The sequence below is a fragment of the Siniperca chuatsi genome, linkage group LG6, assembly GCF_020085105.1.
Source record: "Siniperca chuatsi isolate FFG_IHB_CAS linkage group LG6, ASM2008510v1, whole genome shotgun sequence".
Taxonomy (NCBI): domain Eukaryota; kingdom Metazoa; phylum Chordata; class Actinopteri; order Centrarchiformes; family Sinipercidae; genus Siniperca; species Siniperca chuatsi.
In genome coordinates this window covers 22,488,410-22,627,302 of record NC_058047.1, presented here as the reverse complement: position 1 = coordinate 22,627,302, position 138,893 = coordinate 22,488,410, and the positions used below count along the sequence as shown (strand labels likewise).

At 42.2% G+C, this 138,893-nt stretch overlaps 11 protein-coding genes and 1 non-coding gene across 32 annotated transcripts in view; 5 read left to right on the top strand and 7 right to left on the bottom strand.

The window, feature by feature from the left end:
* suco (SUN domain containing ossification factor) overlaps nt 1-12,087 on the bottom strand; it is a 42,684-nt gene extending 30,597 nt beyond the window's left edge. Inside the window, 1 exon segment of the mRNA XM_044198260.1 lies at nt 11,795-12,087. Within this exon segment, the coding sequence (XP_044054195.1) occupies nt 11,795-11,847 (53 nt within the window). The 5' untranslated portion in view covers nt 11,848-12,087.
* On the bottom strand, nt 7,440-7,550 carry LOC122878413. The gene has a single exon (XR_006378483.1). It is a non-coding gene; the product is annotated as a U6 spliceosomal RNA (small nuclear RNA).
* A 1,024-nt stretch (nt 12,088-13,111) lies between the features above and the next one.
* On the top strand, nt 13,112-18,096 carry tmed5 (transmembrane p24 trafficking protein 5). The gene is made up of 4 exons (XM_044198259.1): nt 13,112-13,467; nt 14,146-14,243; nt 14,327-14,507; nt 15,869-18,096. Exons 1-4 carry the CDS (start codon nt 13,279-13,281, stop codon nt 16,085-16,087), a joined length of 687 nt encoding a protein of 228 aa, XP_044054194.1. The 5' UTR covers nt 13,112-13,278; the 3' UTR covers nt 16,088-18,096.
* A 941-nt stretch (nt 18,097-19,037) lies between these two features.
* On the top strand, nt 19,038-22,093 carry pigc (phosphatidylinositol glycan anchor biosynthesis, class C). The gene is made up of 3 exons (XM_044198258.1): nt 19,038-19,184; nt 19,963-20,194; nt 20,303-22,093. The coding sequence occupies exons 2-3, from the start codon at nt 19,967-19,969 to the stop codon at nt 20,957-20,959; spliced, it is 885 nt and encodes a 294-aa protein (XP_044054193.1). The 5' UTR covers nt 19,038-19,184; nt 19,963-19,966; the 3' UTR covers nt 20,960-22,093.
* Nucleotides 22,094-23,037: 944 nt separating this feature from the next.
* Nucleotides 23,038-43,260, bottom strand: dnm3a (dynamin 3a). Of its 11 annotated transcripts, none has more exons than XM_044198249.1 (22): nt 42,819-43,245; nt 42,501-42,724; nt 40,490-40,563; nt 39,936-40,085; nt 39,617-39,820; nt 39,289-39,387; nt 38,222-38,382; nt 37,975-38,117; nt 37,728-37,863; nt 37,487-37,554; nt 37,209-37,347; nt 37,022-37,108; nt 36,836-36,906; nt 36,691-36,751; nt 35,787-35,813; nt 34,908-35,021; nt 30,327-30,436; nt 26,490-26,601; nt 25,685-25,846; nt 25,177-25,400; nt 24,905-25,069; nt 23,038-23,409 (listed from the first exon to the last, which is right to left on the bottom strand). In XM_044198249.1, the coding sequence occupies exons 2-22, from the start codon at nt 42,659-42,661 to the stop codon at nt 23,376-23,378; spliced, it is 2,502 nt and encodes an 833-aa protein (XP_044054184.1). In that variant the 5' UTR covers nt 42,662-42,724; nt 42,819-43,245; the 3' UTR covers nt 23,038-23,375. The 11 variants fall into 11 exon arrangements, 9 of the variants coding, with proteins under 9 accessions (XP_044054184.1, XP_044054185.1, XP_044054183.1 ...); XM_044198250.1 differs by having other exon boundaries at nt 42,841-43,245; XM_044198248.1 differs by having other exon boundaries at nt 42,933-43,245.
* A 397-nt stretch (nt 43,261-43,657) lies between these two features.
* On the bottom strand, nt 43,658-47,073 carry mettl13 (methyltransferase 13, eEF1A lysine and N-terminal methyltransferase). The gene is made up of 9 exons (XM_044198245.1): nt 46,795-47,073; nt 46,350-46,622; nt 45,770-46,238; nt 45,464-45,663; nt 45,144-45,333; nt 44,684-44,848; nt 44,377-44,589; nt 44,146-44,277; nt 43,658-43,982 (listed from the first exon to the last, which is right to left on the bottom strand). The coding sequence occupies exons 1-9, from the start codon at nt 46,945-46,947 to the stop codon at nt 43,690-43,692; spliced, it is 2,088 nt and encodes a 695-aa protein (XP_044054180.1). The 5' UTR covers nt 46,948-47,073; the 3' UTR covers nt 43,658-43,689.
* A 59-nt stretch (nt 47,074-47,132) lies between these two features.
* Nucleotides 47,133-48,988, top strand: itpa (inosine triphosphatase (nucleoside triphosphate pyrophosphatase)). 2 transcript variants are annotated; one of them, XM_044198246.1, is made up of 8 exons: nt 47,133-47,282; nt 47,514-47,571; nt 47,655-47,719; nt 47,807-47,880; nt 47,972-48,003; nt 48,110-48,222; nt 48,314-48,390; nt 48,623-48,988. In XM_044198246.1, exons 1-8 carry the CDS (start codon nt 47,220-47,222, stop codon nt 48,753-48,755), a joined length of 615 nt encoding a protein of 204 aa, XP_044054181.1. In that variant the 5' UTR covers nt 47,133-47,219; the 3' UTR covers nt 48,756-48,988. The 2 variants fall into 2 exon arrangements, with proteins under 2 accessions (XP_044054181.1, XP_044054182.1); XM_044198247.1 differs by lacking the exon at nt 47,514-47,571 and having other exon boundaries at nt 47,205-47,282; nt 47,636-47,719.
* Nucleotides 48,989-53,973: 4,985 nt separating this feature from the next.
* Nucleotides 53,974-55,360, bottom strand: rangrf (RAN guanine nucleotide release factor). Its single transcript, XM_044198238.1, has 2 exons — nt 55,240-55,360; nt 53,974-55,092 (listed from the first exon to the last, which is right to left on the bottom strand). The coding sequence occupies exon 2, from the start codon at nt 55,065-55,067 to the stop codon at nt 54,486-54,488; it is 582 nt and encodes a 193-aa protein (XP_044054173.1). The 5' UTR covers nt 55,068-55,092; nt 55,240-55,360; the 3' UTR covers nt 53,974-54,485.
* A 457-nt stretch (nt 55,361-55,817) lies between these two features.
* On the top strand, nt 55,818-66,797 carry vamp4 (vesicle-associated membrane protein 4). 5 transcript variants are annotated; one of them, XM_044198241.1, is made up of 10 exons: nt 55,818-56,063; nt 56,853-57,000; nt 57,631-57,681; nt 57,772-57,873; nt 61,376-61,422; nt 61,658-61,708; nt 62,820-62,920; nt 64,930-65,009; nt 65,173-65,224; nt 65,310-66,797. In XM_044198241.1, the coding sequence occupies exons 2-10, from the start codon at nt 56,998-57,000 to the stop codon at nt 65,333-65,335; spliced, it is 513 nt and encodes a 170-aa protein (XP_044054176.1). In that variant the 5' UTR covers nt 55,818-56,063; nt 56,853-56,997; the 3' UTR covers nt 65,336-66,797. The 5 variants fall into 5 exon arrangements, with proteins under 5 accessions (XP_044054176.1, XP_044054174.1, XP_044054179.1 ...); XM_044198239.1 differs by having other exon boundaries at nt 57,628-57,681; XM_044198244.1 differs by lacking the exon at nt 56,853-57,000 and having other exon boundaries at nt 57,628-57,681.
* Nucleotides 66,798-69,570: 2,773 nt separating this feature from the next.
* On the top strand, nt 69,571-77,075 carry myoc (myocilin). 2 transcript variants are annotated; one of them, XM_044198236.1, is made up of 5 exons: nt 69,572-70,309; nt 73,484-73,549; nt 73,638-73,730; nt 75,591-75,802; nt 75,886-77,075. In XM_044198236.1, the coding sequence occupies exons 1-5, from the start codon at nt 69,823-69,825 to the stop codon at nt 76,465-76,467; spliced, it is 1,440 nt and encodes a 479-aa protein (XP_044054171.1). In that variant the 5' UTR covers nt 69,572-69,822; the 3' UTR covers nt 76,468-77,075. The 2 variants fall into 2 exon arrangements, with proteins under 2 accessions (XP_044054172.1, XP_044054171.1); XM_044198237.1 differs by lacking the exon at nt 73,484-73,549 and having other exon boundaries at nt 69,571-70,309.
* Nucleotides 77,076-79,155: 2,080 nt separating this feature from the next.
* prrc2c (proline-rich coiled-coil 2C) lies at nt 79,156-104,201 on the bottom strand. Its single transcript, XM_044198235.1, has 34 exons — nt 103,797-104,201; nt 98,911-99,080; nt 98,576-98,750; nt 98,249-98,358; nt 97,763-97,888; nt 97,325-97,623; nt 97,128-97,207; nt 96,577-96,713; nt 96,380-96,467; nt 94,316-94,499; nt 93,562-94,207; nt 92,087-92,259; nt 91,582-91,831; nt 91,257-91,467; nt 88,739-91,177; nt 87,912-88,075; nt 87,633-87,787; nt 87,140-87,521; nt 86,931-87,016; nt 86,639-86,833; nt 86,274-86,531; nt 85,905-85,997; nt 85,661-85,762; nt 85,375-85,546; nt 84,951-85,172; nt 84,575-84,696; nt 84,269-84,459; nt 83,901-84,132; nt 83,677-83,787; nt 83,265-83,459; nt 83,063-83,163; nt 81,615-81,741; nt 81,270-81,521; nt 79,156-81,156 (listed from the first exon to the last, which is right to left on the bottom strand). The coding sequence occupies exons 2-34, from the start codon at nt 99,023-99,025 to the stop codon at nt 80,896-80,898; spliced, it is 8,454 nt and encodes a 2,817-aa protein (XP_044054170.1). The 5' UTR covers nt 99,026-99,080; nt 103,797-104,201; the 3' UTR covers nt 79,156-80,895.
* A 2,618-nt stretch (nt 104,202-106,819) lies between these two features.
* On the bottom strand, nt 106,820-113,115 carry LOC122877135 (flavin-containing monooxygenase 5-like). Of its 5 annotated transcripts, none has more exons than XM_044198233.1 (10): nt 112,986-113,115; nt 111,983-112,176; nt 111,690-111,878; nt 111,360-111,525; nt 110,951-111,093; nt 110,005-110,201; nt 109,124-109,271; nt 108,763-108,970; nt 108,565-108,637; nt 106,820-108,458 (listed from the first exon to the last, which is right to left on the bottom strand). In XM_044198233.1, the coding sequence occupies exons 2-10, from the start codon at nt 112,112-112,114 to the stop codon at nt 108,044-108,046; spliced, it is 1,671 nt and encodes a 556-aa protein (XP_044054168.1). In that variant the 5' UTR covers nt 112,115-112,176; nt 112,986-113,115; the 3' UTR covers nt 106,820-108,043. The 5 variants fall into 5 exon arrangements, 4 of the variants coding, with proteins under 4 accessions (XP_044054168.1, XP_044054166.1, XP_044054167.1 ...); XM_044198231.1 differs by lacking the exon at nt 112,986-113,115 and adding an exon at nt 112,635-112,792; XM_044198232.1 differs by lacking the exon at nt 112,986-113,115 and adding an exon at nt 112,625-112,744.
* Between the last annotated feature and the right edge of the window lie 25,778 nt (nt 113,116-138,893).

Sequence of the window (138,893 nt, the reverse complement as noted above, 5' to 3'; positions counted from 1 at the left end):
AGTAACTGGTTACGGTAGGTTATTTTTATTGTCAGGCAATTAAGTAGATGAAGTTTCTCAAAAATATTTTCTCAAATTGTCCTCCCTTTCCTCCCCTGGTATATCCTATCTTAAAATCACAACATGCACACATGGACATATTGTGGCTCTGTGCTTTCTTTCCTATGTGAACTCGCAAAGCCAGATAAGATTTTCTTGGAACAGCGAAGGCTCTGACTTCTGTCTGAAATGAAAATGGTTCTAATCTTCACTCAAGGACTGTCAAATTCAAAAAACCGATTCATTTGGCTCATACTTTTTGTACATCTAACCACTTTCCCCAGTTTTTGGACTGGGCAGAAGAGATTGATACCGACTATGGGCTAATCTGCAATAAACCATTTATACTTTTTTAACCAGCCAATTATTTATCAGAAATCAGAGAGAGAGACTCCGCTAACAGAAATTTCACCAGCAAACAGTGGGGTCAAGGGAAAGATTTGAGGGAATGGATGTTCACGTTTTCTACCTTGCTGCTGAAGACACATTAGCCTCAAAGCTTAGCATTGCTGCTCTATTTGCTAATCTTTGTGACCAAAGGCACTCTAAAGTGGTGAACGGGGTTGGAGTGGCGGGCTGATTTCCCTAAATGCTTTAATGCAATGTGCTGACTTGCTGTAAAGGAGGAATAGAGGCATACCCCATATAGTTTATCCCCTCTAAAGAATTATGACCCTGGCCTGTTCCTGGCACCAGGATCTGGGTCTGTACTTATCAAGCATCTCAGAGCAGGAAATCAGTCCTAACTGCTAAGCGTAGGCGTAAAAGCATGTCAACTTTCTTGATGTTTCTCTTCTCGAGAATGTAGGCGAGCTGCAGAGCTGTCCTGAACCCAGCAGGTGGAAAGTGATAGGACAAACATGAATGCACAGAACCCAGAAGGTGAGGAAATATAATAAATCTTTGAAATAAAGCAACAACAACAGACTTCTTCCAGATTCAAACTTCTATAGACTCACTCTGTCCAAGTCCAGGATACAATTGCTTTACCTACAAAACTGTGCCCACATTGCAGAAAACAAAAACGTTTGTTTGCTAGATATTACAATGATTCTTACGTTTACTCAACACATTTCCAGATATGGGTAAAAGGTGTTGAATGTGTAAATTATTAAACTAGATCTGTATTTTTAGTTATATATATATATATATATATATATATATATATATATGCTAACAAATGAACATCGACACTCACAGATATTGAAAGAAAACAGAGGAGGCTGTGTGAAATAACTGCAGGTTACAGGATACAAGCTTAAAATAACAATCCACCACCTGTATTTTAAGAAATAAATAAATAAAACTGGATATTATATAAGCTTGGATTAATAAAGCTCTGTTCAAGCAATGGAACAGCAAAGTGCCTACAAACTGATGTCATACTTGTGTTCAAAGAGAACTTTCTTGGTGGTTTTCTTAATGTTCTTGTTAAAATGCCATGCTAATAAACACACTGGTACAGGCCCAGTAGTTCCCGGCAGAGTGACACTATTTCATCATGTTTCTTCTTAAAAGCCAGATAATCACAATTTGATAAAAACACTTGAGTTCATCTAATCTAACTATAAAGGAAAGAATCTCTGAATGTCTGTCCTTCGATTTTCTTGACAACCGTTCATCCGATCAACTTCACACTTTGAGGGTGTATTGCTGAGGACCTGCGACACATTTAATGTTAATAAACTTTGAATAAACAAGTGATCAGAGACGCTCATCTATGTGCAGCAGGGGGGTGGGGCGGGGCTTCCAGGCTCTGCTACATGTATCCGGAGATCAGAGCTGTAGCCTACAGCAAGTCAGAGAAAAGTAAGTAGACAGCAAAAACATGTTTGGACATGCAACACGTTTAGTATTAATAAACTTCTTAATAAACTTTGATTGCAGAGGCGAACAGCGAGCTGCTCAGCTCTGTGTCTGAGCGCGGACTATGCTGTCCAGGAGTAAGGAATGACCGGGGTTGAGTCGGTGACTGTCCTCTGCTGCTGGAGCAGAGAATTTCTCAGAATCTGGAAATTAATTTGGATTGCTGTGAGTGGATATTCTTACTTTGGATAAAATTTGAAATTGCATAGGACCTAACTGGAAATGGCTAAATGACGTGCTAAACAGGCAAATAATGAAAAAAAATACTGAGTCCCACAGGCAGTTCAAAACCAGTATGTCTCATATAATCACAAATCTACCCACTCAAATGATCCGAACTGGAGGTACAGAAAATAAATTATCTGAGAGCCCAATATGATTGATCTACTTTATTTTTGGATCCACATTTTTCCAAAAGCTCTCTGTTATGTATTTAATTTTAAACGAGAAAAGATTCACTATTATAGTACATAACATCAGTGAATAATAGAATGTTAGTGTATTGCATGTTGTTGGTGTATACTGTATACTCATTCACACCTCAAATCAACAGTATTAATTTTTCTATGCATTGGAGCAGAAATACCAGAGGCCAAAAAATCGTCCCGTTCCGAACAGGCACAGCACCAGTCTAATATAATGAAAGGCCACATACTATTATAATCCACACTAGTTTAAGCTATTTGTAAAGCTTGTTTGTCTCTCTGATCTATAAGGATCCTTCTTTGACTACACTGGCTCTGTGACGCACATAAATCCTTCAAAATTTACACAGGAGCCTTTCTCTAGGATGTAGTGTGAATGAACAAACACACTATTTGGAAGCTAGCCTGGCAGCAAGTGGGCCAAGTCACCTGGTGGAAGAAAGACTGCTCCTCCTGTACGGTTATGTTCACCTAACGTGCCTGCAGCCCACAGACATTAAGGACATTTTCATCCAGAACCAAAACTTAGCTGTTAGAGATCTGTGTGTTGTCCACTAAATCACTGAAGCAACAATTCAGATAAAATCCATTTAAACCTCAATAAACACAACAATAGCACCAAGTCAGGTACATACAACATTATCAAATGAAAACCTTGGGACATGACTGGCAGAGAGGCTCTGAGCACGGACACCATGAATCAACTGTCTTGTAAATGCAAACAAGACCCAGCCAAATAATTGTTGTGTTTGATCCATTCTTGAAGCAAAGAAATGGATTTGTTTCATGATGAGTATACAGCCAAGTTAAGAGCACTGTGTTTGAATTTACTGGATTAAGAACAGAAATTTCAAAATTCAATTGAATTTTAATCGAAAAAATTAATGAATGAATGAAAAATTAATTAAAATAAATCACAGGACAGAATTACATAACAATACATCAGAACAATACATGAAAATTGAAAATGGTCAAACTAAATTTAACAGATATACTGAGTTACAAGAACAAAAGCAATATTCTCAGGGATAATTACCATAAATGTGTCAAGGTTATATTGTATATTTATTTAAGTTACTGGTTATAAAATTAAGTAATTCTATCATCAGGCTTGACTAGGGAAATCATAAAAGATCATCTGTTTATATATCTTTACCAATCTGTTAAATGCCTGCATAACACTATATTTATCAGCAGTGAAATTAAACACATCTCTTCTCTAATACTGAGCCAGACAAAAGACCCATAGTCACAGTATGGTGGCAACAGTGAAGCTGTGACGTTATGATGCATCGCAGTAGTTCCAGTCAGACAGGGATCAAAGAGGCTTGGGAATGCGACATCAGGAACATCGGCACAGAACAATGGGACTGAAGGACGCAGTCATGTGATATAATGTAATTTGATAGGAAAAGCCACTTTGCCAGTGTGGGTTAGCATGGGTGGATGTGGATACAACAATACATGTGCATTCTTAGTCAGTATGTATTCATCGGCAGGCACAGCAGGGGAACAAAAACTCATTAAACATTCACCTCTGTACACAGTGTACCCATGTGCTGCAGCGTGGTGAAACATTTACATTTACCATATGTACTCCAAAGCACTCCAACAGTGGCCTCCAAAAGAGCAAGGAAAAACCATGTTTTAATAAAACACTGGAAACTGACATGAATTGAATACTGTGATATTTTTGTTTTGAACAATACATTATACTCATACAGTGGCACCTACATACTTAGCAAATCTGAAACAATGAGCCTAATTCATATTGCCCATTTGATTCTAATGTCAATTACAAATCAAATTATTTTGGCCTGTGAAATAAGAATGGGATTTTGCATCCAGGAGGCTGCTTAAGGAAAGTAGATTTGATGGCAGTGGTATGTCTTTATATGCAAGCTTAAGCAAAACGTGTCCGCATTAGCTTTAGTACACAATGTTCTTTAGTAGATCTCTGTGTCCGCTATGGACAAGGCAGCTTTCTGTACATTGCCCTCACCCAGACAGTTAAAAAGGCACATATACATACAAACAGTCACACACTTGCTACATAGAAGACTGAACCGTCAACAAAAGGAAAAGAGAGAAATAGACCACCACACGCAGTACAAGCATGAAAGCCAGTCGGTAGCTGCAAAAGGTAAACAGTAAAGAGCAGCAAGCCAGAGAGGGGGATGGGAAGAGAAGAAACCAGAGCATTTCCAAGAGGGGAAAAATAGTGCCTTTCTCTAGGAGGGCAGGAAAAAGCAAAGCAACCCCTGATTTAAGTGTAATGAACTATCAAAACTCAGAGTATACATACAGTATCCAGCTGTCAGAAATGAGCTGCATTAAAACAACTTGAGATGGAACATTTTCATGCCTTAAATCATTTTAGACTTTTAGGTAGAGATCGTTTTAGATAATGTACAGTTAAAACCCTGGGGAACCACTTGCACTGTTAATTACTCAGAAAATATGCTTATTGTATAACCACAAAAAGTTCAAACAAAAAAGCCACAGTTTGAACTTAATGCTCAGTTGTTAAATAGTCAAACCAGTCAGCTCTCTGCCCTTTGCCATTCCCTCTTCTCACACAGGCAAACACACGCAATAACACTACGTTAGTGTCTGACGCAAGTCCCCCACCTTTAAGACCTAACAAGCTCCACCCTCCAAATACTATTCACTCACACAGTAAACAGTTGTATTTTCATTCTAACCACTGACAGAGCCTCAGGCCACTGGCCTGCATTCAAATCACTGCAGGCCTACCTATTCCGAGAAAAATATTATGTGAGCAATAGGATCCTGAAAAGAAGTTCCTGCTGCCAGAAAAATAAAAAAAAAAATAAAACCATAATGGAATTTTTTTGCAAAATGGTGCTGTTAGGGGGCTCGCCGTAAACAACTGCAAGCTTTTCAACAATTCATGTCATGCTCTTTATACTGACCAACCTACAAAGATATGATGCACGTTTATGGCACAAAATTCACAATACAAAAATATGTTGATATGCAATGTGGGGCAGTTTTCAAATACAGTTGCAGAGTGCAAGGTTAACAAGATTTACCTTGGGACACTTTGAATGAGCCTACTAAATTATTTTCTGAGTAAAGGAAGTGAGGGAGACAAGATGGACTAACACAAAACTGACGATACTCAATCCAATCTGCTTTTCATTTTTATTTAAGGCTAAACAAAAAAATAACAAGACACGTAATAGACTGGCCACATGTCTCTGCTTTATAATATTCTCCAGTAATACCTGTCTTCATTCAGACTTTACTCAAATACTGTGTTCAAGTAAACACAGACAAAGTAGACTAATAAAGTAGGGGTTCTACTCATTGTTCTCCATACTCACTACAAGCATCCTGTATTCATTATCGTTATCTAGGGACGTTTTATTGCAATCTGGATTTGAGATTCTTTTGATCACCCAGCCCTACAGCTAAGCGCTTGCCTTAGATACCTTGGTGTACTCATTTCACCTGACAGTGGTTCTACCTCAAGTGTTGGCATACTCTGACTACTTTACATTTCTCATGTTACAAAAAGGTGCCAACGTAAAGCATTAACATACAGAGAGCCACGCAGCTGGGAGACAGGAAGGTCGGCAGGCAAGAGAGCCGAATGTGCTCAGCAGTCTCCATGGCCAGTGCGCAGGAATAATAGTGTGCTCTGGAGTGCCAGTCCAGCTCTGTCTCCTCACATAAAACCAGAGCTGCCAGCCTGCGGTGCTAAACTCTGGCATGCTACAACAACAACAACAACAACAACAACAACAGAAAGATGGACTCTCAGTTACTGAGCCTCTAGTCTCTAAGCCAACAGAAGAGGAAAGGGAATGTTTTATCACAAAATTTTAAGCCTGAGATTTACAAGGTATAATGTACCCACTGGCAACAGATTAGACCCAGTCTCTGAGTCAGACAAATGGACGTAATCTTATCTAGGAGGTTTTTAATACAACCCATTTGTACATTTAACAACTTGCCAACCATTGTCGCAAGCAAAATAAAATCTGATTTAGGTATGTAGTTATTTGTTTTATGATTGTATTATTATTCTTTAGATTAATCAATAGATATTTATTTAGCTTATAAAAAAGCTAAACTTTTTAGTTCTCTCATATCATATAAACTTCAAATTGCTTATTGTCTGCCAATCAAAAAAAAAAAAAAAAAAACAAAAAAAACACAAAACTCAACTTTCACAAAAAGTCAAATTTCACAAATGATACAAAATAAAAACATAACAAACCCGAGACCATCCAATGTTTGGCATTTTTATTTGATACTTGACTCAAATGATCAATTTTCTGTTGATCAAGTAACGGATTCAATAATCGTCTCGGCCCTAATCTGTTTTCCATATTGAATTCTGAAAATGCTGACAGAAACAATAGACTTAAGCTTTGATTAAACTTAGAGAAGAGACAACAAACAACTATGTCTTAGAACAAGAGCCCTGAGCCGGGTTTGCTTGCTTTCTGCAGTTTTTTGACATGTAGGTCAAATGTCATGTTTGCTCTGACAGATAACCTGCCTTTTTTATTTTATTTTAGAAAAATATCCAAGTCCATTCTTTGTAAGTTAATCAATCTGCCCATGTTTAAAAAAAAAAAAAGAGAGAGAGAAAAAAGTACTTTTGATAACATTCAGTTGAGGGTTGAGATATGCTGCATCTTCGCTCAGAAAGTTAAGTCAAGAAAGAATAAGAAAACAAGCCAGCCAGATAACCCCTTAGTTGAAAACTAGAACATGAATACACTCCAAACTCTTCACTGTTTAAATGCAGGTAAATTTTTTCCATGATGAGATCCTTTTATACTGCAGGATAAAACAAGTTTTTAATACACAACACTCGATCAGACTTATACAAAAAAGTGGTTTAGATATCTGCAGCTCATGATAAATTAATATCAACAATGTCCTTCAGACTACATAAAAGATATCATAGGACATACATGACTGGGCAATGTATCTCAATATGTCTACGTTGGGTTAGACCAATTACTGATCATACTCCTCTGACCACCCAACCTTGACTCAACATGAAGTCAGAATGTGGCAAAATGGGGTAAACGCAAGATGTATACACCTTCATATGAGATAACTCCTTCACACTTTGACTAGACTGCAGTCTTGCAAGTCATCCTTTAAAAAGGGGCCATGATGCTAATCTTCTCTGTATCGAATCCAATTTACCATATGTGCTGCCAGAGCAAGCACATGCACTGACAAGGCCCAGGCATCCAGCAGGACAATACCGGAACAACAAGAACAACAAAGGAGTCGTCTAATGAAGGCAGAGCTAAGAGGAGAGAAAAAATAAGCATGTGTTTGGACACACATGCTGCAAATCACAGCAGCCATACAGTATTACAGGAACATAAAAGTTACAACAAGGCAGCTGGATGAAATGAGTAGCTGGGAGGTGATGAGTTTCAGGAAAAGGCTAAAGTAAGCAACATTGTCGTGTCCCAAGGCAGGCTTTGTTACCTCCCATTTTACCTTCAAGTTCCAACCCCCCATCCATGGCTGGAATAGCCAAAAACACACATAGAGCCTTCTCTGTTTCTCTGTCATTTACTCTCACTGAAATACAAGCAGTACTATCAGTGACAACAGGTTCTCTGGCAAACTTTTACAATGTGGTCAGATGACAGGGTGCTCTAGCTATACCCTGGCTTCCTTCTTTGTACCTCACTCACATTGCCTTTGAGTTAGAGGACACCAATTTCACAACACTTTTAAGTGTGTGTAGTGAAGGGTAACTTACCTAATGTTATATCTGATAAGCTCCATTAGCCTGCTAACTCATTGTAAGCTTTCTTTTGTTTTGTTTTTTTATAGTCATAATATTTGTGCTGCAAAACAGAGGTTCACAAACAAAACTGCCCAGGAACTGAAGCTGTGAGTTGGGAAACTCTGCATAGGGCAAGTGAAAGCCCATATAGACCATGTCACCCTATAGATGATCTAGGAAAGGAAACAGGTTGGACAAGCAAAACTGTGTGGTGTTCTCTTACTGGACTGGTGTCAAAACATATAGCACAAACATAAGACACCTCTTTGGGTATAATAAGCAGAAGCAACCTGCATTACAGGCATTTAATTACATAAAAGACTAATCAAGCGCACAAACACTAAATTATACAATATTCAGGGGAGTCAGCAGATTTAAAATTCAACTGCACTGGGTGGACAACTTCATTTTACCTGCTCCGAGAATCATAATACTTTGCTAGTCTTGTTATGCTATGGATGATTAGAAAGTGTCTGCAGTCTAATAGAATACAATATAAAATCCCCAGCTGGTCAACTGGCTGCACAGTTATGAGTGCTAATCATATTACATAATAACAATAATCTTCAAATGGCTGTGAAACTAATAAGCCTATGACACAGGGACAGAATGAGATGATGAAAAGACATGCAGCTATTTCTCTTGAGCATGCTCATGTCTAAATGCTATGATCACAATCCAATTGTTTATTTTAGTTTTACAGAAAATACAATTAGCAGAAAGATGCCAGTTTGAGAGAAAGTTCAACAACAAGTTCTATCAGTTTGTAACCTGCAATGAGAGTTGTGTTACTACAAAGAGGAGTGCTGACACACCACACTCAGCCCACATCTAGGCACTAAAGTTAAAATCTAAACAGGGAGAAAATATATGAGCGTGGTAAGCTATCATTACTGACAGTCAACCTGGCTGGAAATGTGCACCCTCACACAAACACTCAAGTACACATGCAAACTTTCTTCAGTGATTCGGACGTCAACAGCCTGAGCTAGCACACCGTGCACACAGTAAGATCCCTGTTGCTGACTATGTGCATGACACAGAATACATTCTGCTGTACCTTTCTAAGCACTGCAGCATAAAGATCTCTAGTGGAGCAGCTACAGCAGTCTCACAGTAATATACAGAAGACGTCATATAACAAATAAAAACATGGAATCTGAACGGGAAATATCAACATTAGCCGTGACCATTTCAAGCAGCACAGGGTTATTAGAAAGCAGCAGGTGAATCACGGTGACAGAATGATGTCCCCCACAGTTTTTTGCCACCAGCCTCCTAATACAGAGGCCCTTTCTGCCTAAAATTACTGCTGCCTTGGAAACCTTTGGATTACTGCAAGGACTGCATTCCCCATTTCTCTGTTCCCACTGGAACGTGTGAGAGTTGGCACGGAGGAGTGACAAGCCGACAGCAGCACACTAAAAGGGTCTGCATTAGTAATGAAGTCTGTGCGTGCGGTTGCATGGTCATTAGTTAGTTTGTGGGAAAGTGAAAAGATGCACCAAGGTTTTGAGAAAGCAAGCACCTGACATGCAAGGCTGTGATTAAATCTAAGCGTTAACAGGGAAGGCTGTCTCATTCATGAATTAAATTTATAATTCAATATTCCCTTGGACCGTTCTTGAATTGAAATGACTAACTACGAATATGTTGATCCCTCAGTCAGTATCCCTGTTTCACTGGCCTTCAGGAGGCAGAGAGCAGCACCCTATTCTGCCTAGCTGCTGTGTTTTCATGTTTCTTTCTTTTTTGTTTGCCTGCTATAAAGACAAAAAGGTACACCAAATCTTATCTGAGCAACACCTGAACGCTTCTGCAAGAATGTAATCATCCTTCAGGGGGGGAAAAGGTACAAGGGTTACAAAGAGTGACTAAGAAGTGGCTTTATCATAGTCTGAGTGAGTTAGTAGTATTTTTCTTTTCAGTCTGACTAAATATTTAGATTAATTTTATACCAGTTTGCATATCTTTTTGTAAAAACACAAATACTATGAAGTACCAGATTGTGTACTGGAGGAAGTTTTACTTACATCAAGGAAACAGGGAGGAGGCAAAAAAAAAACACTACTGGTTTTAGACCATAATGACGAGGGACCTCAAGTATGAATGAAATGATAGGATCATCGCACCCTGTGGTACCACTGCTGAACCATTGTTGGCTCTGTACTGGCAACACATTATAATACATTTCATGGAAACATTAAAATGAAAGAAGTGACTACAGCTAAGTGGTTGGAGTTGCACAAACTGAAGTTTTAAATGTTGCTTTATATGACTAATAATCCATGAAAGTGTGTCTTGTATTTATTTTTTCATTAACAATTATTGTGAGTAAGATTATTCGGTCTCCCAGAGAACAAAACCATCTAACCGTCTATACTGTCAAGAAAAGTGACAGTGAATAGTTATCACAACAAATGACCAGGACAGTGGAGAAAGAAACAACTGTCTGCAGGCCACACACTGAATGGTTTCCTGAGTCACCAATCTGGATAAAGGTGGCATGTCAGCTGGCCTGATAATCCCATTTCACAAACCCTGCATATTGTTACCTGCTCCGTGCCTCTGAGATTTAACAAATTCATGAGTTCATCTACCAGATGTCACTTCTGTCTGCAGGTACCTTAGAGAGGACCTACACACACACACCATGTTTTCTAGTGTAAGTTTAGCACATCTGTACAAGTATAATGATGTTTAAGTAATAATTTTACACTGCATTTTCACCTTTATACAGACTGTAAACTCTAGCTCCTCAGAGTTTTGCAGTGGATGTTATGTACCCTGTGATGAGCATCTACACTTATCGGTCAACTGACAGAAAGTTAATCAGTTTAATTTTGAACATCACTTATTATTTGTTTTAGTAATTTATTATTTAGGCTAACAATGCCAAAATAGTGTGCATGGGCAAAGGCAGACGAATGCTTGCTTTTATTTATTTCATGAGATTATAATTTCAGTCATTCTGGGTTCAAATCTGTTGCCCAGACCAACTAAACAATTTTAAGTCATCAGTTTTTACTTTACTAGCTGAGTATGTTGATTTGGCACTATTTTTGGCATTTTCGAGATGGATAATTCAATTAATTGAAAAATAACCCATAGTGAAATAATGGTTGGTTGAAGCCCTGCGTTACAAGGAGAGATAATTACAACTGTATCATTACAAATTTTGAAGAGAAAGTATACAAAGCTCGTCACTGGCACTTTCGGTATTTCTGGTCAACATTGACGTTACCAGCAACCAGACAAGTAACGTTTGCAGTCACTGCCCAACTTCACTGGTTTGGGTTAGCTCGCTATGCTGCTATTCCACAGCTGGTTAGCTAACCTACTAACCCAGTATAAACCATTCAAACAGCAAACTTTATCAACCAGTTATGTCAAGTATCGACAAAATCATGCCACGGCTCTTCTTTTTAATTACAGGTCAAGTAAACATCACACCACACACTGTAACTAGCTGATAATGTTAGCTGTGTAGCAGGGAGGATTCATGTCAGTGAACATTGGTGACTGACGGATATTATGCGGCAAAACACATCAAGCAAAGCGAAAGTATAATTATCATTAAACGTGATTCACCTATTATTACGACTGTCATTTGTCTGACATGCCATTAATAATGTGAATGGAGATGGAGATGTCGGGCTAGGCTTACCAGCACAGGAGAGCTACAATGAGGCACACCAACAAAACGCGCAGCCTCTTCATTATCTTCCCGCGGGGACCAACATCCTCGCTCTTTGGGGTTTTTCTAATCTCTCACGGCTACACAATACACCGAAGACAGGCTTTTTGTTGGCTGAGGACCTGTTCTAATTACAAATGAACAAACGACTGTCTTCTGTGGCTTAAACCTACACTTGAGGCGTGTTAATTTTCATTGTGCGGACCAGTTGTCCGCCTCTTTTTCAGCTTCAGTAACCACTGCTGTTGACGGGTAGCTGGCTCTGGGTAAGTTCATCCCCTGCTTCACGTCCGACCAATCACATCCGAGCTGTGGATTTGTTGCCCAATCATAGGACACGTAGCAACACTGTATTTGACGAAATCCCCCGCCCCCTGGACCGGGGATGAGTTGGTGACTGTGGAGCAGGACGCGTCACCTATTTCTTGATAAGCAAATCACTAAGGCACGCAATATTAGTTAGTAAATTATTGCACAATCGTTAGCTGTCAAACGTTTCTGTATAAAAGATCAGTATTGATACCTTTGTTTTTTTGTAAAGGCAATTATGTGGAAGTTCAAATCCCTTGATGAGGTGTGTGGAGAGTGCTCGAAGGAATCTGAACACAGTGTACTTTTTTCTTGCATCGCAAAACTCCTTTCAATAGTATAAAAATGTATATTTTAAAAAATCCTGAAAAGGTATTTCAAAAACAATCATTCGTTATTAGAGCTCAAGGCTCAGTGCAGCTACATTTTATTAGTCTATCTTTATCATAAATTCTATCATTTCCATCTCGTTTCATTTAATGGGGCAGAATCCTTTTGAAGGGATTCAAACAGTCAAAGTGTCATTAAACTACCATAATATGTTATAGATTTAGAGTCTCTATAATAGAAAAATCTTGACACCCAAAAAACACATCTTTATACGTGTACACATTGTCAATCGTATCTTTCTTCTTTACATTTTTAAATTGTATCGTTCAATTACACTTTTGTTATTAAAAGGAAGAATTAGATTTACACTCTATAAGCCGTACAATGTAGTTGAAATGATGCTATGATTCCTTCTGTTTAACCCACACGGAACACAAAACCTACATATCCCAGAGTGCAGTTCGAGAAGAGCTTTAAAAAGATAGGCCTGTACTTTCTTGTTGTATCTAATGTATATCGAATGACAAATACAAATACAAAAATTACCTAAATTTGAATAACTTAAAATATATTAGTGAATTGGTCCGATATTGTTTGAAGTAATAAATATGTGTTGTTGTTTTAAACAGGCGGGGTCCTGAACGTCCCACAGGCTTCAGCACTGAGAGAGATTGAGAACATTTGAACAGAAGTGAAGTTTGGGCGAGCAGAACTAGCTGCCTCGCCGCTCATTTAACGTTAAGTTACCAAAACAGTGGCTAGCTACTGTAACGCCGCTTTGGCTATTCTGGACTTTTAGGCACGCAGGCTTGACTATGGAGGTAGTCCGGGTAATTTTGTGTGTCATGTCCGTGTTTGTTGCTCTAGTCTCGGAAAGGTTTGTGGTGCTGGCTCACTTCTCTCAGTCTTTGGACAGCGACTTCACATTCACTCTACCCGCCGGTCGCAAGGAGTGTTTCTACCAGACCATGAAGAAAGATGCCTCACTGGAGATTGAATACCAGGTCATAAAGAATCACATAATTGGGATAATCTTTTATGAAATTGTAACGTTAGCTGAGCAAATCCAACCTAGCTATGTCTGTCTGTCTGCAGTCTACCAAATCAATGATAACCCCTAAGCGAGAGTCAACATTGACATAACATTACACTTGATGGGATGTTGATTATCCCTTTTTATTTAGGTTACTGTTCATGTTTTCTCTATGTTGTGGTTCTCATTTACAGATAACATTCATGCACATCACATACAAATCACTCTGGTATAGTGCTGTTTTAAATCAAAGTATCTATTGTGCAAGAGAACCAGCAGGTTATGTGGCTCACACCTCGGTTTTCATATCGTTAGGAACCTGTTACGCCGGTAGATGTCAGGGAGTTGCCATTTATTATAGCCTGTGGGAGACATCCCAAGCATTTTATATATCTGTTGAAGTGTCTACCATGGAGGACAAGGTACCCAGGCTTATCGCTTCCAGGGGAGAATGAGGGAGACCTTGAGAGGAAAAACTAGCATTCCTCACATTTTATGTATGAAATAAAGTAATGCAGAAATAAAGTGCTGCTACACTCTCTGGAGAAAATATCAACCCACACAAACTTGCAGTATTGTTTTAATGTCTCTCAATTTTCTAATATTTTCTCTTTGCTTCTCATGTGTGAATGTCCTCAACTGTCCACAGGTATTAGATGGTGCAGGTCTCGATGTAGATTTCTTAATCTCCTCTCCTTCTGGCGAAGTGCTGTTCAGTGACTACCGCAAGTCAGATGGAGTGCACACGTAAGTTACACAGGTGATCTGGGAGACACGCATTACTGATCCAGATACGCGTGCAAGCTCTTACTGCCTGTGCTTTCCCCCAGTGTTGAAACTGAGGATGGAGACTACATGTTCTGCTTTGACAACACGTTCAGTTCCGTCTCCGAGAAGCTCATCTTCTTTGAGTTGATCCTGGACAACATGGATGCAGATGAAGACCCAGACGAGTGGAAGGAGTATGTCCACGGAACAGACATACTGGACATGAAGCTGGAAGACATTATGGTGAGGGTGCAGCCAGTCTGAGATGGACCACATGCTATTTGGAAAAGATGAAATTTGACACGCAACACATTCCAGAGCTGTTGTAGAATATGTGTTGGTGTGGGAACTTTTGAGCCTGAATGGCACTGTTGAGAAGTTAAAACTTATTGAAAGTGTGTTTGTTTTATTCTCACTGGGGTTTTATTGTTTCAGACTTTGTCTCTCCCTTGTCTGCCATTGAGATAACTGTCACTGTGCCACCTTTGCTACCTTTGCTCACAGGATGACATAAAGGGTGCAAAGTGACCCAACATGCTGACAACAAAATTGCACGCAATCCACCACATAAAGGGGTTTTCCATAGCAGGGGAGGTAGTCGTGCCGAGCCGTACAGTTTCCACTGCACTGCACAGCAAGGTTTAGTTGTTTACCTTGGTGACATGTTGGAGGCGTGCTAGTCACAAACCACTGTGGCTGTTTCTGTTTGTACTATTCCTCCGTGCTATGTTTATAGCGCAGAATATGTCCATATCTGGATGATTAGACCTGTTTTTTATTGAAGAATAGTACCGCTAATGAAACACCGCTAACTTGGTGATAAACGCATTTCATGTCCTCATCTTCACAATAAAAGCATCCCGCTGGTCCGCCAGTAGAAAGCTTTTAATGTGAAGCAGCAACAGCAGGAAATGTTCGGGTTTGTATCAGCGGTAACTTCACGCAGCTCCAATACGGCTTTAAGCGAGCAGTAAACCGTAAAATAAGGTTGAAAGTACAAACAGGTACACAGGAGTCACTCTAAACTCCAAACCATTGAGATTCAGGTAGAAGCTGAACACAGAGACTTTTAAAAACAGAGCTTTCTCTGTAGTCTCCAGCACAGACACACATGAGTTTAGCCGCTGGGGAGGACAGCAGCGCGGCTGTCCCTGCTGTGAGGCAGTAGCGGAAACGGCGCGGCGTGGACCGAGCGGGCTCATGGAAAAATCCAAATATAGGCAAAGTCACAAGGACAGTGTCACAAGAACTGTCACCTATTGACTGAGGGCAATTGTTTCAGCTTGCACCACAGTAGCCTGTACCGCCCCTTCACCAGAAACGGCCTTAATTTGTGTCAGAAGTCACACAAGACGGGAAATGTATCTTCCAGCTGTGCAGGCAATTGTTTTCTCATGGAAGAAGGAACACACCTGATTGAGCTGCTTTGTTTATAAACTCTAAACTGCCCCTAGATATTTAACTCTCATTTTGAGCACTCTGCTTTGTAAGTTTGTGCATTTAGTTAGTTTAGTGTCAGGTACATTAGAGGAACAATGTAGGTGAAAGTTCTTGTTGTCTTCTCAAATTCAGTCAATCTGGCCTGTGTGTCTCCTCTCCTTCAGGACGCCATCAACAACGTGAAGGCCCGGCTGGGCAAAAGTGTGCAGATCCAGACGGTGCTGCGGGCGTTCGAGGCTCGCGACAGAAACCTCCAGGAGAGTAACTTTGACAGGGTGAACTTTTGGTCGGTGGTAAACCTCATTGTTATGATGTTGATATCAGCGGTTCAGGTCTACCTAGTCCGCTCACTGTTTGAAGATAAAAGGAAAGTTCGTACATAACATCACCCCAAGTGGAGGGACAGACAGAGAGAGAGCGAGAGAGAGAAACTAACACACTTGCCCACAGATACCTGGATACCATCTATACACATACATATACACACACACATACACAAATAGACAAATTTTGACATTCTTAATAACAAAGTCACAACTTCTGTTACTCTGGTCTTAAGTCCACTGGAGTTTGAGGGACAGCAGGAGTCTCTGGTTTGGAACAGGAACTTATATCTGTCAGCCCGTCTACTTTGCAAACTTCTTTGCTAAAGAAAAAAGGTCTTTGTCTCTCTTTAAAACTTGTATATTGTCCTCCCTGGCTGCTTTAATTCCTCACAGAAAGTGCCATAACAAGCACGTTTATGATGCAACTATTTTTCTAACGGAGCCTAAAGTTACCAGGCCAGTTGCCAATTGCAAAAATGTCCTCTTTTCTTTGGACATGTTTTTATTTGAGCTAAACTTGATGAAGAAGTGGTATGGTGTCTGAAGAATTGGATTTATTTCTGCCAAACAAGAGTGGGAAGTGCAATCCGTCTGTCAGCACATCTTCCCCATACATTAGTTACTCTCGAAAATGCACTGTGTGTTACTAAGACGCCGTAGTGATTTGTATTTAGCTGCCAGCCTTTTGCCAGTCTGTGAGGCCTTAGAATATTTCTCCCATTGCCATGGACATTTATGTTGTTTATGGAAGTTCAGTCACACTTTCCTTTTCATGCCAATGCTGAAAAGTCAGGTGCTCAGGTAGGGCCACGCTGCTAATGCTGCTCTTGGGCACCCAAGGGACCATGAAGTGGGAGAAAAGGAAACAGGCCATCTTCAAATATCTTAATGACTGCTGCCCTACTCTGCTCTGCCATGACTTGTGGGCTTGTGGCCTAAATGGCAGCCAGCTCTGCTACCCTGACTGCTGGCGGGTGTCTGCTTACAGGCACCTACTGTGTGAAGATATTGAGCCTGCCTGTCTCTCTGGTGACAGAAGTCTATTTCTATTTTACCAACACCTGGAAGGTCATTACCACTGCTACATGGGTGCACTGCGCAGTTTTATATGCACGAGCCATTGACTGCCTTGGCTTACATCAGCATTCTTTTTAAATGTATAATCATTACAATCTAACATCTGATCATTGCACTGTCTCTGATGCCACAGAACAACATTTCTTTGTCTTCATATTCTTAGAGCAAGATTTAACATTATGGGCCATGTAGTGGTTTTTTTTTTGTTGTTGTTGTTTTTTTTAGGATTATGGGGGGCCCACCAGAAACGGGTCCACAACTTGTCCTGATATGTGACTAAAGTAGCACTGCTCAAGACGGTTTTATCTCATAGTATTAAGATGCTACTGTGGCTTGTGATTATGGTTGCTGAGAGGACTTCTTTTATTGTTATTACTGGGCTCCACAGACGAAACTTGGTCACTCACTACCCTGGCTGGAAGCTCCATGTTGCCATCTTCTGAATTTGCCCTGTACTGTAAGATAAAGGTCATACAGTGAGTTCATGCCTTCATAATTAAAACAGCCTTATGTTGGAAGTGCTGTAAAATCAATTGTTTTAAAATGATAGTTTTTCCATACAGTATGTACGTCTACGGTTGTAACAAATGATTTCATCTGCCTCAGTTTAGGTGCTTACTACCATCCTTTATTCCTCTGCCCAGCTGCTCTCACTGTGGCACCCAGTGTTTAATTGAAGTACTGTATGTTAAGATTCAGTAAGTCTTATAAGTGATGGATTCATAATATGAAGTTACAATTAAAACCAGCTTCTGGTGCTTCATAGTTCTACAGAAATGAAAGACTACAAATATTTTAAACGTATTTCTAAGTTACTGAGTAGGGGATTGTTAAAGTTTCTAAGTCAACAGCCACACTGTTTTTGAAAAATAATTTTTACTACCCTGAATGGAGCAGTGGGGGAAGAGGGACTGTGGCGTTATAAGATATTTATTCAACTAATGTCTTGTAGTTGTAAATGTGTATAAATTAAACAAACATTTTTCTGACCTCTGTGTTGTACTGTGTTCCTACTGAGCAAAAACATTTGTTTTTTACAAACCTGAATTATTTTACTGTATATGGAGACTGTGTATCAAACAGTTATACCTGTAGGAAAGCGAGGGCTCCTTCAAGCGTGCAGCAGCTTGGCTGAAACTGAAGTGATTAAAGTCATTGAGCTGCTGGACTACAAGGCGTCTTCCTCTGGATCTGGTTGTGCAGAGATCTGATGATTAGACACTCTTTTAGTGTAGAACCTGAGACTCCTGCTAAGCACAGCGGGCGCAGCCCAGGAGAACTGAAAGGAAAGGAAGTGGTTTTGGTCATCATCATCATCATCACTCATCCTCACAGTATTACACTTTGATTCATGACACTTACTGGCCTATCAGACGATGTGTGGATGATCCAGTCCCTCTGGAAACACAGTCTTTAAGACGTGATCCTATCTGCAACTAGAGTCAAACATAGGCTATATGTAAGAGACACCTCAGCATAAGATAACAAAAAGGCTAATACTGTATGTGGATTGGTAAAGAGATTAAGGCAGAACCCTTGTCAGAAATTTGGTGACTGTGTCATAGTGTAAATGTTCTCTCTCATAAATTGTAAATGAAGAATTCAAATCCGTTCCCAGCCAACATTTCTTTGTGTTGGCAGAATTTACCATGGTGGTTGGTGTTTTTGGTTCTGCGTTGGAGCTGATAGGTTTACCGGCTGCCTGAGTTGTCACATAGGAGACAGAGGGCTGTGGTCTATTCACCCTGCTATTTGACAGAATATAGATGAGTTATTGATGAATATCATGTCTTTAAAAGTGACACAAACCCTTAGCATCATGAGAATAATTTACGTTGGAAAGGTTAGTTTACCTTTTGGCAGACATGCTGGCTGGTCTTATAATGTCAGCAGAGTAGGGGCCACGTATGTTCACCACAGACACCTTGTCAAAGAAAAATATGAAGTTGACAGTTGGTAACGTGCTTTTTAAAGAATCAACAACAGGGGGCGCTATGAGCTCTGATAGAGTGCTTCACTTCCGGGATAATGACTTGGTGAGATTGTAACATCGGTGCCGAACAAAATCGTTTCCCAGGTAGGTGGAAAAACCTTTTGAGATATTTTAACACATCGTCAGCGTGATCATGTTCATATACATACGTGTAGATATGGCATGTCTGGCTTTATTGTCGTGATAAAGCCAGAAGTACCGGTAGTTTCATGGATCAAGGATGATAATAAGACTAGCTAATAGTAAATACAAACATGAGTTTCACGCTAGCAGAACCGGTTAACCGTCAATTCCCCGTTCAGATAGACAGGTTCACCTGACAGCTAACGCAACACTACAAAAAAATGAAATGCTCTATCACGTCTGAGTGGTCTCAATAATGAACGTTAAAGTCAAAGCCTTGATAAAATATACTTTGGATTTTTTTAATTTATCAAACGTATTAGGCTTCCGTTCTTCTCACTCTGTTAACGTGTATGTGTAACGTCACAGTTGTTCTGTGCTGGAATAACGTTACTGTTTGTCCCCAGGTTTGATGTGTAGTACTTAGGTGAAATACATTTAGGAATATGCAACATGTAAGCTCAAAACCGCAATAATGACACTCGATTTTGGCACAGAGCCAGGTAATAAAGCAGTACCCACCCTAAGGCCCTTATCAGCCTGGAGCTTTTGGGAGTCTGGGGCCCCAGGGAAGTTGCCCAGTTGGTAGTCTAGCCTTGTCTATAAAGCTATGTGATTGGTACAATAATGGTAAATGTTGAATTTTGAGTTCCACCAGCTACTTTGAGCAGTGGATGAGTAAAGTTCTTGCTCACAAACGTGACTTTGTTTATGTGTGTGTGTGCGTGCATGCGGTCAGGGTGATGGGGCCAGACAGTGCCCCAGGTCCAGCCGTGCCCTGGCAGAAGGTGCTGTGGGAGCGCCAGCCGTTCCCTGATAACTACGTGGACCAGCGGTTCCTGGAAGAATTACGGCGGAATGAGGGCATCCGGCAGTACTGCTACTGGGCTGTGGTGAAAGAAGCAGGCTTTGTGGGACAGCAGCTGTCCTGTGTGGCCATTTTTATCACCCTTTGGCTCTACATGGAGCAGGTAAAGCTTTAGAAAATATATGGTCCTCGCAGAGCACACTGTGCCTTTACTCTCTAGAATGGTGTACATTAAATGAATAATTAATCCACTTCTCTGCTTTCCTCGCAGGGTCTGCTGCCCCCTGAGACGCTGTTGTGGACCAGCCTTGTCTGCGCACTGCTGGGTTATGGACTGCACCAAGCCTTGACGTCTCAAGTCGAATCAGGCTGTGAGCCCCGGACCCGACTGGCTGACTTACAGAGTGCCGCTATTTTTCTTTCCTTCACCTTTGGATTCTCACCAGTTCTAAAGACACTAACAGAGTCTGTGAGCACAGACACAGTGTATGCCATGTCTGCTGTGATGCTGCTGGCCCACCTGGTGTCGTTCCCTTATGCCCACCCCTCACCCCCTGGCAGCCTCTCCCTAAATGCAGCCCTGTTTGCCTCAGTGTGTTTAGCCTCAAGGTTACCTGGGGCTCTGCACACCTTCGCCATGCTCAGCTGTGCCCTGATGGTGTTTGCCCTGTGGCCCTGCCTGCTACAGAGGTTGAGGGAGAATGCCCCTAGCCAGTTTACGGGGGTGTGTGTGGGAGTGTGTATCGGAGGGGTGGGTGGTCTGGGGTCCCAGTCACCAGGGGGAGCAGTGCTCTTAGCCTTGGCCTTAGGGAGCGTTACATTGCTCTGCCCCCTGCTGCTAGTGAGGCTGCAGAGACACAAGGACAACATCCATGGACCCTGGGATGAGGCTGAGATTCATGAGGACCTCAGCCACTTCCTTCAATAATGGACAGAGCGAAGAGGAGCGAATGGTCTAAGCCAACTGAGAATTTTATATGAATTAATGTACTGTCAGTCTGCAGTATTATGTTGGTGCTGTACATTTAAACTGACAAATGCTAACTCTTTTATCATTGGTCCACATCTGTTTTCGACAGCCCTGTTGCAGACAATATGAAGATGGTTTTTAATGTTCAAGCTGCTATGCTACAAGTGTTGACTCTCAGAATTTGTATGGAAAGTATCAACTAATGTGCAATGCTGACTTACATTACTGGACACATTCTGATGCTGTGCACCAGTTTGCTATCAGTGATGTTTTAGTAATCTGTGGGAGATGTTCCATGTGTTATGGTTGTGTTCAGTGTATGAATGGACTGGCGCATAGTGTTTAACACAATGTCTTCCAAACGATGTTAAAAGTAAACATTAGAAGTACACATTAAGATTTTAAAGGGTTTTGCTATTTAAAAAAAGTGTTTTACCTGGACTACTGTGGAAGTGTAATACAACAGTAATGAAATTATAGCCTCAAATTAATTTTTAAGTTTTACATGGTGCTCATTTCATCTACATTTTAGACCAGCAAATTTGTGAAACTCTGAATCTTGACAGACTACTAAGGTTTCAAGTTGTGTTTTGTATGGAGGGCCAGTTAGCTTGTCAACAATTAATGACAATAATGAGAGCTTTTTAGTTTTATAACCCAGCAGCTCCTTTCTAATAATGTGGTATTACACAGGTAAACCTGAGAGTACAAGCAGCTCCTGTTGATCATACAGGGCAGAAAACGGCTGCAGTGCTGCCCCGTGGACGTGCTGCTCTCGCGGGAGTGTCAGCTACGTTGCAGTCCCGGCCGCACCCCGATCAGTGACGTCACAATGGCGTTGCCAGTTAATGAAAAACGCCTGTGGAAATTATCACGCTGCTAAAAAACCTTTCAGCCCATAGAGAGCAGCACAGCGGCAGTTTTCTGCCCTGTCAGATTTACTTTTGATGAGTACCACTGAGTACCACTCCGTGCCACTCACTCTACCTTTTGTTCAGCATGCATTGTGAGGAAGACTGGAATTGTTGTAGCTAATGTTTATTTTTATTTTGTTTGTTTTTGTTTCAATACATTAAAGACCAGCTAACGTTACATGTCGGCACATTGTTTTGTCTTCATTCTGGCTTTCACTTCATCAAAATAAAAACACACCGGAACTACTACTGTTGTTTTGGGAGCCACTGTGTGACCAGCTTTCCAAGAAATTCACGGCGTGAACACGAAATTATATGTGCTATCAATGATAGCATGGATGCAGTTTATAGCAGTGTGTAGTGGACGCTAGGTGTCATACCTTCACATCTCCTTTTCCTGGCTTGGTACGAAATGTGACGACGGGCCTTGCAGTTGGTTTTGACTGCTGTGATGGCGCCATTTAGCAGCAGATGAAGCTCGACTTTAACATACAGTTGAGTCGAGCTGTTGGCCTCCCTTCTGCTCAGAGAACCACACTTCCACAAACAAGTGCGTCGTAGTAACAGCGCGTCACAGACTGTACGGTCGCAAATGATGATCCCCCCCCCTCCTGTCCATTTGGACACTGTTTTATTTGCAGTGGAGACATAACTGTTAATAAGGCACACACCAAGGGTCCCCAAACAGTTCTGTCAGGGAGCTCTGTGTAAGCCAAAAGACCCCCATTCAACCTCGATATATATTGTTTTTGGACGCTCAACAAAATAACTTGTTTGGTATCTACAATTGGAGGAGAGATAACATCTGATGATAATTCATCTTAATATTATCTGCTAAATTCTAGTCAAAGTAAATAGTATTTAATAGTGACATAACTGAAATGAGCTATCATGACTTTGCTGGAGACCCCTACACAAGATCTCTTTCACATCCTTGGATCTTAGTTAGCAAACCGCTGATAAACACCACTGCTGTTGGCTACAGAGGTGAGTCAAGGTTTATTTAAATGGAAATGCTATAGAGACAAAAATCAGTATTAAAGTGATTAAATTGATGACTGCCGAAGAAAATAATATTTCTTTCATATCAAACTTTAAAATAATGAGAAATCAGGATACATGTTCAAAAATAAACCCCCTGTTTATTCAAAAAGAGTAAAAATAGTGCATGTGTATATTCTCTTTTAGTAGAATAACTCAAAATTGGTATTTTATTTACAACACTTGAGAAAAGTCAGCAGACAGTCGAGCACATTCCAATATTTATGGCCAATGATATTATGTACAAAACAGGCTCAAGACTCATGAATTTTGCAGACAGCAGATCCCAGAGGAGACAGAGAAGCCCAGCATAGTGCTTCAGCTGGATTAAACATCACACAGTCTCTGGGTAGCAGTCAGCTGCAGCTGGAAGGATCACCGGGGTAGATGGGTAATGGAGTTCTGAGCAGAAAGGACTATTATTTCACATTTGGGATAGCTGGAGGATGCCTCCTGGAGAGAAGATCAGATCAAAGATATTACTATAAGGTTCAATATAATTGAACAATAGTAACACCCACTTAAAACCCTAAGAAAATGACTGTATACTACCATCTATGTATTATTGACAGAGCCGGTGCTGAAATTAAGTTTTCATTATCCACCTTTCATTTGCATGGTTTTGAGAAAGACATGATAACTTTGATCAGAAGGTGCTGTCTTCAACTGTAGCTTTTTTTTAATGGTAGACCTAACAAATCGATTATAGAGTTAATGTCTGATCTCTCATCATCATAATCTATAAGTCTAGTTATGCAGCAGCTAGCTCTACTCTGGGTTATAACAACAGTCAGGATTTAGACCGAAGCTTTAAATGGAAAGAAATACCAGCATTTCAGCCATTTTAATCCTAAATGAATAAAAAAAATATTCAAACAAATGCAAAGATTTAAAACACAGGCCTATGTCTCCACTATCCATATACTCCAGCTATAAAATTGTGATGGCCATTCAGTAAACAGTTTTTAAAAAACAAAACCATGGTGTAACCTCATTTTTGACCCTTGGAATACAGGCTTGTCATGAAAGATGTGGAAACTTGCAAAAACTACAACATAGAGAATTATATGGGTTTGGCAGTGTCTGAAAGAAGAAGAGAGAAAATTGGTGAATAAAGGTAAGGAAATAATGGTTATTAGTGAATACTACAGCACCGTGATTCAGGGTTCACAGTTCCCTGCTCACAAATTTCCATGTATATTTTTTTTTTATCTGTATTTGGCAAGATTTTTTTTAATTTGCCACAATGCCGCACATTTTGATTGTTACACCATCCTTGGCCTGTTGTATCAACAGGTTTTACAATGATGAGAATAAATATGGGGGAGAAAAAATAGGCTTATAGAAGTACCCCTCATGCCCCATGTACTGTATTTCTATAAGGGGAGAGAGAGATTGGGTAAGGAAAAAAGGCATAAGGTCGGATGGAAAGAGTCAGGAAAGGAAAGAGAGAGACTGAATACGGGAAAGAACCTAAAGAACCATTGGAGAGCACAGAGGAAATGAGGCAGAGAGAAAAAGGAGAGACAGGCCAAAAGCAGGGGAGGAACCCATGAAAGAGAAGTTAAGGAATCTACAAGAAAAAGAAGTAGGGGGGAAAGGAAAAATAACCGTTATTGCATGAGGGAAACTGGGGAAGGCAATAAAACAAATGCATGCTAGGAGAAAGAGGGAAAAGGGGGGATGAAGGACAGAGAGAAAGATGAAAACTTGACAGAGTGCTCAGCCTGTTGTCTCTGGCTCCAGTAGAAAGCTGCACAGAGAGAAGTCCTGTCTACTGAGGCTGATGGGAAAGAGAATATGAGAAACACATTTTCCAGCAGACCCCCACCCAGCTCAAATAACAACTCCCTCTGCCCCCGTGCCTCTGTAGCGCAAGGTTTGATTGTGTGTATGCATATATGCCAGTGCATGTTTGTTAATATAACAGGTCAGATTTCAGAGTCACCTTGGCACACTTGGAGCACGGTTGGGTTGGCCAGCGAACTGCTGAAGGCCATCAGTACTCGGGGAAGCAGTGGGTCCAGTATGAGCGGGCACCCGAGGAACAGATGGAGCATGGCCATGAAACACTGGCTTGCCACTGGTCACTGACTTTTTAGGGAGTGTCAGGCTGGGTGGAGAAGAAAACCTTAAGTGACAGGCATAGGTAGTACAGTTTTGTTGACTGCATGCATCTATGCATCACTGTAGTTTAACTGTTTGTCTGTATGTCTGTACCTGGAGGGCTGTATCCAGGAGGAGTCTACAGGTGGAGGCAGAGGGGTGGTGTAAGTGGAGCTGGAGATCTTTCCAATGACAGCGAGCGCCTCCTTCAGGGCAGCATGTTTGCAGAGCACTTCCTCCCTGTGCTGCTGCTGCTCTGGTGACTCATCCATCAGCGCAGAGCATTCTCCCAGAGCGTAGAGGTGGGCCAGGAGCTCAGAGCTAATGAACTCCTTCACCTACAGAGAAGGATTATAAACAGCTGTGACAAGTCAAAATGTTAGACTTTGTAAAGTGATATTTTACTCTGATTTGGGATTATGACTCTAAATTCTTAAAGGGGTGGTGTAAATCTTTTTTTTTTCTATGGTCTCATTTATTTTTCAAATCACTGGAATATGCTCAAATGGTAAATACTTGCTGGGTTGTGAGTGAGCTTTTGGCTGGTAACAGATGAAAGACAAAAATTTAAAGAAAGAAAGGGAAAATTATTTTAAAAAAGTGTCTGGTTTAGATAGCTTACGCTGTTGATCATGAGGTGCATAATGGTCTTTGGCATTAAGTCCTTGATGGTCTTATAGATGTTGCTCATGTAGGAGTCAACCAGGTTACGAATGGTTTCCACCTGACGCTCCAGCTGGGGGTCTGTGAAGTTTTCAGGAGCTCCATTTCCCTGCCCATCCACCTGGGTGACAGAGAGACAAGATGGAGTTGGGAGTAACTGCAACTGTTCAGATTGTTCCTGTGTTTTTAACCAGTGATGTCTAGTGTAGTGTAATAATGTGCTGCAGTAACTGCTGAGGTAACACAGATGGTAACTTCATACTAATACAAATGTGTGAAGCAATAAAGATCGGTCTTATCCATATCGCCATATATTGTCATGTATTGTATGCTTGTGATGAGAAGAAGTGTAGAGCCACTGTAATAGGAACAAGGAGAGCAGAATAGAGGGAACACAAGAGAGGGAGGTATGGAGGAGTGGGCAGAAGAAAAAAGGGGGGAGTGGGTGAGGGACGAGGAACTGCTGATTAGAAACAGACTAGAAAGCACACACATACACACATATTGTAGTGACATCATGGGCCAAGAATGCCGTGCTTAAGAGCCAACGACAGAGCGAGATGGAAGGGGTGGGGGACTTGCTTTTTTCATTTTGGCAGGGGAAGAGAAAGGGGAACATGGAGAGAGGGGTAAAGGGTTATGGCCAGAGTAGCAAATGCTATGTGTGCATTCAACACAAAGGTAAGGTGCAGACAGGTGCAGCTCCCCACAGCTAAGGTCAGGGTTGGGTTTAATTAGGTTGAATTAGGGGTCAGAGTACTAACGGTGACTTTCTCAGGGTAGACTCCGGCCTGTAGCAGAGAACCCTTCCAGCTGTCCAACTCCTCCTGAGAGTTACAGGCCAACTCCAGGCATTTGTAGTCCTTATACACGTTCCTGCAAATTCAGTGCAATACTGTCAGATGTTTCCAAAAACTACGCTTCCTAGCTAGTAATAACACTCTTTCCACAATACAGAGTAATAAACACATAACCTTGCATACCTTAAACAAATACACCAAGTTGTGGGCAGACTGACCTTAGAGTCGGGTTTCCATCTAATTGTCAAGAGAATTTGAAGTGAACTTTTAAAATGTTGTACAAAAGAAATACGAAATAGGCGTGTTTTCTGGTTTGGAGTGAATAAACTAGGCTATGCAAAGCATAGTTTCGTCAGAAGTTGGCAGTATAGGCTACGTTATGCATGGCTGTAAAAAACAAGGTACAAGTAGAAGTAAGTACAAGTAGAAGGAAGAAGAAGAAGAAGAAGAAGAAGAAGAATGAGAAGAAAGAAGGAAGGAGAAGAAGACGTTGCCTTGGCCAGCTACGAAAGAAAAAGGAAAATAAGTCTATCTGCGGGCAATTTTTTTAGGTTTAGGTACAAAAACTACTTGGTTATACTTAGGAAAAGATCATGGTTTGAGTTAAAGTAAGTGTTAATCCAGGAAGTTATCTCAGGGGGTGTGTCATGTAGTAAAGTGGGTGTGTCGTGTAGTTTCCAAGACTGCAGATAGACCATTCTCAAAAAAGGGGAATATCTGGGAAGATGAAAACTGCTTCATCTTCTTCTTCTCTTCGGAGCGGAAACAGCTGATCAGTCATGTGAATTAAATGTTCCCTTCGTCTGAACTTATTCGGAAAAGATGTTTCCATCTCCCATTAAGCACTTTAACTCTTTTTCAAAAAAGGCAAAAACCACCTCAAGCGAGCGTAAAAACTTTTTTGTTTTTCCGAATTTTGCCGTTTCCATCTACCTTTTTTAATGTGATACTTCAAAATGCACATAAAATACCTTGATGGAAACACGGCTGGCTATTGGTTACCTCACTTATGCCATGCGAAAGTACAGCACATATCAAAATCATCCACAGGTTGTAACACCGTATACACAGTGCTGAATGGTCACATATGACAAGCATTATCCAAAATAGGAACTACGACCTTTTAGTAATGACATGTTGTTTCTTTTATGAACTCAGTGTAGGTGAGGTAGCCAGAGTTTTAGTCACAATGTGTGGGATCATTTCAGCTGAGCAATGATGTCTTCAGTCATTTTTAGCTCTGCGCTGTCTCCTCTTTCTTACTATGTTCACTTCCAGTGGAAACAAAACAAGTCTTGCTCCACGTCTTGTGGGAAGAAAGGAAAGTAGTCCCTAGTAGTACTAAAAAAAAGTCTCCCCTGCAAAACATTGTCAGACTCAGCCACATGTTGTATCACTCAGTTTTATTATCACTTATCTTGAGAGCTGTTACTTGAGATGATGCCAATCGCCTATTATCAGTTAGTGTGTAGTGTACTTAAAAGAGGACATCAGAGCAAAACATTTACCAATACGACATGGATGATTTTGGTGTTTGTGTTCTAATTTCTTAATACCCCTTCTTCACTCAGTTCTTGACCCACTTTGTACACAACTTACTTGTTGTTACTTTCTATTGTACATTGTAAATGCTGCACAATGCTAGAAATTAAATGAAAAATAAAATGTCATTAATTATTTGTCAGAGCTTCCATGCTCCATTATTTGGTTTGCACTATAGAGCAAAGTACAAAAAATGTCTTCATATAAAATAAACATGTTTCTTATGTTGGTGAGTTTGTGTGTGATTTAATAATGGAAGCTTTAAGACTCTCTTTAACTTTGTGGGCAGAGAAAGACTAAAATTTAAAAACATGTCTTGGACAAAATTATTGACAAAACAATTTTCACAGCCTGGTCTAATATATGGTTCCCGCCTCGTGTAAATGACTTGATACAGGGGTAACACAGGTCATTGGGTTTTGTGTAAAAAGGGCCCCACGAGAGTCACCCCCACGTTGGGAACCACAGATTGAACACAGGTGCTTGATGGAAAAAAGGGTTTAACAGGTTGCACCAGTCTTCCCAAAATTTGGTGCAATCCTTTAAATGCAATATCGTATACACAATCCAAAAGAATGTAAAGAGAGAATGACTCACAAATGTTAAGGACAGAGACACACACAGGGACTTGCAACTAGGCAGATACACACACACAGATACAGACACACAAAATAAAGCAGTTTCATTTATTTCTCCCCAACTGCTGTGCTTGACATGGCCTCCCTAACTGCAACTTATTCCCTTATCACCATCATCTATTTTCTCCATTTTTTTCATTCTCAAGCTCCTCTTTCCCCTCCATCTTTCCTCTCACTTCCCTCTTCACACCATCATACCATCTCTGTACTTTGGCTGTGGAGGGAGCACAGCAAAGTAAGAAACAAGCAAAGGATCTGGAGCGGGCTATGGCCCATCTGTTAAACATTTTTCTTTAATCACTCGGTTGTTTCTTTCCTCCTTTTGTTGTTCCCTTCTCACATTCAGAACACACAGCAATTAACCTCAAATATGTGAAACCTTTGTGTGTGTGAGAATGAGAGAGACAACAGAAAAGGAATGAGAAAAGGGGATAGATTGCAGCAACACAGAGCTATACAGAAAGATCAAGAAATAGGCTAGGATGGGTGAGGCTAATAAGTCAGGGCGTGGTGGCTAACAAACAGGGAGCCAGGCCAACGATGACAATACTAGAGTGCTATTACACTAGGACACTAACATTCGTATACACCAGCGAGCGTGCATTCAAATTGTTCTCAATGTCACATCAACATTGTTTTTTCTCATCCTCTTTGCTATCCTTTCCTCAGCTCGTGGCCAGTGTGAGTTTTTTCACTCATCTTGAGGAATTTCTGCACAGAGCCTTGACTGCTTTAGATTTGAAGAGTTTCCTGAGGTTTTTGATTACTGTCAGACAGGGACAAAACCACTGCAATGTCTGCCACACACACACACACACACGCAAATACAGAAAGAGAAACAGGGAGAGTGAACGTGCAGGAAGGGGGGGGGCGCCACAGGACAGACTTTGACACATTCCTGGCCGATGGCTCTGATACTCTTTCTCCCGCTTTCTTTCTCCTCTCAACCCTTCCAATTCTTCTTTCTCCCTCCTTTTTGTGGTGAGTCGAGCAATTCTTTCCAAACAAGAGCAGCCTCATCTCTGATCCAAGCTCTCTGGCTTTGATTAGCTGCTTAATGAGCCTGCCGTCGGTATGCTGTGGTCTATACACACACTGGCACATACACACACGTACACACACATGCACACGCAAATCTACTGTGTGTCCGAATGCAGCATAGCACAGAATTATAAACAAAGCCCACATGCTCTGGTACAATCAGCCAGGCCTTGGGTCAGCTCCAGCTCCTAAACACTCTCTTTCTCTCTCTCTCTCTCTTTATCTTATGCTCTGTCTTTGTCTCTCTGTCTTTCTCAATCTGTTTCACACACATAAACCCAGCAAACCCAAACCCAGCCCTACCCTCAACAGCCTGGCATATACTTGGAGGCAAAAAAAAACTACACCCGCTGCAGTACCCACTGGATATCCGTTCAGTTCCGGTGGCAAAGTTGAATGGAAAAGGTCAAAGGAAGGACAAAACACCACTCTAACATCTCCTCCCTTTCCTCCTCTGACATGTCCACCCTTGTAAAATATCACGGCGACTTCAGCAAGCAGGTGACAAGAACAGAACTCCCCTTTTGGACTCACGCACATACACAAACACGGGCCTCCAGCTACACAGCCACACACACACCTTAACTCTGTGTTGAAGATAGCAAAGACAAATTTGCTGGACATGAAGCCCTTCTCCACATCTCTGAGCTTTAAGTTGTCCAGAGGAAGCATGTACTTCTTCTCCTTTTCCTGGAAAAGACAGAATACAGAAAGATAAAGTTTGACAGAGGTATGCAGAGTAAAATATGACATCACAGAGAGGTAACACAGGTGTTGATAGCAAAAAACAACAGAGACTGAAGACAGTTCACTTGGGGGCTTTAGCTAAAATAGTTTAGTCTGGTAGTAAATTTATCAGCCTGCCCCTAGAGAAGAAAAAGGGGCCAAGAGACTTGAACTGCAGAAGGAAAAGTGTCAGAAGGCCAGGCGAACAGGAGATGTGGAACACATCTAGCAGAGCATCTGAGTTCATATCAGATGATGTGCCTGCCTGTCAGACTGATTCACATTAACTACCCACTAACTAGCGAAAGAGAGACAGTGGAAGAGGGAGAGAGAAGGGGGAAGAGATGCCATAAGTCTATAGTCTGTCATCACCACAGGGACTTATGAATGACAGAGAACAGTTGGAGGAGTGGAGCAGCCAGAGTGAGGAGAACCAAACAGTATGGAGGCAGGGTACAGAGAACTGAAGCAGGGAGGGAGGGAATGAGAGAAGGAGTACGAAAAAAAGAGGGAGAGAGGCCGGGCTCACATGTGAAAGTCATTACTCAGACTCAAGCTCTAACACAACATTTCTCCTAAAGTGAAGCCCTTCCCCCTCATCTCTCTTCCCCGGCCTGCTCCCTCTTTCAGCCTTTAAGAAGGGGGCTTCCAGAAAGGTTGGTTATAGGAACAGTCCTGGATGAGGTAAAGAGAGGGAATATTATGAAAAAGAAAAGGGACTACCATAGAAAAGAGAACTAAGCATGGCTGCAAAGGAGGTGTCCTAAAAATCCTGGATGTTGTCTGTGTGTGTGGATGCATGTGTGTGCGCCTGCATTTGAGCACATGCACACATGTGGTATGAGATGTGTGTGTGCTGGTAGTACATTTTGGTCTTCCCTCTCTCAGTGCTCCCCTGAACCCTACGACTCTCTTCCTTCGTTCCTCTTTCCTTTTTTCCAAAGGGGCCCACTTCCTGTAACAGAGGCTGAAAAAAAATGACAGAACGGGATTGGCACTCATACGGCAACATCTGGGATCGCTTTAGACAGAGGGGGAGGAGACTGGAGAGAGTATAGGTTGCTCTGATGGGGTAGAAATAGAAAGTAGAGAAGAGGAAGAGGAGGGTTAGAGGTGGATAGAGGGATAGATGGAGGTGAATTTTGCTAAAGTAGAAGAGGAAGGGTTGAAGAACATAGAGAGCAAGAGAGAATGTACAGAAGAAGAGGGGAGAAACTGCAGACCACTCCAAAGTTGATTCCCCATGGGTCCCATCAACCCTTATATGGCTGCTAAGTTCCTCCCTAACTCTCTCTCCTTCTCTCACTCCCCGAATTTCCTTATGCCGAGTGAACAGGCAGATCCCGAGCTGAATGAGTAAATGTGCCACGTCAAGACTGGATACTACACCGGGACACAGCCCTGCAGACGCCCAGCTCAAGCTACCCTAACATCTCTGGAGGAGGGACACCCAAAGGAGTGGATGTCTGATGTGTGCGAGATCCCTCGCCTTGCGACCCAACACAGAGACAGGATAAGAAAGAAGAAAATAACAGAGGAAACCTTTTGCCGACTCCTCTCCGCCACGGGCAAGATTGCTAGCAAACAACCAGAGTGGGAAAAGGAGGCAGAAGAGGAGAGAAAGTGAGAAAGGGTCCTGCTCCGTCATCCCAGTGTTCAGACTACCTGTTCAGGATCTTACTGGTGTACAGTAGTCTGCACATTGGTTAGACTGTGCAAGGAAGTGCTTCAGCAGCAAGACTCAGGACAACATGAAAACTTGCATGTGCTCTATGCTGAAGCGAATCTAGGGTCTAATATTCTCTGATGTTTCTTGCTTGAATTGGTGCAAATGCCTTTACATGTGCATACGCTATCACCAGCTTTCAACTCTTCAAAATGCAGTCAATAACTGTATATTAAGTCAAGCAAAATGACATCCATTTTGTAGTATTTATCGCCTTGAATTAATTATCTTTGTTAATGGCGAGTGATACATTTGTTCACGGCAGAAAAGTTAAATGCAGCACATTCAAGCAAGAGAAGCTTTAACTTGTGACTGACTGTTGTTTTACCAATATTTAAGGCTATAAACTAGCTAATTCATTGAGCTTCTTTTACACACATTCATTGAAGAGAAGCTCTAAACAATTTTTTTCCCAGAGTGCCTCTCATAGGGTATTTTGAGTTTCTGCATGTGCATTTGTGTCGCAATATGCTAACTCTTGTGTTCACAGACATCATGGCACTATTTGTATATGCATGCGTGTGTGTGTGTGTGTGTGTGTGTGTGTGTGTGTGTGTGTGTGTGTGTGTGTGTCATATTCCCAGTGGTGTCAGGGTGGTCTTGGAGTATCATACATCAGAGCTGCTGTGTCTGAAGCTGTGTCTCCTCTTCCTGTAGACTAATGGATTTGAGATTTGAAACAGGCCTCACACACACCTACACACAGAGGGGGACATGTAGATTAAGTGTATAGGCATGAGCCATCTGTTTTTCTTCAGGCTGCCTGGTGGAGCCCTGGCAGTCGAGGGGTGAAGGAATGTATGTCTGTCTGTTCAGTGTGCTGTGGAGATTAAACTCTGAACTATTATGCTGCACTCTCAGTATGAGGTCATTATGAGGGTACGATTGTTGTGGTACACAGAAAGGACATACAGCCTTAAAGATGTTAAAAAATTGGAGCGTATATAAGCAATCTACACAGGGATGGAGAGGTGAGGTTGGGGGGGGTATTTGTGAGCGAGACTGTGGAGGAGTTGAGACGAGAGAGGGGGAGTCAAAAGGGGAGGTCTGCAGTGTAGAAACAGCCATGTGGGATTTCTCTGGGCAGATCTTGGAAGCTGGTGTTTGGACAAAGCTTCAGATTTTCCAGCCAGGAATGTGCACAGTCCCAGGGAGACTGCCAACCACAGAAAGGGGGAGAGAGAGAAAGAGGGGGAGACAGTGAGAGAGAAAGAGAGAGGCAGACAGAGTGAAGGAGAGAAAGGAGGAGGAAAAGGCAACAGAGGTAAAGAAAGAGAAAATAAAAAAAGGGGGGGGCAGCAGTGGTAGAAAATGTCTGTGGAGGTAGTGTGGGTGGGGAAAGCGAGAGCGGGAACTGCAAGAGAGAAGAAGCAGAAGCTTGGCTAGTGTGATACACAGATGCATGTGGAAAGGCAGTGGATATGATCTTCTGTGATAATATGGGTGACTGACATTGCACTCAGGCCTTCCAACCACAACTGATAACCCTTCCAACGTAGTGAGGAGACGCAAGAGTTAAACAATGACTAGTCCAACCGAACCAAAATTAATTGAAAAGGTTTAGACTTTCATATTGGCTTTGATCCTTGTAGTGAAACATACGTATCTTATCCTGATCTGCAGACAGCCAAAGTTTGTTGCTCTGATGTGGTCAACAGATATTTGTATTATTTGTCTCAGATGTGCTAAGTCTGTGTGTATGTGTGAGTTGATTTGTAACCCTATAACACTGTGTGTGTACAATATGCATGCCTGGGGCTGCGTCTGGGAACTCTGCGTTCAAGCGATACAGTGTTAATCTGAAAAGTGACTGTGTGTCTGTCTGAGTGAGTGTATATTTTTCTCCACTATTTGCATGCCAGTTTGTTTACATCAGACTCTGCATGTGTACTGTACACTGTATATACAACTCTGTCCCACTGTGTGTGTTTGTGCGTGCATGTCTGTGTGTCTCAGTTTGGCTTGGGGCAGCTCCAGCTGTGTCAGAGTGAGCCGCTCCAAATGCCTGAACTCCCAGAAGAGGAAGAAAAGGGGGAGTAAGGGGAAGAGTGAGCGGAGAGCGGGACAAATGGGAAGGGGGTCCAGGTGGCAGTAGAGAAAAGCAAAGAAAACTGTTAGCTGGACAGAGAAAAAGGTTAAAGATGCTCTTTAAGTTATGCGTTTATTGGTGTCATATGTCTCAAAGCGTCCATAGAGGGCCCGTCTGTTTAGCTTTAGCAACAACACGGCCTTCGAGCCATTTTAGTGCGGTTACCAAGAACAATAACTTGTGTTCTGATCTCACTTCCTGTACTCTGCCCTTCCCTCTTCCCATGACATCAATTGTGACAGGATGAGACTGTTGTGGTGTGTCTGCCTGTCTACACTTGCTGTGCAGACCTTCTGCTCCTGTACAGCAGGCACAGACAGGCAGACAGATGGCAGCCCCACTGACATCAGAACAGAGGGCCACTAACTCTTCCACTTACTTCAGTAAAACTGCATGGACTTGACTGGAACGATGACAACAATATCAACAGATGAGATATTTTCCCTTCTACTTAATTATCTCTCAACTTCCCAATTAACGTGCTGTTTCAAGCTGAGATATGTGTTAATAAAGTTGTGATGACTTCAGTGTACTGCTGTGTTTTAACTTCACTATTTTCTTGTCTTAGTCTTGATGTAATCTATTTGTTTCAAGCATGATTGTGAGTATGAATGCCTCACCTCATCATCCTTGAACCAGGACAGGCTTTCTGCAGTGAGAATAAACCAGTATTCCTTGGCTCCACCTTTCATGATGCCGATGTTACTGATGGTCAGCCAGCCCTTGCGTACGACCTGCACAACAGCCAAGGGTAAGGAGCTCAGATGGCAGGACTGACGTCACAATGGCATTCAGAGGACAGGTTTATGGAAAATTAGATAGCAAGGTATAACTCCTATGAAGGTGCGCAAAGCAGGTCGCACAATGAGAGTGGACCTTACTGATGAAAATAAGAGTAAATGTCAGAAACAGTTGACACTGGAGAGAAAACAAGATTTTTGTATTTGTGAGATATATGATACAGATTATGCAGCCATGGGGCAATCACCAAAACATTTCACTGACCACCAGTGGACATAAGTGGTCAAAGTGAAGACTAGATGCACAGGTAAACATATAAAGTAAGCATAGAAACAAAAGTAAGCAAACACATTTGGAGATAAAAACAGGATGGAAGAGACTGTAAGACAGATGTGTGATGAATAAGGGAACAGGAAGTATGAGATGACATAAAGATACCAAGAAAAGACATATCCCGCCGAGTAGGACAATATTAACTGCACATATTTATGGAGCAGTGGAACTGCAGAAGGTAAAGATGATTGGGTTGAGAGAGAGAGAGAAATACTGCAAACTGTAACAGAGAGGAAAAGAGTTTAGAATTGTATCAGTTGCAGATGATGAAAAACATGATTAATAAAGCTACAACACGCCATTTTGCCATGTTTGCTGCCATTGGTAGCATGCCAACCCACAACCCTTAAGCTTGAATCCTGCACAGAAATATTTCCAGTAGAGGCAGCAGTGAGTGAGCAGGATTAAAGAGAGTGGTCTCCTACTATTAGAGTTGAAAGAGGGGCCACACCCTGGAGAAAAACAGGAGATAAAGGAGCAAAATTAAGATGAAATGTTTTTTTCATTATATTAGGTTTTTTGGGGATGACACTGATATTGTTCATTTAATAGTTAACTACTATCAAAGCAACATGAGAGATTGTGTAAATAACTGACAATTTATTTATATTTTTTAAACTGTGGTCAAAAAATACTGCTGGTCAACAAGCATCATCATACATCAAGGTCCCTTACTAAAAACAATCATACTGGGATTGTGTTTTTAATTATTCCTGTATTCAAATGTGTCACATAAATATTATGTTACAAAACATATCTCATTCAGTAAAATCCCAAAAATCTCCCATTTATCTGCAGCTATGAATGCTGATTAATGCATAACAGATGGCACGTGACATCACTGAAAATAAAAAGACAAAATGTAAGATGGATGGGAAGAATTGAGGTCATAGCCATGCACACTCAAATTTTGCACTGCAAAGAACCATTGGCATTTTTGAGTGAGGAGCACACTGTCATGCACAAATATATACATAGGTTTGTTTTGATTAAAAGTGACAAAGATGATTCTGATTCTGAAGGGTAAACAAGACTGAAAGTGTATAGCCAGCCTTATTTTTGGCCTAAGAGTGATAGTGCTAAAGCAAGGGTCTTTGTAATGAGATTTTGGGATATCATTGGGTTATTTAGTTGGCAGTTAAACCTTCTGGTGACACTACTGTAGATCAAAAGTCTTTCAGATGCATCCTCTGGGGATCATGAATTTTTTTACTCTGAACAAAATGTTGGAGGGATGGACCAATGGGCTGGCCATCTGATCAACAGACAGACTGACCGTTTGTTGCGATCACCATCTGAAATTGAATGCATTTGTACTGAAAGTCTCACCTGGTTTCTTGCCATCCCTGCAACACTCTTCTTATTGCTTTGGTTGTACGCCTGCTGGGCACTGAGAGAGAGGAAGAGCTCATGTTATTTATGCTGTTAGAATTTACAGTCAATTTTATAGTTTAAAACCCATGAGGTTACTCACTTAGTGAAGCCAATGAAATCCTCATGTTTGGTATTTATGTAGGCAAGCTGTATGTCAATGAGCAACAAGACCTGAACAGAGCAGACATACATTAACCACAGAAACAGACCCACACAAAGCTTAACAATCCAGTAGAGTTATCTAAAACTAATTTGTGAATGCAATGTCCAACTGTGTGTGAATGACCTGGTCCCTGCATTTACTCTCTTGCTGTTGTATTTCAGTGGTTACAATTCTCTCTGTCTCATCTTGCAGTTTGGGAAAGGAACTGAGCTATAGAGAGATAACAGACCAGGAGTCAGATATTAGACAGTTTTGACACCCTGAAATGTACAGTACATCGCACAAGTATATGACACACACACATTTATACCTTGTTGATACACTGGTACACAGTGGTGATTAGTTCTTGACTGACCATGTCAACAAATTTAATACACGGCCCCTTTAGACTTGATATCTGTTTCTTCACTATGGCTTCAAAGGCCATGTCAGGAGTGAACAGACCCGTCCTATAGGGAAAGAGAGGCAGATGGAGGAAACGAACAAAACAAAACAAAAAGGTCGATTGGCTGCAGCAAACAAAAAATGTAAATGATCTAAAAAGCATTTGACAGGCATTTAGTATTTTCTCAGAACACTATACTACACCTGACACCATGGATGTTTCTGATGGCATAGTTGATCTCCCGCCGCATCTTCTTCTCATCAGACTTAATCTGAAGACAAACACAGTACATTGTCAGTCAGAGTCGAGCACTTGGCTGAGGAGCATTACAATTTAGAATCACAATTATTGATGCTCATACAGTATTCATGGAGCTACTATATGACAAGCACTACATATGCACAAATACAAGCAAAAATCATATACAGAATCACACACACGCACCTTCACCAGTTCATAGGGGAAGCGCTCGTGGAAGATTCGGTTGATCCTAGCACCGCCTGACAGATTAACGGTGTCTACTTTGTCACCTGAGCCCTCGATTAGCTTCTCAAAGTCAACAGCCAAGCGCTGAACTAACCTGGAAGACAGAAACATGCAGACCAGAAGAAACACTGACATATAAATAATAATAACAATAAATGGGTACACACACACACACACACACATCCAGAATGATTGACTGACTCACTGTAGCAGTGTCTTGGTCCTGCGTGCAGAGTCATCAGGACTGTACTGTCTGTACTCTTCAGCCTCTTTGTTCAAGGCCAGAAGCTGGCTCTGCAGACGGCTACGGAAGGCTGGCAGTGTGTCCCGGATGTGGTTTGTCAGTTGCTGCAAACAAACATTATCAGTAACAATACATATTCATAAATTTACTTCTTTCTGTGTGTGTGGGTGTGTGTGTGTGCGTGTGTGTGTGTACATGCATTTTTAACCTGGTTAAGCATTCTTTGTAAATATGGGGTGCCCATGCTTTCAGCCATGTGTTTGTAGGCCGGATGGGACAGGAAGAACTTCTGCTCTGCAAGCAGAGCTGCCTTAATATCCTTTTTCCCATCAATGTCCTTCTGACTCCGGTTCACCACCCCTATGTAACCTGGGGAGGAAGAGATGAGAAGGGAAATGAAGAGCATGTGATCATTGTAAAGAAGACAATGTGCAACAGATTAAAGGAACAATCAAGGACTCTGATGTAAGACAGATTCAACTTGCATTTTCTGACGTGTCCTTGGGAACTCTTCCCAGACCACCATTTGTTCCATTTAGACTGTAGCATACAAGCAGGAAATGAATATGTTTGTGCAACAGCAGAGCATGTGGTATAAAGCGAGCCAAATCCCCTATTTAGTACAGTAATAGATGTAATAGCGCCAGACTCCATATCTAATGCTTCAGCTCTATGCTGCGACTAGGGCGGTTATTTCAGTGGGCTTCCATGGCTAATGCATTAGCACTGTAGGACAAGCATGAAGGAGCTAGCACCTGGTGGTGCTTTACTCAGTCTGTACACTGTCACAGGAGCTCCCTGCCTTGCCTTTTTTCCCTGCCTCTCTCTCTCTCTTACTCTCACACACACACACACACACACACACTTTTACTAGGCATTAATATCATCTCTGTCTCCCTTTCTTTCTCTCGTATACATACACACAAGAACAAATGTGCAGACACACTCAGTGGTACTACTGTGATGTCATACAAAGTGCAAGACCATCTTTCAACACATGGCACAAGCTAAAGAGATACTGTACATGGATAAACAGAAAGATAGTGAACAAAGGAGACAGAAAGAAAGAGTCAGATGGAGAGAAAGAGGGAAAAAAAACAGAAGGGAATGAGAGCTGGACCGAGACCAAGCCTCTGGCTGCTGATAACAGACACAATCATAATGTCAGTCCTCTCCGAAGAGCCTCCACTGCAGTGTGACTACTTTACTGCTAGGTGGCTGAACACACACAAGCACACGTGCACACACACATGCCCACAGACACAAGCAGCACACCTCTGCGTAGTGGAAGCAACCTGTTCTCTAGTATTTCCCGGGCATCTGTTCCTTCATCCATCAGGTCCAGCTTAGTAATTACACCAATTGTACGCTGGCCTGAAAGAAAGATGAAAAATAGAGGAAATTTTATAGCCTCCAAATATGATTTCAAATTCTGTGGAAGTATGAATAATATATGACAACCCCTTCAACCTTTTAGACATAAACACTTTCATTATAATAATGTGATAATTAATCCCCATAAAGACATCAGGGTGTAGAGCCATTTTCTGAGTACATAATAAAACCCCACAGACTATACAAGCCCACCACACATGTAGCTTACCATGTGGGTCAACATCTTTGGCCAGTTTGAGTGCATCAGAGTTGGCCAGGTCAGTGTTGGCTGGCGTGACAGCCAGGATGAGACAGTTTTCCTTACAGATGAACTGCATGATCATGTCTCGTATCTGGTACTCTATGTCTGTTGGCTGGTCGCCTACAGGCACCTTGGTGATGCCAGGCAGGTCCACAAGAGTCAGGTTCAACACTGCAAACACACACACGCAGAGTACAAATAAGCACACAGGTCCATTCATCAGAGAAATAAACTTTGCGTGAATGGATATGTCATGTCAAACACACCCAAATACACACTGTGTTACCGTGTGGTGAATAAATCCGTAGGTTGATGGGGACAGGAGAGATGCCTTTATTGGATCCTGTGAGTCTGCGTGTCTCTGCCTCGATCTCCTTGCGGATCTCATCAAAGTCTGTGAACTTCTTTCCCTTACAATGGAGAAATTCACCGTACTCTGGAAAGAAAAAAAAAAACAATGATAGATTCATAATGTGATCATAATTTTGGAGGATCTTTGGAATATCAAACTCATCCAGTGCATCAAAATTTGTGAGTCAGGCCACAAGGGCACAGTATAATATAGAAGGAAACATAAATGCTATTGTAATTAAGTCAAGTTTATTTGTAATTGTACTCTTCCGGCAAGTTTCTAAAAGCCATTTAAGATTGTTTGAGGGCTAAAAAATACAGGACACAATCTAAATGTTCTGACCATAAGATGACAATTCCAGCACTGTCCCACCAGTCAGGCTCAGCCATTATAAAATATCATACTGCCATCTGGTGGCCGCTTTAAACACAAGCTTAAGAATGACAATGCACAAGCTGCATGAGTGAATATGAGTGTGTCTTACCTACCTGTGTTAGCACTAAGCAGCTGGAGGATTAAAGGTCTGCGAGTGACAATTCCTGAACCCCGTGGAAGGAAGTCTCTGTTGGAGAAGAAAGACTGAATTGGAGAAGGATATACACACACTGCCGCTGCATTTGATGTCAATGCAAACTTGCATCTTAGTCTGAAACATTAGCTTGACACACACATATTGTACATGCACAGATAAGACCATTACACTAAAACTACACATAACTTGCTAATAATGCCTAGTAAAGCATTGTGAGCACTAACAGTCAGCTGTACATTAGTTTTATTTTAGTTGCCATACTATTGAGAATATCAGCAACTTGATAAGGAAGGCAGAGAAAATCTTTGCCATATGATGAGCCCTACCAGATTTAGAAAGACTTAAAGCTAAACGTACTGTTAACTATAAGGAAACAGGATAGACAGGGTAAAAAATAATCCTTCTCTTTCCTATTAAAACCAGATTCAGGAAGTTTGTTTTACTGCATCCTGTCCCAGATGGCTACCAGTCCCCCACAAAAGGGGTGTTATAACATAGTCATGAGACAAAGAACTGAGGTGTGTGATAAAATATCAATACACACTCAGGAAAGCAAGCATTAACAGCCTTCGATAGTTACACGCCACACATTCTGACCTGGATGGCCTACTGCTGTGGACAATTCATACGTCTCCTTTAGTTAACAGAGCTCCACTGTGCTGAAACTACGAAACTACTGACTTACTCACCAGCATTATTTTCTGACAGGATGGAAGTACTTACTCTCCTCATCACAAACAAAACTGTCTCAATTGCATTTAAACTTTATACAAACAACCCTGCTATTCATGAGTAGGGCACATTATTTTAAGGCCCTTGAAATAAGCTAAAGGTCAGACTAAAATGAAGTGAATTCAACAAACCTCTGTTCAGCTCAGTTTTGGGTGACTAAAGGACTTGTAGGATAATTAAAAAAATGCTGATGCCATTACTCAGGAGCAACGTTAATCTCCTCCCGATCATCGACACCAACGCAGTCCGTCACTGAGATAAGGTGCTGTACTGGCTACTGTCATACAGACACTGCCACCTCCGGCATCCACCACTTCAGACTGGCAACTCTAGCCCTATCACTAGTGCTGGGTGGACACAGAGATTTTAACAGTGCGTCTAATTGTTTACAGTAGTTGCCTGAAGTCCTGGTTTCAATTCAGTGGAACACTGATCCTTGTGTATTAAGCATGTCCCAGCCCCTGAATCACAGTTGCCATGGCTTTACTTTTAGCAATACAAGCAAATAGCACAGTAACACTTTATTTGGACTGATAGTAATTCATACGTTTTAAAGGATTTTATTAGAATTAGCCAGGTCAAATTACATAATACTTTTTAATAGGTCATTTAGGGTGAAGAAGAAAGGGTTTGTAAGTTTTAACCAGAGTGTATATAAAGACATATACAGTACTTAACATACAGTCTTTGTAATTTATGGGTGTAACTAATGGCTTTATTAATGGTTAGTAAATAATGTACTACTGTTTTCAAGATTAGTTATAAGTCTTTAATGAAAACATTTTTTGGATTGCCAGGTTGTGAACAATACTGATGGCAGGTGTTAATTATTTGTATTTGGTAATAATGCAGTTATAAATGTTGTAACCCATTAATAAAAACTGTTTCTAGCCATGTTATATACGTTGTTTGTTGTTTATGGATTGTGGTCCAGGACAGGTAACAGTCAAAGGGATTATTTCCAACCTGGAAAACCAAGCTGTTCTCATCGCTAAATTATTTATTAATATTAATAAGACATTACTAACCATCTATAACCCCTAGATAAGGTGTGCTTTATTATATATATATATATATATATATATATATATATATATATATATATATATATATATATATATATATATATAAATCTTATCCACCTAGAGTAAGTGCAGTTAAAAGGGACTGTGTAAGTTGATAATGTCCACTGCTGTAGGCTACAGTACATTCACAGTTCACTGTGAGGGGCTTACCTGCCCACAAAGTTTTCCAGGACGGAGCTCTTGCCTGAGCTCTGGCCGCCCACCACAGCGATCTGCGGCAGGTGGAGGCTGCAGCTCTGTCCCACGCTGCCCAGGGCATTTTGTAGGCGGTTGACCAGCGGGATCAGATCCTCCATCCCGCGGTTGCCCATCGCAACGGAGCAACCGGGCTACCTGTCCAGCTCCTTTAAATCCTGTGCTACTCCGGCTCTAGGCTACATTAGTCGATAGAGTAGATACCATAGTTCATGGTTACTTACAGTTATACTATTTTCATTACGGATATGTACAAAAACTAAAAATAATTACTCTTCTTGAAGGACGGTGCCACCTTTTAAAGGTCCGCCACTTTAACAGCCGTTAGTAACTTACGTTACCGTTAGTGCGCCTGGTAAAGACTATAGTGTCCAAGTTCTCACAAACCTCAAGTCTTCGAAAACAGCTCGCTATAGACATTCTTGTTGTTTTAAAACACCAAAAGTTCGTAGTGTTTTGTTTTCCTTACACTCTGAATACATTTAAGAAGCTAGCCGCTGGTCGCTGCGCTGAGTCTGGTCCATGGACAAGAGGAAAACCTCCTCCTCTGACAGCTAACGGAATCAAGTTTTGTGCGCATGCGCGGTAATCAGCACATTAACTCGGCAACCCCCTTATGGAAAAGATAGACAAACTTCGCGACCCATTATGAAAGTACCCTGACATATCACACACCAAGCAAGCATTCACTCCTCTAACCGCCAGCTATTTGAAACCTACCCACACTGGGTAGGGCTCCGCTGCAGCCCTACAAATACTGCAACAAGATTCATCTACTGTAAATAACACTGCTGCATTCTTTGGCAATGAGGGAGTGTGCACCGTGTAGTACACTGGAAACCCGAAGCAAGTCAAATAGAAACTGAAGGCTACATTTAAATGGTGAAATAATGCAGTTAACAGTAACCCACGTTCAAATATCTAACAGCACAGGGAATTAATTTCCACCACATTAAGATGTAAAGATAAAATGTTCTTTACTTGTGATTGTATATGTTATACATCATAATACTTTTCATTACATAGCATTGCAAGGGAAAGTCAAAACACTTACTCTCATATTTCACCATACTGTCTCAAACAATAAACACATAACACACACTCAACACATAAATCCCCACACACACACACACACAAACAAACTTTACTCTACTTTAAGGTCTTTTAACAGCTCTACAATGTCTATATGAGGGCTGCTGCTGTTTCCAGTCCTGTTAGAGTACAGCACGCTCTGCAGACTCTTGGCTGCTTGGTTCAGGGACGGAAGGATGAGAGCAGCGTCCGACGTCTCATCTTCTCCACAAGAGCACAGAAGGACTTCGTTGACCTCCCCTTCAATCTTTCTAGAGAGGATGGTGGGAAACACGCCGCTCACACGCTCCAACACGCTTTTCCTCAAGAGTGAGTCACGACACACAAGGTTCAGTACGAATACACCTGGTCCAGTGGCAGGGAGAGATAGAAAGAGGAGAGAGGATTTCATGTAGATGAAACACACAACTATGATTAAATATTTTAACCGTGTAATGAGACCATTAAACAGTAAGTTGTTTATTAACAGTGTTGGATGGAGAGAAATAAATTGTTAAAAATACTGTACCTCTGGGGGTTAGAAGGCTGCAGACTTTCTGCAGGATGGAGGTTTCTACAAAGGCAGCAGGAGGACAGCTCATACCCACAGTACTATCTTTATTGTCGACATCGAACATGATGACATCAAACAAACGACCACCTACAGAGGAAAGAAAATTGCCATTGTCACTTCCTGGTACTGTTAATATATTCACTGGTGTAGCCTTACTGCCCTCTCTTCGACTCTTCCTTCACTAACCTTCTTTCTCCAGGGCACAGATGCGTTCAAGGCCGTCCCCAAGAGTGACAGTCAAACGATCATCTGGTCGGAACCCGAACCATTCCTTCGCCACTTCCATCACAACAGGGTCTAGTTCTACAACCTCCACAGTAACATCGGGCACAAAGTCCCGTAGAAACTGAGGCAGGCCTCCTCCACCAAGCCCCACCAGGAGCACTGACACTGGGACATCTAAGAAGGAAGATAGAGGGGATGAGAAAGTCACAGGTAAAGCTCAATCAAGTGTGATATTTTATGCAAGACGCTGGAACAGGTGTGTACTGACCTTTGTTCTGTGGTGTGCCCACCCCAAGCATGGCAAGGCCAGCCACCATGACTTCATGGTGAGCGCAGCAGAGGAAGCCACTGTCTACTGACAGAGAGGCTGAGGATGTTGTTGGAGCAGCTGCTGGCTTGACCTTCTTTTTGTTTTTCTTCTTGTGACTTGATGCTGCAGGGGCATAAATATTCATTCATTTCACAAATCTACATCTACTAAACTATGATAATACTTTATACTGTATATAAAACTATTGTAATATTTGTACCTTTTATTGTTTGTTTCATTGTTTCCCCTTTTATAGTTTTTTTCTGTTTAATTTTCTTTTTTTGTTGATATTTGTTTGATAGGTGCCTGTTCATCTAATTTAACATGTATGTGCACTGTTGGTATTGCTTAATATATTATTTATCATAAAGAAAAAGAGAGCATAAGAAATTACAGTCAACAAGGAAAAAGAACTGACCAATATTTGAAGGGACAAGACGGCTCTCTGATTGGACGAGGGCAGCATTAGACAGGAAAACAAGTCTTCGATACACTTCTCCGTCTTCTCCTTTCACATTCTCCACACAGTACTCGCCGCTCAGCTCACTCACACCCCTGCTGACCTCCTCTCGCCAACCCAGGTCACCTCCAACTGACAGAAACGGCACCTGATTGGGGACAGAGAGCTCAAATTAATTAATAATTAATACATTAATACACTGATGCACTTTTTTGTGACATAAAATGTTTTATTGCACAAAAGAGCATTTCTAAAAAGGAATATTTGTGTGGGCTTACCTGCTGGTTGGCTGGCATACCTGGTGGAGCCAGGTCCATCACCATTGGTGAGAGTTCGGACTGGACAGCCTGCATGTCTGTGTACTCCTGATTCCTGTGCATTGCCACAATAACCAGGCGCCGAAAGTTAGCACTGGCTGCCAACTGCCTTCGCCCCTCACCGGAGCTGTAGAGCCAAGCTGTCTCACTGCCTTGAGGCACTGACAGGACAAGCAAAGGGAAAAAAATAAATCAAAGAAGAACAAAATACAACCAGTGTGACTTACATAGGAAGGCAGAAACATGACTGATAAAAGGACAGCTCACCAATAAAAATAGCAAACTGGTTTGATCTTGGCACCTTGGCACCTGGGGGACAATCTTGTACAGTGAGAGTGTATCTGGGAAGGCCAGTCTTGGCGTGGCAGAGAGTGAGGGAGACGTTCGAGGTGGCATCTGTGCCTGTACGGAGCCTCTTTTTCAAGACAGAGTAAGCCTGACGCTCCCTCACAGCCGACAGCAACTCTGCTACCTGTGTGAGACGAGTAGGGGCTCCATCTTCCCCAAGACACATTTCCAGAATAGGCGTGGGCATAGGCTGACGAAACTTGGTGCAGACCAGAACAAAGACAGGCAGAGCAAAGGAGTCCTCTTCGTTCCCACTTTCCTCCTGCAGGCAGTGGAGCCTCACCGCCCACCCCAGCTGAACAAACTGCTCCACAGCCAACTTGATCACACTCTCCTGAGCCAACGTCACACAGACATACCGGCCGCCGACACTTAGCACACGGCCCACCTGCAGACACAAGAAAACTGCTGTGACGAATGCAGAGACATATGTTGATGAGTCTACCGATTGAGGAAAAAGCATATGGTCCGTGCACACCCTGACCCATTGGTTTCTCACCTCAGTGAGCATGTTCCTGGCCAGTGCTCCTTCTTTTTCTGATGCCATGGCATCCAGCGTGCCCTTGTCCAGAGCAGCCTGGTAGCTGGCATCCTCATATGGAGTTTGTGTAGCATCCACCTGCTGGAAGGTCAGGCCTGGCCGGCGCTCAGCATTTCGCTGGTTCATATGGATCACCACTGTCTCACTGATGTCAATATTAGTTAGATGTTTGTAGCCAACATCATACAGCTGTTCACTCAGCTCAGAGTTACCACAACCGAGCACCAACACCTGAAGGACAGAAATACAAAACACTGTTAATTAATCAGTTATAGTCATTGGCAGTGGTGGAAAGGAACTAAGCACTAAGTACTGTAGGTACAGTTTTGAGGTACTTGTACTTGAGTATTTCCATTTTATACTCCACTTCATTTATGTGACACTTCTCAACAAGTCATCTCACCTTATCTTGGACTTTGATGTATTTATGCAGCACGCCGCAGAGTTTGTTGTAATCTCCATACCACTCGAAAGCCTTCTCTCCGCGCTTCTTAAAAAACCTCTCCCAGTATTCTGCGGAGCTGAACTCCTCGGCAGTGCGAGGTAAAAGACTCATTCTCGGCTGCAGTGGTTACAAGAGCCAAAAACGTTTCAGCTTACCGTGACAGAGTCTGTTTACAGCCACTTCCCCACATGGCAACTTGCACTGACTTGTCAAGCCGGACGACATTGCTGGCAGGACCGCTCGCTGATTGGAGGGTGTTTGTAAGGCGGAGCTACACACTGCCCAGTGATTCGCTGAGGCTCTCAGAGCTGATTTTATTGACCGTTGTTGAGCCGGAAGTGTTCGGTCCGATATTGTTAGTATTCCGGCGGGTGTCATTCATCATGGCTGTGCCTGCAGGAAGGTCTGTGGTCTTCGTGACTGGAAACGCAAAAAAACTCGAAGAAGTAAGAGTCAAACATTTCATGCCTGAGACTGATGGTATGCTGGCCTGTCTAAACCGTTTCAGACAGGGTACTTGTACACTTATTGCCTTTATGCTGTTCCAGGCTATGCTTGCTAAATATAGGCAGTGAGCACGAGCTGTAATTTATTCCAGAACTATCTTGTTTCATTTGACAAAAAAAATCAATCCTGCTAGATTTATGCTTTACTCTATGTTTGGTCACATCCATCAGGTCATTCAGATCCTGGGAGACAAGTTTCCCTACAAACTAGTGTCAAAAAAGATTGACTGTAAGTATGAAAAGAGAGACCACCAGTAGAACATATATTTTTATGTAATCATTGCTCCCCCAAGTATTTATTTATTTATTCAGTGCCTGAATACCAAGGAGAGCCAGATGAGATTTCCATACAGAAGTGTAAGGAGGCAGCACGGCAGGTACAGTAACTATAGCTACAGTCATGTAAGTAAATATTCTTACATGTCTGTTGAATGATTGATGTATTGTTTGTTTTTCATCTTCAGATTGATGGGCCAGTCATAGTGGAGGACACCTGTCTGTGTTTCAAGGCTTTGGGAGGCCTGCCTGGTCCTTACATGTTAGTATCATAACTGTCACATCCCATTTTTAATCTTTAATAGCAGTAATGAACAGTCATAATTACAACTAAACGTTTCTACTTTTTGTAGAAAATGGTTCCTGGATAAACTCAAGCCAGAGGGTAAGTATGGTAATAGATGAAACACTGCTGAGATATTTAGAGCTGGATAGAAAAGGTGATGTGAGCTGTCCAGCATCTCTAACCCTTGTTAAATGTTCTGTTGTAGGCTTGTACAAACTCCTAGCTGGGTTTGAAGATAAATCAGCGTGGGCTCTCTGCACTTTTGCTTTCTCTGCTGGGAAAGATGAACCAGTACAGCTCTTCAGAGGGAAAACAGAGGTCAGAATCTCTCTCAAACTTCTTCGGTGTGCTTGCTATGTGTGTGTGTGTTTTTTATTTTCTATTCACTCTTATATCTTGCTATTTTCAGGGACTCATTGTGGAACCCAGGGGACCTCGAGACTTTGGATGGGATCCCTGTTTCCAGCCAGACGGATATGACAAAACGTAAGCAAGGACTGCTTGAAATTTCTTGTTCATACCACAAGGGGGAGCCAGATGTTAACACACTTAACTTTCAGTTTGGAAATGAGTTGCGGATTAGTTCATACAACAAAATTCATCCTTGTGATGATCCCTTTCACCTTATGCTGTGCATTAGACATTACTTATCACTACTGAGCTATGCATAAAAACAAACATGCATGCTGACTATTAAATACTTCCCTCTCATCTGCAGCTATGCTGAACTGCCCAAACAAGTGAAGAATTCTATCTCTCACCGCTACCGGGCGCTTGCTGCCATGTCTGAGCACTTCTCTCAAACCAACAATACCTCACCACAGGGCAAGAAGAAGAAGCAGGAGGATTAAAGAGTCAGGTTCTGAATCTGGAACAAAATGTGTCAAACCTCAAGTCATCGGATTTGACAATGCAGAGGATACTCCTTATTGCTAAGACATGTTTTTATTGTTGAGTCAGAAAAGTATTGCATATGACAGATTTGTGTCACAGTGTCTACTTGTAGAATCTGCAGTGAAAAATGTGCTGCTTGATATCGGTTTTCCATTATTTTGAATAAACTTTTTGTTCATTTTTAAGCAAATTCTTTGTGAAGATTTCCCTGTGTCAGTGGTTAGAATTTTCAGGAAGTCAGCAAGTTAAAAATATCCTCCAGATAATATGGAAAGAAATTGTTGCAAGCCTCTTTTCATTGTTCCACAGTGGATATTCCAAGGACTGACAAATATAGACTTGGAGAAGAGCATAAATTATAAAAAAGAGGAGCTCCAGGATCCTGATGAGAGCAGCAGACCACTGTTCAGTAAAAACACAGCATTGATAACTGGGGAGTTTGGGTAATAAATGACCCTTGAGCTGGAAGTCTCTGAGCAGGAACTATGCATACACCTGTGACTGATGCCTCCCAGGTGTACTGAAAATGTCACACATGAACAAATGCATGCATCCTCAGAGTGAAACCAGAACTAATGTTAACAGTCTAATGGCGTTACTGCTGACAAGTTATTTTGTGCTTTTTACCAAATATTTCATCTACTTTATTCAACACAGATTGAATGGCACTTTTGCTTCATTTGCGTACTTTCCTCATTTATTTATATTATATGAAGCTTTTCTAATCATGTATAAGAACACTTTTGCACCTGGTTATTGATAACAATACTACTTAGCCAGTAAAAGAAGGTGCTATAGGTCGACCATTTGCTTAGACCTCTAGGTTTGTTTGGGGACTTGCCAGGAAGTAGCAAGTTGTTGTAAGACGGATCAGGAACAGGAAAGCTGTATTTATTTTCATCAGGGAGACTTCAGTTCACCTGTCAGCCAAGTTTTTCTTTATTGTCGATAGAGACAGGAAAGAGAGAGGGGATGAGTAGCAAAGGGCCCAGGGTTGCAATTGAACTTGGGCCGCTGCGTTAAGGACTCAGCCTTCATGGTATGCGCTCTACCAGGTGAACTACCGGGGCACCCCACTGTCAGACAAGTTTTTTAACAGAACATGGAAGATGTGTGCCAGACTTCAGGTCACTAGAGGTCAAAGACATCGCTTTTTCCTCTTTGACTCAGAGTCAACACAGTTGCTGTCAGTGCTGTAGTGTTCAGTGGGGCCCCCAAGCTACTGCCTATACAGTATGCATTTTGGAGAATTTAAAAGGTTTAAGATGCACAATGTCAGCTAAGAAGGAGTTGGAACTGTTACAGAAATACTTAGTGTTGTTTCATGTGATTCCATTCTTGACAGCAGCTTACAGTTATTCTTCTAAAGGCATTCTCTCCTTTGTACAACATCAGGGTAAACAGCAGACATCCTCGTGATGTCTACAACAGCTCTAGTACCACATGTCCCAATTCAAACTAAATACCAAAACTTGCTAAAACTAACAACATAAATGTTTGGGATTTAAATTGTGGTTCCCAAGCCAACAGGCTTATTTTGTTATGTACATTTGTATCTATTAGAATGTTTTAGTGAAACCTGGAACATCTTTACATGTGTGATGGCACTTTTTATTCATCATACTACTTGCGTATTACCATCTTTGTACTTTGACTTTATTGTCTTTTTTTTATTGTATCTGTTCCTTTTGTGTTCACTGTAGCACTGCAGGAATACAATTTTCTAAGTGAGAGAATGACAATAAATTCTATTCTTCTCTACTATTTTTTTTCCTCTGATAATTGAACAAAATGAAATGAACAACCTAGACAGAGACAATTGTTCTTTTTAAAAACTGTGACAAACACTCTGCATATGACAAGTATCACCAGCCAGAAAGTTTGACACCACTGCACTATAGTAACCCAGTAGCTACTCTGTAAAAGGCTGTTTTCAGGACCTGGAAAAAGCCATAATGTCTCAAAAATACCTTTGACCTTTAAGTCAGATGCCTGATCCAAAACCCTCGTCAGCTCTGAAAGACAGGATGTTTTCAGGCTTTATTACAAAGAGAACCAGTAATAACATGTTTATCCAAGGTAGTTAGAAGGAGGTTTTGTTGCTGTGTTACTGTTGCTGATGTGGTTAATGAAGGAATGTGCTACACTAGGATCACTGAGAGGAAAGGATGCCTGGCTTTAATCCGTCATGATTGCACAAGAGAATGAGAAGGGTTTGATGTGGCTTTGGGGAGACGAACTGTACTTTCTCTTATTTGTTACGCAAGACGTACCTGAATTCCCTCACTGTGATGAGTTTTATTTAACAGCAGACTCAAGTCAAAACCAGTTTTATTCAAATAACAGCCCATGTAACTGAGGAAAAATGGCTTCTCTTACATACTGTGTGACTTAAGACTTCCAAATCTGAACGGGCTGGTTTCAACTTCAGACCAACAACTAATAAGGGTCAGTTTCCATTCCATAAATTTTATGTTTCACCAAACTCACCCTTGAATGAAGTCTTTCCAAGGTTTTTCAAGGTTCGGGCTAATGAATTATTCTACCATAAGGCCACTACAGTGAATGATGGAAACCGTTGACCTAATACATATTCCTGCTGGAACTCGTCCTCTCAGATTTCACTGTTTATGACCCACTGTCCCACTGAAGACACTGAGGGCTCTATGAACATTAGCTGCATTTTAACATCTCGGGGGAGGGAGTTTATGTGTGGAATCTAAATTCACCTTTAACCTTCTTACTTTTATTTTGACCTTTGCCATTACTCATGTGCTTTCATTACTGTCATACTGTAAAAAAATATCAGAATCAGAAATACTTTATTGATCCCTGAGTGGGAAACTCTTTCGTTACAGCTGCTCACTATCACGTCAATGCACGCAGGAATAGAAGTACTAAGCAAATCAAAATAGAAAACACTATAATACAGCTAAGATAAATTAAGTACAAAGTGGATATAAGTATAAAAGCTAAAATAAGTGTAAGTACAAAAGTGGATTTACAGGTTGATAAGTATGTACAGTATAATACAATGTAATAATATAAGTAATAAATAATAGTGCAATAATGAGTACTGTCAAGTTAAGTGTAGCAGATTAATCAGATTATTAGATGGTGGATATTGCACAGCAGTAGTAGAAGTATGAATAAATATCAATAAATAGGGAATATTCAACTGAAAACAGTTGAATATTCCAGAAAAGTATTGGAGTGATGTTAATGATCCAATGTCCAGTTTAATGACTTAGGGTCATACAGACTAACACTTAGACGGAGGAGTTAAAGAGTTTGATGGCCACAGGCAGGAATGACTTCCTGTGGCGCTCTGTGGTGCATTTTGGGGGGATGAGTCTTTTGCTGAAGGTGCTCCTTTGTTTGACCAGCACGTCATGGAGTGGGTGGGAGACACTGTCCAAGATGGCATGTAGTTTGGCCAGCAGCCTCCTCTCTGACACCACCAACAGAGAGTCCAGCTCCATCCTCACAATGTCACTGGCCTTACGGATCAGTTTGTTGAGTCTGTTGGCGTCCGCTACCCTGAACCTGCTGCCCCAGCATGCAACAGCATACAGATAGCCACCACAGACTCATAAAACATCCTCAGCATTGTCCGGCAGATGTTGAAGGACCTCAGCCTCTTCAGAAAATAGAGGTGGCACTGGCCCTTCCTTGAGTGTTCTTAGCACAGTCCAGTTTATTGTCCATGTGTACTCCGAGGTACTTGTACTCCTCTACAATGTCCACGCTGACCCCCTGGATGGAAACCAGGGTCACTGGTGCCTTGGCCCTTCGTAGGTCTACAACCAGCTCCTTAGACTTTGTCGCATTGAGCTGCAGATGATTCTGCTCACACCATGAGACAAAGTTCCCCACCACAGCCCTGTAATCAGACTCCTCACCACCGCTGATACATCCCACCACAGCAGAGTCATCAGAAAACTTCTGAAGGTGGCAGGACTGTGTGCTAGCTGAAGTCTGTGGTGTAGATGGTGAAGAGGAAGGGAGAGAGGATAGTCCCCTGAGGGGCCCCAGTGTTGCTGACCACGCTGTCCGACACACAGTGCTGCAGACGCACATGCTGTGGTCTGCCAGTCAGGTAGTCCACAATCCAGGACACGAGGAGGACATCCACCTGTCTAGCTGTCAGCTTCTCACCCAGCAGGGCTGGCCGGATGGTGTTGAAAGCACGGGAGAAGTCAAACATGATCCTCACTGTGCTTGCCGGCTTGTCCAGGTGGGTGTAAATGCGGTTCAGCAGGAAGATGATGGCGTCCTCAACTCCCAGCCGGGGCTGGCACCAGTCTCTCCAGGGTCTTCATTATGTGGGAGGTCAGTGCCACCGGTCTGTAGTCCATGGAGCCACTGGTACGTGGCGTCTTCGGCACAGGAAAGAGGCAAGATGTCTTCCACAGAACAGGGACCCTTTGAAGACTCAGGTTGAAGACGTGGTGAAGGACTCCAGATAGCTGGGGGGCACAGGCTTTTAGCACCCCGGAGCTGTATGCATCCTTAACGTTAGCATACAGCAGGTCCAGTGTCCTCTCCTCTCTAGTTGGACAACTCACATACTGGGTGAAATTAGTCAGTGTTGTTGAAACTCTGAAATATGAGTGCACTCGGGTGTTGAGTCTGGAGTTGCGCTATGGTGGTCTGAATAGCGTTGCACGCCGATGCCGGGTTAGCAGAAGGGTGGATGTAAACAGCCACAACAATGGCATGTGAAAATTGGCAAATAATATGGCCGGAGTCCCACAGCTAACAGTTCAATGTCCAGGCTATAGATACTCTGCTTGATAGTAATGTGACCAGGGTTACACCACCTGTTGTTGACCAGAACAGCAAGCCTGCTGCCTTTCTGCTTACTGCTCCCGGTGTGATCCCTGTCTGTATGCTCTATGGAGATTAGAGCAGTGTAGCACAAGTTTGGTGTTAGTAAGTGACTATTTAGTGGTCTGTAAAGCGAGGTTTGTGCATCACAGGTACTGGCAAGGCTCTACTCTCTGTTAGCTGTTTGTGTCCACATGTGTAAGTATAAAAACATGCTTAAGGATGCTGGCAGTATTTTGGAGTGAAATAACGGAAGAGAGGCATAGGTGAGGAAGGAGGAAATGCTGGAGCGAGGAGAAGGGTGGGCAAAGGGGAATGTGGTGGGAAACAGAGGGGCGGAAAATGTACATGTCTATGACATTTATTTATCTCTCTCTCAGGTGCATACCTTCACATAAAACAGAAGAGCCTTAAAAAAAATAACATCAATGTGATCATATTAATCTGATCTGTGAGAATAACAGTAAATCACCACAGTGCAGGCCAATTTTAGAACATCTTTAACCTACAAATAAATCTTAATCAGGTGATCCAAAAATAATGAAATAGTCCAATGTTTCTTCCAAAACATTTATTAGGACAAAACTATCTTTATATCATGTATATATGTTTGGTTTTCAGTTCAGTTTTAGTTGTCAGAACGAAATCTAAAGGCAGAACAGAACATGTATGTCATGGCAGGGACAGGACCACTGCTCGAAGGAATTGCTTCCAAAACTTTTGGGTTGGGACACAAAGCATACTACAGGCCAGATTCTAATGGGGCCCCAGCGAAACACAGGCCTATTATGTTTAAATGTACCCGAGACTAAATCTGTAATCAGGTGAGGTCCCACACTGGGAAAGTATCAGTTGTTCTACTCAAACAGCCCAGGGTTGTGCAGAGTCAGAGTCTGCAACAAGCGCTGAAAGTCCTGCATCGTCCATGGCTCTCTGTTTGTCCCCACTGAAGCAGCACTGCTGCTGTCCGGATTGATGCTCTGCGGGTCATTGAAGCTTATCAGGACATCTGTGGAGAACTGTGGCAGACGGAATAGACCCAGGTGAAGGGTCACTGTATTCTTCGCTTCTTCATTGAATTTGGATACACACTGTGTCCCAGTCAGCATCCAGGCAGAGCTGCAGTCTGACAGGGACAGCTCAGATTTAGGTAGGGGCACAACACTGGTCACTTCAAAAGCACCTGGCTCTAGAGCTTTGTTACTGCCTGCGATGTCTTCAAAGTGATACCTAGCAGCGTCTTGGTCTGCCACCTGACCCTGGTACTCCACCAGCTCCACGATCAGGCTCTGGTCGGTGTGTGCGTGGACAAACACCTCCTGGTTGTCCGGGATCTCTCTCAGCTCACTGGTGTCCGTGGCGCTGTGAGGGATGACAGCTGACAGCGCTCCTCCAAACAGAGGATGAGGCTGATCAGCGCTGCCTCCAGCACTCTGCATTTCTCTGTGAAGACTGTGAGCAGCTCTAGAGAAACAACAACAAACACAGAACCTGCTTTTAACTACCAGCAGTTTCAGAAACACCTGTTGCTTAAAAAACAAAACTGAAGCAGGAAAACGTAATAATACAACGCCATATCTGTAAATGCAGCGTGATGAACAAACGGCTTACCAATTAAGCCAACGATCTTTTCCGGTAAAAGTTTATCTTCTTCTTCTTCTTGTCAATTTTAGGCACGCTACACGCACGCCAGGAGCACTGCTGCCATCTACAGGCGAGGCAGACATACGCCCTAAAACAAGCAGTGGTTGAAGAAGTGTTCAGATATTTTAGCAAAACTAAAGCAAAAGTAAAACTACGTACGACAGAGTAAAACCCAGCAACCTGTGCTTAAAGTACCAAAAGTAAAAGTACTTATACAGAAAAATGGCCCCTGTGAGTGGTATATCGATATGCAGTATATTATAATACTTGCTTACTCTTATAATTGGTTGAGGTGAAGCAAATTTTAATTAACGTCATATAGCTGTTTAGTAGTTTAATTTATAACAATTATGAATTGTATTTTATAAACTGATCAGTTTTATAATATGTAAAATATACAAAGAAGAGGGATTACTTCTCTGTACATGTATGCATTTATTCAGAGTAGTGTCAGGGAGTTGTATATTTCTATGAGGAAATGGAATATTTGCTGCCTAAAGAATAAAAATGACGATTAAGCGAAATATTTCCCCCCGCTTTCAAACAGCTGCAGCGGTCTCTCTCCTCCTCCTCCAGCTGTTTGTGTTCATTTCCTGGTCAGCTGATTCAGACGGAGAAAAGACAAGCGCGCCGCTAGCATCCATTATGATAATCCTGTCACATCGTCCGGACAGCATTTGAAATGAAAGTGACAAAACCATAAAGCCACCGCGAACCCCGAAAACCCTGGATTAATACCCGAGTCTCTGTGTTCGCCAGCATCGGGCATCGGATCTTGAGGGAAACAGCAGGTAGCTAGCCACGTTAGCATCCTTAGCTGAGCTTAGCTTAGCTGGGTAGCTAAATTTGTCAATGAAGCGGCCTGTCTCAACCATTGAATCTATAGTAGCTAGCTATGTTGGCGTTTACATTGGCCCACTTTCACTTTAAATACTGTGGTGTAGTAATGTAATGGTTAAAGTGTGGTAGACAACAATATTCTGACATACTTGCGTATATTTAGGCTAACAAACAGCTAAACCAGCTAAAGTTGTCAACGGCTGTGATGTAATTACTATTCCTGATAACAGCTGTGCTCCAGTTTTATTGTCAGTACTGGCTCCTTTAAGGTGTCCTTGTTCGGACCGTAATTACATTAGTAGTAAATAACAGTACTCAACCACAAATAGCTTTACTTGACTCTGTGAACCAGCATCTTGTTTTCCTCCCTTGTCAGAAATGTATTATTTTAGTGTGGGCATTGTATTGCATTCTTCTCTTGGTATTTGCTTAAAGTTGCAATCCATAAATTGATTGTGATCATTAATAATCTACAGTCCTCTCTTGTGGTTATCATGATGCAATTTCCTCAGGTCTTATGTCCAAACCTGACATCACACTCTCTGTAATTTGTATTTCTATGTTATAAATCACAACTTTGATATGAATCCAATTCAGATTTTTTATGGAGTGCACCTTTAAAAGTCCTCTCTTGAAATAGAGTAGTTTTTTTTTTAAGTCTTCCTTCTGCAACCGTGACATGTTAGACTTGGCTTCTCCTCTTTCTCTTTCTGTGTCTCTTCACGCTGTCGCTGCTTCAGATAGAGCCCCGTCCCCTGCTTCACTTCTCCTCTGTTTACTGGAAAGTTCCTCTCTTCTCCTGGCCACTGAAAGGCCTTTTTCCAACCACAGTGCCAGAAAAGGACGCTGCTGAGAAAGCCACAGTGTCAGACAGAACTGGATTCAATGGTATAAGTTGTACTGTTGGGGAGAGGTGGTGTGTGTATGAGTGAGGCTGCTGTGTTTTTCCCTTGATGGTTACAGTAGGGCTTGAGGATCACATGTGGTTTAGTTCAGTGTCACAGGGGCACTTTATTGAGGCACCGTTGTGTTTTGTCGCACTGTTACTTATGGTGTTTGGAACAAGTAACACCCAAACACAGACTCAAGAGGGTATAATTGGAGGAACAGCATGTTTTCCACATCCGACATAGTAGAGGTTTTCACCCAAAGGCACACAGAGCTATGATGACATTTCCTTTCATAGTGAGACTCAATGCCTGCTCACACCAGAAATATAGACTTAAGACACCTTAATAGGATATTTCTTTGTTTACTGACAAGGCATAAAACACTACTTCACAGACAGCCAGCATAATGGACAACCACTTTTTTAATATGTTCCAGAGGTAAATATTAGAGGAGCAAGAGGAAACAAAATGCAATAATTACTGAGCAAGTTTAGATTTAGGGTCTCACTCTGTTCATACATGCTTTGTTCTCCATGTTCTGCTCGCAGGCATGACTTGGCTGTGGTTATGCCTGCAAGTCAAATCACTCACTTCTACCTACCAATATTAAAGTACTCTTATTTAGCAGGCTACCGTGTGTAACACTAATGAGCAACAGGACCCTTCTGGCTTGGTGCAGGTGTGTTGAGGACTGTCCATGTTTTCATAGAGCTCTCCCACAGTGCTGCAGATCCTAACTGATGGATCCTCTTCTCCTCCTGTCCTACAGAGGGAGCCAGATCGGGAGGAGCAGCCTGAAGACAACATGCCCCCCAAGTTTAAACGACACCTCAATGACGACGAGGTCACGGGATCCATTCGCAGCGAGAGGGTGAGACACAGGTGGAGGGAGTGGTGGTGTTTCGGTTGAGCTTATCACCATTGTCAAGAAGCAGGGGATGGAGGAAGCAAACTGAATACAAGATGGGAGCCCCTGATGATTTAGATTTAGAGTCAGTGTGCTGTAATCTGGATAAGGTTGAAAGCTGTCAGTTAGGCACTGTAAAAATAATTATGTGTTTTCCTTTACACAGAAATTATACAAGTAGGGAATATTGAAAGTATTGGAACATTTCATTTGAAATGTCCATTATGGTCAAAATCAGATGTTGATATAAGATGCAGATTTTGCTGTAAAATGTCCGTTAAACTGATATTAGTGGAAAAACTGAAGGAAAAGTGAGGGAATGCACAAAAGAGAGTGGACCTTTGAAGGAGGTAAGGGAAGAAACTCCTGTGGCCAAATGTCTGGTTCTCATCAAAGTGTTCATCCCCTCCCACCCACCTCCACCTTCCCTGCCCTCCCTCTGATTCTTTACTTTATTCAGTCCTCTGTTTCCTCTATGTAATCCTGTTTGTTATTGTGTTGAACTGAGATCAAAGCTAAGCTTACGGGGAGACTTGCGTAACAAAATGCTCCCTTCCACCTTCCATGCTTTCCCTTTACTGCCCTACCTCCTATTCTCTGATAATAGCTACCAGTTCTCCCCTATGTCTCCCATACTAGACAGTGGAAAGAAAGAAAGATGTTGTACAGAAGGAGAGTGTTAGTGCCTCGATTTATAAAGTTCTTTATGATCATATGGCCGCCATTCCCTCAGCTTTTTTGCAGATTACAGTGTATTTACAAGAAAATAAAAAGTCTATATTGGCACGGCATTGGCTAGCAGCTGTCAACATTACAGGACATCCACGGCTTTTCCTTATCTCAGCTCTTTATAGGGGCAGGGTGTCATGATTGTTAGAAGGTGATTACCATGGCTGAAAAATTGGAGATTTAACCTAAACTAAATTCAAAAACTGTAATTCAAATGTAATTAATGCTGCTCCTAAACTCATGGAACTACATACGTTATGCATGCAATGTCTCCTGCTGTCCTTAGATAATCTTCTGTAAAGATGAAGACCTTTATTTCTCAGTAGCAGTGAATATAGTTCTCCTGTCTGCCATCCAATGACAAATAGACTCTTAATGTCTCCTCCTGATCCAATTCTCCTGTGAGAATTTAATGCAGCTGTCCTCCCTAATTCACAATGAATAGTATTTCACGCAGGACCCCTACTAAAGCCATCAATGGTTCAGACTTGGTTGTGATCATGGCAGTGTGAGATAATCTACCTTGAGATCCCAGAAACTTCTCTCTATCCTTTTATCTGAATCTGTTCAGGTCCATTTTGGCTTCCCAGCAAACTGACTCCTTGTCAGAGTTAGCTGTTGAGGAGTCTTAGCGAGCTCAAGAGGAAGAGTTTTTATTGAGGTTTGGCAAGTAGAATGGCAGAGCAACAACAATGTTTTATTGTTAGTAAGTCATCATAATGTCAGTACACTATAATAGCAGTGTATTTGGCCAAATCTGCCTTCTGAAGACAGACAGAAAAGGCATCTATTGATGAGTACAGTACAGTAGCTATATCTCTGCATCAGCAACACTAGCTGTGAGTGCCAGGAATGTACTCTGTTTGGGCCTTTCAACTGACAAGGTGCTGGTACTGGAACTTGTTCCTGACCCAAATCCAAAAGCATTTCAAGTGTTAAAATACAAAATTCTGGCCTTTTTAAAGGGGAAATATGAATTTTAGTTTAAAACATTCAAAAGATAAACTAACCTTATCAACAGAATGTGAAGAAGTAACAGTTCTGATGTCATGTCAAAGAAGTCTGTATTGTGTTGCAGAGATAACTACTGAAATTAGCATGCTAACCTGCTAGCCCCGGCCCGTCCTGTGTTGTAATACCACTTGTGCCTCTAGAGGCGATAGTCCGATAATATAGCTCAGGTAGTTCCAGCTGGGAGATTTGTGCGAGCTGTGTTGTGCGAGTTTTCTACGTTACACAAGCTCTCTTAGCTTTTTTAGTCTAATAAATAAACAAAATAAACTCACAAAATGTCAAGAAAGGAAATATTCTTACAGATATTTTCCTTATCAAACAGAAAAATACAACCGTACACCTTCTGAATTCATGTTTCTCTCTTTCACCTAACTAAGACCAGCTTAAGTGCCTTGTTAACTCATCGTAAAACACACTTCATTCAAACTCAACATAAACAAAGTAAAACTCACCAAAACCGTCTTGGTTAGTCTTTAAACTGTTCCAACCATCCATAACCATCCATAACTCTGATTTGGTCGGGATAAATCCTTAATCCACCATTGGTCCCGGTCTGGCCGTGTTCACCGGGAGCCTGCTGATCCCGGTTCTGTTGCCCGCTCACCCGGCTCCGGTTCTGGTGCTCAGTCAGCTAATAGGACCGCTAAGTTAGCTGCACGGCTAACTGAGCTAACAAGCTAGCGGCAGTTAGCAGCAGTTATAACCTGATATGTGATATGCTGCCCCCTATTTTTTTGTAGTATGAATTTGACAGGTGGAGGGTAGTCTCAATTCTTAAATATCGCCCCTATAAACTTGTTAGTCTTTGTCCACAACCAAGGAACCAATGACATACTGTACGTGGCAGGGTGATATCATCACCATCAAAACGCAAAGTTGTTATCAGGCAACCAGAATTGTCCAAAAAAAGTGGAAATGTAGCCTGGGACCCAGACGAATCTGCTGAGCTCATGTTTCATTTGGCAGGTACGTCTGGCCCCTCTCCCATTGAAGCAGATTTCCACTCGTCATGGACAATCACACCCGTTTATCTAAAATGGGGCTGGTTTGAAACGATGACTGACAGAGTAGCGTTACTAGTCCAGATTTTTCTAGTAACGTCACACATTTCGCTGCTCTGATTGGTTGATAGAGCGCACGAAACTCAGACAGTCAAACTAGACAGTGCTGATCAAATATGAATCAAGATTCTGTTGCTGCATTGCCTATTTTCTACCTCAAATGTTTTCAGAAACACATTTTAGTGTTCTGTTTAGCTGCAATTTGAGAAAGTTTGTGACCAGGACGCCATTTTTTTTCCAGCTTGAAAACAGACCAAGCACCGCCCCAACTTGCACGTGTCGCTCAGCATGTTTCATTGCTCTGATTGGTTGTAGGTCTATCCAATTGTGTCCAGAGGCATTTTGGTCTGCGCCCGTTGATAACACCCCTTGGAAATCGAAAATGAACTGGGAGGTTCCAGACTAATACACATTTGCAAATTAGTCTGGCAATGCCAGGTTAGTGGAAATGGGGATCGGTGTGAAAATCAGTTTGGTGGTTCCCAATCCCAACACAGGCACTGGCCGCAGCATCGGCCTCATAACAGTAGAAAAGCTTTCGATTTGTAGTAAAGAGTCCCATTTTGTGGTCCCAGCTCCCCTCATGGGATGTTCTCTGATTACGAGAATGTAGTCATTCAATATCCAGAGCTTACTCTTATCTGACTTTTCCTCTTTTACAGAGGAACCTACTGGAGGAGGACTCTGATGAGGAGGAAGACTTCTTTCTGTGAGTTTGTGCGAGGATATATTCTGTTCAGGCACTGAGCTTAACAATAATAGATACAATAGTCAGATATATTTAAAATACATTTTACACAGCAGAGTTACAATTTACCCAGCTGATGAGAGCAGTAACACTATGTGGATTATTAAAGCAGAACCCAAAAATTCAACAGCAAAATACAGTTGGAAATTCATACATTTAATTGGTAACTTTGGCTTCATTAATGCCTGTTTTCCAGGAGAGGGCCCACAGGACCCAGATTTGGACCTCAGAATGACAAAATGAAGCAGTAAGTACCAACACTTTCCTCATTACAACTAAAAGCCAGAGGTCAGAGTGGTATTCGCAGCACTCTAAGTTTTGGTGTTGGTGTTATGCAACTGTGGTTCGTCGTGTTTACCAGAAGCTGCAGCTTTGTTAGCAGATTGTGTAAGAGAGGCCACCATGTGCAGGTTATTGTGTAACCTTTCCAGGACGTCCCAGTCCCTCTGCAGTCTGTTTCCACATTAACCTCCAGCCAGAGAGCAGAGGAGGTCATTGTTGAGACAGTCTGGCACCCAGACTTGTTTCTCCGTGCTCTGTTCATACTTGACAGTCTGTCACTGCTGTGAGCACATGAAACCATGTGCCGTCATTACAGATTTTAGAAATGTTGTGCGCACATTGCCCAGGCCACCTCTGTGTCTACCTGAACCTGAACCCCTGAGGTCAGGTCCTCAGTGTGTTTATGTATGTTTGTGGCAGCCGATGCTTCTTTATGTCCCCCAGCTCCCGATGGTGTGTTTTGCTCTGGCTATGGTTTTGCAACAGTTTAATATTACTATTATATTATTATCTTCAACATGCAATCAAGCTGAATCCAAGACTGATCATTTCCTGCAGTCCCTTGTCTGAGACAATCAGTGTAATGGTGCTGGAAAATATGATCAGTTGTTAGAGAAAGCAAATTCCTTTGTCTTGTATCTCACTTATGAGCCTCTCCGCCTTTTTAATTTCTTTGCCAATGTCCTCCCTCCCGCTGACCCTGCATCCCTCCAAGAGGTATTGCTAAGAATTACATTGTAATAAGAGTGACGGAAGGGTAATCTAGACTAGTCATGCCATGCTCAGGTGTGAGTACCGTGAATAAAGCAAGGGTTTGAGCATAATTCTGCACATACTGAACAGGTGCTGGCAGGTCACAGTGAGGCTGAGAACCATTTGACAGGCTTTTTATTGCCTGCCAGCTGGACATGGCTAGATATAGAGAAGAGGATATTGTTGGGAAAACAGGTCCTTTGTGCTGTGGTGGGTTACCAAAAAGAGAAAAAGATAAATCTTTGACAAATCCTACCTTCAATCATTTCTGATTCATGTCTATTATTTATGCTTCTGTGTCTCGCACCAACTTGTGTCCTCAGGGTGCAGTCGCAGGTCGATGAGGTGATCGATGTGATGCAGGAGAACATCTCCAAGGTGATAGAGAGGGGCGAGCGTCTCGACGACCTGCAGGACAAGTCGGGTGAGTCACACCGGGACAGCGTGTGTTTTTGTGTGTGTCAGCATGTGCAAAATATGTGTTTTGTTGATTCACAAGTAAAATGAAGTTAACACAAACTCTGCAGGGAATGCTTTCTCAGTCATGGCTCTAAGGATCGATGTCCTCACTGTATGTAGGATTATTTTGGCATTTGCTTATGTTAATGGAAAAATGTGCATCTGTTTTTAAAGGAAAACATATGTTAATGAGGGCCAGTGATCCTAAATGTGTTTAGGTATGACTTTAATGTTAATCACAAACTGCGTATGAGACAAACGTGGAATAATTTTAGCATAGGAATGTTCTGCAAATAAGAAATTCCAAATTCAAGCAAGAATCAACAAATTATCAGCTCTCTGTGTGAACTATTTGGAGGCCCTGATTTCTGCCCAAAGAGGCGGTACTGTATACAGACTGAATGGATGTGCTACATTTACAGTTTCTTTGTCAGTCTGTTAAATTAATCAAATAAAAAGTAGTTTTGCATTAAACTAGGGCTGCAACTAACGATTGCCAAATTGTCAGAAAATAGTAAAAAAAAAAAAAAAGCTGTTATAAGTCCAAGGTGATGTCTTCAAATATCTTGTTTTGTCTGACCAACAGTCCAAAACCCAAAGATATTCAGTTTATTATAACATATATAACAAAAAAAAATCATCAAATCCTGACATTTGAGAAGCTGGAATCACCAAATGTTTGGCATTTTTGCATGAAAAATGAAACTATTCGATTGTCAAAATCGAAAAAAAGAGGGGGTGTTTGCATGTAAATACACACAGTGCACTTTAAAGGTGTTACTGATATATCCAGGTGTAGTGTTTTACCAGGTGTTTATCTGCAAGCTTTTGACAGGTCTCACACAGCCCCACTCTTTTTTCACTCTGTGTATATCAAGCAGGTGTGTGAAACGTGTTTAGCTCGCTCCGTTACACAACTTCACACACGTGTAAGGCTTTCAACTAGACACGCACAGGTCTTCTTCTTCTCCTCCTCCTCCTCCTCTTCCTCCTCCTCCATGGATGAAGTGCTCGTGCCAGTCTATTAGGCCTCATCATGACATCCACACAGATGTGTGTATAAAAGCTCTCTCTATCATGTCGACCAGCCAACCAAGACGATGACTCACATCTGGAACACATTTGTGTGTGTATGTTTGCATGAGTCTTTGTGTATATGTGAGTTTTTTTACTGTATTTGTGGGTCTGTGGATATTTGTGTGGCTGATTGCATGTCTCTACAGTGTGTGTTGTCCTTTATAGATGTCTTTATGTGAGCAATATAATATCCTGTGATTGACACTTACAGCTTGCTCTCTGACCCATGTGCAGGTAGCCTGTTGTTAAATTCCTTAAGATTAACAAGCATCTTCTCAGAAGCCTCGTGTGAGCGCTTTTCTTTGTAGTAGCGACAGGGCGTTAACAGGCACATGGACGTGGAAACAGCAGACACATGACCGACACAAAGACTCTTAAGAGGGACAGGGGCTTGGGCAAGTACAGTGCCGCACGCTAGGGAGCTGTAACCTTCCCGTTAACATGCATAAACATCAAGTTGACAACAGTATCCAAGAAACAGAGAGACAGAGAGCAGTGTGGGCGAGCATTTTGGAGAGGGAGATCACGACAAGGACAGAAGCGAGGAGGTTTGAGGGAGACGTGTTTTTGCTCAGTCGTGTATAAATCCGGCAACTCGTTCAACATTTCATGGCAATAGTCGACTTTAAAAAACAAACAAAACAACTGTTAATAGGAGTGATCTCACCAGCAGAGCTAAGGCTTACATAACTCTAACACCTTATAACTGCACATACACAACATACACAACACAGAGCCAGGCAGTTTGAGTCACCTTATCCAACATCAAAATCAAAACAATAGCCAGCTTATTGTTTACTTAGTGATTAACAAGTGTTGTTTTTTTTCCCCCTCTTCTCCAATAAACTTTTTCTCCTCACGTGTCCTCGTCTGTGCTGCGGTCATGTGATGCTCCAGAGAGCCTTTCAGACAACGCATCTGCCTTCAGTAGCCGAGCCAAACAGCTGCACAGGAGGATGTGGTGGAGAGACATGAAGGTGGACTGACTGTCTGTTTTCTCTGTGTGTGTGTGTGTGTGTGTGTGTGTGTGTGTGTGTGTGACACTTTCACCGTGTCTCTTTATTTGTTTACATTTAAGGTTGTAGTCAGAGGTATCCAGTATGATGAGGAGGTGTTTAATGTGTGTTATTTCCTCCACAGATGAAGATGATTATTGCCTTGGTAGTTGTTGCTCTCCTTCTCATTATCATCGGTGAGTATTCGACCAAGCACACTAGCACAGTTTAATTTTACATAATGTGCAGGACGTCCCATTAAGTATTTGTTCTCTCTTTCAGTTCCAGTGATCCTGCGATATCGCTAGTGTCTGAGGAGGAGGAGGATGGGGGGGGACCCTCCTTTCTCTCTTCTTCCTCTCTCTCTCTCTCTCTCCTCTGCACACAGTCCTCCACTCCCGCTAGGGGGCACCAGCCAGCCTTCCACACCCTCCTCAGTGTCAGCCTGTGTACCCTCAAGGATCTGGCCTCAACTTGCCCTTAGTACAGATCTTATCATTGGTATTTCCACATAAATCTGCTGTGAGATCAGTACTAAGGCTCGGTTTGATCCCTGGTTTTTAAAACTAAGCTACAGAAAGGGGACATGGGAGAATTGGGGAGATATTTAATGCCGTTTGGGAGAAAACACTGACTCTCAGCCCTCTAGTCAATGTGAAGGAGTGCTCCATTCCATGATACATATCACGTGTAGGGCCCTGTCTTTGCCTTGACCACAGGGAAAGTCCAGGTCCTGCATATTACATAATATAGATAGATACTGTAAAGGCAGGGAATCCGTGCCAGCTAGCTGGTCTGAATCTGCTGCAGCAGTCTCATATAAAGGGGCTCTAACATTTAGTGAATGAAACTCAGATGTCTACCCATGATTCCTTGTGTGCCATCTCCTCACCGCCTGAGGATGAGAATGTTTATAGGGATCATTTTGCGAACACGGGCACATTTCACTGTTCACCACAAAGCGAGGGAACATCCGAGGTTCATCAGCGTAGTCAAAGGTCACTTCTTTTAATCATCAAAAACGCTTTCCGACAGGAAAGTGATTTCACTTGTCAGGTATGTTTCATCATCAGTACAGATTATTGGAAAAGGGACTAAAGAAAGGAAGGCCATCTGTTCAGACAATATCCTGCTTTCTTTAGATTGTTCTACTCCATAAATCACCTTTCCATTTCTGTCTGCCTCTTGATATCTTGTTATACTGTACAGCAGGACCATGTCAAACCAAAACATCCAGGTTATGAATGTCTCCTCGCCACTCTGCACTCTAAACCTCTCACCTTCCTCCTGGGTTGTGCTGAGCTCTGGGCTGGTTTGGTCACGGCTATCCTACTTTCCTGCTAGTGACATTAAACTGTCTCTCTCTCTGCAGATGCAGTTCTGTTTGGTTTTAATACTGCTTTTGTCTTTTTTTCACTATTCTTAAATTCTTATTTCTGCTGGTCGGTTCTGCTTGTATGAATGTTGGTATTCCCATCGCCACTGAAGGGAGAGTTTATCTCTCTGTACTGTTACGTTATGTTTAAGGAGGGGTAATTGAAGTGATGCAAGTTAAACGTTGAGCTGTGAAACAAACTTGGTGTCATTGTGTCTGGATTAAATAACTGTATAATACATTTAAACTCTACATTGTCATTTTATTATTTTTAATGTAATTTATTTTAGCTGTAAATATTGATTCTGTAATGATGTACAATACTCTGGCATTGCATTGGAAGACTGTGATATACTGATCTTTTTTGCTCTAAAATAAAGTGATTTTAAAGGGCACTGGTCTGGTTGAATCTGTTTTGAACTGGTTGACCATCTTCCTGGGAGGAGGAAATCAGAAAAGAAGAGTAAGGCTGGAGAGAGCAATCAGAGGGAAACAGAAAAGGTTGACGGAAAGAAAGGCCACTGGGGGTGAAGAGTGAAAAACTGATCGTCATGCCGTCCCTCCACTCTTGACCACTTAGGATATCCTCGTGCTCTCAAGAGCCAGCAAAGTCCTGAGTTTTCTTTTATGTCCTCTCATTACCCAACTTTTTTTTTTATTGGTCTGCGGCTTTACTGGCAGCGTGGATTCCCAAGATGGCACTCAAGCTGGATGGTCTGGAGACTGTGAAGCGTTATTGTTCTGACAGACCCACTGCTCTCGTCCTCTCAGGACAGTAGACACAAACACACACTGACAGCTTTGCCCTTTGCTTAGCCAGCGCTGCACCAACCCTTTTTAGGGAGCAGAAATTTAATTGGACCACAGGGGTCTTTTACTTCATTGATCTATGGCAGATGGCCGTCCGGCTCACACTCGTCGCTGGTGCGCACGGCAGGGGGTGATGGCTTTACTTCAGCTTTGAAGATAAAGAGGAGAGAGGTCATTTCATCTCATGTTTATATGTTGATATAGCTGCGGTGAAAAGCCTGCGTGCCACTGGACGCTCCCTGAGTCCTGTTCAACTGCAGTGAAATCAAAGGTAGTAAAGTTCTGTTTGGACAAGTGGCTGTAAATGTTAGAGCTCTTTTCAGGTCTCACAGATGTGTTGGCATTTGCTGTAACTACAAACTGGGTGCCTAGAGGTTTGATTTTGCCTCTGGTTAGGACTTTGTCCATCCATATGCAACGGGAAAAAATAATTCTGTTACACTACACTATATTTGTGAACAAGAAGACATTTTTTTCTGTCCTCCCTGCCTGCGGAGACACACCCACACTGGCAGCAGAGGATGTTTTGGTCCTGTGTTAGGGGCTAATACTGGATGACTTCAGATTCCGGGCATAGCAGCGGTTATATGAGTCCTATTAAAGTGAACTAAACTCAAAAGAGAGAAGAGTGGACAATGTGCCAACCAGCATTAGTCAGTCACACACACACCCTGTCCAGTGGAGACTCTTTACAGGGAGAGACATATGTGTCAGTAGCTAGAGGAAGCAGAGAATAAATCTCCATTTACATTTGATAATCATTTGGGATTCTAGTGAATAAAACATTGTTCATATGTTTGAGAACACCTCGTCCTCTGTTTTTCCGTCTTAATAGTTGACCTCTCCTTCACTCCTACTTTCCCATGAGCTTCTTTCTTCACTCATTCTCTCCATTGTTGTCTCCCTTCTGTTTACATGTGGTTTTACTCCCAGCATTTCCTCCTTCACTGATTTATTCAGTCCTTTATTTCATGTGTCCCACCTTCTACCCTCTCTTCAGTTTCTCATTGCTAAGATATTTCCTGTAAGTGCATGCGCCCAAACCGTGAATATAGCAGTTGTCAACATCAAACACATACTGTAGCCACCTTATTCATCCATTCATCCATCTGTCTAACCAATCAGAGGCTTGCCTCATCAATCAAGACAACTGTCTCAGGTACCACAAGCACAGATCGATGCAGGTGAGGCTGGCATCAACTTGCAAGAGGAAGTTTTTAAGACTGTGCACATGTCAACTTGTGCCCCCTTCCCCTCTGCACCCATTGCCTTCTGGCCTTCCTGGAGTGAAGCATCTGGGTCAGATGATGTTTTAGAGTTTATGTACAAGAAGTCTGAACATACACAGAAGTAAGGAGACATGAGGAAAAGAAGTGCAGAAGGATTTAAGGAACCCAAACAAAGAGGCAGGATATGAGGGTAAGCTGAGACCTGTAAAGCCAGGATTGTTTGAGATTGGAAGGTGTGTGTGCGTCTGCACACCTGCCTCATTGCGTGCATCTCTGAGCAAGTGTCTCACTTTCAAACCTTTCATCCTGCCTCTCTGAAAATAAACAAGAGATCATCCTCCATATCACATGACTGTAGAAGAGAGCCTCGCAGGCAGCGGTCCGACGTGTCTGTGATATTGTGTTAAAGCAAAGAGACCAGAGTGGAGCGACAAGAGGCAGACTGCAACAAATCCACCCAGGCAGCAAGTGACAGGAAGTGAGCATGGGGAGGAATGGCTCCCGGCAGGTGGATCTGCAGCATGAATAAACACACACAAACTGTTCACAACAAACCCGAGCTCAGCTGAAGGGACCCAGTGTATGTCGGGGTCATCGATTGACTTGTAACCTCGACCCTTCCATTCTGGCCCTCTACCAATATGAAAGGGGACACCTGCTCCTCAGGAGGTAATTGTATCCAATGAGGCCCAGTTTTTCCTGCCATACGGGGGGCCAAACCTAAGCCAAATCCCCTTTGACACATGGGACTGCATCACACATATCAGATCAGGGGACGTTTTTACAGATGAGACATGAATAAATAACATTGGAGGGGCTGAATTACACAAATTTAAAAGACAGAGAGCCGTCATATTGGAGCCTTAAATCCAAAAAACAGCTTTTGCAGAAAGACAGACGCACTCAGACTTTGTGAAAATGAGATGTTTTTGTCCCCAAAACAACCAGCATCCCATGCCTCTCTCTTTTCTTCTTCTCTCTCTTTCCCTCCCCCTTTTCCCCTTTGGTCCCCCTCCCCACCAGTCATCTCCCTCTCTCCTCTCCCTCCCTCCCTTTCACCTCTCCTCTCTTCCCCTCGTTCCCTCCTTCCTTCCCCTCCAGATTGTATAAATATCTGTGAGCTGTTGAGGAGAGCGCAGTGTTACAGACCTGTCCACTGAGGAGAGACAGGAGAGAGAAGAACAAGAGTGGGTAGGAGAGAAGAAGAGAGACCTGAGAAAAGAGTGAGACAAAATAAGAAACTGAGTCATCATCAGGAAATTAGGAATTAGTAAATGATTAAAGGAGAATTCCAGACTGGACAGAAGAAAGAAAGTCATTCTTCAGAGAGAGAATTTAAAGTTAACTTCTCATTTGTCTGTGTGGAACGACCGTCCTCAGTATGTTCTTCCTTCTCTCGCTGTGTATGTGTGGTCTTCTGCTGCGAGGAGATGCACAGGACCGAGCTGCTCTGTGGAGGGGAAACGACCGAAGTGGACGATGCCAGTACACCTTCACTGTACCCAGCCCCGTCGAGGCCAGCTGCCCGCAGACCGGAGGCCCCGAGGTGGAGGGCCTGAAGGCTAGACTCAGCCTGCTGGAGGTGCTGGTGTCCCAGCTGTCTGGTGGGGACACCGGGGGTCACCAAGGGGCCAGAGCCAGAGCTCAGTCTGAGCTTCAGGAGGCGCTGAACCGGGTCATGGGGGAGAGGAACCTGCTGCAGGGGGAGAAGGAGCGTCTGGAGGGGGAGTTGGAGGGGCTTCAGCGCAGGATGGAGGAGATGAGGAGGGAGACGGAGAGGCTGAGGAACAGACCCTGTCCTCCACAGACGCCCGCCGTGCCACCAAGCCTCCCTCTGCAGGGCAGTGCCCTGATGAGACCTGCTGGGGGTAAGAGATACACTCAAACCACCACACACTTTAAGAGCTATTTACAAAATGTGCAAAGCTTAATAACATTTATAAATAGAAAATTATTTTTACTTCAGAATATTCTCTTGTTATGAATTCACAGCTATTAGATAATTCTGCATTGTGCATAATTTATTTTATATTTAAATTTCCCTTATCCATCTTGCAATTAAGATGCAATTAATTGCCTGAAGACAGGTTGTCTTTCTGTATTTCTCTGAAATATGTATTTGGTGACTGTTAATGGGTTAATTGGAGCAGAGAAGTAATGATACATAAATGTTATGTATGTATGCAATACCATGCACATATAGAGTGCATTGCACAGGGATCCTGTGTGTGTGTGTGTGTGTGTGTGTGTGTGTGTACACTGTTTGCAACAACAGAGGCGATGACACTTAGGTTCCCCCCTAACACCATATCTGCCTGCACCAATCCCTTTAACAGCGGAATAATGTGTGTTAACCCTTTAATGATGCATGTACCTGTTTGTTTGTGTGTGAATTTGTATGGTTAATGTTTTGTTTGCCCCATTAGTCTGCAGAGACGCTCAGGTTTCTGCGGGGGTGATGGTAGCAGTCCAAACAGGGTCGGCTCAGTATTTATGAGCAGATCCTGCTTTCTTTATGACTGGTGTTTCCCTCTGCATGACGAGCAGGGTGCGAATAGCCTGGTTGGGGGGTGGGAGGGTGTGTGTGTGCTGAAATGTGATGTACGCTCTGGAAGTGGTAGTTCCGTGCCAAGGTCTCATCTCAATGCTTTTGATGACACCTGGTGGGTCAGTGCTGGTGGGGATGGACGGGGCCGCAGAGGGCTTGGGGCCAAGAACAGTATACTTCCAAGGGTTAGAGCTTTAGAGCCAGTAAAGTTAAGCTCTGTTATTCTGTGTGTTTGCAGTGGCCAAACATCCATCTAATTAGGCTCTGTGCTTGTCTTTTCACCCTTTCTTTTCTCAGCTTAGCCATCGCTCTGTTTACCCTCTTGGCTCTCAGAGTGTATTACTTATAAAGCTGAGATTGCCAGCAGCAGTAAATCCTTCCTTACCATCTCCCCATCCTCCAGACATCCCTACCCCCTCTGCATCAGGAGAGCTTATATCCTCTATCTGCTCTGCATACTCCAGGTTATCTGCTTAGCTCCTCATGTTAACACCTGTAGACTGAAATACTCAGAGAGGGCCCCTCGGGGTGAGAGGCACATGTAGAATAGATCATAGTGAAAGGCAGACATGCAGAAGCAGAGGAGAGAGGAGATAAAAGTCAAAGCATTTTGGCAAGTTTGTAACTTTGACAGGAACATTTTAGCATTTACAATTCAAGCAGTGGTTATGACCTTCAGTAACACTTGCCTCTCAAAATATATGAGCTGATATTCTGTAATGATATTTTATTACCTTAAAAATAGACCTTCACATAAAATTTGCACCAGCAGTTACAACACAAGCCAGCCAGCCTTGTGGCAACATTCTTTTTAAATGGAGACCTGGCTTGTGCTCAAAGCAGAACTAATACAAAATTAAAAGGCGTGGGCTGACAACGTTCAACAGTACACAAAAGAAAATAATTTTAAAATCACATTTAAAAATGAAAAAGTGTTACACGCGAGGAATTCAATAGCAGACCAGCAGCCTAAGGGGCCACATTTATATACACTTTGACTTGTAAAAACACTACTGTGCCTAAACTAAGTTTGTTTTCAGGTTATAGTCAGTCACCAGCCAAGCCCATTGCCAAAACACAATCAATTTCACCATGTCTTTCAGATGTTTTCTTTCACTTTCCTGAATGTGCAGCCAGCAGGAAATGCAGTCATAAATAATGTTCAATAAACTCCTAAGATGTCTCAATTAATGTGCTCATCATGCATCAGGTAGAGGGACTACATGGCCAGATTGTGGCCAATTTAGAGTAAAACTGAAATGTCTTTTGTCTGTTGATTATACACTGTACCCTGAATTATGAATACAGACGAAATATAAATGTCAAATGTCAGATGCAAAATGTTTCATGACAACAATGTTATGAAGATGCTGAGTTGAACTTTGTGGAGGACTGGACCTAAATAAGATCCAACAGCTCTGCTGAACTCTGTAAGCAGGGGTTGATTAGACCTCAGACTGAGCCTCTTCTGGGAAATTAGAACCCATCTGGTCTGTGAGATTTATGGCACTCTGCTCAGTGACATCCCAAACAAAGAGGATATGAGGGCACATATGGCGCACACACACACACACACACACACACACACCAGGGAAAAGACAGTAGGAGAATGTGGCTGTTTACCTGTGATGATGAATGGCTGCGTCCTGGTGGAACAGCCTCATAGCAAACCCCCTGTAACCCTCAAAACACTATTGACCTTTTAAATGGGCTCAACCCTTACCTTTAGCTTTTTCAAATATTTTTCTGTTTACAACACACAGCAACTTTCCCATGTCACTGCCCCATTACCAACCTCACGCTCCTCTTCATCAAAACAAAGAATCAACATCAGCGCACAGGTGCTAATGTTTAATGTTCTCTGCCTCATTAGAGCCCATAATTATCCACCTGAAATCATTGGACACCGCACGTGCAAGAGCACAGCAGGCACATGCTCTCACACATACAAGTAGTCGTCCATGGACACAGATACACAAACACACTTTATATCAATTTTCATGAAAGCTTATTTGAAAAGGTCTTTCTTTTCTTTTGTAAACATCAACTCTGAGGAGTATACAGCTTACAGACATTGTTTGACATTCACTTTTCACAGTAATGGTTTCTTGAAGTAGCCAAATGTGAAAATAAGGACAGGGTTGGGGATAAATGCGGAGAGAAAAGAGGAGGAATGAAGAGAAGAACCTGACAATGAAACAGACGAGAAAGGGCCAAACGACTGGTTTGAAGTTTTGAGGACATGAAGCTGACAGTGCTGGGGTGGGATGGGGTGTCAAGTGTGTCAAGTATGTGTCTTATGGTCGGCCAATCTACCGACTGTCTGACTCCAGAGCAGCTGGGAATCCATTCAGGGGTGTTTGTTTCCTGCTGTCACATTCCCTGCTGTCAGTAGTGCCATAGCCACGTTTGGATACGCAAACTCTCTCTTAACTTTTGTATGCTACATGTGAAATGTGCAAAAGAAATCACTAAACTCTGCGTGTGTGTTTAGGTTCCAGTCCGATGTCTCACCTGATGACCAGGCCCAACAGGCAGGGAGACAGCAGCGGTTTGAGAGGTGTGATACGTTTTGTGCAGAATCACCTCCACCTTGCTGTTCAACTTGCTTCTTCAACTGAATCCGTCTCTCCATCTCTCCCTGTCAGACTCAGCGTGGCAGCATGGATCTCCAGGCTTCCAGGAGCTGAAGGCAGAGGTGACAGAGGTACCCGCTCCTGACGGCTCGGAGGACAACACAGGTCTCTGTTCCAAATAGTCTTCTTTGTTTCTCCCTTAATGGACCATACGAGTTGTTTAGCATTTTTTAGCCCCTCTACTACAAATCACATATACTTTAAATCACAGATGACCATTTTGCAAACAATAGATGTTTTAGAAATTTAGAAATGTTTTAGAAAATCTAGTTTTTCTCTCATTTCAGGCATACATTAGTTTCCATTCATTTCTATATGATGAGAAAATCTATTAGCAGACTTGTTTAATCCATTATAGTGAACATTAAGTCTGGATTAGCTTTTGTCAAGGTTTTACTGTCATTTTTATTTAACACACTGCAGACTTCTGAAATCAGTCTGTACTTCAAAAAGTGCCATCATCTAACATCATGCAAATCTCTCGGCTGTTTCTGTATTGAACAAGAACACACCCTTTTGGAAAATCTCGTTCTTACAAAGAAGCATAGCCAAGCACCCACAAAGGCAGAGAAGAAAAAGACTGTAAGCTAGCTTACTTGGATGTAAAATGCAAACACGTTTGTCAGGCCCTTGCGCACAATGCATTTTGGTAAGAAACAATGAATGTAAACAGAACTTTTGCTTGTTTACAAGAAAACTGCACAGGGCACCTTTAGGATCAAATCTGTGTGTACGAAATATTTCATGAATGTGGCCCAAAGGCTGCCTGTAACGGTAAGAAAAATATTTTCAACTGCATCGCACCCATTCGCAAATGGTCAGCGAAAATGTAAAGAACACATGCTTTGTAGTTAAACACACCAGTATAGTACTTTAAATCCAATCCTGGTAGCTAATACCCCTCTCACCCCCCGCTGACAGCTTCAGAGCAAATACTGCTATTAATACTGCAGCATTTGGGGCGAGAATACCAGAGTCATGCCAATCTGTAGGTATGTGGGCCTGCCTGAGTTTCATGTTTGTCTCGTAAATGTAAAGGGAAAGCACCCCTAACAAGGATGTCACACACACTGTTAAACCTTTCGCCCGTGGGTTTCCCAAAACCACGTCATAGCTCGTGCTACTGAATGGCTCTCAGCAGGTTTGATTGTTTGGGAGATCATGAAAATACACGTGAAGTCACCACGTGAAGTCATATTATCCCTGATGAGGCCACGCCACAGGGAAGCTACATGGTAATAGGGGTATTTATAAGACATATTCCTATCTAACCCTTAATCCGGTGCTACGTCCAGGACGTGAGAGCAACGGTGTATTTTAGGAAGTGGTAAATATACAGCCTGCCTTATCATTTTCCCAGTAAGACAAGCAGCGGAGAGTTCCTGCCCAGGGTAAGTTGTAGCCCAGTTGCTGCTCTGATGGTGGTGACTCAGACAAAGTTTAGGCTAACAGAGATGTCAGGCAGCATCTCTAGACCTGCTGTCTGCCTCCACGATGAGAAATGATGACCTCATCATACCCCTGATCAGCTCTCGCATTACCATCATCGTGCCTCAGCCACGTTCATGTAGATCCACTTTACTGTGTACCACTGACTGTGTGACTTGTCTCCTGAAGTCACCCTAAGTCAGAAACACGCAGGGCGATTTAAAGAAAAAATTTGATTTGATTTGAGGATGGTTGTTTTTCAAGATTGTGGAACCCTTGTTGTGTTGCAGTTTTTTTCCCGATCAACTTTTTTCCCCAATCTTAAACGTCCAATCAGTCTTTTCATTGCCTTTGTATGCTATTGTGCCGCCTCTACAATGCGCCTTGCGTTTGCACTAAACACAGTCTTCGAGTGTGTTTTCCGGGTCTGATAGTGACTTTAGTCTTCTAGTGTGTTACCAGTATCAGTGATAGTGATAGTCTCACAAATCTTTTTATCCTTCCCTCTCTCATGTTTCCTCTCCTTCCTGCTCGCAGGTTGTGGGGAGTTGGTTTCAGTTGGTGAGCCAGTCACTCACAGGAAGGCTGACAACATAGAAGGTAAATATGGTGTTTGGATGCAGGATCCTGAGGCTGTCTCCCCTTACGGACCCAACATGTTTTGGCGCATTGACACCATTGGCTCTGACGTCAGGAAGCTGTTTGGGTATGAGGACATGGAACAACTCTCTAAAGGCTTTCCGTCCAAGGTAGGTGTCACATGGATGATATTCGTTCATGGGAATAAGCCAAACATCTTTCCTAGTTATTGTCTCATGTTTTCCCATGACAGGTCCTGTTGTTGCCGGAGCAGGTGGAGAGCACTGGTGCCACTCTGTACCGAGGCTCTCTGTACTTTCAGAGACGTCGTAGCCGCACCCTCATCCGCTACGACCTGGCCTCTGAGAGCATCGCAGCCCGTCGTGACCTCCCGCACGCCGGCTTCCATGGCCAGTTCCCCTACTCCTGGGGAGGCTACACGGACATCGACCTGGCTGTGGATGAGCAGGGGCTGTGGGCCGTCTACTCCACCGTCAAAGTCAGAGGAGCCATCGTGATCTCGCAGCTGGACCCATACAGTCTGGAGGTGAAGAAGAGCTGGGAGACCAACATCAGGAAGAACTCTGTGGCCAACTCCTTCATCATCTGCGGCAAGCTGTACACCGTGGCCAGCTACACGGCACCCGACACCGTCATCAACTACATGTACGACACTGAAACCAGCCAGGGGAAGGCCATGGCCATCCCGTTCAAGAACAAGCACCGCTACAACAGCATGATCGACTATAACCTGGCTCAGAGGAAGCTGTTTGCCTGGGACAACTTCCACATGGTGTCCTATGACCTCAGGCTGGGTCGCCAGCAGGCCAACTAAGGCTGTCATGAGTATTGAAAAGTGACATTTGCTCACCTGTTCCTGCTTCAAAGACTCAGAGCTTTAGAACATAATGTGTGTGGTAGAGGTAGTTATAAAGCCAACACCATCAGTATCAACATGTAGAAGAACCAAACGAACAACCAAACTCCAAAGTGAAATGAAGCCGTTTGAGGAACAGTGTCCCCTGCAGGTCTGCTTTTTTTTTCTTCAGTGGGAGGAGCTTTTGCTGTGGCATGGTCCACAAATGTTTTTAGAGGAATTATTTTTGTACCGCCTTTAATTCAGATGTATGATTTTTATTGTTTTCTTGTTAAGATATATATATATATATATATACATATATATATATATATGTATTTGAGGTCTGAAAGATGAAGCATAGTTGAATTTCACAAGCTAAGTGGGATAATTAATGCATTCAATTTCCAACACATACTCCTGTGGTACTACACACCCTACAGTGTTTCACCAGTCAACATCTCTTATTAAATAAACTGCTCTCTCACTCAGCATGTACTGAATATCGCATGTACTTGTACACTGTAGTCAACATAATGATGCAATGTTCAAAATCGTCATGAAATAAACTTCTTTCTAAATTACAACAGTTTATGTGCTTATTATGGTATAATCTACCTCAGAAGTAGAGCCTATTGGTACCACTTTATGAAGGGTTTGTAAGCTGTAACTTTATTAATGGTTACTGACACATGAAAACCATGTATCTCCAGGTTTGGTGAATTTTTTTTCAGGAAAACTTAAGAATTGCAAATTCTACTTCTTAAACTAAATAAACAATTTAAAAAAAAACACCCTGGATTGTTCAAAAAATAAATTGCCACAAAGTTGGAAACGGGGCTGTTTTTCTTGGCTCCTGAAAGGTTGAATTTTTGGAAATATGTGGTTCTCACAGGACAGCAAGGTAATGCTTTATTAATCAGCTATAGGTCATTTCTAACTTTTGGGTAGTCAGGTTGGGAAAAGTCTCAGTGGCTGTTGAGTCATTAATAAAGTCAAGCCATTAATTAACACTTTCTAATAAGCCATCAGCAAAAGTTATCAAGTCCTCTGTAGTTACCGTATAATGTCATTAATAAGTGGATCTTATTAATACATTAAGTCTGTAGGCGTAAATTTCAATAAGCTGTTAATAAATTAATTGTTCAGCAGATGCCTTACAGCCCTGTTCAGTAGGTCAGAGGTCGAACTGTCCATTAGAGGGATCATGATGAATGAAAGGGCTAACCAAAAAGACAAAGAAAGTGTACTGCAGGAGGAGGATGAACACCAGCCCAAACCTGGCAACAAACATTGCTGTTATTAATGGCTTTTAACTGATCTTTAAAGCATTATCAAATAATTTATTACCCATTGACAAAGCCATTTGAATCCGTGTATCACTCGTTCTTTTCATATTCAATAGGAAATCCAACATAGGAAAATTAAAGAACAATTCGTTATTTATTTATGAATCCAACACAAAAAACAAATAGGCTAACGGCTTGTTTGTTTTTCGATTGTATGCTCAAGTCAAAAATAGGAAATGAAAAAACGGGCCACGCAACAGACCGAATTTGATATTTATATTGCTGATTTGTGTAACCAGTAAGCTATTGACTTCTTCGTGTCTTGCACTTGATAAACTTGCAGCAAATGTATACACTTGGGCGGGCGATGGCGGTACCCGATTTAATGTAATGAGTATGAGCTTGAACATAAACATAAATGTTTTTTTTTCAAAGTATTTTGGAAAATAAAAACCGTGGTTCAATTTGCAGCACAGTGTAACCCACTGTATGCGTGTACTGCGACGGGAAAGGGAACGCTTCATAACTTGCCTGAGAATCCACCGGTTTTTAAGATTTCTTCAGTATCAAAGTGAATCATTGATAGCTGTCAGTACATCCAATGGTACTCAGCAAAACATGAACTGTTAATAGCTAATTCGGTGAACTTCATTTTGCAAAATGTAAACAAATAAAACGGGGGTCACGTTGCTGCCCACAGTTTAACTCAATGCATCCATGGCAACAGTTTACTTCCTGTTTCGTGTAAAAACACTTAACGTGACATTTTCAAAAATACTTAGTTGAAAAAGGAACATTCATATTGATGTTCAAGCTCATATTTATTACATTAAATCAGGTAGCGCCATCGCTCAGGTATATTTGCTGCAAAGTTAGGCTATTAAGTGCAACACACAAAGAATTCAGTAACTTCCTGGTCACAGAAATCGGACACATTTAATATCAAAATCGGTCCGTGGCCCGTTCCCCCCCCCCCCCCCATTTCCTGTTTTTGACTTGAACATAAAATCGAAGTACGAAAAATAAGCCGTTTTTAGTTTTTTGTGTTGGATTCATAAAGAACATAACGAATTATTTATTTCAATTTTCCGATTTTGGATTCCCTATTGAACAGATGATACACCTTTGTTACACCTCACTAACCCTTTAAAAGATCATCTCATTTAAATGTGGTACTTTTCGGAGTTTTGTTGCATTACTAGAACATACATTTTCTTTATCTAAGCAATCCGAAATGCTCATTTAAGTTGTTATGTGTTGTAGTGACACCTAGTGGTCAGACGTAATCCGTGCTAAATTTGATTCTGATGTAGAGCAAAATAAGAGGAAAAATAGTGCAAGATGATTAAGTAAAAACCAGGCACCACAGAAAAACATCAACAGTATATTATTTTTATTAGTTTCTGTAACCAAACTGAGAGAATGTAAATAAGACCGTACATATTTTAATACAGCGATGAAACCCCTGTACAAGTTCAACAAAAAAAAAAAAAAAAGAAAAAAAATCATTACCCTCCCTCCCTCATCCATCCTCCAAAGCAAGGACTCTTTCCCCAGCTAGGGTTGAGGTGAGGAGGACACCCTCCCCACCTCAGGGTGCATACTACTGTACATATCTGAAGGACCCTTGTCACCACAACCCCGAGATGAAAGCATTGTGGGTGGGACAGCCAGTGGAGGTGAGGCAGAGACAGAAAACAGCACTGATTGCTCTCATCAGTAAAGACAACAAAACAATAAGTGTCCTTCTGCCCAAACGCTTCAGAACTTCAGGCTTCTCATTTCAACTTTTTCCTTGTTCGCAGTCATGTTCTTGTTCCCCCCATCGTGAGGGTTCACATACACACACTCAAAGTTTTCTACTGTTTCAACAATCAACTCCTCACTGTTTCTATTCCTCTAAATAGCCCTATCCTGCTATACTCTAGCTAAGGGCACTGAAATCAATCAATAGCAGCAGGTCTGGGTGCTTTACAGTGAAGTGTGTATAGGTGTGTGTTTGTGTGACAGCAAGGATGGGTGTGAAAGCAGTGAAAGGGTGTGTGACAGTAGCCCCTACACTGGAACAGCTGTAAATAGTGATCATACATCATCCATGTAATCCTTTAAGTCCACTCAAAACTCTGCTGCCACTGCAACAGCAATCCTAAAAGGCTGTGACATCATCTCTGCGCTGCTTTAACCTTTGGCTAAATATACACGATAGTCCAGCTACAAGCTTTCCCCATTTATACCACACACAACCGACACACACACCCCACCACATCAATAATTCTCAGGCAAGGAGATGAGAGCAGAAGGCAGGAGCAAAGGCTCGCAGGCAGACAAATCAATAAATCAATCATTAAATTCAATTAACTGCTGCAATTTTCACATTTCCATTCTGGTAAAACAAAAGAAAACCAAAAATAAAATGATAACAGAATTTCTGATTTCATGTCTCCGTGCAGTAACCGTAGATGAAACCGTTGAGTGAGTGAGTGAGTGAGAGTGTGTGTGTGTGTGTGTGTGTGTATGGTAATGAGGTGCATTCCCACGTGCACAAATCTCTGGATTAGTTATGATGGGAGATTGGGCAACAAAACGTGTGCTTCACTAAATGACATCTCATTAACAAGATTGTTTTGACTACACAAACAAAACAGATTCATTCTTTCGTTAACAAAACAGGTTTCTCCTATAATATGCATGATCCTATTTGGGGGAAAAAAAAAATAATAATAAAAAGGAACAGAAATCAAGAGCTATAAAAATGGCAAACTCAGCAGCAAATCTCATTTCAATTTTCTTCCTCCAACTCGCCTCTTATCTACCGTCACAGTAGATTTCTATGGAACAACTTGTGCAGACATTTTATCGGCATCTAAATATGATGGAAGAATCCAACTCAAACGCCACCACCTACAGTGGGACAACACAGGGGAAGAAAGAAGAGGAAGAGGATTATGTATACGCAGGACAATGCCTACTCTCAGTAACCACTACCATCTGGATCTCAACTCATCCTCCTCCCCCACACTGTACCCCAGGGCTGATATGAGGTGGTGACTGAGTGAAGGGGGCTAGATTCTCTCTTCCATCCATGCATATCGTCATTTGAAGATGGGCCGGCAGCTCTTTACTTGCCCTCTTCTGGTTTGATGGCCTGCGGTTTTATGGGGCCAGTCCGTATGGGCTTGGCCGCAGAGATGGGGGGTTTGTCAGAATCTGGGCGGTCGCTGCCTGCCTGGTGGTTTGGTGCCGAGGTGTCGAGTGGGGGTTTTCCTCCCTGATCAAGTCGAGACACTTTGCTGACTTGCGGGGCCTTGAGTTGCTGCTGTTGCTGCTGCTCTGAGAAGAACTTATGAGTGGACTGGAGCACCTCAGCCCGCTGCTTTGCCTACAGAGTGATAAAGCAAAAATTAAATCAGCCAACCAGGATCATCTCATCATCTGACTGGCCTGTTAATAAAACGGATGCACAGAACCAGCAGATAGAATATGGAACCAGACCTTTAGGTCCTGTTCAGCCTTCAGAGCCGCCTGTGTGCCTCTGGGTGCAAGGGAGGGACCAGGAGGTCCTCGGGGAGGGTGCTGGCTGTGCTGTGGGTGCTGTTGGTGCTGAGGTCGGGGATGGGGCATGAGACCACCACCCAAATTGGGTGACATTGGAGGGCCCATGGGAGAGCGCTGGACACCTCCAGCAAACGAGTTAGCGTGAGGAGGTCGAACCAGAGGAGACACGATGTTGGGCTGAGAAAGAATCTGAAATGAAGAATTGACAGTTGCCTTTCATGCTAATGACCAGTGCATTATATTAACACTATCAAAATACAGGTTTTGTGATTATTATTCTACCTGTGGGTTGAACTGGCCAGGGAAGTGCTGCGTCATTCTCATGCCAGCAGAGCTAGGCTGAAACTGCTTCTGGTAAAGCATGCTGTTTATCTTACTGGACTGGCTACTTGGAGAGGTGGAGCTGGCCCTGCAGGCAGAGGAGATAAAATCATGTGAATAAAGTCCATCAAAATGACATGATGAATTAGTCATACTCGATACATTATTGAATTTGGTCTGTGTAGCAACAAGCATCTTATATTTAAAGACATGGCTCGTAGCATTGCCTTGCAAGGCTCAACCACTTTGAGTTTTGGTGCTGCTTGTGTATACACATAAATTTGCATTTTTAACTTAAATTACCGCCCTGAGGTTGTATGGCTCCGCCAACCACTCAAGTTGCAGTTTACATGCATGTCTGTCCAGACTCATAATATGTACTGAATACTTGGAAGTAAATGAATAAAAAAGGTATAAAGTGTATTTCTTTGCTAAATGGAAGTTCTCACTATATTGATGATATGTATGTATGATTCCAGTGAATATACATTGTTGACCTGAAAAATTAAGGATTATCATAGATGTATTGGCTAAACCGGTAAACATGTACTTGATTACTATGTAAAGATGGATTCTTATAGAGCATAGCTACACAAAATGTGGTGCTTTTGTTTTCTCCTGGTATTTTTAGATGTGAAGCCTCTTTATGAGCTGTAGGTGAAACTCACTCACAGGATCGTGATAGGCTAGGGGCGCTCCAATTCAGAATGACGCAGGAAGTGAAAGGCAGAATGGACGAGACAGAGAAAAGCCCGTACTGTGCTAGTTATTGTTTACTCATTGTGTCGTCTCAGTCAACATGTGTGTGAAATCTGGAATGGCCCAATTAATTCTTAAAATGATGGCTAAAAACCTATTATGAGGTCAGAATGACCATTGAGTCAAAAGCGTCACCTAATCAGTGTCAGACCAACTGTGAAATATGGTCACAATCTCCCCTTCTGTTCCTGAGTTATGGTGTTGAATAACGGCCATAAAAAAAGTGTTTTTCCAGCACATTATGTCACGTTAAAGTTGACCTTTGGGGTAAAAAAAAAAAATCATCATCACTTCATTGTTGTATCCCATTAAACATCTATGTGAAATTTCATCATAACCACTGCATCAATTCTTGAGTTATGGCCAAAAACGTGTTTTGTGAGGTCACAGTGACCTTGACAACCAAATTCTAATTGGGTCATCCTTGAGTCCAAGTGGACGTTTGTGCCAAACTTGAAGAAATTCCCTCAAGGCGTTCCTGAGATATCGCGTTCACGAGAATGAGATGGACAACCCGAATACATAATGCCTCCGGCCACGGCTATCGCGGAGGCATAAAAAAAATAAATAAATAAAAAAAAAAAGTTATGCTTGGTGTTGCTTTTAGGCGTGTCTGTGTGTCAGTTAGTAGGTGAATTTGTGGTTGTTACCTATAATGGCTGGAGGTGGGTGTAGTGCTCCTGGCGCCGACAGGAGGGGTTCCAGGCTTCACATCCATCCCACTGCCAAAGAGTTTCAGATCCATGTCCATCTGTAAAGTGTCAACACAAAATACTGCTACAGCTCCACTTTTAAAAATCCAAAACAGCCTGTGTGTGTGTCTGAGAGTCACACATACACACACTACGATACCTTGCTGGTGGGAGGCTGCATCATGTTGTGGCTGGGGCCCATGATGCCTCGGTATGGCTGGGAGACTGGGGGCTGTCGGTTGATGTTGGGGGGCTGGGCCTGGGGAGGGGTGGGAGGCAGCGCCAGGAGGGGCTGGCCTCCACCCGAACCAAAGTTTGGCAGGGACAACTGGGAACTGGGCAGAGGGACTGTCACCTGGAGACAGATTAAGACACACAAAAAGGTTACATACTAAGAAACCATCAGTCAATTAATTGATTCACCAATTAATCAGTCGAAAGGAAATTGTGCTGCTTTTTTGTTTCACACCATTGGAAACAAATGTGAATAAATGTGAGTTTGATGATTGGTAAAATAAATTATTTAGAGGTTTATAAACATTAAATGTCTATTATGTTTGCATGTAGGTTACCTGTTGCATTGCAGAACTGGGCGACTGAGTGTTGCTATAATAGCTACTCTGGCCATGTTGTTGCACCTGCCCCGAGTACATGTTTGAATGCTGATTCATTCCCTGTCGAGCCTGAACCAAAGACACAAACACGTCAGATGTAATATACACAAAATAAATAAAATACAGATGTCAGTCAATATCGTAAGGTAAAGTGAAATATTTCCTGTGAGCAGGCTGGTTACCTGCAGCAGGTGTGTGTCAATGAGCTGGGAGCCTCCCATTCCAGAGGGCTGGTTGAGCTGTGGCTCAAACAGAATGGGAATGTGCTGGGTGGAGGAGGGCTGCTGATAGGCCAGATTAGACTGAGGCTTGCCCAGCTCAGGTGCCTGCACGCCGGCATAGCTGTGCAGGGATGGTCCTGACAGCATCATGGAGGGCTGTGACAGGCTGCTCTGCATGAACGCCTGCTGAGACCTGAGGGAGGACAGATCAGGACATAGGATGAGATGAAAGAACAACGGTACTTCAAAATGGAGATATTAGCTTCAGCAGAACTGTTTCAGCTGTGTTTTGGAGCAGAGAACTGAATACCTGCGGCATTGTGTTTTACCTGTAAGGCTGCAGTGAGGAGCTGAACAGGTCCTGTGGCTGGGAGACTGGAGGACCAGTGCTGAGTCCTAGCTGAGCCTGGTGTGTGTGTTGGTGTTGGTGTTGATGTTGGTGCTGGTGCTGGTGCTGGTGCTGCGGCTGACCTTGCAGTGGAGCGTAGATAGGAATGGGAATCTGCTGCACTGCTGTTGGCTATAAGGTGAAGAGATACAGAGAGGTAGTTTCCTTCAGTACCTTCAACATGAAAAAAATAAAAATAAAATAAAAACATTCCTGCAGCATGTTACTGACCAACAGAAAATCCTACCTGCGAGAGGCCCGGTTGGAAGCCTTGCTGCTGCGCCAGGGAGGGAGGAGCCAAGCGAGGGTGGGGAGTACTGAAGAGGTGGCTAGTATCCATGTAGAAGGCTGGAATCTGAGCTGCAGAACCTGGACATACAAGGGATTACACATTAGTGATTAGTAACAGACATGAACAGTTCTTTAAATATGAAATATTTAAAGAACTGTCAGCTATGCCGGCTCCAAAAACAACAAGGAAGTTGGTATTCAAATTTGATATTTACAACATAGATGGATAAATATCTTCAAGAACAAACCCATTGCCATTTAATAATCATTTCAATGCAGCCAACATATGAACATAACCCTAATGTGACAGTTCAGTGCCATGTTTCTCTCACCTGCTGCAGACTGAGAGACATACACCTGTGGGGTCTGCTGCTGCTGGGGCAGGAGGGGAGGCACACAGCCCAACTGAGAGAAGCTGCTGCTACTATTGCTACTGCTGGAGGAGGACAGACTTCCACCCTGCAGTTGCTGGGGCTTCACCTTACAGATGTTAGGTGGGTCAGAGGCTGTGGTGGTCTTGGTGCTGAGTGATGACGTTGTATAGGTTCCAGAACCTGCAGGGTCCAAATAAACACATGGTGAATACAAGATAAGGGATGCCTGGATACTACTACTGACCACAAGCGGAAATCCCAAAAACAAAACACACAGGTAAGTCAATGTACTGTAGAGTGTCAGAGCAATGTTGAGATAAACAAGGTGTCAAACAATACTCTTGGGAGATATACAGTAGATTTTAACTGGGAGTTATGTTACCTGACAGTGAGGTGCTAGGGGTAACAGAAGCCACAGGGATCTGTGGCATGGAGGCTGAGGAGAAGGTGGAGTAAGAGGATGCACAGGAGGTGATGGGGGAGGAAGAGGAAGTGACAGGAGAATTCTTCTCCAGACTTGGGGAGTTCTCCCACGCTTTACGAGCCGATTCCATCTGAGGAGGAGACCGAAAGAAACAAATGCTTAGGTAATATTTCACTGAAACTCCAGAGAGAAGTCTTACTTGGATAAAGTAATGTTGCCTGGAGTGTGCTGTACATATGTGTACCTTTAGTGTTAAGTCAACAGTAGCAGGAGAGACGGTGCTGAGGCTGGAGCTCGGCTGCAGGGTCTCTCGTCGAGGTAGGGGCAATGAGTGGGGTAGTGCCACCTGAAACACATCAAACAAAACCCCAAAGCAGTCTTTAAATAATGCCACCTTAAAAACAACTATATGGCCCAGACGTGTAATCTCTTCAAATTAAAAAGAAAGCTGTGCAAAATATTGTGCCAGTGTAGGGATGTGTACTCACATTTGCCACCAAACTCTCTTCCATTTTGTTACCTCCTGTAGGAACACTGTCAGCCAGTGAGGAGGAGGGGGTGGTATAGTCAGTGACGGATTCCTGAGAGGGAAAGACATACATTCAGTATACACACAAACACTACTTTTTATCGTTCTTATCAGTGTTGAACTGAAAGGTTTATACAGGTATAAAATGTAATTGATAGATTCAGTCTTAAATTTTATCGAGTTAGCAAAGACAGTAATGATTTGGTAAAATAATCAATTTGATTCACGTGACTACCATTTATCTAACCACTCTGTACAGGGTTCAGTTTAGAGGTACAATTTTTGCATAGCTCAATCCAACTATCATACAAGTATGATAAAAAAATACCTTAGAGTTACTGTTGTACTCTGCTGAGGGAACTGTGATCATGCCCTCAATGTCTCCGCCCAGCTCTGGTACTGTGGTGTCATTAGTGGGAGGACTGGAGTCTGTGGCTCTACTGACGCCTCCTCCAGGGACTCCTCCCTCCAGCCCCTCGCCTTCTCCTCCACGTGCATCTTTGGCCTTGCGGTTCTTAAGAGAACGCTCTTTACCGATAGGACCTGGCTTGTACTCCTTGGTTTCCACTGGTTCCATTTCAGGAAGCTGGGGAGGAGGGGAGATTAAACATTTACATTGGAATGGACTTTTCAAGAATTAATAAGAATCAGTGTTGTCAGCTTAAAACACTGAGTTTCCTCCACAGCAGTTACCTTCTGTGTTTTGATTGGGCCAGCTCGAGTTTGTTTCTGTCTCTGTTCTTTGGGAGCAGGTAGTTTGTTTTCAGAGCCAGTTTCTAGCAACGCTGGAACTCCATCGCTGTCAGTGCTGCCTGCAGATGATGGTGCTCCAAACTGAATAGTGTCCATTGCCAATTCTACACTTCCCTCTGATCCAGGCTTCACACCCTGAAATAAAAACAGTGTTTTTCCACGTTTTAGCATTTAGCAAAAGGATCATACACTCAACAAAACATGACAAGAGGCATATTTATATTTAAAGTACCTCAGAGGAGACAGTGCCAGTAAAGGAGGTAAGAGGTTTGTTCCAGGCACTCACAGAAGGTGGCTGGGGAGGGCTGATTGGACCAACTGGAATATACAGATTACATATTTTAGACAAGAGCTTGCTGATAAATTCACTCCTGCATCACGACATTCAGGAGACAAGACAAATTTAAGATATTATTAACAAGAATGGACTTTTCTACTCACGCTTCTTGACGTCAGGAAGGACAGCAGAGCCCGCTACCTTGTTCTCCCACAGTTCTGTACCCAGAGTGCTGTGTGTCTGCGAAGGTGTAGGCGGTAGGCTTTTTGAGGTAAAGTCCACAGTGGCAGGGGGGATGGAGGGCAGAGGAGCCACTGTTCCTTCCAGAGTCTGAGGGGATGCAGCAGGCTGGGAGGGGGCAAGGTGAGGATGCTGGGGAGCAGAAATGGGGGGCTGCTGTTGAGCCTGGGGTGTGGAGGCTACAGGAGGCTGAGACTGTGAGGCCTGTTGCTGCTGTTGTTGCGATGACTGCTTTTTAGCGAATCTTGGTGGCAGCTTTCCTCCTCCTCCTCTACTCTTCTCACCAGAGCTTTTTTTACTCCAGTTCTGTAAGAGCAGTATCAGTACAGTATACTGTATCAAACAGGTATGGCTCTTTATCATAAAAGTAATGCATTGCTGTTTAAGTTTAGTAGCGCAAGCTATCCCTCCTCTTACCTGAGTAGTCTGCTCTTCCTTTTTCCGTTTCTCTTCATCCTGCAGACGTTTTTGTTGCTTGCGCGAGACCACCTCTGTGAAGCCGTCATCATTGGTGCTGGACTGTGGGTCCTCTGTGGTGGTGACCTCTGGGTGGTCATCAATGATCACAACACCTACAGTGACAGGACAAAAAAGGGATCCAGACATTTACATTCAGTTTTCAGGTGTCGAGCAGCTGGAGCCAGTTCCTGACTAATCAGTAAGAGACAGTGTCAGAGTAGAAATGTGTTTACTTACTAGCATAATTGTTAAGATCAAACTGAGAAAGAGCATTCTCTTTGGGCTTCTTGGCGGCCTGTTTGGCCTCATCTTTGCGACGGGCAGGCTGCTCTTTTCCAGACCTCTGGGCTACTCCTCCAGCTGTTGGTGCTGCCCCCTCTGAGTTCTGCTGGGCTGCAGGGCTGTTCAATTCAGAGACACATGTTGGAGACAGAATGAAAAAATTTAAGTTGGTGAGAACAACAGTATGGTAGTGAAGACATGAGACACTAAGAATGTTTAAATGTAAATTAATAATGTAATGACATGAGATTTGTGCCAATAAATCTCTCATCTGCAAGCAAAAAACTATGCCTCTATTGTTTTTTTTACCATCCTCTGACTGAAGCAGAAGATGACAAAAAAGCCACTAAACAGCAAGTGTGTTGATGGACTAGATGAAGGGAGAAAATATTTTCACTCTGTTCTCCATCAGAAATGCTGCAGCCAAGGTACAATAAGAGCCTAAAAAGACCACAACACTCATGCCATATTTAGTTATTTTCAACCAAAACACTTTGATAGCCCTTAAAACAGCCCACTTGAGGACAGTCATCTACCCAAGTGGAGAATCCTTTAAGCCAATCTGAACAGACAATACCAACAGTTTACTGAAATATATAGATTCTGCAGTGCAACTATTAATTAGGAAGAATACTATACAAAAGGTTTATTGTGTGTGAATAAACCTGTGGTAATATTCTACCACACATTGTTCATTGAGTCAACTTCATTGTGCAAGTGTTAATGTAAGCAGACAAAGTAAATGCCTAACAACAGACAAAAGCCTGATTGTTCAAACTCACCCTTTGCGGCCGGCTTTGGCCCCTCCCCTCCTCTCCCCCTTGCCCCCTGTGTAACTCCGGCCTGGTTTGGCTCCACTGTTGCCTCTACGATTCTGTCTCTCTGTAGGCCTCTGACTTGAGAAACTCCTCTTGGCTCCAGGAGCCCCTTCACGTTTTGGAGTGACCCCTCCATCAGGAGAACTTTTATTGGGGGTCAAAGAGCCCTGAGGGGGTGCAGGTGCTGGGGCAGAGGCAGTGGCTGCTTCATTAGCGGCCTCCATTGCTCCTTTCTTTTCTTCTCGCTCTCTCCTTTCGTTGAAGTCACTGCTCTCAGAGGCAGTTTCCCATTCTTCATTGGCTTGATCTGAAGAGTTCTGGTTGGACAAGTCAGGGGACTTGGTACCGACTGCAGTGATGGTGGGGCTGCTGGTCTCAGGCAAGGGTGCATCTATAGGAGAGGTTAAGTCTGGTGCAGGCAAAGTGGCTGCCACTTCCACAGGCACAGTTACAGGGGTTCCTGGAGCTCTAGAAAGGGTTGGTGAGATGGAGATTGGGGCAGGGGCAGAGCTATGGACAGCAGCAGCAGGCACTGGGAGTAGAGGGACAGGGGGACTTGGGGCGGTCTCTCCACTTGCTAATACTGCAGCCTCCCGCTCTTTCAAGCGCCTGAAGCGGGGGGGTTTATCTTGCCTTGGGGGCCGTGCTGGTCTGGATCGACGAGGCCTTTCTCTACTACTTTGAGGAGCCCCGTCCCCAAATTTCTTGCCATCACACTTAGGGGGCCGTCGGTCAGTGGGAGGATTGTCATATCTCGGTGTGGACTCTGTGTCCTCTGGTCTGAATGTCTCCATTGGTTTGGAGGGCCACTGAGAGGAGGACTCTCTAGCTGCTGGCCGTCTAAGAGGGGCTGAGCGAGGGCCGCCACGTTCCCTTGCTCCACCTCGTCTACTGTATAGTCCTCCTCTTCCTCGCCGAGAAGGCTCTCCTTTAGGAAGGAATCCTGGCTTAGGCCTGTTTTCATCGTCCCCTCTGGATCCAACCTTTTCCCCCATGTGAGGAGGTCCAAAACCTGGCTTGTGGGGCCCAGACCGGGCCTCGCCAGGGAGCTCTCGTCTCAGTGGACGGCTAGGTTTGGTGCTAGGCTCACGGTCAGAGGGTCCAGTATCACTGGCAGACTCCCTCCCACCTTCACTTTCAGAATCTGTGTCTGAACCACGGCGCCGTCTACGTTTTGGTATAACCTCAAAGTCTGAGCTCTCGCTGCGTGTCTCGCTTTCCTCCCTGTTGCGAAAGGCAGCAGCACCTCCAACAGAGGGTAAATCAGAGCGTGATCGGGGCTCTCGGTAAGGGTACTCTGTCCGGCTTCGACCACGACTCCCCCTGCCTCGGCCACTGTAAGTCCCCCGGTAGCTCCGTCCTCTGGAGTAATACTCCCCTCGACCACGTCCTTTGTAATTTGAGTCAGCAAGCCACTCTCTCTCTCTATCCTTGTCCATTTCCTTCTCCCTCTCACGTTCCCTCTCCCTCTCCTCTCGTCGGTAGGCACGTGGAGGAAGATTGGACTCTTTCCTGGAGGGCAGTTTGGGTTCTGGATGTTTTTCGATACTGGGCGGTTTGTCTGCTTTCTCCTCCTGAGAGGAAGAAGTGGGAGCCCCAGATGACGGCTGGGAGTCCCTGGATCTCTGATGGCCAGTCTGTGTTTCCTCAGGATGAGCAGCTTCTCTCTTGCCCTCACCCTGAGGTCTGGAGCCCTCAGACACAGCAGCAGCTGCAGAAGGAGCTTTGGACTGATCCTTTTTGGCCCTGTCTCCTCTTTCCCCTCTCTCGTGACGCTTCTCTCTCTCTTCTCTTTGCTCCCTCTCTTCTTTCATGTCCCTAAGGACAGGCTTCTTTATTGGCCCAGACCTGCGGACAGGTCTCTCCCCCCCTGGTCCTTCTCTGCGTCCAGCCCCTGATCTCCCACCCCAGCGTAGCTCAGCTTTCTGCTTGCTAGGGGCTGGCAGAGGCAGCTTCTCTTGTTTGTGTAGTCCATCAGCAGGAGGTGTAGCTCTGTTGCTGGTCACTGCAGCCTGGGGATAGAGTTCATTCTGGGGCTTATCATCAGCCCGTTCTCCTGTGTCCTGTAGCTCTAGTGATTTTGTTCCCAGGGGTAGCCCATCAAACCTGGGCTCATCCAGCTTGAGAGAGTGGCTGGAGCCCTGGGAGACACTCCTTTGGAGCATAGCTTGACCAAGAGCTTCTACCTCTTCCCCACTGGGTAGGCCTGGCTCTTCGGGATCAAAAGCTGCAACTACGGGGACCCTGTCTAGAGACCCTGACGCATCCTCTGGGCCCTGGGTAAATGCTGACAGGGATTCAGAAGGGTCCTGGAAGAAGTTACTTTTATGCGAGTCCAATGCACTATGGTCCTGGGGATACATAGCTGGGAGACCCCTGTCCAGATCCAAACCAGAGTCCATCCTGTAGAGAAACAATTGTAATTGTGTCATGTGCAGAAAATAAAAAGCTTCTTATTATGTTGTCATTTCTTTATTTTTACCTCGGCTCCTTGTTCTCATCCCGTCCTTTTGGAGGGGTTACAGACGGTAACGGCTCCGACTGTGGGTATGGGTCCGACCCCCATACCATCCGTGAGTCTGAGGAGAGGCCATGGTCACGAATTGGTCGGGTCAAATGGTCAAAGGAGTCAGAACTGGAGCTGGAGTTGTCACCAGGCTCTCTGCGCACAATCTGCTTGGGAGGCATCCTCCCTGAAAAGGACAAAACAGAGCAACTTTTAACACGTTTTCTGGCACATCTGTCACCTTGTCAGTACATTAATCACAAACAATAATTCTCCATTTCTATTCCACAAAACTCCCTACCAGGGTGAATGTTAGTTGGCATGTCCATGGGAGGACGTCCTGACATCATGCGGGGGTCCATGTAGGACTGCATCATGAGCCAGCGGGGGTCGAACCCCATGGAGGCCAGGTGCTGGTGGTGGGGGCCCATGGTTTGATACATGGAGCGGTGTTGCTGCTGCTGTTGGGTAGCTGGAACTCCGCCACCACCTGATGGGGACACGGAACCCCCACTCTGATGTTGTTGCCATTGTTGCTGCTTCATCTGCTCCTATGAGACCAATGAGGAATAGTAACAAAGAAAATTTAAAATCAATAAATATAATATATATCCCCAGTATAATATCATTGTAAGCAGCTGTCTTTGTAGTACTGATGGCTCAGTGTCATATCTGCTTGTTCTGACAACACAATACTGTCAAAATTGCACAGTATTGGACACAATACACAAATGCTATTAGGTACACTTGTACTTCTACCTCTATGCAACACATTATCTGAAGAAGCCAGATGTGGACACCCTTACCTGCTGTCTGAGGAAACGAGGTGGCAAAGACTTTTGAAACTGTTTGGAATAGCCTGAGGTGAGAGAGGGACGCATAGCAGCTGCTGCTTCTCCTTCCAGCTGTGGTGGTGCCACAGGGACTTCCTCCCCACTGGGGGTGTCCATGTGAGACAGAGACAGGTGGGGCTCATCCACTGCAGGAAGACAAAACCAATAGTATTGGCATCCATGACAGAATGGCAGTCAGTCGCTCATGATCATATACATGCAATCTAGAAACTAGAATTACCGCCCCGTGGTTATATGCCTCCGCCAAACAAGTTGCAGTTTACATGCATATCTGTCCACTAACAATATATGCAGTGAATACTTGGAAAGAAATTAATAAAAAATAATAATAATAAAAAGCATAAAAAAGTATCAAGTGTATTTTTTTTGGCTAAATGGAAGTTATCACTATATTAATGATACATACGTATGATTCCAGAGAATATACATTGCTGAACTGATTATTAATGAATGATTATCATAGATGTACTGGCAGGTAACAGGCACACATGTACTTGATTACTATGTAAAGATTGATTTTAGGTGAACCTCACTCACAGGATCACAATTAGCAAAGGGCACTCCAATACGCTGTTTACAGTCATGTGATTCTGATGACTGCTCGAAATTCAGAATCAGGCAGGAAGGGAAAGGCAGAATGGACGTACTGTGCTAGTTATTGTTTACTCATTGTATCATCCCAGTCAACATGTGTGTGAAATCTGGAATCGCCCAATTCATTCTTAAAAAAGGTCCGGTTTAATGATACTCGTGATAAGGTACTCGCGAGATAAGTCTGTGACTGGTTTGTCCTTTCTGGGCCACTGTTGAAAAATGGCGGTTCAGGCTCCGTGGAAAGGGACCCTCTCCCTCTGTAGATAAAAATGGCTTATTCTAAAAACGAATGGTAATGAAAAACACAATTCTTATTTTCAGGCGATTATACAGGAATGAAAACACTTATGAATATTATATTCCATTTCTGCCCCCCTAACCATGCAATCAGACCGCCGCTGGTGAGAGCTACAAAATTCGCTCTGGCTGCCTGCGAACAACACTGTAGAAAGATTCGTGGACGCTCTGACGTAGATTAAATAATTGGCAAAGTTCGTTTGAATGCCTGGTAACAAAACACAAGCGCAGGACTTCTGATTGGTTGCTGCCAAACCACGTCATAACTCATTACCATAAAGTTGCCCAGACTTAAACTTCCCACACATTTTTTTTTTTCAATGCCTCCGGGCTTCCCCTGATAACCCTGTGTTTAAAGTTACAAAGCTATGAACTGTGGGTTATTCCTTCAGGCAAAGCCTGCAGACTTACAGAAAGCGTGCATAAAGGGCTCAAAAAGTCAGCAAGAGAGCCCTCATGTACTTGACGATTTAACAGTGGGACAGCCCTAATCCTTCGCAGACGCGGAGGCATAAACAGACAATGAGCTAGCTCACCTCTGTTATCCTCTATGTTGAAATAGTCTCGTATAGGTACGGTTGTCCTGTCAGCCTGGCTCTCCTCCATCAGGGGGCTGACTTCAACCAAGGAGCTCTCTCCCTCGCTCTGGGGCTCTGGAGCTATGGTCACAGGTCTCTGGACAGGGGGGCTGGGCTGACGAGGCAAGTGAACCTCCTCCTCTACACTTGGTTCTACTCTCTCTCCTTCTCGCTCCATCCTCTCCCTGTCTCGATCCACCCTTTCAGGTGGAGGAGCTTGCACGATTGGGGCCTGTGAATGTGAAACTGGAATCGAAGGTCCAGGGCTGGATACAGGGCCAGGAGCTGATGAGGAGGCTTCTTCATGGGCAACTCCTGCATCATCATTGGTTGTCTGAGCAGGGGCAGATTTGCCCTCAGCTGCCTGGCGTTGTTTTTCATTGAGACGTTTAAGTTTTTCAGCACAAGCAGCAAGCCGCTGTTCTTCCATCCGCCGTTCCTCTTCCTCCCTCCTCCGTCTCGCTCGTTCTACAGCTTCAGAAAGTTCTGGAGGCTTCTTACGCTTCTGTCGCCAGGCCTCAGGGTCCTCATCGGCACCAGGTGGCACTGCAGCCTGTGGTTTGCTCCCACGCACAGCACCACCACATACAGAACGACTGCCGCCCTGGAGAATAAAGAAATTAGTGCAGATACAGACTCATCACCTTGTGGTTTAAAATAAACAGTGCACACACGATGAGGCTTGTGTAACTTATATCCAATTTATATTTACCTGGTAGTCCTGTGGAGCAGCTGACTTATTGTACTGCCCCATACTGCCAGGTGATGACGCTCTGGGATCTACAGTGTCGGCCCATGAGGTTTTACTGCCCCCGCGGTCCTCAGATCCCTCCTTCCAGCCCTCCTGATTGTCTGATGGCCGAGATCTTATACGCTCCACTTTACCCATCCACTCCCTGAAAATAATGTTAATATAGTTAAGACGCTGCAGCCCCTCATTCGTCCAGGAGTGTTCTATCGTAGAAAAGGTTTCAGTCGTAGTCATCTGGACAAGATGTCCACATGACTACGACTGAAACTACGATTAATATAGTTAAGTAAAAACAAAAAACACCACAGGTTATTCCAATAGACAATCACCCCAGTAAGCTAGCTCTCCTAAACCACTCACTCTTCAACTTCAGGATGCACATCAAACCTCATCACAAATGCTCTCACTGGACACAAATTGGATTCGATAACTTCATCTATCATTCTGAATCCTTTTACTCCGTATCAACTTTGGCACTTTCCACATGAGGCATTAATGCCAATCCTGCAATGCAATAACTATTTGGCTTTGAATGGTTAACTGGTGTATGTTTAATTATCTATTATACAGTGTGTTCTATCTGCAATATATGATGTCCTTTTTTTTTTTTTTTTTTTAAATTTCTTTATTTTTATATATATATTTTCATTATCACAATAATGTGTGATTGTTTTGTAATATCGGCACTAAATGTCGAATTAATTGAGTTTTTGAACTATACTATTAAGTGTTTTTCCACGTTTTAGTCTATTTACTACAAATCACAGTTTTTCACATTACTATCAGCCATGTTTCAAGGCACACCATAGGGATGTGGATTGTTTTATTTTTTATTATTATTGCCAAAGGTATATCATTACATGGTAATGCAGTAGCAAGGAAAAATTATTTTTAAAAAGTATGCATTGATGGATGGATGATGGATGCCACAGTAAGGAAATTTTCCCACCGATGAATAAATTTGTGACAACACCAGTGTTATAGATCACACCGGACATTTTACAAGAAAAGATATTCGTCAATAACGCTTAGTAGCTGCAGCGCGGCGGATTTAATTTACTTTCTTGTGCCCAGCAAATATCCATTCTGAGGAAAAATTGCAGTGGATGCAGAGGTCAAGCTCATCTAACAGGCTAGGCTATGAAAACAGAGCTAAGCAAGCTTTCATTTCCTGCAGGCATTGTGGATGCAGGACAAGCTGGCCAAGTTTAAACAGGCTGGCTTTGTAATGTTTCTTTGCAAATGCATCACAAAGAAATTGCCAGAGGAGAGAATGATGTTGAGGATGTTTTGCTGACTTTTCATCTTTAGTAGTGAACGTTAGCTAGCTACAGACTGCCATTACTTGTTACTCACATGAGTTGACATCGTGAATCAATCAACACACCTTAAATGTCAATATGACAACTTTGAACATTTGTTTTTATTGGTTGCCTTGCTTGACATCTGCTAAACTGCTGCTGTATGGAGCAGACAGTTTAGAATTGTAGCTCTGCAGTCCGACTAAGTATTGATAACATGCTTAGTATTTTACAAATTAAGAGTTTTTTAATTTGATTAACATGGGCACTGATAAGCGAAAATAAACTAAATGGGTTTTATTTCTATAAAAAAGAAAAGCAATACAACGGTAGGGGCAGTGGGCAAGTAATGTTAACAGGTGTATGTCTTAACACTGCGTAACACTGACTACCGCGGCAAGCCTACACTGGATTTCCATGTCACAATGACATAATTTGATAAAACAAACTGTGATGACCACCTAACGCAAGTCTCCAAAAAATAATTTTCAAACTCTAGTGACTTTAATTGAAGGAAAGGGTTTTCTGCAAGGCAGGAAAACAAACAAACATTTTAGGGCATGCTTTTTAAAAAGAATGTCAGTAATGTAAATTTTACATATTTTGGACTAAATTGGCTAAATACAGAAAAACACTCCTGTGGTTCTTTAATAGTGAAGCACAGGATCTAAAAAGTGAATACAAGACAATGTAAGTGTTGAAAAGTTAAGATTAAAATACTCACCAGTTTTCTCTTTTGTCTTTAGCAGCTTGGTTCTCCTCATCATCGCTGAAGTTTAGTTTCTCAGTGTAGTCCACCTCCATCTGAGCTCCTGGATTGCAGAAGGGACAGGATTGATAGATGCTAGAACTACTGTGAAATTGCCTTTTTCGACTTATTAGATGAACACTGAAGTTCATAGGTAATGTATAGCTACCAACCTGCCCAGCCCTCATCAGCATCAGTATCTAAGTTGTCCAGCTCTTTCAGTTCTGTTGCGCTGATGATAGAGGGTCTGTCTGGGTCCTGGAGCCAGGCCTGAGGGGGAGGCTGCTGGGGTCGTGCTGAACGAGGACCCCTGAAGACCCCACAGAGAAAAAAGTTCATTGTGGGACCTGGTCCAGTACATTAACAATTTTCTCTACAAAACTCAATACAAGGTACTAAAATATGTAGGTATTATCATGCGTCTGACATTTGCAAAATTTGCGCACAGGGCCGAAAGCGTGGAAGATTCCTTTTATATTGACATGAACAATTTGCTTCGTTGTTTAGGAAACTTGGGTGAATGTCTTATCAAACATCAGCTGGTATATACACAGTTTGTATAAAAACTTTTTAATCATCTTTCAACTAATTGTTGTTAATTATCAGGGAAGAATCAGTGCATTGTGTTTGTGCAATGCAATCATAAAATTAAACACATATATATAATATTTTATTTTGCTTCAATCCAGGTATCTAGGGCTTAGCCATTACAATGTGAACTCACTTTGCTCCATCTTGTGGTACAGGGTATCTTAAGTTTGCTTGCCCTGGGCCAAAAGACATTTGAGGATAGGCGTGGAACATCTAAAACACAAACACAGTAATCATCACGCAGGTTCAAGAAGAGATACACACTACAACTAGATGCAGTAACGGTGATATGCTAATGTGGTCTGTTCAGAATGTCAAACTGTGACTTACGTAGGGTGGCATCATGCTCCTGAAAGCAGGGTCAAAGTGAGTTGGCACCCCAGCAGGAGGCTGCTGCCCCCCATTAAGTTTAGGCTGAGGAGGGCCAGAGGGGGGCAACCTCTCCCTGCCATCCCTCTTCTCCCTCTGACCGTCAGTGGTTACGTTTCGCCCAGGCTCATCAGCTTCCCCTGGTGGTGTAGATGTACCAAGGCCCGTACTACCCTCCTCCGGAACCCTGTTGTCCATCTCAGGGGGGCTGGGTGCAGTGTTCAAATTCCTGCCTCCACCCTCACGCCAACTGCCAACATCTAACACGACAGAAGGAATAGAGATATTTATTGTTTGCCTTGACTTATAGTCAGGGAGCCTGTGGTTCCTGAACACCAGGCAAACAGAAAGTAATAAGTGAACACTGAATGATGTTTATGTGCATGAATGTGGCAGTACTTTGAGGTCTGAGGCTGGGGCCTGGTCCATAAGGCTCCTCCTCTTGACCGTCCCCTTTCTCCACCTCACCAGCCGCCTGCAAGCTGGGAAACTCCTGGTGAAAATGGCTACTCACACGAGGAGCTCCTGTACAATACAAGCACATTATTATTAATGCACAGAAATCCAAGATTGAATATAATAGTGACTATTATAGAGAAGCATTGAAAAGTCTAATCCTCAGTTGGTGTACAGCACCCCTTCCAACCCAACATCACATTTAGTAGAGATCAGATGATCTGCATTCAATGCAGACTGTGGTGGTTGAGTGCTGTAAACCAACTGACGATTGTGCCTTTGTTTGTTTGGACACAAGTAGGAAAATGTACTGGATAGTGTTTACAACATCCTACATAAATGCCAACAAGGACCACGGGCCTAAAACATAATAATCTACATTTTATGAGTAGGTGTAATGCTTAGGGAGCAAATGCAGGGCATATTTACCGTCTAGCTGTGTCTGCTTGCTGTTGGCCCAGGAGCGGCTGCCCCCAACCGAAAGCTCTTGAGACTGCAGCACTGCTGGTTTGTTCTGGGGTGGGGGTGTCTCCTGTTGCCTGTGGCACATAAAACAGGACCGAGTTACCAACAAAACTTAATTTGAAACATAGCCGACAGACTCCTCTTCCTTTAACTTAGACATTTCCTGTTATTCTGCGGTTCTTAACATACATGTTTATTTAGAGATTAGCTATAACAAAGGGGATGGTGTTTAGTTTCAGTGTGTTTATGCACTAAATGTTCACACACACACACACAAGTTATTTAATTTACCTCTCGTCCCCTGCCTCAGTTCGAGATGCCCAGCCACTACCGTCTTTGGGGACAATGTTGACGTTGGGGTCGTTTCCCTTGTTCTCTGCCTTCAGGCTGGGCAGGTTGGCTGGGGGGGGCATGCGCCGGCTGGCAGCAACTTTGCCCAAACTCTGGAGCCCATGTCTGGCAGCCACTGGAATGAAGAAGCATTTCACATGTAGGAGAACAGCACGATTAGAGTTTTTAAGAAGGTCAGTGTAAGAACTTGATCATCCTTAAAGATTATATTGCCTCGATATTCATTAGCATGCTATAGGGTGCAAGACTAACAGGGAATAATAGTGGGTGCGTACCTGCAGTTTTCTGGGTTTCCAGAGATTTGCCCTTGTAGGTGTTGAAGAGGCTAAGGGTTGCATACTTTGTTTTGCCATCCTTTGCCTTGGTGCTCTGCCCTGACTTCTCTGACATGTCGCTGGAAACTCATTGAGTCTGGTCCTTTGGCCTCGCCCCCAGAACCAGCCTCCTATAGACCAAGGGTGAGAGAAAAATAATAACATCTCAAAAGAGAGAGATGGGGAATGACGTGCGACAAAAGTCTCCTACCGGATGCAAACTAGGATGTTGTAGTTGTAGTTCATGATTGACGCCTTAAAAACTATACTACCAGGCTGCCGTCTGATCTGACCTTTTCTCTCTGGATACTAATTTGAAACACTAACCTCAGGGCATCTGCATTTTCCCCAAATTTAAATAATCTGAATACCTCACTGTGCGGAACTCATTAGAATTATTTTTAAGGTAACTTGAGGCCAGGGATTGTTGTGGTACTGGCCCACCGTGCCTGAATGAATGTAACTTTCAGGAGATGCACTGAATTTAGTCATGACATTGACAAAACAACAAAATGTAATTGTGGACCGGCCATGTCAGGCCAATACCCAGTTGACTAAATAAGTTCAGCGTCGGCCCCGATAACGATCTGGCGATCGGCGTTCCCCTAAATTTAAACTGTGCAAAACTTGATTTGAGGCAAACGCAAACATGTCAATAGGTCCCAAACCCACTATATTGCCTCATAGGTATTATACAGCAGGTGTTTAGAAATGGACAGACAATCTATAGGATCGGCCCACTCCCATGTTTGTCTTTTTGGATGGATCAGTATCAGCTATATAAAGCCCAAACCTTTACAGACCCTTTGTTTGTAAACCAGCTGTCAAAAATGCTCCAATGAGCTTTGCTAAAAAACACTGGAGTGTGAGCAAACTGCAGGGGAAAACGTCACAGCCAGCTGTTCCAAATAATGATATATCGAGTGTGTTAGGGAACGACACAAGACGAGGACAACTGGGTTTGGACTGGGATCCTGGGCAAAAAACCCCACTATCAGATATTTCTACCACTGACAAAACGCCAATTTTGCATGCAGTATGAAGCCGATACACAAAATGAGCAAGACACACTGACCAATGGGGAGGCACCGAGGGCAAATAGAGCAGGAATTAGGATACTTGGAGGGGTAACAAGAAACACAAGGCAGAAAGTGAATTAGAGTGAGCAGTACCATGGACAGAGAGACAGCATGTTTGGGGCTGCAGTGTTTTTGCCTAAGTGACACAGAGGTCATTTATTATTAAAAGGAGCAGTGGTGGAACAGTGTCTCTGTGTGTTGGGTGGAGCTGACAGCTCTGATGAGCTCAGTCTCTATCTGCAACTTAGCCTTGGAACACTTTGCAAAGGAACATCCACTTAAAGGAAAAGTCCTTTCGTTTGAAAACAACCTGGTTCTTATTTTGTAAAATACTGTCAATTGCAATGAATGCCCAAACCATGACAATAAAACCCAGGTTGCAATTATTTTTTTCCTTTAAAAATAGGAGAACGCTATTATTCTGTTAATATTAAATATTAATTGTGGTATCAGTAGTGATGCTAGCCAGTACATCTCCTTAGTACTTGTACTTGACAATAATCAATTTGCCGAGTTCAACCGATACTTTAGATTACGTTCTGTGGGATTATGAGCCTTCTACTATGAGGAAAAAGTCATTCTTAAAATTAGGTATTGCCTGATTTTAAATCAGAAAACTTGAATAAAGTACAACATAAAAGCATCATATTTGTTTGCCTTTCAGTCACAGACACTTCTGCATTTCTTTGTGCTTTTGCTGTAGGTGCCCGCTGTGTCCATTAAAAGTATGTAATGCCTCAGTTTATATATGCATCTTCAAATGAGTAACAATGCAATGCGACAGTGCAGGCTATACAGACACTCTTGCTTAGTATTTTCTCCTACATTATTCTAGTTCTGGTAGTGGCTGTTGATCACTGAAGGCCGAGGAATGGTGACACTTTGATGCATTACTACAATTGAGGCTTTAGGCCTGAGATACACTCTCCAGCTGTATGTAAATTGTTCTTCTAGAAACAACAATACCAGATACTAAAGGTGGGCACACACCACAAAAGATTTTCAAATTTAAAGAGGTGACAAGTGTTTTCAATGATCTTGCCTCAGTCTTTTAGGCCAACACACCATGCGCTCTGACTAAGTCCTGGTACCAGCCCCCATCGATCAAAGTGCGGTCACAAACTGCACTATGTACAACGGAACAATAAAAAGACACAAAACCTATCCGGATGAAGCGGTAATTGAAAGCCAGGCTGAGTGTGGCTTCTAAATTTGGCAGAACAGACTGATCACAAATCAGCAGACACAATTTATGAGAAACTGACAAGTGAAACAGTTGCAATTATCATCATTATAAGTCAGTGTTTCTAGTACAGTTTTGTCATGTGCAGCAGTGATGCTTGACAGGAGGTGGGGAGGCAAAACAATTTTAATGTAGCAGGAACACTTAATTATTTTAAAGTACAAGTGTAAACTGCATCACTGCAGCGGGTCTAGCAAAGTAGTAGCAGAGCTCTCTCTCTTGGCTATTGAGGCTGTTTGTCTGGGACTCCCACACACCACAGAACACACAGTGACTTTATTAAAAATGATTGGAGGGTTATCAAGAGTCCCAAAGTGGGTAGGTGTAAAAACTGAACCTTTACAAATCCCCACACTAGAAAAAAAAAACAAAAATAATGATAATTTCATCACTTATCAGTGAAAGGTGAAGTGTGTGCATAAATTCTGACATCAGAAGGATATGGGATGTATAAGGATGTGTTTGAAATAAAGGAACAAGCAGGAAGAAGGAACACTGATAAGAGTCCAACCAGCCCAAATGACAGTCCTACTTCCTCTGTGCACAGACCACAAATTATATTACCTGTTCAGTGCCATTGAGACCACAGAAGAGACCCTGGGGGTCAAAGTCACCTGGGGATGAGCCCTCTACACAAAAGGGGTCAAGTCAGTGTCCAATCCCTGTTCACTTCTTAAGTCTGCTCGATCCCTTTAACTATCAACATACGTTCACAAAAAGGGGAGGGACGCATACTACCAAGCATACAATAACATCCCTGTGACTACTGCTGCATCACAGTCCATCCATCCATCAAGGTAAGCCCTTTTGCAATACTCACAAAATACCAACATTTTTGGTGTTTCTGCTAGGCAAGAACTAGTTTGTGTGCGCATGTGTTAAGAACGTTCCTCACAGATTTTGCTGTCTACTCAATAATACAGCTGGCATTTTCTGTCCATCAAACCATGTGGCCAGTAAAATTACTTTCCTGTCTTGGTGATGATACTTAGCAATAAGCGTCGCACTTTACAGTTCGCACATGATTATTGTTCAAATTTAATAGTGGAATGACAGACAGACAGAATCTATCACTCAGGAGTTCAGCAGCGTCAGGGAAATACAAGCATCAGAGCAGTTATTTTGGAGGTCTAAATAAAAAGGCAACACAAAAAGTTAATAGAAAATGTAATGTTGTATCCACTACTTGAACTGATTAGCACACAGCATCTACCAACTAATCTAAATTTTGATCAGGGTCAATACAAGGGTTTCCGTCTCTACCACTGCTTACCGTTTTTGGCAGCGTGAACAAAAAGCATGGAAACAAATGAGGATTGGACGCCACTTAAGATTATTGTGGTTCTCAAATGCCAGGGCACCAACACCACTGACAGTCTCCCTTGGGAGTTGTTGGTAATTTCATCAAGCACACGAGAAACTGTAATGTTTTCATTAATTTGACGCTGAGGTGCTTAGAGTCAATACACAAATGAAACATTTCTTACTGCAATTTTCAAATATGCACATTGAAACACTTTAAGGGATTTACTAATGTGGTGTATAAAATGCAAAGTTTGACATCCATCTATGTTAAAGTCAGATTGTTGCGAAGTGAATCACAATACAGAAATCATTTGCATATTTTTTTTCCCCCCTTTAAAAATCAGTGCTCGAGCAAAAGATACTTCCATCTTCAGCAGTAGATCTCTGATCAGGCCATGTTATTGACTGGTCAATCAAGTGCTACTCCAATCAATATGTCTGAATGGTCTCCCTAAAACTAGGCAGATGCAGGCCAATTTCTAAACATGGATGCATATATAGAAAATAATACCATGTTACCAATTAATAATCCCCCCAGGTGGTTTCCACATCATCAAATAGTTGAATGAATAGTATGAATCATTTGGGAGTCTTTCACACCCTAACCCTGCCAAACTCACAATAAAATGGGCTCCTTTATGACCACATTTGTTGGATCTGCAAGGTATCATGAGTGAGGAGGAGAGCACTGTGCTAATCTGTACACAGTACAAACACGAATAAATCATTATACATAGCCAGCACATGTAGTCCAATTCAAATGAGATGAGATGACAGCCGCATGTATAACGTCGTATTGTTTCTGTAAATCACTGCCATTGATGAGTCTGCGGGCCATCCTTCATGAATCAAACTGCTGGTGGGCTGGGTGGCTCATACCGGCAGGGAGTAACGTTAGAGGCCCGCTTCGCCTGGAAGAGACCGGGCTCAAATAATACTTTAATTGCGGAAAAGTTATACACAAAACTACCAACACTTATAATCTACCCAGCGACACAGATTTAAATGTATAATATGAAACGTGGTGCTGTTAGAGAGCAGGCCTCCAGCTTGCATCGTTTAGCATAGTTTCGTTTCTCACTAGTCGCCATCACATCCACTTTCAGCCTTTCAGTGGCCAAAGCATGCTAACCAGCTAATGTTAGCGTTGTGTGAACACCAACACATAAGCTACTGGGGAAAAACTTCAAATTTTCAACTTGCATGACATGCAGACCCACCTGCCACCGCCGGTGCCTTCTTTGTCCTTTCGGCTGTTGTGTGGCCTGACTTGAAATCTGATTTCGGCCTGGTTTGCGGTGGACGAATCTGTGTCTGGCCGGCGGATTACAAAAGCTGGCTAGCCTACTAACCCAGTCCGGCTAACGATGGTTAGCTACTTTGCTCGCTGGCTGCCAACAAACCGCTTTCCACATGCACGGCTACTGTTTTATGTCTTCTGCGCCGTTTTAAGCCGCCAGTCTATTCTTATGTGTTCGGCCGTTACTGCGGGAACCGGTACGCGGTCCTCCCGTGGTTCCTTGTCTTTCTCCACCCGTTGTCTCGTGCCAGACCGTTTTTCTAGTGAGAGTGAGGCCCCGCTCGCGCCGCGGCCTGTCGCACAATCAAAGATGGCAGACTCTAGTTGCCAGATTTATCCTCTCACATCCCCCTCTCAAACCTTAACCCCCTGTGCAGGTGCTCAGTCACACATCTGTCAACATCAGCTTCACTCATGCAGAGAAGGGTCAGCCACCTTGATTCAGCTTTCTTTACAAAAGAGCAATACACCTCTTACCTGTCAACATTAATGGATTTGAAATTGTAGTGAGGTGTTAATGGTGTAAATAAGCACATATATTTAACACCATAAAGCCCATAAGATATGGTTTTCCTTTTAATATACTATACATTTTGTTACATTTGTGGCTGATTGCTAACATTTAACATATGATTAGAGTAAAAAATAATAAGCAGTACGCCTAATAATAGTAGCTATATTCAGTAGTAAAACTGGCTTTTAAAACCCACAGTAATTAAGCTGCATATAATGTCACAATCACTTTGTGATTTGATAACAAGTGAATACACTTCTGTACACATTATCCATTGAGATTATATTACATTATATTATTAAAAAATACTGTGAAGTTGGCTGGAGTAGGTTAATATTTGGCAACTCTACTCTACAAGTGTGCTTATAGTATCATTTGGTTTAGGAGTACACCTAATTTAATTTAGAGGAGGTTGTTGTAAATGAAGCCAGCTGTAGTGTTAAAGTCAGGTGTATGCTGCTGTAAAGAGTCCTCTTGACTAATTTTCTGACCGGTATCAATAGTATAATTTGATAGGTCTATAAAGTGGACTGTTCCATTCACAGAATACAGTTTTATAACAGAGGTGTTTAAGTGTGCAACCGCACAAACACAGCTGAATTAACAACATATATTCTCAAATATGTCAAATCCCTCATACAACACTCATACCATAGGTGTCGCCAAACCTGGCAACCCAGTCACGCGTGGACGATTCTTCTTCCGGGGTCTACCGGTGGTTTACGAGCGGCGGTTAGTTTGAAGTCTGATTAAAGTCCAGCTCCAAGATAATCGACTTCAGATACTTGACTGGTAGAGAATGGGGGGCAAGTTGCCAAGCACTGAAAAGAGTTTATGTGTCCCTGATAAGATCTACGGTGGACTATGGCAGTATAGTGTATACATCAGCAGCTAGATCCCATTTAAAACAATTGGATGTGATTCAGGCTCAGGCGTTGAGAGTGTGTAGTGGAGCTTTTAAGACATCGCCTGTCTCAGCTATCCAGGTAGAGGTAGGAGAGATGCCACTGGAACTAAGGAGACGGCATATCATAGCAAATTACTGGGTTAACTTGCAGGGGCATAATGACTCGCACCCCACAAAAGAAGTGCTGAAGGAATGCTGGACGAAAGAGAGAAGTAAAAAGGACAACTTTGGTCATATAGGGAATAAAACAGCAAAAGAGCTTGGGGCATCTGATATGAAAATCAGCTCTTCAATAGTACATCCAGTCATAGCCCCATGGAAGATGAGATGTCCGGAGGTAGATTGGTATCTATTAGAGATTAATAGGAAAGAAGAAAGTGCTGATCTGGTTGTGGTGTTTAATGATTATATTACTGAAGTATATAAAAACTATACTCAAATATATACAGATGGCACTAAGAACCCTGAAACAGGGGTAACAGGAATGGGAGTGGTGGTTCCAGCAAGAGGAATTGAAATCAATAGAAGAACATCTAATAATTTAGTAGTTTGTACAGTGGAGATGGTTGCAATTTTAGTTGCATTAAGTTGGGTGAAAAAAATTGACAAAATCATAATATGTACAGACTCAGCTTCAGCTCTAGTTAGTCTAATATCGTTCCATTCAAGTCGACAGGATATACTATATGAAATTCTCTACTCAGTTACAAGAATAACACACCAGGGAGGACTAGTTAAATCTTTATGGGTTCCAGCGCACATAGGAGTGAAGGGGAATGAAAAAGTGGACAAGGTCACGAAGAAGGCATTAAAGAAGGAAAATGTAGACATGCAAATAAGAATCAGTAAAGCGGAAGTAAAATGTATAATCTGGAAAAAAATTAACCAAAAATGGCAAGAAATGTGGGATAGTAAGGGGAAAGGGAGACATTTATACCATATCCAAAAGAGTATTAAAATAAATAAGGTAGGAGGGGGAAACAGACAAGAGGAAACGGTACTAACGAGACTAAGGCTGGGACACTGTGCTCTAAATAAAACATTAAAAATGGTGGGGAAACATCAGATGGGTATGTGTGAGGAGTGTCAGGAAGAGGAATCGGTGGAACATTCCTACATTGTAGGAAATATCAGAGGGAGAGAGTGATAATGGATAATATACTAAAGAAACTAGGGGTGCAGAAACTCACTTTAAAGACAATATTAAGTATGAATGATAGAGCACAGGTGAGAGAATTGTTGGGTTTTTTAAGGGATACTGGGCTTTATTATAGGAAACATTGGTAGGTTTTATTTCTCCCTCCCCCTCAATCCCTGGGAAATTGTAGATTATATTTTACTGACTGATCCACACTCCAGAACAGAAGGTGGCGGTAATGCACCATTAAGCTGGATGCCAACCGCCGTTAAAATGAAGAAGAATCGACTTCAGAGTTTTTATTGTTGATTTTTTATATATATATATATATATATATATATATATATATATATATATATATATATATATATATATATATATATATATATATATATATATATATCTCATTGAGCTAACTTTACATCTTAGATATTAGCGACAGAACAGGTAGGTCTAACCAACATCAAATGTTGGCCTATATTTTTTTTATTTAAAACAATGTTGAATTAAAAAAAAATACAAGAAGATTAAATGGGCTTACCTCTACCTAACTTGAACTGCCGTAAATTAATATGTACTGGAAATATACTGTATGCATAGCCTACTAGCCGATTCTTCAGATTTAAGGGGGATCGCACCACGCAGTTGTACCATGTCATGTCAAAAAGAAAAGAGTCTCAACAACTGACTTTGACTACAAAGAGATGCCAAGAGATCCCAGAGGGAGATCCTTAATCACATGATCCTAGCATGATGCCGTGACACACGAAGGACTAAACCATACATAGTTTCATGTAGATGGATTCTGAAGCTGCCTTTAGGTGGCGTCATTGCCCAGCGTACATTATCTTAGTTCAAGGTCCCGCCTGGAGATGGAGTAATGGAATAGAAACTGCCAGGGGTGCAAAGTAATGCACATTTGCTTAAGTTTCAATTCAGTTTTATTTATATAGCGCCAATTCATAACAGAAGTTATCTCATTGCACTTTTCCTATAGGGCAGGTCTAGACCGTACTCTATAGTATTATTTACAGAGACCCAACAAATCCCACTATGAGAAAGCATTTGGCGACAGTGGCAAGAAAAAAAAAAACTTCCTTAAGAGGCAGAAACCTTGGACAGAACCAGACTCAATGGTGGGCAGCCATCCGCCGCTGCTGGTTAGGTTTTGAGAGAGAAAAAGAAGTGCTGTGCTTGAGTACAATTTTGAGGTACTTTTACTTGAGTAGTTCCCTTTTGTCTGACATTATACTAAAATTTGGGAAATATTGTATTTTCTTACTATTGGCTGTAATTACTACATCTTTTCCAGATAAAGATTTTACATGTAAGCTTATGAAATATAATGCATAACTTTAGTTTAAATTACTGTAACAGTATACAAAATTGCAGACCACCATTAAAATGCTGCTGCTTGCTTATAGATTACCTTATTAAGAATTTAACACTTAATGGACTGTGTACTTTTACTTTTGATATTTATATCTATTTTGATTCAATTTAATTATGCTATTTATACTAATTCTTATACGCAGCAAGTTCCTACCAGTCAGCCATGTATTATACAGTTATAATCACATCAGATATGAATTGAATATTAATTGCACATCACTGTGCAGGCAGGTACACTTTCATCTTGTCCAACAGTGCAGTGGGATCGTGTAGGAAAGCCGGAAGGTTGTTCCTGTTAACGTAGGCAGCCAAGCACACAGCAGCAGCTGACAGAATCAGAGGCCACACAAATGATCTCTTGGGTTTGGGCTCATCGCAGGGCCTGGTCTGCAGGGGATGAGCCACTCTCTCCCACTGAGTGAGGATGGCCTGACGGGCCCCAGCCCACTTTCCTGGCCCTCTGAGACGATACTGGTACGGCGTGCAGGGACCGAACACCACATTCAGTCCCAGCCTGGGATCAGTCAGTAGCATCCTCAGGATCTTGGGTCGAACACCCACCAGCTCTGCTATCTCATCCATGTAGCTGATATAGTCGACTTGGATGGTGTGTCTCTGACTGGTGACATACCTGAAAAAGAGACTCGAGCTGAACATGTTGTGGATAACAAGATTTGGTGCTTTTCAGATTCAAAATATGTAAGTAATCACAAAGTTGAGTAAATCTACTGCAGTACCTTTTAGCCATTGTCTCCTGCTTGTCCTGGATATCTTTTAGCATGGAAACCACAGAGGGAAGCTTGATGCAGCCTGTTTGAAAGGAGACATTGTGACACAGTGGTTTGCCCTCTTGAACACAAAATACTTCTCTAAAAAAAAGGAGTGAGTGATGACAAAAGGTTCCATTTAAAAAAGAAAGAAAGAACCTGTATTACCTTTAAACACACGTGTGGCCCATCGGGCCTGCATCTCTGAGATGGGCATAATGGCTCCCAGTGGCTGCACTAGACCAATGATAGCCAGAGTGGGGCGGTCCAACTCAGGAGGAAACACATACTTGTACAGAGATGCTTTGTTCTCAGATGCTAAGACCACATGTGAGGCCAGGAATGGAAAGGAAAACCTGTAACCTGTGGCAAACACCTGCAAGACAGGGGCCTCATCTCAGTCACACACTACTGTCTAACTACACTGCTGTCTAAGAAAGTGTGACAAGGACAGAAGAATTTACTGTCTCATTTTTATTATATATATATATATATAGAGTGGATGAGTGTGTACACACAAATAACCTACCACCAGGTCAATATCTTCCTCTACACTCCCATCATCGAACTCCACACTGGACCCCTGAAATCTGCGGATGTTGGGTTTCACCTGAACTGTTCCAGATAGGATGCGGTTGGGAAGCTCATCATTCGCTGTGGGATGTTGGCTGAACAACCTGAGATTTATATTCTCACTGGTAAGTTATGTTACTACAAATTGATGAATACTGTAAGCATTTTAATTAAAACAAGACAAAAAGTCTAAAGCACCACAAGTGACATGATTCACAGCATGAACATGCTGATAATTTTGCTATACAGACATAAATACTGAGGCTATAAAGTCCTAAAGGTTATGCTAGGAGGAAATGCCATAAGGTCATTCAAATTAGTAAAGGTCTACTACTACTACTACCACCACCACCACCACCACCCTTTGGAGCACAAAAGCCAACTGCGGTCTGTGTTGATAGGTGGGTCAAATCTGCCAGACAAACTACAATAACTACCTTCTTGTTGTTGTTTAGAAAGCCGCCATACACCTGTCCTTTTCACCTCACACATTATCTTTGCCTCACCTCTCTCCCACCGCACCTCCTCTTCAACCTCACAGTTTGAAAACCTCTGCTTTAGTATGAAAGGAATTCCTGTCCTGATGGTGCCCCTAGGAAATGTCAAGGGCGCAGCATAGTTGTCAGATCCATTATCTGGGGACCATGAATATGTACAGCAGATCTCACAGCTATTCTAGCTAAAAGTTGTCAAGATATCTTTGTCTGGACTAAAGCGTTGGGCGAACAGAGTCAGAGAGACATTTGCAGGGCAAAAACACGCTCTAGTTCAAAAGCTGTTTGGTCCAGCTATGACATAGCTGCAATAGATAGAAAAAGAATGATGCAAATACAGTACCTGTGCTTTGGCTTAAGATTGTACAGAGTGTGGTCAAATCTTTGGTTGAGCTGGCGCTCTCCCAGACCACAGAAAACACCGAAGGGAAGGATTTTCTGCAGGCATTTGAACACCCTGTTAAAAATCAAATCAAGGGGTATCCCATTGTCCCCAACTCGGTTCAGAATCCAGGCTCCCCTTCGAGTGCTCAGGAACAGCTGGGAAGAGAAGACATGGTCATCAGTCTTTATGGTGTTATGATAGAAATCTTTATTTAATATCGACAGCAAAATTTTTGTATCTGAAATATTAATGTGTAAATGTAGCATTTATTAGGTGGACTCAAACAAGGGGTTTTATCTGTAAAACGCATTTTGTTTCACTATGATTTCACTTAACTCTGTTACCTACCTTCTGTTTTAGCACTGATACTGTTGTCTCTAGCCAGGCAGCTTTCACCCAGTACTTGTAACAAATTATAGTGTATATTCTGTATACCCAGCCCTGTGGTCATAACTGCACTGTGTTTTAACCCCACAAACAGTCGATCAAGCAGACACAAGTTTAACAAGTCACCATTTTATCTAATGGACATTTGGAAGTGAAAACAAAAAAGTTACGATATAATCCAAAATATATTTTACATCTTGCAGAACTATATCCTAATTCAACACCGATTTACTGTATTTGTATTATCAAATTATTTGGTTTATGTCTGAACTGTGGATTTGTTTTACACATTGTCTGATTGTCTGACTGCTCCTGTTATTTAATCTTCTGGATCCTACTGTAAAGCTTTGTTAATGATGAATGATGCCACATCCCCTAGCTCCGGGCCATGAAGTCGGAGAATAAAAAAATGTTTTATCTTGAGTGACAGGAATGATAGCCAACACTATGAAAATAAGACCCAAGTTGTAGTAAACACATACTGTATGTCATCTATATGTAAATATCTAATCCAAACCTGCTTGGTGACTCTGCTCAGTTCCACTGCTATGTCTCCTCCAGAGTTTCCTATTCCAATCACCACAGCCTTTTTATTCCTCCACTCCTCAGGAGTCTTGTAGTCTCTGCTGTGGAAGTACTTTCCCTTGAAAGTGTCAATGCCTGAAAAAGAAAAAACGGCAAAGACTTGTGACTGCTGGACAAAGTACTTTTGCTGCAATAAGACTTTGATCTGTATTTGAAGTAGACATTACAGCTTTACCCTAAAAATATAATTTAAGGTTGAGGACATTATACTGACAACATTATTCTCTTTGGGTGGTGCTGTGTTCTGTTGATACAACATTATGTAACCACATTGTACAGGGTTGCCATTACAGGCTGGTTCATAATGTGTCAAAGGTTGATTTATAGCCTGTCTGTGGTACCTGGGAAGTCATGTAGTGGCATGTTGGGGTAGCAGTGATGTCCAATACAGATCATCACAGCATCAAAAATGTGTTTCTCCTTTTTGCCATCTTTGTTCTCCGTCTCAACATCCCACTGGCCTGAATGAGAAAAATCTGATCTCTGCTTCACCTGCAAGACTTTGGTCTGAGCAACAGAAAGGCAGAAACAGATAACATAGGTGTTAATACAATTGCATCTACTGACTTTACATTCAGCTGTCTGTCATCTTGAATTAAGCAGCATTTTATTGTTGAGATTGAGGTGAAATTCAAGCATCATTTTAAGGGCAGTTAGCGAGGCATCCTTACATTGAAGCGAATGTGCTTGGTGAGCTGGAAGTGATCAGCATACATCCGAAAGTAGTCCATGATGAGGGAGTTGTGCATGAAGTTGGGGAAGTGTGCAGGAATGGGAAAATCACTGAAACACATCATCTCCTTGGAGGTGTTGATGATGACAGAGTGGTAGATGCTGGCCCTGTCTGGCTCTGGATTCTCCTGCAATATAAGAAGCAATATATACAGAAAACAATATCCTAAAAGGTATTATACATATACTGTGTAATTAAAATAAAGTCCAACCTGCACACAGTGTGACCCACCTTAAACCTCCACAGACCACCAATGTCATCGCTGCTTTCATAGCAGACGGGCTCCAGCCCCTCATCCAGACAGCACTTGATACAGGCCAGACCTGAACTACCTGCTCCAACCACAGCCACGCGGCGAGTCATACTTCAGAGGTGTGAAGGGCGAACCGGATTATTCTGACGAATGTTTGCTCGGTAAACAGGAACTGCACACACAAGAAAAGTTGGCTAAGAGTCGAGTCCCCCCCCCCACACACACACACACTTTTGCGTGCTGATTTTAGCCGCAAATAAGAAAATGTATGCAGTTAAAAAGGAGGCCATGAGCATTATCGGAATATTCTTTATGTGAGGGACAGTATTTGTAGTGTTGGTGTGGACAATTCTCTACGTGTTGGATCTGTGCCACACGTACACATAAATATTTACCAGAATCAAAGTTCAACGCGAGTTTTGACGGAGATTTTAAACGCTAACACAACCAAACCTGCTACTGCAACCAGATTGTTGTTTATTGTGACCCTGCACGGGCGTTGACGACAATCTCCGAGTACAGCATTAATCGGTTCATTTGGACCGCATTGTTTTTGTTTGTTTTTTTACAGGACTCTTAAGACACTCACTCAAAAGTTACGATCAAGTTTCTGCACGTACATGTTCTTACCTTTTGCGATTTGAAGACGGAAACGAGTTTTGGTGCTGCATGTAACTCTGAGGGGCGGAGTGAGAGTGAGGCGGATTGTGCACATTTATCAGTTTCCTAAATGAACCTTGAATCACTGTAGCGTCAGAGTTATTTAACAGATGGAAAAGCAAACAGCGCCTCTGCTCGAAAACAACATAAGGTACGCTACATTTAACAGTCAGGGCTCGATATCACGATCGATATCACACATCTAATGGAAGCCAAAGAACCCGCTGTCAGCCAACCACTGTCAATTAATCAATCAATCAATCAAGACCATAGTCGATAATATTTAGACTTGCAACCAGCGACCACATAAATTATACATACATGTCTGTATGCTGCTGGGTGAAGTGTCCTGTACAAACTATCACTGCATCAAAAACATGAATCTCCCTTTGACACTCTCCACTCTCCACCTCTAACTGGCCTGCAACAAAATCAAGTCTCCTCACACTGACCACGCTAGTCGGAGACAAACAAACAAACAAACACACACACACACACACACACACACACACACACACACACACACACACACACACACACACACACACACACACACGCAAACAGTGTTGAATATCCTCGCATTTATACACCAGTCTTATTGGTGCCCACATCTTCTTTCAACTACATTATAGTGTGTTATAAACCATTTATTAAATGTTTATATGCTGCTTAGAAATGCTAAATAGGGGAACTTAAAGTAAAGTGTTACCCATGTATTTTGTGAAATAAGGAGTTGAAAGAATTGAAATAGCTTCTTGACCATACAAGTTTGAGCTATGTTAACATATACAATTATATAGTTTGAGTTATAAATGAAAAATGAATTTAAAATTTTTTCTCAATTGACATTAAATAGAAAATACAAGCATATTTCACTTGAACAAGCTTAGCTTAATTGTACGAACAACAATAACCCATACAACTAAAGTTCTGCATATTTAAACAAAATCAACAACAACTACCGACAATCATAGTCCTTAAAAGCATAACTAATGTGTTGTCATTAGATTGTGAAAATTAGAAAAATAACAGCTTCAGTCCCTGAGGAGCTACGTTAGCATTAGTGACGGTTGCGTCCAGTTACCTAACTTTTAGTTCCCTCAAACAATGTAACGTTATAACGAAGATGCGTATCAGAGGGGACTTAGAAGTGGGCCAGGGTCTGACATACAAGTTTATGCAGGGCAAATTGATTGACCAGTCACTGGTCCATCTGGGCCAGACCAGACCAGAAATCCCTGCACCGATCATGGCCACCTTCTGAACCATGCTGGAGAGGAAGTACGACTGACAGCAGTGGGAACTCTGATCTGATATAGAGGTTGGAACTGGAGTAAGAAGAAAGGTGGAAGAGGAAATGTGTGTGTGTTGTTTTGTAGTGAGTGTTGAGTGTATGACTGCCTTTCACATCCCATTGTTTTTGAGTAATTAATTTGCATAGAAATGACGGCTTTTTAAGTTGCTTGAGTCAATCAAGGATAATTCTATTAATTTTGGTATGAGACAGATGCGTACTAAACAAGATTAAAGTTTCATCTTATTTCAGACAAATAATAATCCATACCCTTTTTTTCACAATAAAATGGGAGTGAAAACAAAGTTGAATAGACCTTTTTCACAGAAGAAGTTTTACACAGGTATAATGAATACCAGCAGTTGCGGCACTGCTTTGCCTTAATTTCTGGAACATCATTAATGCTGTCAGTCCCGTCTGTGCTCTTTCTATGATAAGTCAAAACGTCTGCGGTGAAACAAGACTGTGAATCTAATTCATTTGGGAACAATAAAGAAACAAAAGTCCTCTCATGCTGGCAGAGCTATCCAGATTCAAGTTAGCAAGAGTTATACAGAAAGTGAAATGACATGTAAAGTACAAGACTGACTTTTGAAATGATAGAAAAAAACAGATGATGCTTTCATTAAAAGGGACAAAACAATCTCCCAAAGCCACGGAAAAGACTAATTTTAAACATTGATCAATAATCTAACCTTGTTTGGTGTATTTGCACTGACCATCATATTTTTCATTCACACTTTGAATAAAAACATTAACTGAAGGCTTCTGTTCAGCTGATGTTGATTAAAAAACAAAATGAAAACCTTGACATGATAAATTATTAATGTATACTGTAAGATTATTGGAAAAAAACGTTCTTGCCGACAAATTATATTTAAGTGAAACGGAAACTTCAAACTTATAATTCATAAATCATGGTGTGACTCTAGACTGTGATAAATGTACATTATTGGTTAAGAGAAAGGTGGATATTTTAACTGTATTTAACCTGCACAACCACACCAACCGATGAAAAACAGAAAAACATGATTAAAAACAACTGGAAATACGAAACAATAACAATAAAAGCTTTTTAAAAACACTGACTATGTCATGCTGTCTTTAATGTTTTTGAATATTATATTTGATATTGTGAAACTTTTTACTTGAAAAATTATGAAGACCATTCTTTTTTCAAATACATTTCATACATTTAATAAGTGAAAGAACACAAGACAAGACAAAAAGCTACAATACAGTAAAAGGGTTAGAGTTGGGTGGGGGTAGGTGGGGGTTGGGAGTCTTGGGGAGGGGGATTGATGGGGTTGTGGGTGCAGGTTGAACGGGTGTGGCAGAGGAGGTCAGAGGTCAGAGGGAGTAGGAGTCCTTCCAGTTTTTTTAAAGACCTGGAGGAATCTTTTCCTCAGAGATATTTTCTTTGGTTTTTTCTGGACCTCCTCCATCTGATTTTCTAGATGCATTAGTCTCTCCATCAAGCTACCCCTGGATTTTATTCTTTCTCTCTCCTTCTCCTCGAGGGTCTTCTTGATTGTTCTAATAGACTCCAGGAGACAGGTCTTTTCGTCCTGCCACTGGTGTCTCTCATTTTCCAGGTCCTCCTGTGCCTGGCTCAATGCTGCCTTCATCCTGGAGGTTGCCTCCATCTGCTCTGCAAGGAGACGGGACCTGTCCTCCTCCCACTGGCATCTCTTGTTCTCCAGGTCCTTGTCTGCCTGGGCCAGTGCAGCCTTCACTTTGGAGGTTTCCTCTATTTGTTGGGCAAGGCATGTCTCTGCCTCCTTCCGCTTCTCTTTTTCAGTTTTGAGAGCTTCGTCTAGCTTTTCAATTTTAAGGACAGCATCCCTTTCCATATTCCCCTTTTTGGAAAGCTCATCCAAGAGGACCACCAACTCGTGGTTTGCCTTGGCCGTTTGATTTTCGAGCAGTTCTTTCAACTGCTCTACCTCATTGAGCAAGGCCACCTTTTCTCTCACCAGTGTGGATATCTTCTCCTCTTTTTGCCCATGAGCCAATGTAGCTCAAGCTCAGGGATCTGAATTAGACCCTGCTGGGTCGCGTCTCAAGGTAGATCTCCAACTCGTCACTGGTTTTCACATCAGCAGCAGGCTGTGGTCCCTCTGGTGTCACAGCAGGGCGTGGTCCCTCTGGTGTCACAGCAGGGCGTGGTCCCTCTGGTGTCACAGCAGGGTGTGGTCTCTCTGGTGTCACGGCAGGCTGTGGTTCTTTGGTTGTCACAGCAGGCTGTTGTCTCTTTGGGGTCACAGCAGGCTGTGGTCTCTCTGGTGTCACGGCAGGCTGTGGTTCTTTGGGCGTCACAGCAGGCTGTTGTCCTGGTGTCACAGCAGGCTGTGGTTCTTTGGTTGTCACAGCAGGCTGTGGTTTGGGTGTCACGGCAGGCTGTGGTCTCTCTGGTGTCACAGCAGGCTGTGGTCTCTCTGGTGTCACGGCAGGCTGTGGTTCTTTGGGCGTCACAGCAGGCTGTTGTCCTGGTGTCACAGCAGGCTGTGGTCCCTCTGGTGTCACAGTAGGCTGTGCACTCTCAGTTGTCACAGCAGGCTGTGGTTCAGTTGTAACTGCAGGCTGTGGTCTCTCTGGTGTCACAGCAGGCTGTGGTCTCTCTGGTGTCACAGCAGGCTGTGGTTCTTTGGGTGTCAAAGCAGGCTGTGGTCTCTCTGGTGTCACAGCAGGCTGTGGTCTCTCTGGTGTCACAGCAGGCTGTGGTTCTTTGGGTGTCAAAGCAGGCTGTGGTCTCTCTGGTGTCACAGCAGGCTGTGGTCTCTCTCTGGTGTCACAGCAGGCTGTGGTCCCTCTGGTGTCACAGCGGGCTGTGGTTCTTTGGGTGTCAAAGCAGGCTGTGGTCTCTCTGGTGGTGTCTCTCAGCACAGGTGTGTGGACCTCTGGTGTCACAGCAGGCTGTGGTTCAGTTGACTGCAGGCTGTGGTTCAGTTGTCACAGCAGGCTGTGGTTCAGTTGTAACTGCAGGCTGTGGTTCAGTTGTAACTGCAGGCTGTGGTTCAGTTGTCACTGCAGGCTGTGGTCTCTCTGGTGTCACAGCAGGCTGTTGTCTCTCTGGTGTCACAGCAGGCTGTGGTTCTTTGGGTGTCAAAGCAGGCTGTGGTTTGGGTGTCACCCCGCCAGATGACACAGAAGGCTGTGTTCCAGATGTTACAACCAGCACTGGTTCAGGTGTTACAGCTCGTTGTGGCTCCACAGGTGCTATGGGAATCTGGGACTCCTCAGGTGTTGTCTGAGGGATCCTGGACAGCATCTTCTGAGTCCTCTGAGTTATCTTTTTCTTAAATTTAAACTCTCCTTTTACATTAGGGACCTTGTCCGCCTTCTGTCCCTGCTGAGTGTGCTTTTTTAATGACTCTCTCTGGAGTGGAGGAAAGTCTGTTTCATCGAACTGCAGGCAGTACACCAGCTTACCCACATCTTGGAGGTTTGCAGTCTTCCAAGGGTTTACCGGCTGAGGTTCTTCCTTTTCATCTGGCTGGCAGTCTGCTGCCTCGACAGATTGGGGTTTCTCCCTCTCGTCTTGGTTGCAGGCTGTTAGTTCCACAGACGGTTCAACAGTCTGGTCCTTTTCACTGTCCTGGTCTTCAAGCTCTGCAAACTTGTTTTGTGTGTGGACTACTGCAACTTCCTGATTCCAGGAATGCAGGATGACTTTCTTTTTAAGCATGTTCCTGCCTTTTTTTACCTTTGTTTTTTCCACTTGTCTCAATACTGAAAATGTTTGTGGTCGCTCTGGTTCACTGAGTGTCTTCTTAGTCTGGTAACTGGACTGATCTGACTGCTGGAAGTTCTGAGGTTTTATGAGCACATATTCTAGAATGTTGTCTTTGATCACATCATTTGCAAAAAACAATAAAGTATTCTAAATTCTTTATTATTTTCTAATTAATTCATGTATATGTTATTTTTCATTTTGTTTCATTTATATCCTTCTTTCTTTTTCTTCTGGCAATAATGTGTCTTAAAAAGAATGAACTACCCAGTATGTGTCAGTGCAACAGACACAAAGACAGACTCAAAGTACTATTAAATTTGACATGTATATCTTATATATTGTTCCCAAATATTCCCATGTATTGAAATTCATCTGCCTTTTCAGTAGTACCCAGTTTTTTGTTTTGTTACACTCGCTTTTGTCTACCCAGTAATTCTCATTCCATCACACACACACCCATAAATATACAGTGTAACACAAATATACATTGATAGCTGTCACCATTGTCTACACTAAATATATATATTGCATAGAAGAAATTTTTTTTCCTTTTTTTCATACACTGAAAAAAGATGAGGAAGATGGATTAATGATGGGACACTCATCCTGTTAATGTGCATTATTAACAGACTTTGTGTTTTAGGTAGATTCATTTTTACATTTAAAAATAGCCTATAGTTATGTTATAGTAATGAAAACAAGGGCAGATACTGGCCTGCTGTTTTAGTGTTTTGAGTATCCCTTCAATATAAAGTGGAGGTCTTGCATATTCAGTCTATAGAGTTGAATGATTTCAACATATGATATGATGATTTCAAGGTCTTTAACAAACGGTTATCAAGCCTTTTAATTTTTTTGCCCGTGGTTGATAAAAACAAGGTTTGCCTAAATAGTTACATAGAAGTAAACTGTTTTAAACTGTAAACTTGGCGTTAGGAGCCACAGTCTAAACTTTGTTTGCTATTTGCTATAAGAGACATTTTATTTTTTTATCTTCACTGTTGACACTTTTTAGCCCAAACTCTTTAGTTATGCTGCTGAAGTATAATATCTCAGCGATTAAAGACACATTCCATTTGTATCAAAAGCAAGAGCATCCACTGTTTGACCTTAAATAACTAACAACTGTTAATAAATAACCTTGAGGTTGCTTTATCTACAGGTGTAGTATCATTGTCCTGCTTCAAAATGGGAGGACAACACCGTTCACCCACCATGGACGTGAACACTTTCATTCTCATCATTCAACACTGTTAAAGCTGCATTAGTTGATTATACTTCTATATGCACTCAGTTGCCATTTTATTAGGTACACCTAGCTAAAACTGATACAACAGTCCTGCAATAAATCCTACCTTCATGAAGGTCATAATGTTCAGTTTTTCTTATTTTGTCATTTTGGAGGCTGCATTTTGTGGTGAGAGAGAGACCTTTTCCATCAACATCCCGGATCAAGCACTCGACAAGCGGACCATGTTCCGCTGACAGAGCGCAAGACTCCGGCTAGATGAAAGGAGGAGGACTCTGTGTTTACATCAGTGATGCTTGGTGCTCAAACGCAGGCAAAGTGGACGGAAACTGTCTCCCAAATGTCGAGAGCTTTTATGTGAAGATGAAAACCATATTATCATCACTATCTCTGTCTGCTGTTTACATTCCACCAGATGCAAATTCAAAAAATGCACTGCAGAATTATTTCCTGGGTGTATAAGTGTAGGCTATGTATATAAATAACTGTATATGTTGTTTTATTTATTTTATATGTTATCCTATTTTAATATGAATTGAATTAGCTGTTGTGTTCTATGTGTGTAGCATGAGGGGACTACAAACACGTCGTTGTACAACCTTTTGTTGTAAAATGATAAATAAATTACCTTGTACCTTGTACTAGGCATTGAATCAAATTTCCACTGTGTATTAATTTCTTTGTGCTACTGAGTCACTCCTTATATTCATGGTTCACTTACACAGTAGCCTACTCTTACTACTGATGTGTTTGCAGGATTTTTAAGATGAATCCTGTTGTAAATGATGACTTACTGTGATCATCTCATGTCTGTTCAGTGGAAACCTTTACAGCTTGCTCATTTGAGGTTCAGACTCCCTTATTATTACAAATGAATCAAGAACATTGAAACATAAGGCACCTGACCTAACGGGCAACTTCTCACTGCTGACTCGTCCAGATCAGTTGCTGACTTTGATAAAGGTGGTTCACTATTTATTTGTTTTTTGGCATTTAAACCTGGGCTCTCTGACAAATAAGTGTCCTCAAAGCGTGAAGTTTTTGTAGACTCCCTGAGCTTTCCTTTAGTACCACTATCAGTCCAAATCAATATATCAACAACTAAAGAACAGGTTGCGTTGAAATGTACTCAGAAGTTACATGTTGGACCATTTCATACCATAGGATACTGCTAAACTTTCCTCTGGCGCCATCCTCAGGTCAAACATCTAAACTTCACTACTGGTAAGCTCTGGGAATGGCTAGATAGCAAGTGTGTTGTTTGTTCTGCCAGCACTAGAATCCTGCAATCACTGATTTTTTGGGCCAAATTGGGGCTGTGGACACAAGTTGTGAGCACAGCATTAACATATCATCACCTTTGAAGTTAATATGGCGAACAATTGTTAGCAACCAATTTTGGTTTTACAGCATAAATCCTGTAGCTATGGAGCACTGTTAGCTTAATTTGGATTCATGTTTTGGCTACCTGGACACCTGGAAGTAATATATTCACACTCTTTTAGCTCTGTTTTCTGTCTCTACCAATTTCTGAGAGATATATCTAGCTCTTTAGCTGCTAAATGCTCCACTATGTTAAGCAGCTAGTTGTTAACTGTGTCTGTCTGTTTCTGTCTACAGTGGGTTTTCAGAGCTTTTTAGCTGAAAACAGTTGCTGTGGCTGAAAAACGATGCCATGAGAGCGGGGAGAGTGAACCACAGCAGTAAAGTTGTGGACCAGACAGCTAAACAATGAGCTGAAACTCGCTATAAAGATCTGTAAAGCAGAGGGGAGCCTCTTTCACATACATTTTCTATTGTCCATAACAAGTCTAACTTCACCAATATACAGTATTTGCCACAGTCAGAAGGTTAGATAGGCCTGTGTTGTGGATAGTAACCTGTATGGTGTGCCCGGATTTGCATCACTTACCTAGAAGTGAATGTGCTGCAGCAGTTTGAAGGCCTGAGGGAAGAGATGCAGATAAAATGTAAAAATGACCATTCGCTGTTTTATGTGTTGTGCCATATTTCTTGGCTAGGACCAGTTTCCAGGCAACTCTAGAAAGAGGGCAGCAGCTTTTTCTTTTTACACTTCGGTTGTGTTAATTAGTGAGCTTAAGGTAGATTTTGTTGCCTTTGTACAGAGCCAGGCCAACTGTTTCCCCCCCGTTTCCAGTCTTTATGCTAAGCTAAGCTAACTAGTTGCTGGCTTCAGCTACATAAGTGTACATGAGTTTGGTATCAGCCTTCTCATCCAACTCTCAGCAAGAAATCAAATAAGTATATTTCCCAAAATGTCAAACTATTTCTTTAACATAAACTTAAATAATAAAAAAAAAAGAGTATTTGAGGGTGCTTCCATCCATATCAGATAAACCGTGTTAAGAATTGTAGTCCATTTGACAAATAATTCTATGGAAGCATAATGCATTTTACTTACAAGATAATTATCTCTGCATTAAGAGATAAGTTTTCATGAAAAAAAAACACATTTTGCTCTGTTTTCTGAATTAACTAAGATACCTCAAAATCCTGCAATCTGCTAGTGCTACATTCTTATATGAGTGCTCTGGTTAATACATGTATTCTTTATTTTGGAACAGTGACTTTAGGGCTTGTGTCCATATAGCGTTTTTCTCTCTCACTGCACAAGCCTTCGTCTGAGCGCTCCCCAGCACCCTGCCAGCTCTTTTCTGCCAGAGAAAAACAAGAGGCCTAGGCTATATGAACACACACCCTTATATGGTTGTTGCATGGACAAATCCAGTGCTTAATTTGTAAATCAGGAGATCCAGGAACACAGAGTTGGTGCTGCTCTGGCAAGTCAGGGGGAGAGAAAAAGTCAAGGAACGCATCAAAAATCCATGGAGCCTGGAGCACATTGGAGCTGGCTGTGGTGGGTAACTTTGTCTCATGGTGCGAGCAGAACCATCTGCAGCTCAATGCAACAAAGTCTAAGGAGCTGGTTGTAGACCTCACGAAGGCCAAGGCACCAGTGACCCCGGTTTCCATCCAGGGGTCAGCGTGGACATTGTAGAGGAGTACAAGTACCTCGGAGTACACATGGACAATAAACTGGACTGGGCTAAGAACACTCAAGCTCTTTACAGGAAGGGCCAGAGCCGCCTCTATTTTCTGAGGAGGCTGAGGTCCTTCAACATCTGCCGGACAATGCTGATATTGTGAAACTTAGAATGTTATAAAAAATTATGAAGACCATTTCTTTTTCAAATACATTTCATACATTTAATAAGTGAAAGAACACAAGACAAGACAAAAAAGCTACAATACAGTAAAAGGGTTAGAGTTGGGTGGGGGTAGGTGGGGGTTGGGAGTCTTGGGGAGGGGGATTGATGGGGTTGTGGGTGCAGGTTGAACGGGTGTGGCAGAGGAGGTCAGAGGTCAGAGGGAGTAGGAGTCCTTCCAGTTTTTTTAAAGACCTGGAGGAATCTTTTCCTCAGAGATATTTTCTTTGGTTTTTTCTGGACCTCCTCCATCTGATTTTCTAGATGCATTAGTCTCTCCATCAAGCTACCCCTGGATTTTATTCTTTCTCTCTCCTTCTCCTCGAGGGTCTTCTTGATTGTTCTAATAGACTCCAGGAGACAGGTCTTTTCGTCCTGCCACTGGTGTCTCTCATTTTCCAGGTCCTCCTGTGCCTGGCTCAATGCTGCCTTCATCCTGGAGGTTGCCTCCATCTGCTCTGCAAGGAGACGGGACCTGTCCTCCTCCCACTGGCATCTCTTGTTCTCCAGGTCCTTGTCTGCCTGGGCCAGTGCAGCCTTCACTTTGGAGGTTTCCTCTATTTGTTGGGCAAGGCATGTCTCTGCCTCCTTCCGCTTCTCTTTTTCAGTTTTGAGAGCTTCGTCTAGCTTTTCAATTTTAAGGACAGCATCCCTTTCCATATTCCCCTTTTTGGAAAGCTCATCCAAGAGGACCACCAACTCGTGGTTTGCCTTGGCCGTTTGATTTTCGAGCAGTTCTTTCAACTGCTCTACCTCATTGAGCAAGGCCACCTTTTCTCTCACCAGTGTGGATATCTTCTCCTCTTTTTGCCCATGAGCCAATGTAGCTCAAGCTCAGGGATCTGAATTAGACCCTGCTGGGTCGTCTCAAGGTAGATCTCCAACTCGTCACTGGTTTTCACATCAGCAGCAGGCTGTGGTCCCTCTGGTGTCACAGCAGGGCGTGGTCCCTCTGGTGTCACAGCAGGGCGTGGTCCCTCTGGTGTCACAGCAGGGTGTGGTCTCTCTGGTGTCACGGCAGGCTGTGGTTCTTTGGTTGTCACAGCAGGCTGTTGTCTCTTTGGGGTCACAGCAGGCTGTGGTCTCTCTGGTGTCACGGCAGGCTGTGGTTCTTTGGGCGTCACAGCAGGCTGTTGTCCTGGTGTCACAGCAGGCTGTGGTTCTTTGGTTGTCACAGCAGGCTGTGGTTTGGGTGTCACGGCAGGCTGTGGTCTCTCTGGTGTCACAGCAGGCTGTGGTCTCTCTGGTGTCACGGCAGGCTGTGGTTCTTTGGGCGTCACAGCAGGCTGTTGTCCTGGTGTCACAGCAGGCTGTGGTCCCTCTGGTGTCACAGTAGGCTGTGCACTCTCAGTTGTCACAGCAGGCTGTGGTTCAGTTGTAACTGCAGGCTGTGGTCTCTCTGGTGTCACAGCAGGCTGTGGTCTCTCTGGTGTCACAGCAGGCTGTGGTTCTTTGGGTGTCAAAGCAGGCTGTGGTCTCTCTGGTGTCACAGCAGGCTGTGGTCTCTCTGGTGTCACAGCAGGCTGTGGTTCTTTGGGTGTCAAAGCAGGCTGTGGTCTCTCTGGTGTCACAGCAGGCTGTGGTCTCTCTGGTGTCACAGCAGGCTGTGGTCCCTCTGGTGTCACAGCGGGCTGTGGTTCTTTGGGTGTCAAAGCAGGCTGTGGTCTCTCTGGTGTCACAGCAGGGTGTGGTCCCTCTGGTGTCACAGTAGGCTGTGGACTCTCAGTTGTCACAGCAGGCTGTGGTTCAGTTGTCACTGCAGGCTGTGGTTCAGTTGTAACTGCAGGCTGTGGTTCAGTTGTCACTGCAGGCTGTGGTCTCTCTGGTGTCACAGCAGGCTGTTGTCTCTCTGGTGTCACAGCAGGCTGTGGTTCTTTGGGTGTCAAAGCAGGCTGTGGTTTGGGTGTCACCCCGCCAGATGACACAGAAGGCTGTGTTCCAGATGTTACAACCAGCACTGGTTCAGGTGTTACAGCTCGTTGTGGCTCCACAGGTGCTATGGGAATCTGGGACTCCTCAGGTGTTGTCTGAGGGATCCTGGACAGCATCTTCTGAGTCCTCTGAGTTATCTTTTTCTTAAATTTAAACTCTCCTTTTACATTAGGGACCTTGTCCGCCTTCTGTCCCTGCTGAGTGTGCTTTTTTAATGACTCTCTCTGGAGTGGAGGAAAGTCTGTTTCATCGAACTGCAGGCAGTACACCAGCTTACCCACATCTTGGAGGTTTGCAGTCTTCCAAGGGTTTACCGGCTGAGGTTCTTCCTTTTCATCTGGCTGGCAGTCTGCTGCCTCGACAGATTGGGGTTTCTCCCTCTCGTCTTGGTTGCAGGCTGTTAGTTCCACAGACGGTTCAACAGTCTGGTCCTTTTCACTGTCCTGGTCTTCAAGCTCTGCAAACTTGTTTTGTGTGTGGACTACTGCAACTTCCTGATTCCAGGAATGCAGGATGACTTTCTTTTAAGCATGTTCCTGCCTTTTTTTACCTTTGTTTTTTCCACTTGTCTCAATACTGAAAATGTTTGTGGTCGCTCTGGTTCACTGAGTGTCTTCTTAGTCTGGTAACTGGACTGATCTGACTGCTGGAAGTTCTGAGGTTTTATGAGCACATATTCTAGAATGTTGTCTTTGATCACATCATTTGCAAAAAACAATAAAGTATTCTAAATTCTTTATTATTTTCTAATTAATTCATGTATATGTTATTTTTCATTTTGTTTCATTTATATCCTTCTTTCTTTTTCTTCTGGCAATAATGTGTCTTAAAAAGAATGAACTACCCAGTATGTGTCAGTGCAACAGACACAAAGACAGACTCAAAGTACTATTAAATTTGACATGTATATCTTATATATTGTTCCCAAATATTCCCATGTATTGAAATTCATCTGCCTTTTCAGTAGTACCCAGTTTTTTGTTTTGTTACACTCGCTTTTGTCTACCCAGTAATTCTCATTCCATCACACACACACCCATAAATATACAGTGTAACACAAATATACATTGATAGCTGTCACCATTGTCTACACTAAATATATATATTGCATAGAAGAAATTTTTTTCCTTTTTTCATACACTGAAAAAAGATGAGGAAGATGGATTAATGATGGGACACTCATCCTGTTAATGTGCATTATTAACAGACTTTGTGTTTTAGGTAGATTCATTTTTACATTTAAAAATAGCCTATAGTTATGTTATAGTAATGAAAACAAGGGCAGATACTGGCCTGCTGTTTTAGTGTTTTGAGTATCCCTTCAATATAAAGTGGAGGTCTTGCATATTCAGTCTATAGAGTTGAATGATTTCAACATATGATGATTTCAAGGTCTTTAACAAACGGTTATCAAGCCTTTTAGTTTTTTTCCCGTGGTTGATAAAAACAAGGTTTGCCTAAATAGTTACATAGAAGTAAACTGTTTTAAACTGTAAACTTGGCCGTTAGGAGCCACAGTCTAAACTTTGTTTGCTATTTGCTATAAGAGACATTTTATTTTTTTTATCTTCACTGTTGACACTTTTTAGCCCAAACTCTTTAGTTATGCTGCTGAAGTATAATATCTCAGCGATTAAAGACACATTCCATTTGTATCAAAAGCAAGAGCATCCACTGTTTGACCTTAAATAACTAACAACTGTTAATAAATAACCTTGAGGTTGCTTTATCTACAGGTGTAGTATCATTGTCCTGCTTCCAAAATGGGAGGACAACACCGTTCACCCACCATGGACGTGAACACTTTCATTCTCATCATTCAACACTGTTAAAGCTGCATTAGTTGATTATACTTCTATATGCACTCAGTTGCCATTTTATTAGGTACACCTAGCTAAAACTGATACAACAGTCCTGCAATAAATCCTACCTTCATGAAGGTCATAATGTTCAGTTTTTCTTATTTTGTCATTTTGGAGGCTGCATTTTGTGGTGAGAGAGAGACCTTTTCCATCAACATCCCGGATCAAGCACTCGACAAGCGGACCATGTTCCGCTGACAGAGCGCAAGACTCCGGCTAGATGAAAGGAGGAGGACTCTGTGTTTACATCAGTGATGCTTGGTGCTCAAACGCAGGCAAAGTGGACGGAAACTGTCTCCCAAATGTCGAGCTTTTTATGTGAAGATGAAAACCATATTATCATCACTATCTCTGTCTGCTGTTTACATTCCACCAGATGCAAATTCAAAAAATGCACTGCAGAATTATTTCCTGGGTGTATAAGTGTAGGCTATGTATATAAATAACTGTATATGTTGTTTTATTTATTTTATATGTTATCCTATTTTAATATGAATTGAATTAGCTGTTGTGTTCTATGTGTGTAGCATGAGGGGACTACAAACACGTCGTTGTACAACCTTTTGTTGTAAAATGATAAATAAATTACCTTGTACCTTGTACTAGGCATTGAATCAAATTTCCACTGTGTATTAATTTCTTTGTGCTACTGAGTCACTCCTTATATTCATGGTTCACTTACACAGTAGCCTACTCTTACTACTGATGTGTTTGCAGGATTTTTAAGATGAATCCTGTTGTAAATGATGACTTACTGTGATCATCTCATGTCTGTTCAGTGGAAACCTTTACAGCTTGCTCATTTGAGGTTCAGACTCCCTTATTATTACAAATGAATCAAGAACATTGAAACATAAGGCACCTGACCTAACGGGCAACTTCTCACTGCTGACTCGTCCAGATCAGTTGCTGACTTTGATAAAGGTGGTTCACTATTTATTTGTTTTTTGGCATTTAAACCTGGGCTCTCTGACAAATAAGTGTCCTCAAAGCGTGAAGTTTTGTAGACTCCTGAGCTTTCCTTTAGTACCACTATCAGTCCAAATCAATATATCAACAACTAAAGAACAGGTTGCGTTGAAATGTACTCAGAAGTTACATGTTGGACCATTTCATACCATAGGATACTGCTAAACTTTCCTCTGGCGCCATCCTCAGGTCAAACATCTAAACTTCACTACTGGTAAGCTCTGGGAATGGCTAGATAGCAAGTGTGTTGTTTGTTCTGCCAGCACTAGAATCCTGCAATCACTGATTTTTTGGGCCAAATTGGGGCTGTGGACACAAGTTGTGAGCACAGCATTAACATATCATCACCTTTGAAGTTAATATGGCGAACAATTGTTAGCAACCAATTTTGGTTTTACAGCATAAATCCTGTAGCTATGGAGCACTGTTAGCTTAATTTGGATTCATGTTTTGGCTACCTGGACACCTGGAAGTAATATATTCACACTCTTTTAGCTCTGTTTTCTGTCTCTACCAATTTCTGAGAGATATATCTAGCTCTTTAGCTGCTAAATGCTCCACTATGTTAAGCAGCTAGTTGTTAACTGTGTCTGTCTGTTTCTGTCTACAGTGGGTTTTCAGAGCTTTTTAGCTGAAAACAGTTGCTGTGGCTGAAAAACGATGCCATGAGAGCGGGGAGAGTGAACCACAGCAGTAAAGTTGTGGACCAGACAGCTAAACAATGAGCTGAAACTCGCTATAAAGATCTGTAAAGCAGAGGGGAGCCTCTTTCACATACATTTTCTATTGTCCATAACAAGTCTAACTTCACCAATATACAGTATTTGCCACAGTCAGAAGGTTAGATAGGCCTGTGTTGTGGATAGTAACCTGTATGGTGTGCCCGGATTTGCATCACTTACCTAGAAGTGAATGTGCTGCAGCAGTTTGAAGGCCTGAGGGAAGAGATGCAGATAAAATGTAAAAATGACCATTCGCTGTTTTATGTGTTGTGCCATATTTCTTGGCTAGGACCAGTTTCAGGCAACTCTAGAAAGAGGGCAGCAGCTTTTTCTTTTTACACTTCGGTTGTGTTAATTAGTGAGCTTAAGGTAGATTTTGTTGCCTTTGTACAGAGCCAGGCCAACTGTTTCCCCCCCGTTTCCAGTCTTTATGCTAAGCTAAGCTAACTAGTTGCTGGCTTCAGCTACATAAGTGTACATGAGTTTGGTATCAGCCTTCTCATCCAACTCTCAGCAAGAAATCAAATAAGTATATTTCCCAAAATGTCAAACTATTTCTTTAACATAAACTTAAATAATAAAAAAAGAGTATTTGAGGGTGCTTCCATCCATATCAGATAAACCGTGTTAAGAATTGTAGTCCATTTGACAAATAATTCTATGGAAGCATAATGCATTTTACTTACAAGATAATTATCTCTGCATTAAGAGATAAGTTTTCATGAAAAAAAACACATTTTGCTCTGTTTTCTGAATTAACTAAGATACCTCAAAATCCTGCAATCTGCTAGTGCTACATTCTTATATGAGTGCTCTGGTTAATACATGTATTCTTTATTTTGGAACAGTGACTTTAGGGCTTGTGTCCATATAGCGTTTTTCTCTCTCACTGCACAAGCCTTCGTCTGAGCGCTCCCCAGCACCCTGCCAGCTCTTTTCTGCCAGAGAAAAACAAGAGGCCTAGGCTATATGAACACACACCCTTATATGGTTGTTGCATGGACAAATCCAGTGCTTAATTTGTAAATCAGGAGATCCAGGAACACAGAGTTGGTGCTGCTCTGGCAAGTCAGGGGGAGAGAAAAAGTCAAGGAACGCATCAAAAATCCATGGAGCCTGGAGCACATTGGAGCTGGCTGTGGTGGGTAACTTTGTCTCATGGTGCGAGCAGAACCATCTGCAGCTCAATGCAACAAAGTCTAAGGAGCTGGTTGTAGACCTACGAAAGGCCAAGGCACCAGTGACCCCGGTTTCCATCCAGGGGGTCAGCGTGGACATTGTAGAGGAGTACAAGTACCTCGGAGTACACATGGACAATAAACTGGACTGGGCTAAGAACACTCAAGCTCTTTACAGGAAGGGCCAGAGCCGCCTCTATTTTCTGAGGAGGCTGAGGTCCTTCAACATCTGCCGGACAATGCTGATATTGTGAAACTTAGAATGTTATAAAAAAATTATGAAGACCATTTCTTTTTTCAAATACATTTCATACATTTAATAAGTGAAAGAACACAAGACAAGACAAAAAAAGCTACAATACAGTAAAAGGGTTAGAGTTGGGTGGGGGTAGGTGGGGGTTGGGAGTCTTGGGGAGGGGGATTGATGGGGTTGTGGGTGCAGGTTGAACGGGTGTGGCAGAGGAGGTCAGAGGTCAGAGGGAGTAGGAGTCCTTCCAGTTTTTTTAAAGACCTGGAGGAATCTTTTCCTCAGAGATATTTTCTTTGGTTTTTTCTGGACCTCCTCCATCTGATTTTCTAGATGCATTAGTCTCTCCATCAAGCTACCCCTGGATTTTATTCTTTCTCTCTCCTTCTCCTCGAGGGTCTTCTTGATTGTTCTAATAGACTCCAGGAGACAGGTCTTTTCGTCCTGCCACTGGTGTCTCTCATTTTCCAGGTCCTCCTGTGCCTGGCTCAATGCTGCCTTCATCCTGGAGGTTGCCTCCATCTGCTCTGCAAGGAGACGGGACCTGTCCTCCTCCCACTGGCATCTCTTGTTCTCCAGGTCCTTGTCTGCCTGGGCCAGTGCAGCCTTCACTTTGGAGGTTTCCTCTATTTGTTGGGCAAGGCATGTCTCTGCCTCCTTCCGCTTCTCTTTTTCAGTTTTGAGAGCTTCGTCTAGCTTTTCAATTTTAAGGACAGCATCCCTTTCCATATTCCCCTTTTTGGAAAGCTCATCCAAGAGGACCACCAACTCGTGGTTTGCCTTGGCCGTTTGATTTTCGAGCAGTTCTTTCAACTGCTCTACCTCATTGAGCAAGGCCACCTTTTCTCTCACCAGTGTGGATATCTTCTCCTCTTTTTTGCCCATGAGCCAATGTAGCTCAAGCTCAGGGATCTGAATTAGACCCTGCTGGGTCGTCTCAAGGTAGATCTCCAACTCGTCACTGGTTTTCACATCAGCAGCAGGCTGTGGTCCCTCTGGTGTCACAGCAGGGCGTGGTCCCTCTGGTGTCACAGCAGGGCGTGGTCCCTCTGGTGTCACAGCAGGGTGTGGTCTCTCTGGTGTCACGGCAGGCTGTGGTTCTTTGGTTGTCACAGCAGGCTGTTGTCTCTTTGGGGTCACAGCAGGCTGTGGTCTCTCTGGTGTCACGGCAGGCTGTGGTTCTTTGGGCGTCACAGCAGGCTGTTGTCCTGGTGTCACAGCAGGCTGTGGTTCTTTGGTTGTCACAGCAGGCTGTGGTTTGGGTGTCACGGCAGGCTGTGGTCTCTCTGGTGTCACAGCAGGCTGTGGTCTCTCTGGTGTCACGGCAGGCTGTGGTTCTTTGGGCGTCACAGCAGGCTGTTGTCCTGGTGTCACAGCAGGCTGTGGTCCTCTGGTGTCACAGTAGGCTGTGCACTCTCAGTTGTCACAGCAGGCTGTGGTTCAGTTGTAACTGCAGGCTGTGGTCTCTCTGGTGTCACAGCAGGCTGTGGTTAAAAAACCCTTTTTAAAAAAAGGGTTTTTTTTTTTTTAAATTAATTTTTTTAAAAAAATTTAATTAATAAAATTTTTTTTTTTTTTCCCCTTTGGGGGGTTTTGGATTTTTTTAAATTTAACCCCAAAAAACCCCCTTTCCCGAAAATTGTTTTTTAAAAACCCCTTCCCCTTTTTTAAAAATTTTTTTTTTTTTTTTGGGGGTTTTTTTCCCCAAAATTTTTTCCCTTTTTTTTTTTTTTAAAAAAAAAAAAAAAAAAAAGGGGGGGGGGGGGGGGGGGATTTTTTTTTGGGGGGCCTTTTCAGGGGTTTTTAAAAATTTTTTTAAAATTTTTTAAAATTTTTTTTTAAAAAAACCCTTTTTTTTTTGCCTTTTTCCCCTTTTTTTTTTTTTTCCCCTTTTTTTTTTCCCGGGCCCCCTTTTCCCTTTTTTTTTTTCCCTTTTTTTGGGAAAAACCCCCGCTTTTTTAACCCCTTTTTTTTGGGGGGGCCCCTTTTAATTCCCAAATTTTTTTCCAAAAGGGGGGCCCCCCCTTTTTTGGGGGGGGGGGCCCCAGCCAAGGGCCCTTTTGGGGTTTTTTGGCCGGGTGGTTTTTGGGGGGGGGTTTTTTGGGGGTTTTTTTTTGGTTTCCCAAATTTTTTCCCTTTTTTTGGGGGGGGGGGGTTTTTGGGCAGGCGGGCCTTTTTTTTTTGGGGGTTGGTTTTTTCCCAAGGCGGGGGGGGTTTTTTTTTCCCGGGCCTTTTGGGGGGAAGGGTTTCCCCTTGGGTTCAAAAGGGGGGGGTTTTTTTCCGGGGGGGTTTTTTCACAGCAGGGGTTTTTTTCCCAAAGGGGGTTTGGGTTTCCGGTTTGGGGGGCCCCCCGGCCTTTTTGGGGGGGGGGCCCCTTTCTTTTTGGGGGCCGGGTTTTGGGCCCGGGTGGCCCGGGGGGGGGGTTTTTGGGGGGTCTTTTGGGGGGGGGGTTTTTTGGGGGTGGGGGGGGGTTCCCGGGGGGGGGGGGCCCCTGGGTTAAATTTTTTTGGGTTCCCGGGCCGGGTTTTTTTTTTTTTGGTTTAAACCAGGGTTGGTTTCCCTTTTTAACAGGGGGGCCCTTTTTTGGGGGGTTTTTGGGGGGTTTTTGGGCCCCCGGGGTTTTGGAACTTGGGCCTTTTTTTTCCGGTGGTTTTGGGCCCCTTGGGAAATTTTGGGGTTTTTGGGTTCCGGGGGTTTTTTTTTCCCCCTTTTTTTTTTTTTCCCGGGGTTTTCCCCCTTTTTTAAAGGGCCTTTTTTTTCCAAACCAAATTTTCCCCCGGGGGGGGGGGGGGCCCCGGGTTTTTTTTTCCCGGGGAAAAATTTTTTTGGGTTTAAGTTTTTTTCCTTTTAATTCTGGGGGGTTTTTTTTTCCCCCCCCCTTTTTTTTTTTTCCCTTTTTTTTTTTCCCTTTTTTGGGTTTTTCCCCTTTCCCCCCCTTTTTTTTTTTTTTTTTGGGGAAAAAGGGTTTTTTCCCCCAAAAAAAAAGTTTTAAATTCTTTTAATTTTTTTTTTTTTTTTTTTTTTTTAATTTTTTTTTTTTTTAAAAAAGGGGTTTCCCCTTTCCCCCGGGTTTTTTGGGGTTTAATTTTTTGGGTTTTTTTTTGGCCTTTTCCCCGGGTTTTTTTTTTTTTTTTTTTTAAACCCCCTTTAAAAAAAAAAAAATTTTTTTTTTTTTTTTTTTTTTTTTTTTCCAAAAAAAGGGGTTGGGTTTTTGGGCCTTTTGGGGGCCCAAAAACTTTTTTTGGGTTTTAAAAAAAAAAATTTTTTTAAAAACCGGGAAAAACCCCTTTTTTTTTTTTTTTTTTAAAAAATTTTTTTTTTTTTTTGGGTTTTTTTTTTTTTTTCCCCCAAAAAAAAAGGGTTTTTAAAATTTTCCCCCCCAAAAAAATTTTTGGGATTTTTTTGGGTTTTTTTTTGGCCCCCCCCCCAAAAAATTTTTTTTAAAAATTTTTTTTTTTTTTTAAATTTTTTTTTCCCCCCCTTTTTTTAAAAAAAAATTTTATTTTTTCCCCCAAAAAACCTTTTTTTTTTCCCCCCCCCCAAAAAAAAAAAAGGATTTGGGAGGGGGTTTTTGGTTTTAAAAAAAGCCTTTTGTTTTTTTTGGGAAAAAAAAATTTTTCCTTTTAAATTTTTTTGAAGAAAAAGGGGTTTTTTTTTTTTTTTTTTTTTAAACCCCCCTTTTTTTTAAGGGAAAAAATTTTTTAAAAATTTTGGAAAAAAGGCCCAAATTTTTTCCCCCCAAAAAAAATTTTTTTGGGTTTTTAAAAAACCCCCCAAAAAAACCCCCCCTTGGAAATTTTTTTCCCCTTCCCTTTAAACCCTTTTTTTTTCTTTTCCCTTCCCCCTTTTTAAAACCCAAAAAAAAGGAAAAAAATTTTTAATTAAGGGGGGTTTTTGTTTTTTTTTTTTTTTTTTCCCCCCCAAAAAACCCCCAAAGTTAAAACCCCCCCAAAAACCCAATTTAAAGGGGGGGGGGGGAAAAAAAGGAAAAGGGGGAAATTTTTTTTTTGGGGGGGTTTTTTTTTTTTTTTTTCCTTTTTTTAAAAGAAAAAAAATTTTAAAAATTTTTTTTTTTAAAATTTTTTTTTTGGTTTTTTTTTTTTTTTTTTTTAAATTTTAATTTTTTTTTAAAAAAAATTTTTAAATTTTTTTAAAAGGATTAAAAAAACCTTTCCCGGGAAAAACAAAATTTCCACTGTTTGTTTAATTTTTTTTTTTTTTTTTCCTTAAGGGGCCCTTTCCTTTTTTGGGGGGTTTTAAAAAGGGGAAAAATTTTTTTTAAACCTTTTCCCCTTTTAAAGGTTCAAATTTTTTTAAAATTTTAAAAAAAAAAAGGGGGGGCCCCCCAAAAACCCCAAATCCTGTTTAAAATTTTTTTTGGGTTTTAAATTTTGGGTTTTTTTTTTTTTGGGGGTTTTTTTGGGGGGGTTTTTTCCCCCCCAAAAAAACCCAAAAAGGGGTTTTTTCCAAGGCAAAAAAAAAAAAGGGGGCCCCCCAAAATTAAAATTTTTTCAAAAGGGGGGAAAAAAACCCCCTAAAAAAGGGTTTTTTTGGGGGGGGAAAAAAAAAAAAATTCCCCTTTTTTTTCAAACCAAATTTTCCCGGTTTCAGAATTTTCCCTTTTTTTGGAATTTAATTTTTTTTTTTAATTTTTAAAAAACCCCTTTTTTTGGGCTGTTTTTCCCAATTTGGAAAATTTTTAAAATTTTTTCCCTTTTGTTTAAAATGGGTTTTCCTTTTTTTTCCTTTAAAATTTCCCGGTTTAAAAACCCCGGGGGGACCCCCCAAACCCTTAAATCTTTTTTTTTTTTTTTTAAAAATTTCCCTTTTTTTTCGGGGAAAGGGGGGAAAGGTGGAAATTTTACCCCTTTTTTGGGGGGGGAAAAAAAATTAAAAAATGTAAAAAATTTTTTTTTTTTAAAAATTTTTAAAAGGGGGCCCCCATTTGGGGGGGTTTTTTTTTTTTTTGGGGAAAATTTTTTCCCTTTTTTGGGGTTTTTTTGGCCCCTTTTTTGGGTTTTTTCCCCCAAAAAAAAACAAAAAAAAAAATTTTTTTTTCCAAATTAAAAAAATTTTTTTTTTTTTAAAAAAAAATTTTCCCCCCAAAATTTTTAAAAAAAATTTTTTTGGGGAAATTTGGTTTTTAAAAAAAATTTTTTTTCTGGTTTTTAAAAAAAAAAGGGGAAAAATTGGGGTTGGAAAAATTTTTTTTAAAAAAAAACCCTTTTAATTTTTTTCCCCAATTTTGGGCCCCCCCCTTTTTTTCCCCCCCGGGGGGAAAAGGGCCCCTTTTTTTTTTTCCCCATGGGGAAAAAAGGAAAAAAAATTTTTTTGGGCCCCCCAAAAAAAAATTTCAAAAAATTTTTTTTTGGGGGCTTTTGGGTTCCTTTTTTTGGGGTTTTTTTTTGGGGGTTTTTTTTTAAAATTTTCCCCCCAAAGGGGGAAAAATTTAAAAAAGGGGGGCCAAAAAAAAAAAAGGGGGGGCCCAAAAAAAGGAAGGGGTTTCCCAACCCCCCCCCTTTTTCTTAAATTTTAAACCCCAAAGGAAAAAAAAGGGGGGTTTTTTTTTTTAAAACCTTTTTTTGGGGAAAAACCCCAAGAAAAATAAAAAAGGGGAATTTGGGGGGGGGGGGGGGGATTAAAGGGTTTAAAAAAGGGGGGGGTTTGGGGGGTTTTTTTAAATTTTTTAAAAAATTTTTTGGGGAAATTTTTTTTTTCCTTCCCTTTTTTTAATTTTTTTAAGGTAATTTTTTTTTTTCCCCCCCCCCGGGGTTTTTTTATTTTTAAAAGGGAAAATTTTTTCCCCCGGGTTTTAATTTTCCAATTTTGGTTTTTTTTTTAAAAATTTTTCCCCCCCCCTTTTTTTTTTTTTTAAAAAAAATTTTTTTTTTGGGGGGGCCCCCCCCCTTTTTTCCCCTTTTTTTTAAAATTTTAAAACCCCTTTTAAAAATTTTTTTAAAAACCCAAAAAAAATTTTTTTCCCCTTTTTTTTTCCCCCCCTTTTGGGTTTTTTTCTTAAACCCAAAATTTCCCCCTTTTTTTTAAAATTTTTAACCGGGTTAAAATTTTTTTTTTTTAACCCCCCTTTTTCCCCCGGGGGTTTTTAAGCCCCCCCCTTTCCAAGGGGGCCCCGGGAAAAAAGGGGGCCTTTTCCCCCTTTTTTTTTTCCCGGGCTTTTTTTTGGGGAACCGGGGGGGGGGCCCCCGGGGGGGGTTTTAAAAAAAATTTTGGGTTGGGCCGGGTTTTTGGTTGGGGGTTTTTTTTTGGGGGGGCGGGCCCCGGGCCCAAGGGGGTTTTCCAAGGGGGTTGGTTTGGGGGAAAAGGCCCCCGGGGCCCGGGTTTTTTGGGGGGGGCCCCCTTTTTGGGGGGGGGTTTTTTTTTTTTGGGAAAGGGGGGTTTTTTAAAAGGGGGGGGGTTTTCCCGGGGGGGGTCCCAAAGGGGGCCCGGGAAGGAAAATTTGGGGGAAAAAAAAGGGTTTCCTTTTTTTCCCATTTTTTTTGGGTAAAGGGGGGGGGGGGGAAAAAAAGGGTTTTTTTGGGTGGGGGGGGGGGGGGGGTTTTTGTTTTAAAGGGGGGCCCCGGGGGGGAAAAGGGGGGGGTTGGGTTTTCCCCCCTTTGGGGAAAAGGGGGGGTTTTTTTTGGGGGTTTTTAAACCCCCTTTGGTTTTTGGGGGGGGGCCCCCCCCCCCCCCCCTTTTTCCCCTTTTCCCCGGGGGTTTTTTGGGTTTTAAAACCCGGGTTTTTTTCCCGGGTTTTTTTTTTTCCCCCCTTTTTCCCCCCTTTGCCCTTTTGGGGGTTTTTTTCCCTCTGGGAAGGGAAAGGGGGCCCCCCCCCCAACCCCTTTGGGTTTGGGCCCGGGTTTGGGGCCTTTTTTTTCCCCTTTGGGGGGTTTTTTTTTTATTTTTTTCCCCCTTTTTTTCCTTTTTTCCCCTTTTTTTTTTTTTTCCTTTTTAAAAAATTTCCCTTTTTTTTTTTTTTTTTTTTCCCCCCGGGGGCCCCTTTTGGGTTTTTTGGGGGGGTTTTTTTTTTTTCCGGGTTTTAAAATTTTTGGGGCCCCCCCCAAAATTTTTTTTTTTTTTTAATTAAATTTGTTAATTTAATTTTTTTTTTTTCCCCCCCCCTTTTTTTTTTTTTTTTTAAAAAACCCCCGGGGGGGGGGAAAAAACCCCCTTTTTTTGGAAAACCGGGTTCCCCTTTTTTAAAAAATTTGGGTTTTTCCCGGTTTTTTTTTTTTTTTCCCCAAAAACCCCCCCCGGGGGCCCCTTTTTTTAAGGCGGGGTTTTTTTAAAAAAAATTTTTTTGGGGTTCCCCCCTTTTTTTTTGGTTTAAAAAAGGGGTTTTTTTTAAAAATTTTTTTTTGGGAAACCTTTTTCCCTTTTAAAAAATTTTTTTTTTAAAAAACCAGGGTTTTCCTTTTTTTTTTTTTTGGGGGGGGCCCAGGGGGTTTTTTTCAAAAAAAGGGTTTTTTTTTTTTTTTTTTGGGAAAAAATTTTTTGGGGTTCAAAAAAATTTTTTTTGGGGGGGTTTGTTTTTTTAAAAAATTTTTTTTTTTGGTTGCCCCCAAATTTTTTTTTAAAAAATTTTTCCCTTTGGGAAAAAAAAGGGGGGTTTCCCTTTTCCAAGGGGCCCCTTGGGGCCCCGGGGGTTTTTGGCCCCAAAAGGGGGCCCCCCCCAAAACCGGGGGTTTTTTTTTAAAAAAGGGGGGAAATTTTAAGCACCGGGGTTTTTAAAGGGGGTTTTAAATTGGCCAAAGGGGCAATTTCCTCCCGGGGGTTTCTTGTTTTTTTTTTTCCGGGGGGGGGGGGCCTTTTTAAAAGGGGGGGGGACCCCCGAAAGAAAAAAAAGGGGAAAAATTTTTTTAAAGGGTTTTGGGCCCAAACCCGGGGGAGGGCCCCCCTTTTTTGTTGAAAAAAAATTTTCCCTTTCCCTTTTTTTTTTAAATTTAAACCTTCCTTTTTTTTTCCCCTTTTGTTCCCTTTTTTTTTTTTTTTTTTTTTAAAAATTTTTTTAATTAAAGGGGGGGAAAGGGGGGGGGGGAAAAAAAAAAAATTTTTTTTTTTTTGGGTTTTTTTTTTGGCCCCCTTTTTTTTTCCCCTTTTTTTTGTTTTTCCCCAAAAAAATCCGGTTTTTAAAAGGGTTTTTCCTTTTTTTGGGTTTTTTCCCCTTTTTTCAGGGTTTTTTTTCCCCCCTTTTTTTTTTCCCCTTTGCTTCCCCGGTTTTTTTTTTAAAGGTTTTTTTTTTTTTTTTAAACCCGGGGTTTTTTTTAAAAAAAATTTTTTTTTTTTCCCCAAAAAAAAAAAAAAAAAAAAAATTTTTTTTTTTTTTTTTTTAATAAAATTTTTTTTCCCTTTTTTAAAATTTAAATTTTTTTTTTTGGGGGTTTTTAAAAAGGGGGAAAACCCTTTTGGGAAACCGAAAAACCCCCTTTTTTGGGGGAAAAAAAAAAACCCCCAAAATTTTTTAAAAAAATTTTTTTTTTTTAAAAAATTTTTTTTGGGGTTTTTTGGTTTTTTTCCCCGGAAAATTTTTTCCCCAAACCCCCTTTTTCCTTTTTTTTCCCAAATTTTTTTTTAAAAAATTTTAAACCCAAAAAAATTTTTTTTTAAAAAAAGGGGGGTTTTTTTGGGGGCCTTTTTTAAAAATTTTTTAAAGGGAAAAAAGGTTAAACCTTTTTTAAAAAAAAAAAAAGGGTTAAAATTTTTTTTTAAAAAAAAAGTTTTTTTTTTAAGGTTTTTAAAATCCCTTTTTTTTTTTGGGTTTCAATTTTTAAAAGGGGGGTTTTTTTTTCCAAAAAAACTTTAAAAACCCCTTTTTTTTTTTTTTTTGGGGGTTTTAAAAACCGGGGCCTTTTTCTTTTTCCTTGTTTTAAAAAAAATTTTTTTTGGGGGGTTTTTTGGTTTTTCCCTAATTTCAAAATTTTTTTTTTTTTTTTTTTTTTCCCCAAAAAATTTTTAAATTAAATTTTTTTAAAAAATTTAAAAAAAAAATTTTTGGGTTTTTTTTTTTAAAAAAAAAAAAAAAAAACCTTTTTTGTTTATTCCTAAAAAATTTTTTCCCCTTTTTTCCGGGGAAAACCCCCCCTTTTTTTTTTTTTTTTTTTTTTTTTTTTTTTCCCTTTTTTTCCCAAAAAAAAAGCCTGCCAAAACCCCCCCCCAAAAAAAAAAATTTTTTTTTTTTTTTTTAAAAGGTTTTTAAATTTTTGGGGGAAAAGGGGGCCCCTTTCCCAAAAAAAAAAACCCCCCCAAAACCGGGTTTAAAAAAGGGGGGGGAAAAGGGGAAGGGGAAACCCCCAAAAAAAATTTTTGGTTAAACCAAAAAAGGGGGCCCCTTTCCCCAAAGGGGGGAAAAGGGTTAAAAAGGAAAAAATTAAACCCCTTTTTCCCCTTTTTTTAAAAGGGCCAAACCCAAAAAAACCTTTTTTTAAATTTTAAAAAATTTTTTTTAAATTTTTTTTTAAAAATTTTTAAAAATTTTTTTAAAAAAAAAGGGGGGAAAAAAAAACCCCCTTTTTTGGGGGGGTTTTTTTTGGGGGAAAGGGGTTTTTCCCCTTTTTTTGGGGGATTTAGTTTTTTAAAAAAACCCCAAGTTTTTTTTTTTCCCCCTTTTTTTTTTTTTTTTTAACCCTTTTTTTTTTTTTTGGGAACCTTTTCCCCCCTTTTTTTTTTTTTTTGGGGTTTTTTTTGGGGGCCCCCCAAAAAAGGGGCCCCCCCCCCCCCTTTTTTCCCCCTTTTTGGGGGTTTCCAAATTTTTTTTTTTTTTTTTTTTTTTTAATTTTTTTTTTTTGGGGAAAATTTTTTTTTGGGAAATTTTAAAGG

Excerpts from the sequence above, each read along its gene's own strand:
- tmed5 (XM_044198259.1), top strand. The coding sequence starts at position 13,279 with ATGGAGGTAGTCCGGGTAATTTTGTGTGTCATGTCCGTGTTTGTTGCT. Across the intron at positions 13,468-14,145 it reads CACTGGAGATTGAATACCAG|GTATTAGATGGTGCAGGTCT; the intron begins GTCATAAAGAAT and ends AACTGTCCACAG. Across the intron at positions 14,244-14,326 it reads AAGTCAGATGGAGTGCACAC|TGTTGAAACTGAGGATGGAG; the intron begins GTAAGTTACACA and ends GCTTTCCCCCAG.
- pigc (XM_044198258.1), top strand. The coding sequence starts at position 19,967 with ATGGGGCCAGACAGTGCCCCAGGTCCAGCCGTGCCCTGGCAGAAGGTG. Across the intron at positions 20,195-20,302 it reads TTTGGCTCTACATGGAGCAG|GGTCTGCTGCCCCCTGAGAC; the intron begins GTAAAGCTTTAG and ends CTTTCCTCGCAG.
- dnm3a (XM_044198249.1), bottom strand. The coding sequence starts at position 42,661 with ATGGGCAACCGCGGGATGGAGGATCTGATCCCGCTGGTCAACCGCCTA. Across the intron at positions 37,109-37,208 it reads TGTACCAGTGTATCAACAAG|CTCAGTTCCTTTCCCAAACT; the intron begins GTATAAATGTGT and ends ATCTCTCTATAG. Across the intron at positions 36,907-37,021 it reads AGAGTAAATGCAGGGACCAG|GTCTTGTTGCTCATTGACAT; the intron begins GTCATTCACACA and ends TGCTCTGTTCAG.
- mettl13 (XM_044198245.1), bottom strand. The coding sequence starts at position 46,947 with ATGAGTCTTTTACCTCGCACTGCCGAGGAGTTCAGCTCCGCAGAATAC. Across the intron at positions 46,239-46,349 it reads CCAGGAACATGCTCACTGAG|GTGGGCCGTGTGCTAAGTGT; the intron begins GTGAGAAACCAA and ends TTGTGTCTGCAG. Across the intron at positions 44,590-44,683 it reads GGGCACACCACAGAACAAAG|ATGTCCCAGTGTCAGTGCTC; the intron begins GTCAGTACACAC and ends CTTCCTTCTTAG.
- itpa (XM_044198246.1), top strand. The coding sequence starts at position 47,220 with ATGGCTGTGCCTGCAGGAAGGTCTGTGGTCTTCGTGACTGGAAACGCA. Across the intron at positions 47,720-47,806 it reads GTAAGGAGGCAGCACGGCAG|ATTGATGGGCCAGTCATAGT; the intron begins GTACAGTAACTA and ends TTTCATCTTCAG. Across the intron at positions 48,391-48,622 it reads CCAGACGGATATGACAAAAC|CTATGCTGAACTGCCCAAAC; the intron begins GTAAGCAAGGAC and ends TCTCATCTGCAG.
- rangrf (XM_044198238.1), bottom strand. The coding sequence starts at position 55,067 with ATGCAGAGTGCTGGAGGCAGCGCTGATCAGCCTCATCCTCTGTTTGGA.
- vamp4 (XM_044198239.1), top strand. Across the intron at positions 61,423-61,657 it reads GAGGAGGAAGACTTCTTTCT|GAGAGGGCCCACAGGACCCA; the intron begins GTGAGTTTGTGC and ends CCTGTTTTCCAG. Across the intron at positions 65,225-65,309 it reads TCTCCTTCTCATTATCATCG|TTCCAGTGATCCTGCGATAT; the intron begins GTGAGTATTCGA and ends TCTCTCTTTCAG.
- myoc (XM_044198236.1), top strand. The coding sequence starts at position 69,823 with ATGTTCTTCCTTCTCTCGCTGTGTATGTGTGGTCTTCTGCTGCGAGGA. Across the intron at positions 73,731-75,590 it reads CGGCTCGGAGGACAACACAG|GTTGTGGGGAGTTGGTTTCA; the intron begins GTCTCTGTTCCA and ends TCCTGCTCGCAG. Across the intron at positions 75,803-75,885 it reads CTAAAGGCTTTCCGTCCAAG|GTCCTGTTGTTGCCGGAGCA; the intron begins GTAGGTGTCACA and ends TTCCCATGACAG.
- prrc2c (XM_044198235.1), bottom strand. The coding sequence starts at position 99,025 with ATGTCAGAGAAGTCAGGGCAGAGCACCAAGGCAAAGGATGGCAAAACA. Across the intron at positions 91,468-91,581 it reads GCCAACTAACATTCACCCTG|GGAGGATGCCTCCCAAGCAG; the intron begins GTAGGGAGTTTT and ends TGTCCTTTTCAG. Across the intron at positions 87,522-87,632 it reads AGGAAGAGCAGACTACTCAG|AACTGGAGTAAAAAAAGCTC; the intron begins GTAAGAGGAGGG and ends CTGCTCTTACAG.
- LOC122877135 (XM_044198233.1), bottom strand. The coding sequence starts at position 112,114 with ATGACTCGCCGCGTGGCTGTGGTTGGAGCAGGTAGTTCAGGTCTGGCC. Across the intron at positions 111,526-111,689 it reads CCAAGCACATTCGCTTCAAT|ACCAAAGTCTTGCAGGTGAA; the intron begins GTAAGGATGCCT and ends TCTGTTGCTCAG. Across the intron at positions 109,272-110,004 it reads AATCTTAAGCCAAAGCACAG|GTTGTTCAGCCAACATCCCA; the intron begins GTACTGTATTTG and ends TATAAATCTCAG.